This window comes from Patella vulgata, chromosome 6, assembly GCF_932274485.2.
Source record: "Patella vulgata chromosome 6, xgPatVulg1.2, whole genome shotgun sequence".
Lineage (NCBI taxonomy): Eukaryota > Metazoa > Mollusca > Gastropoda > Patellidae > Patella > Patella vulgata.
Genome location: NC_065884.2, coordinates 41,791,586 through 41,935,764, shown reverse-complemented (window position 1 = coordinate 41,935,764; position 144,179 = coordinate 41,791,586). Strand labels below are relative to the sequence as shown.

General features: G+C 36.6%; 1 long non-coding RNA gene across 1 annotated transcript; it reads left to right on the top strand.

Annotated features, from left to right (window-relative positions):
- Positions 1–43,170: 43,170 nt before the first annotated feature.
- Positions 43,171–97,530, top strand: LOC126823314 (uncharacterized). The gene is made up of 3 exons (XR_007681120.1): positions 43,171–43,304; positions 87,459–87,632; positions 97,405–97,530. It is a non-coding gene; the product is annotated as an uncharacterized LOC126823314 (long non-coding RNA).
- Positions 97,531–144,179: the final 46,649 nt, after the last annotated feature.

Below are 144,179 nucleotides of genomic sequence, written 5' to 3'. Positions count from 1 at the left end.
GAATGGTCTCCGACTGTATAGACAGTTCACTAGTGGTATGGTGAGACGTTAAAATAATGTCACCATTAATCCCTCACTAGTGGATTTGTTAAAACTTAAAGATACATTATAGGAGATTAGATAACGAGTTGGCAGTTCTCACTATAGTTGTTAAAAACTAGATAATGTAAAGGCAATTTGCTGAAAATTTCATTCAAATTGATCCACTATGAACCGAGAATTAAGCTACTGAAATTTCTGCCTAGCTTCGATCATCATTACTAAAGTTAGTACGATAAACAGCATAGTCTCGATTATCCATTTAATCATTAAATCGTGATGGGAAGTTATGCAGTAAATCGGCTGATAGGTCGCTAATAGCGCGGTGTTGTAATTTCCAAATTTCTACTTTTCGAGTTGCATTTTGGCTTGGTATGCGTGTTGGCGCCTTCTTACTGACATCAAAAATTACAAAAATATGACTACGTCGACAAGCCAAAATGCAAGTCGAAAATAAGAAATTAGGAAAAAACGAGGGACGCTATTATCGCTGTGTGTTATTTCTTAATTTCCTATTTTCGAGTTGATTTTGGCTTGTATAGCGTGTTGTCGCCTCACTTTTCGACTTTTCGACTTTCGTGTTTTGAAGAGGCGAAAAGTAGAAATTATGAATGGTAGTTATAGGCTTCGATAGGAAATTGAGGTCATTTGGTGGTCGCTCTTTCCGAGTCGCTGCATATTATAACTTCACAGAAGTCCCACACTTACGTATTGTTTTCTTAAACATACATTATGCAAGAGCTAAATCTGTCTATTGCAGATCTTTCTTTAGGCCCGAGATTACCCTATCCAGACCATAATCAACTCTAGATGGCATCGCTAGCCTGTGATCTTTAGTGGATTATGATCCGAATTACTACATAACTTTCCTTCACGATTAACGATTAAATCGATAACCGAGACTATGCTGTTTATCGTACTGACTTTAGTAATGATGATCGAGGCTAGGCGGAAATTTCAACCGCTTAGTTATTGGTTCATAATGGATCAATTGAAAGAAATTTTCAGCAAATTGCCTTTACCTTATCTAGTTTTAACTACCTTATCTTGTTTTTAACTCGTTATCGAATCTCCCATAATGTATCTTTAAGTGTTTGTATTAGTATTATTATTATTATTTTTTTTTTTTTACGTGTTTCGACCCGTCTTCATTAGCCCAGTTCGGAGCAGAACAGTAGGCCGTTAAACCCCATTTCATTTCATTTCACGTGTTGTTTTCCGTAAGTGTTTTATTACGTGTGTCAGACTTTCGGTTTTCGTAAGTGTTTTTATTACGTGTTTCAGACCTTCGGTGGAAACGCGTACTGTTTCTGTAGGTGTTTTTAGTTTTTATTATTTTTTTTTTTTTGGGTGGGCGGCGGGAGGGGGGATTTATTCAGTTTGTACAGCCAAAACAAAACATGGTGCAAACTGTCTGCCAACGTAGATGTGGTTGGCCTACGTGCGTCTATTTATTAGATATAAATTGGATCATTTTTGACGAACAGGAACAGGAAGTGTGTTACGGATGGGACAGAAAATAATCTCAGATTGCCCATATCTCGGTTATTTCTAAACGCATCTTCTTCGGGTTTTCACTTTTGGATTCTTTGGACGAATCCCATATGGGCACTGCCTGGCGGTTTTTAGAAATTCGGAAGTTATAGCTCGATTAATATTAGCATCAAAGATATGCGACAGTTTTCTTCATCATTTTTTCGACATTCAAGATGGCATATTTGAGGTATCAAGTTGAAACTTGTTGGAACACGCCGACATAAATGACATGAACATACCCTGTTGTGGGAGAAAATAACAACTACATAGGTCGGGCCTACCCTCCAAAACACCCCTGGTTCTAAATCTAAACTACGGCGATGTAATTTTTCAACAAATTTTCTGCCCCTAAAACGAATCGCTTCCGTTGGCCCGTCCCTTAATCCACACTGCCCGTCTGTCAAATATTGGCAGTTCACGAGTCCATGATAATCAATTATAAAAGAGTTGAACCTCTTTAATTGGATTGATCGTGTGTTTTAGTTAATTTATTGTATTGATCGAGACAAGAGAGAGAGAGGAGACAAGAGAGAGAGAGGGTTTAACGTCCACTCGACACAAACTAGATCATTTTGGGACTAACACATGGTTCAATTTTATTTCAATAATTCACTTGCCGGAAGGGGTCTTTAGCAGTGGGAGGAAACCGGAGGACCCGGAGAAAACCCACGAGGTTGGACAGGCGACCCTACTCCTTGTCACGTACAACCGGGGAATCGAAACCCCGCCAGTTGACCCAATGACAGACCGTATGATACAGCGCGCACGTGCTAACCATTCGGCCATCCAACCCGCGTATTCAGGAGACAAACTCGACTGCAAATATTTGCAAAAGACTGTGTTATACTTTGCTTGTTTACTGTCTCCGTTTTGTTTTACTGTCTGATTATAATCAACATTGGCTTTATCTGTTCCCCTATGTATTAAAATTTTGAACGAAGACAAAACAAATCAACTCATAAAATAAGATGAAATCGACAATTATATTTTTGACCCACATCAAAGCGGTTTTGCCATTGTGAATATACCCTGATTAATAATTTAGATAACATTTGAGGCCTAAAGAAAGACCTGCAATAGACAGATTTAGCTCCAATCTGATTAAAACAAAGACCCAATTTCGTTTCGTTTTTTATAGTTCAAAATTTCGTTTTACTTGTCTTTACTACACTAGGATCTGAAAGAGTTGTTATATAACCCGCGTTCTGGATGATGTGAGGGATTAGCCAATGAAACGGTCTGTTACGGCGAGTTTTTGGCGTGAGGTGCACGGAAATGTGGGTAATGCACTAGAAACATCAACGCTGATTGGTTAATCAAATGTCTGACGTCATAGGATCAAAAGCCGCTCGAATGACCTCTGACGCGACCTTCCACTACACCGGTCAGATCTTGATGTACTGTAGGCCATCGAAAGTATAAAAAAAAGGAAACAAAATATAGATCTGTATTCTGATCAGATTGGAATAAACCGCGAACTGACATGTTATGAAAAATGGCACTGGACAGTATTGCATATTTAAATGTCAAACAAGATACAAAACTCAAAATCCATACACTTTATTGATTCATGTTTAGATAGAGCTAAACGAATCGCTATGATATCAGGTATGTTACACCTCTGCTGTACTTTCAGACACTGATTAGGTGATATTCATAGTTCCAAGGTCTTGAACAATAATGTCTGAGAAACAGGAATGTCAAATGTGGGGTTTCTTTCTATATGGTTTCTATGTGTTTTAAATCCATTGTATTTGGAAATGTCTGATATATAAGAAAATATGGCTAGCTATATCATTGGGATTATAAAATAATGCCCCGGTTGTACGTGACAAGGAGTAGGGTCGCCTGTCCAACCTCGTGGGTTTTCTCCGGGTCCTCCGGTTTCCTCCCACTGCTAAAGACCCCTACGCGCAAGCGAATTATTGAAATAGAATTAAACCATATGTTAGTCCTGAAATGACCTAGTTTGTGTCGAGTGGACGTTAAACCCCATTTATCTCTCTCTCTCTTTATAAAATAATGCAATAAACCAAATGAGCCAAGACAAGTAGGTTATTGTTAAATAAGCCTTAGGAGAAGACATTATTGTAAACCCTTTCCCACCCCTGGTGCTGTATGTAAAATCTGTATTATCTTTCTGACAAATTATACACACTTGTCTATATCTATATCGTATGTCTAGGAACGCCGCCTTTTGGGTGATTTTCCACTCGTCATTGAATATCGGAATTCAATTAAATGCAATACCTAATAACTATAGTAATGTTCATAAGTGAATATAACCATTGTGGGGAGCCAGGGTAGCCCAGTAAGACGTTGGCTCGCTAACCTGGAGGTTTTCCCGTGTTCATTCCCTGCGTTGGCCGAAAAAGCTCATCGGGATTTTCTGGCGTGGTTCCCCCTTGTCAGTGGTGCAGGACCGAGTGCCTGGCAAGGGACAATGTACATGTATAGTCGTTCGGGTGGGACGAAAAACCGAGGTCCCTTGTACACATTGGCGTGTGCGTAAAATATCCCTTGGCAGTTAGAATTATATATAAGAGTATGCCGTAGCGCCGATGTCCGGGCAAAATTTCACCCATAGCACACTGTATGGCGTAAGTCCGTCTTCATAAGCCCAGTCGGAACAAAACAGTAGGACGTTAAACCCCATTTCATTTTATAACCATTGTCATGAGCGCACGTGTTACCTACAGTAGTCACTTTCTAAAAATCTTCCTAGACTGCCAAGCGGATGCAATCTTTGACTAAAGTAGAGGCAAAATCTATTTGTTATGGCCAACTCAATTTTTGTCAAGGTCGCTGAGATGTAAATAAGGTTAGGGCACGTGATTGTTGGCGAGAGTGTAGGTTAGGGTAAGCATTGGGGTTAGGTCCAGGGTTAGGGTTGGGATTAGCGCTAGCCCTGTTTACATCTAATGACCTATGACGGAAAATTGAGCTAGCCTTATCATTTAGCATTAACCCTAAAGTAGAACACTATGTAAAGCGGGTGCAATCTCTTCCTGGAATAGTTCTATGGGATGTCGAACGGACACAATCTTTATCTGGAGTAGCTTATGCGGTGTCAAGCAGGTAAAATCTTTAACTGGAGATATTCATGGGATATCAAACGGACACAACCTTTATCTGGAGTAGTTTATGTGATTCAAGCAGGTATAATCTTTAACTGGGAGTAGTTCATGTGGTGTTAAGCGGGTAGAATCTTTAACGGGTGTTATTCATGCGGTGTCAAACGGTTAAAATCTTTCACTGGAGTACTTCATGGGGTGTCAAGCGAGTAAAATCTTCCACTGGAGTAGTTTATGGGGTGTCAAGCAGATGAAATCTTTATCTGGGGTAATTCAAACGTGTGAAAACTTATCTACCGCCGATAACGTTACCTACACTGAGTGAGTGGTGACAAGAGAGCGTGTCCGACGTGTAGTTCAATGGGTGTTAAACGTGCACAATCTTTAATTAACTAGGGTAGTTCAAGGGGTTGGCAATCTACAGCTTAGTCGTTAACATCAGTAGTCTACGAGGAGTTAACCCGTTTTCCGTGTGGTTGTTTTCGCGGCGTTTCCACACGCGTTTTCGCTGGTTGCATGGAAACGGTCCCATTACATTTGCATTAGACCAATTTATTCGCCTGCGAAAACGCGTACATTAAAAAACGGGGAGAATCTACTCCAAGCGTCGAAGCGTAGCTGTCAAAATATCTTAATTGGAATTGTGCCAAAGGCGCAAACTACGAGTTGCCAATGGGATGTAGAATTTAAGCAATTTTTAGAGCAAAATGCACTGAAAACTGCAATTTTGTTTTTAGGTTGCCGCGATGGTTCAATAAGGCAGTGGCTCGCTAATCAGGTGGTCCGGGTGTTCCTTGGGTTTCCCTGTGTCGGTGGTGTAGGAAATGAAATGAAATGAAATGGGGTTTAACGTCCTACTGTTCTGCTCCTATGCTGAGCTAATGAAGACGGGCATACGCTATACAGTGTGCTATGAGGGAAATTTTGCCCGGGCAGCGGCACTATCGCCTACTCTTATATCGAATTCCAACTGCCAAGGGATCTTTAACGTACATTCCAATGTATACACGGGACCTCGGTTTTTCGTATCATCCGAAGGACTAGACAGCTGTCCTTGTCAGGCCCTCCGCCCTGCATCACTGACAAGGGGGAACCACGCCGGAAAATCATGATGTACTTTCTCGGCCAATGCAGGGATCGAACACCGACCTCGAGGTTAGCGAGCCAGCGTCTTACCCACGTGATCCCCCGGTGGTGTAGGACGAATGGGCTTGGTAAATAATGGGACGTAAAACCAAGGCCCCGTGTATACCTTGACGTACACATACAATAACCCTTGACGTTTGGAATTCTATGAAGAGGAATTTCAATTTGTAAAATCTGTACTGTTTATAACGACATATTAAAGAGAATTTTTGATTTGAAGAGCCCCGGGGAAGAACGGTCTACGTCATTTTTCCAACGAACCCCAAATAATGGCACCATCTAGTAGCAAATTGCATAAGCTTTCTGTGCAACAATCAATTTCAGGTAAAACGATCGGAGTCACATCGAACCAAGCCCTTTCTGAAATGACCCCCCCCCCCCCCGAGAAATACGTCCATCGTCGTACCCTTTATTTGACCTTAATTTGGCTGAAGAGTGGAAGTCAGTTGTTGTACTGGTAATTATGATTCATATTAAACATCATTTAAAGTTGAAATTAAACCCACTCGTTCTTCTGTTCGCGTCAAGCATTCTCGTCCAAAAGTCTGTTTTGCCTTTTATGCGAAAAGACAAAAATGTGACTTAGATCGTTCTTCCCCTGGACTCTTCATTTGGTTAACTGGACACGCAATAACACTCAAACTAGCGTTGGTGGCTTGAAGGTGATTATACCATCCCATCGGTCGAAGCATGACCGCCGTTTTAGCCTCACTCCTCTCCAATTCTGAATGCATTTAAATGAACAGAAATCTAATTTTTATTTATAAAATTCTCGGATACTGCCACAAACTTGACATTGTCACCGCCTTTGACACCCGGCTGCTCAAGTTCCTGAACACGCCCCTGTATAAAATCCATCAACGGTCTATGTTGCATTTCCGGTTATATCACCACAAAGTTCTCAGAAGAATAAGAAAAGGCATGATGACTCTGCATCTAATATCACCAACACAAGCTTTGGATGAATAAAGTAGACTGTAAAATTAAAATATGCTCACTGCGCACACAATAACAACCAAAATTCATTAATTATATTGCATTTCCGAGGTCTATTATCGCACCTGGATTCGACATGAATGTTCGACATGAATTTTGTGAGTGGAATAAACAAAGGTTTCGTCCTTTGTTAACCCGTAACACTGCCCAATTACAGAAACATCCCAAGTTGGATGTTTTATAAACCAAAACTTTTTTCTTGATTCTCTCTATGCAAGAAAATTGTTGACAAGAATTTCCCTTTGAGAAAAATCATCATTTTTTTGATTTTCAATATTGATATTTTCTTTGAAAGACAGTTTGAAATCAATAATATTCGAGAATTGTGCGGCATAATATTTTAATTTAGTGAAAAACAATTTCATAAAGAGATGATGTTTCAAAGTTTAATATTTAAAAGTTCATGGGAAAATCTCAACTTAAGTAGACAAATAATATTATTAACTGTATTTCCATTGTTAGACAATATGTCACTGCTGGATATATTCACAGTTTTATAGATTAGAAAATTTCAAAACAATAAAAAGATATCGAATACAGATATCAAATGAACACGGGGCAGTCTGGCGAAATATTATCGGGTGATTAGCACCATATAGTTTCTTTACAAGCGCGATCATTATTGTATTGCCCTATGTATATTGTAACCAAAGAAAGCATTACATGTTAATAGCCCTTATTAACATCCCATAATAATCAATATTAACCTATAATGTGTAAATAGACACGAATAATCATTTAGTAAACACCAAAATATTCGAGACATATTGTGAGGACGACCATTGAAAATCAGTTCATAATAGATGAAAGTATTGAAGAGAGACTAGATTAGAGTTACGAGCCTTTTGTTAAACCGTTCGTATGCCGTGGTGCTCAAATCAGCTGTCTTGGCTATAATAATATACCCAATCTGGTGTTCGTCGTCCCGCTTCATGGACATTTACGTAGCTAATCTCAACATAATGGTTCAATTACGACTATTTATGGAATAGTTGTATTCATGCTACAAAAATCAAAAAAATAGATTATTGTGAAAGTTATTTAACACCAAATATGGAGTAAATTAAGCGATGGATATTATATTGTTTAAAAAGGGACAAAGGTATTAGATAGCAGAAGACAAGGTCGCCATGTATAGTGAGTACTATTTTATTAAACAGTCATTATTTATTCTGGAGTAAAATGTAAAGAAATGGTGATTGTCGTTTAAAACAAAGTAAACATCACCATGTTTATAATTAGTAAAAGATAAAATGTAAGCAACAAAAGTTAAAGACCCAACATGCCAGAATCAAGGGTTAAACTTAGAGTACTTTTATTTAAAAAAAACCCATATATTTAAAAAACAATAAATATATAAAAAAAAATTAAAAAAAAATGAAATAAAATAAACAAAAAACAGATTAAAATCAATCAATTCTAAACATTTAAAGTTTTCATTGTTATCTATTGATTTCACACCGCTATCTTTATAATATGATTCTGCTACCCTTTTCATACAAGACAGCACATATTTAAAGTTTATTTTAACTTGTTACGTATGAACGCTACTTTTTGCATTAAAATAGAGGTTAAACCGGAGGTGTGGGTGGGTGGGGGGGGGGGGGGTATGGGTTCTCTCCGTCCATTCTTTCTGTCATTTTTGATTTCAAGAAGTTTCTTAAAACATAAAGTTGAGATATTTTTGTGAATCTGTTAATTTTTGACTGAATTTTTTAAGTATTTGATTGAAATTTAGTAATTCAGTGATTTTACAGAATTTATTCCATCTGTAGTATTTTGATTATATATTCACATATTATATATTCTCATAGATGTATGCATTGCAAAATATGCATGGGACATGTATTGTATTACCTCAGCAATACTCTTAGAATGTTAGTTTGTTTTGACATATGTCGACGATCTGGGCTGTATAGGCGAATCCAGATACATTTACTCATATGTTACACCTTTTTACGACCGAAAAAAACCCGAGAGGTTCCAATTGTAGTAGGCTACAATATTAAGAATGCCATAATCCCCACTTGTGCTATATATAGAGGTTTACAAAATGTTTCTATACCACTAGTACATGTACTTATTACAGTAGATAATGCTAACTTATTTCAGTTTCATGTATATTTGAAAAAAAAAACCCAAAAAACATACAATAGATAAAAAGTAGAAACCATTTAAGCAGATAAACCAATAACAACAATTAATTAACCAGATCAAAGATGTAATATATAGATAACAAGTAGAAACCATTTTAGCAGAGAAACCAATAACAACAATTAATTAACCAGATCAAAGATGTAATATATAGATAACAAGTAGAAACCATTTTAGCAGAGAAACCAATAACAACAATTAATTAACCAGATCAAAGATGTATTATATAGATAACGAGTAGAAACCATTTAAGCAAATAAAAGAAAAAGAAATGGGGTGGGGGGAGAAAACATTCACGTCATCCGCTGTAAACAATACTAGCCGTGTCTAGCAGCAGTTTCACACTGAGACGGATAAGCCTATTGATTTTCAGCGATTTCCGATAATTACTACCAGAGTTATGGCCCTTGATCACTTCAAAATATCTTGTGGACGCTCTAAAGGCCAAAGTTAATATCCTAATGACTTTAAATTTATAAACAGTGTCTAAGGTCACGAAACGAAGAAGCATACTGATTTTCAGCGATTTCCGATAATTACTGCCAGAGTTATGGGACCTTGATCACTTCAAAATATCTTGTGGACGCTCTTAGAGGCCAAAATTAATCTCCGAATGACTTTAAATTTATGCACAGTGTTTAAGGTCACGAGACGAAGAAGCCTATTGATTTTCAGCGATTTCGGATAATTACTGTCAAAGTTATGGCCCTTGATCATTTTGAAAAATCTTGTGACGCTCTAGAAGTTAAAGTTATCATACGATTGAATTCAGATTGATACACAGAGTTTAAGGTCTTGAGACGAACAAGTACACGTATATTCATTTTCATTGAATTTTGGTAACTGAAGAGCTAAATCCATGATATTAAATGTTTCGTATACTAAACGTTAGCATGGAGCAGAATTTTATAAAAACCAAACAAATTATAATGAATTTCTCATAATTACTTAACGAGTTATTACTCTTAATCAGATTTTAGTGTATTATAAAGGTTTCATTACCGAAAAAAGTAAAAATATGCGACCACTCTTGTTGACTGCCGGACGATTTAGCTGCTGTGGGCGTATGTTTCGTGGCCTGGTAATCTATCTTTGATAACTTGAAGAGCTAAATCCATGATATTAAATGTTTTGTATACTAAACATTAGCATGGGCCAAACAAATTCTAATGATTTTCTGATAATTACTTAATGAGTTGTGACTCTTAATCAGATTTTAGTGTATTATAAATGTTTCATTACCGACAAAAGTAAAAATATGCTGTGGGCGTATGTTTCGTTGCCTGGCAACCTATCTTTTAATATTGCCCGCCATTTTAGCTTTTTCCGCCATTTTCATTTCATTTTCTGATCCTCCCCGTTTTAAACGACTTGCTCGATTTGTCAATCGGATTACAGCAATACAAGTCTCAGTTAGTTACTTTTATTTTTCAGATTATTTTTTTCGCCCGGGTGAAATGTTACTTGCTATGTTTAAGCTGATAAATTTTCGAGTTTTTGAGCGATTTTAATAATTATTTTTTCTTGTTGCATGTAAGATTCTTTATATAGCCCATGACATTTGACAGGAAGTGACCGTGAATATGAAAGATCTAGTTATTTTTATTATTATTATTATCCCATAAATCTTATATCCCAGAATCTAACCATGGGATCATTTCTGAAACTTTGACCTACCCCGCCATCCACCCAAGAATGGGCGGTGACTATAGTTTAAATATATTTTCAAAATGTTTTACGAACGAAAAAAACTGACCACGCATAGACGTAACTTTATGGGTTTTTTTGACCGATTTTAATAACTATTTCTTCTTCAAGTGCCCTGAAAAAAATCATTTTCACCTGCAATTTCGAAAATTCGTCGCTGTGATTTCGATCCGGAAGTTGAGACCAACTTGAGATTTTTTTTAATAGTTGCACGATTTTCATGAAATTTGGAATGTAAGCAGATCTTATTGATGCGACTTGAAAGATGCCACTAACTTATCTCCCCTTGGAGGAATTAAGGATCAAAGTTTTAAAAAAAAAATCTACAAAATATAGGTCAGATTGCCTTGAATTTGTTTCTGTACTGGCGAAGAAATTACTGATGCGTACACAAATATGGAGTTTGTCGATCGAACCGGAAGTGCCACCATCTTGAAACGTGAAAAATTCATAAGGCTTTTTTACTTACAGACATGAGAGTTACATTGAATACTTGAAGGAATGCCTAAAAGTCTATCGGAGCAGCATTTTGATTTCCGTCAACTGATGGTCACCATTTTGAAATGAATATGAAAAATAGTGAAAAATCTGTAACCAAACGTTCTCTGTTAAACGGAAAATATTGCCCGATTGAAATGTTTCTCGTTATAACTCGGCACCTTTTTGATCGATTTTAATAATTCTTTTTTGTTTTAAACATTCTTGACAACATCACTAACATTCGGCATGAAGTGATGCCTTGTTGACATATTTCTTGTTATAACTCAGTCAGGTGTGGGTCTGTGGTTTACAGTGGCGAAGTAGGTAAGACGCTGGCTCGCTAGCCTGGAGGTCGGGTGTTCGATCCCTTCATTGGCCGAGAAAGTTCATCCAGATTTTCTGACGTGGTTCCCCCCTTGTCTAGTCGTTCGGATGGAACGAAAAACCGAGGTCCCGTGTACACATTGGCATACATGTAAAAGATCCCATGACAATTGAAATTCGATATAAAAGTAGGCCATATTGCCGCTGTCTGGGCAAAATTTCGCTCATAGCACGCTGTATGGCGTATGCCCATCTTCATTAGCCCAGTTCGGAGCAGAACAGTTGGACGTTAAACCCCATTTCATTTCATTTCGTTCAGTTGTGGGTCAAATTGTTTATTAAAGTGACACCATTCAACTATTTTTTTTTTAAAAAGTGCAGAACTTTCAATTCAGGTCAAATGTTTCAAGTTTTGTAATAATCGGTTTGTAATTAAAGGTACTGTGCAACTTAAACTGTTAAAACAGAAAATATTGCCTGGTTGAAATGTTTACCCTGATAACCTAATTAATAATTCTGTTCTCTTAAGATTGATGACAAAATCAATAACATCTGATATGAAGTGATGCCTGGTTGTTATTACTTAGACAGTTTTTGCCCGGTTGAAATGTTTCTCGTTATATGTTGGCGAGTTTTTTTGCCGATTTTAATAATTCTTTGTCCTTTTAAAGATTCTTTATATAACCAATGAAATGTGGCAGGAAGTGAATATGAAAGAACAAATATGAATATGAAATAAACCAAAACACATACTTATGGGGAAACAGCTACTTATTTATTTGGGAGACGTTTCGAAGAGTATTCTCTCAACGTTATCAAGCTAATGCAGTAATACAAATGTTGTTGTTGTTGTTTATTACAAATTTAACGCCCAGTACATAATGCATGATATTATGGATAGGTTGATTTAATTAAATTATTTACATCTGAATGAGTAAAATATAGAAGTTAGGTAAAAACACTTAGTAATAAAAAGTTCTTGTATATCTAAAAGTCACTTTAAAACAGATTTAAAATAATAAAAAGTTCTTGTATATCTGAAAATCACTTTAAAACACGGTTTTAAAAATGGTTTTAAAATCGTTGTCGTGGGAAGAGAGGGCGGGTTATCTTCTCCCTCTGTCATAATGAAGACAAGTTAAAATAGGAGATCCAGCTGTTCGATGTCATCGCAGCGGATCGAAAAAACCCTGTGGGAAAAAGAATCCACTGTTTAATGTGGAAAAGCGAAGTTCTCGCAGTAAAAACCACATAGCTGGATCCGTTTAGTATTTACAAATAAAAATGTCCGTGTGGTTCTTTCCATATAATAAAAGTTAGTTAAAACAAATCCTTTAGCACAGATCTCATATAATAAAAGTTAGTTAAAAAGTCCTTTGATACACATCACAACTTCGGTTTTTAAAATCATTTATTTTCTGCAGACCATTAAAATATTTCTTTGTGTCTGACTCTTCCTAGACAAAAGTTACCTGAAAAGGGAAAGAAGAGCCAACAGCAACACAGAACAGAACAATTTAAACATTTTATAAGAATAGTACATTACACTAAATGCAAATTATATAGATTTATATGCACTGCCATTGTTAATAAGGGGTTGTGTAGATCCTTATTCCTTTTGTCATTATTATTATTAGATTATATTATTATATTAAATCATGCAGTAGACTGAACCGCCATACTGTCCTACAATAACAGTTCCTACCTTTGTAACTATATATATCTTAATGTCAACCTATTCTGATATTATTATTGCCGCCAAACTGTTCTACACAACCAGTTATCTTTCCATGACTAGTGGTCTTTTCCGCAACTTACTTAACAGTTGATTCCCGATTCTTCTATGAATTTTGAGATCGCTTCATAAATTTTATATGACATATTCCGAGTGGGGAAGAGGACATTTTGGAGGGTATATTGAAGTTTGGCATCTTCAATTAAACTTATTACAGGTAGTCTTTTATCTTCCAATTTATTGCATGTAATGAAGACATGATTAACGGTCAAAATTTGACCCCATCGCACTTCACTGGCTTATATTTATGGTCGGTAATTACATCTTTAGTTCTAAGTCTTGTGATTAACCCACAAATATTGCGCGATGGGTGATTGATCTCCGTTTTTACAAGGTCTTTATTTAATTTGAATCTAAAAGTATTTGCTTTGGCCAACCCAGTTTTCAATTCTGATTTAATTTTACTTTTAACAATGCTAGTAAATTCCTGAACGCTGTATTTTAAGTCTTCGGTTTCGCAGAGGCTGATCCCTTTGCGAGCCAGAGTGTCTGCAGTCTCGTTTCCTACTATGCCGACATGAGATCGTATCCATGCAAATTCCACAGTTCTATTTTTGTTTTGGAGGGAGTAAACATTTGCACGAATATTATGAGGCTAATTTATACAGAAAACTATAACAACAATTCCTGAAACCACTCAACAACAGGATCAAAGGAGGTGATATTAGCGAAAGTTTTCTTCATCCATTTTTTCGACATTCAATAGTAATTGCAGGGGGACTGCACCACACATAATGTACACAAAAACAAATATATGGACAAGATACATCGCGCAGAAATCACAAACAAACGAATAATTCAAAATAAATGAATGGATCCGACGGCTAGCCGTAAGCGTCCACTGCGCTGTATAATCCCGGACCTGTAGTGATACAGAATTCACTTAAATTTGAAAACAATCAGGGATGTAACCCAGAGAAATCATTGCGTAATGCCAGCATGAGTCATGATCTGCTATATGTTACAAGCAATATGAATGTAAACATATTGAAGTAGAAATTAACTATACAAGTAATCACATCGGTGAAATGTATAAAAAAAAACAGGTATTTTAAAACGAAATGCTCTACGTATTCCAATAGAAACGAGGCATATTGGCACATGTTCCACCCATCACAAAAACAGAGCAAGTGAGGCTGATGTCCCCCGCCGAAACCCAAAAAAATAAATAGATGACACATATTAATTAATAGCACATTTATTTTTTTCAAAAGTATCAAACAATCAAACTGATTATCAACTATACACTAAATTTCATCACTCTCTATCAGATAGAATCAAAGTTATCTTGTCCCAAAGCATCGACCGATGAAATCTATACCTCAATTAGAAGGAGAGTTATTGTGTTCCAAAGTCTTGACCAAACAAATTGCTTACCGCTGTGCTTACCTTGAGCAGAAAATGCTCATTATCGAACTTAGTCAAGGTATTGATGTAATGAAACTATACACCAAGTTTCATCACTCTCACTTAATTAAAACTAAAGTTATCGTGTCCCAAAGCATCAACCAATCAAATTGCTTATCTCTGCTTACCCTAAGCAGAAAATGCTCATCTTTGAACTCCATCGAGGCATTGACCTAATAAACACATTCACCAGGATTGAACATTCTAGCTCAATTAGAAGGAGATTTATTGTGTCCCAAAAAGTGTGACGGACAAACAGACAGACTGGCAGACAGACGAATCCATTTTAATAGTCCCCCGCCTTTCGAAGAAACAACACTGAACACAAAGAAGCAAATGAGAAAATATAGACCGTCTCGAAAGACAACCGTCTGCTGACTGAATGACGTGACGTAAAAGGCGTATCGCCGTCAGTATTTGAGGTATCAAGTTGAAACTTGATAGGAATAAGGAACACATCGATGCTTTCAAAATGGCATATTAAAAAATTTTGTGACGGCTCCCGGAAACTTCCGGAAATTACCGAGACCTTCCTATTTTTTCCGAACGTGAATAATTCTCTCCATTTTAAAAATAGACTAAAAATGACACATGGTGGTGTTAGTCCCAGATATTATCTTTTATTTTCAAAGACCTTGTTCCATAACATTTTCAACCCTTTGGCAGCCATGTTGGATTTTACAAAAAAACCTTCAAATCGATATTCAGCCGTCATTTTGATTCCCATTTTCGACCCCCCCCCTTTTTTTTTGAACCTACTCTAAATGGCAATAATTCTTAGTGAGCCGAATTTTGAATTTCGATTTTGTTTACTTCCGATTTCACTCCTTCTGGCTGGAGACCTAGCTGTTTAATGACCATTGACCTTTGCATATAGGATGACCCTGACGTCTACTGACAAACAATTTAAAAAAGTTCTATATTCATAAGTAAAATGAATCAAGTGTCGACGCAAATATGGTGCTCTCTGTGACGTCCGTGCTTAGCATGCCGGAGGCGATGACATCTTCGTTTATTAAACACGTTAACTTAGTTATTATATCCGTTATCACCCGTGTGGCCGTATTCACGGTATATTATTCATACCCGATGTTTTTCTCTTATGATTACTTTACTCATATTTTAATTATCTAAATACTTATTCACAAATGTAGCAGGTATAGCCAATGTTTTTTTCTGAGATGACCTTATTATCAACTTTCTCTCTCTGCTCATTTGTAAATTATGCATGCTTGATAACGGTTATTGGAATCTTCTTAATCCCGTATTATCCATTTTGTAAGGTAGGTAAAAAGTAAATAGAATATAGGGCAATTAAAAAAACAGCATATTATATCATTCTTTATACAGGTCTTACTTTTAAACATACATTATGCAAGAGCTAAATCTGATTATTGCAAGTTTTTATTTAGGCTTCAGATGTCATATAAATTATAAATTAGATCTTTATTTACACAACAAGCACAAAATCAACTCTGTAGACCCACGGATGGCTTGGATTCGGCTTGGATTTAAACAGGGTTTCATTGATTGATTAAATTTTTAAATGGCGTCGTAAGCGGAGATTAACCGTTACGCTAACGTCATAGGCCTACTCCCGGAAATTTTAAATCGAGGCTAAATGATAGAGTGTACGAAGCGAGGCCGCTTGATATTATGTTTAGTTGTTGTTAAAATGAGAGTTTGGATGTCGGTATTATACGTTCTTTTGTCACTTGCGTTTACAGAAAAATTATGGAAATTGATAAACATCGCAGCTAACATCACCCCAGTTGAATTGCAGCCCAATTGGATCACTGTTTCCTATTTCATTTGTCTGCTTCGGGAGTTACGTAGGCCGACCAGTTACAGTACAAGAGTACACGCAGGCTAACAAGAAGTCGGCTATTATTATGCCTCACTGATTTGGTCCTTTCAAACTTTCGCTTCTTATCTATATATTAAAAGTCTTATTTTTAATTTGTAGTAAAAATAAATGTGATACGAATTGAATTGCAATCTCGTCTCAAACCGAATAGGCTAACGGTACCACAGCCATTGAAAACGTTACTTGATAATCGAGATTATGTAGGTGGAGTTAACGCTAGTCAATCAAACGATCGGACATTCTCGGAGACGGTGAAGAGAGAGTTGACTACTATTTCTGGTCAAAAATTACAATGGTGATAACTTTGTTCAGATTAAAGTAATTTTACTGAAGTTTTCAATATATTCTTCTTTCATCATCTATTTTTGAACTGTTATAGCAAGAATGGTCAACTCTCTATTAAAATCTCCCATAACGTATCTTTAAAGCAATGATTTGAATGTTTCTGTGCGTATTTTTTGCTGTTCTGAGATGGAATAGGTGTGTGTGTGGGGGGGGGGGGGTGGATATGGCAAGCAATATCCGATAGCGGCTACGAGCGTTGAACCTCTAAGTTTTTAATCCAAGAACGCCGAGTCTTAACTTGTCTTTGACCTTAGTCGACATTAAGATAAAATAAAACACGGTTTAACGCCCTGCTTTTCTGTACGGTATCTTTGGCTAATTAGGACGGGCATGCGCCATGCAGTTGGCTGAGGGAAATTTGCCCGGGAACCGGGCAACAGCGCTACACCATACTTTTTTTTTTTCGTGCTGTCAATGGTACACATGTGCCTCAGTTTTCTATTCCAACCGAAGGACTGGGCGTTTTTCATCGACAAGCCATCCGTCCTGTATCACCAACGAGGGGAAACTTGGCAAGAAAATCCACGAGCAACTTTCTTGCCGAACACCGGACCTTCTGTTTACTGAGTAAACACCATACCAAATGAGCCACCGCGGCACACCTTGTTTGAAGACATGATATCCCAATCCCTATTTTGCGTATTGTGAAATAATCCAACATGAACAGGTGAATGTTTTACTCCATTCAATTTGGGCCCGGGCGAATCACGCTTCGTCGCCGCTCTGCACTAACATGCATGTGGTATCAAAGTAACCAACATGACCCCGCGAATGCTTTAGGCCATCGAATTTGAGCCCCGGGAAAATAGGGCCTGGGTCCCGGGCAAATAACGATTCGTCGCGCTCATATTACGTTATTATCAACACTGCGCATTTTAAATTGTGTATGCTTGATTACGTCCTGTGTGTATAATGTTAGTAAATATTGTATTACTACCTTTAAAATCCATTATTATCCATGGTATAAGGTGGGTAGAAAAATATAAATACAATTGATTTAGAATACTATACTCACGTATGCATGGTGTAACTTGATTGTTGACGTGACAAGACGTGACGTGCCGAAACATGTCATTACTCTTTGGAGTTCTAGTTATTTTATTATTTTTTTTTGTAGGGGGGGGGGGGGGATTTAGTCAGTTTGTGCAGCCAAAACTGTACATGGTGCAAACATTCTGCCAACGTAGATGTGGTTGGGCTCCGTGCGTCTATTTATTAAATATAAATTGGGTCATTTTTGACGACCAGGAAGTGTTTTGCGGATGTTATACACAGATTAAGCCCGCGTTGAATGAAAATTCTGTTTTCCGGATTTATTTTACGTTAACATTGAGATGTGAAGGATGGTGCACTGCGATAGTATATTCACAAACTAAATTTGCATCTTGAGAGACTGACCCAAACTCTTTAAAAATTCTGTTTCCGGATCTGTTTTGATTTGATATTTAACTATAATATGCTAAACAGTGTATTAAAATAGGAGTAAGGGGGCATGTATATTGCTCCAGCAATACTCTTAAAGTGCTTAAATCTTAATTAATCTTTCTTAATTCATATTAAGTGCATAAAATGAATGAAACGCTGTTAGTTTATACGTACATGTATTGCTTAGGCCTACATTATATTCACTGTATATTTAGAAAGGTGTCTAATTGCTTTACATTAATTTAATCTGAATCAAGCTGGTATGTATTTATAAGGTTAGATTTTTGTCTATATGTGATCTGCCCTTTAGCCATAGAACAACACTGATGTCATAATTAATAAAATAATCTTACTTTACAGTGTAACTATTACATAACTCCCAGTTTCACCCAGATTTATAATCTATAAACTATAACACCCGTAATATTACATAACACCCAGTTTCACCCAATTTTATAATCTATAAACTATAACACCCGTAATATTACATAACTCCCAGTTTCACCCAGATTTATAATCTATAAACTATAACACCCGTAATATTACATAACTCCCAGTTTCACCCAGATTTATAATTTATAAACTATAACACCCGTAATATTACATAACTCCTAGTTTTACCCAGATTTATGTGATCTGCCCTTTAGCCATAGAACAACACTGATGTCATAATTAAAAAAATAATCTTACTTTAAAGTGTAACTATTACATAACTCCCAGTTTCACCCAGAATTATAATCTATAAACTATAACACCCGTAATATTACATAACTCCCAGTTTCACCCAGATTTATAATCTATAAACTATAACACCCGTAATATTACAAAACTCCCAGTTTCACCCAGATTTATAATCTATAACCTATAACACCCGTAATATTACATAACTCCTAGTTTTACCCAGATTTATAATCTATAAACTATAAAATCCGTGGGTGTAAACTATTTAACCCTGCCTTTGGTTGTAATATCTTACACTAAGCGCGTGTCTATTTAAATGTTTTATCAATATTAAAGATGTGAACAAGAGCTAAATCTGCCTATTCTAGTTATTTTATTTGTAGAGGGTGGTGGGCTTCAAATGTTATGTAAATTATTAATTAGTTATTTACATGGCAAGCCCATAATCATGACTCTAGACCACCAGATTGCCGTGATATTAAATGGGTTAGAACACTCTCGCCATTTAATAAAATGGATTATCGAAACTTTTTTTTTATTGTCACAGTAATGGTACTTGGCAATCGAGACTATCTAGTCAAACCTTCAACCACCCATAACTTCGCAGAGAATAAAGTAAATTGAATAAAATTTTCAATATATTCATTTCTCTTTATCCATGTTTAAACTATTATATTAATAACGTTCAGGCCTTTATATAAACTTTGCATAATGCATCTTTAGTAATTAAATGTGGAATTTCACAGAACTGAAACGAGGTTTAATCAATGTCCTATTTTTCCACACCCAACTGGCTAATGTAGACGGCCAACATTACAAAAGAAACCCCACAGTCTTTACTTACGTCATACAAAGACATTATAATTATGGATTAGATTTAGTCATAATGAATGATGTTATCCATCGCTATCTGTCTTTCAATCTAATTCATTTATTCTGTATTCATGTCTGTAATAAACACCCGTCCTCTTCTCTGTCTATTAATTAAGAACTCATTACAAAGAAAATTTCTCTTTTAAGAAGGCAGTCTAATAAGTTTTCTAACATAATGAAGGAGAAATCTCGACTAATAAACTGGTTAAAACCTGATGTTATTTTAATCCTGTGATACTATCTGAAGCTGCGTCATACATTTCAATGAAATACTGATGTCCAGTTTTCTTGTGGATTTGGCAACTGGGTAGCAAAATGTCCATGGAAGGCTCTAAGAACTCTTTATTCTAGTCCCAGACAATACTAACGTTCGATTGGCTATAGCCATCAACGGGTGACTGTATAACTCAGACGCGTGCTAAGTCCCCTCCCCCCCCCCCCAAAAAAAAAAATAAGAGTGGGGGGGGGGGACTTAGCACGCGTCTGAGTTATACAGTCACCTGTTGATGTTACAGTAGGAAGTAGAATTTTGCGAGTTTTTGCTGTGTTTTAAGATATCCCTTGGCAAAGTTTACAAACGACATCGAATGAGGCGATTGTTGGTATACGGTATCGTATCTCATTGATGGTTTTACTCTATCCTTATTCTCCTAATATCTGGAATGTCAGAAACAGATGGTTATTATCTTTGTCCGCAAATTTGATCCACAGACACGTGTACCGCAATTTCGGTTCTTAGATCTCTATTCTCCAACTCTGGGCGATATGAAATCAACCAAATCGACTTGACACAGCTCTACGTGGCCCTAAATGGTTCTAACGAGGAGCACAATATGACTAAACTAGTAAACAAAAACTGTCGAATGGTGATACAACCGAGGTAATTCGTATTTCTGAACCCAAAGTGCCATAAATATTAACTTTGGTTCTAAGTTCTATGAAAATCATCTTCTGTGCCGAACCTTGACGTATTGTTGGACTTCTTATTGAATATGCAATATCATATTTCATGTTTCCATAGCCTATAACTTATAATATTGATAGATGCCAATGATCTGCCAACATATGAACTCTTCGTCTTCTTTCCCCAAGACAAACATTTAACCTACATGTACTGAATATCAAAAATTGTAAAATTTTTATTTGGTTAACGTACTTTCTCAATAGATTCTTTTGGAACGATTGTTCCATCAAAATTGAGTCCAAGAATAGTATTTGGAAAAAAAACTGGTTATATTTTTTTTTGTAAACAATCCTGTTTCTTTATAGAGTTTTGCATGGCTTGTACCTCTAACCGCTCCACAAATAGGCCTTAGTGCATCTAACTTTAAACTGATTATATCAGTGATTCATGTTAATATGTTTAACCGTTTAAATTTCATTTATATTTACGTTTATCATCACTGTTCAATTTACATTTTATTGATTCATTTATGTATTTATATAGCTCTGTTTTATCATGCATGTATTTATAGCTCTATTTTATTATTTATAGTTCTGTAAGTGCGCCACGGATCAACTGTTTCACTGGCCAGTTTGATTTTGGATCTATAGTTTAATAAATTATAAAGTATTAGTATTGTGAAGAGTTAAGTAATCGTTATAATTTGTTTTGCCGATCAATTTCTTTAGCTGAATCTTTCAGACGTGGTAATTAGACTACTTCTTCACATTACGGCGTTTGATCCGCATACAACGAACTATATCGGAAGGCCAATGAAAACTGGGACTTCTGCTTTAACATGGGATTAACATTATCGATTGAGGGATTCTGATCAATGACGATGGTCGGTTGAGCACCAGACAGAGCATTCTGAATCACTCCAGCACACCTACTTTGCTAATGGAACGCCGTTCCCATCGACACGTTCTAATGGCTGGAGCGGGTGTGCCCTCCCATAATCCACGATTTATCCAAGTTGAAAGGATACAAGAAAAAGACCATCATTTTGCCACTTTGAATGATTTTTTGGGGAGATTACTCAAGAGTGCAACATATTGACGCACTACCTTGCTAGAAGAGAAAATATGCCAAGAAGGTCATACCCAGGGGCGGATCCAGGGGGTGGCGGGTCCCTGCTCAGCTACATAAATTTTTTTGTAAATCAACACTTTTTATGAGAAAAGTTTCTAGGGCCGTGTGCTTTATCCTTTATCGTCAGATGTGGGACAGGAATCATAGGATGGGCACTCAAAGCACGAGATAATGATATAGACATTATGTGATATCACAATTAATGCTTTGCATCCATGAAATTGAATCACAATGTCATTGTATTAATTCATAATAAAAATTGACGTCAAACTAGGTGTTGAATTTCTCTGTTTAAAAAGCTCAATGTGTATTTATATACGCCAAAATGACGACAGAGACCATGCGGGAGGGGGGGGGGAGATACATTGTCTCGGGAACCTGGCAAACCCCCTCCTGCAAAAATTCCTGGATCCGCCCCTGATACCCCATCATTACACATTATTGGCATTAAAATATCGTTCACAGAAATATTTGTGACAGTTTGGCAGAATGTTGGACCATGTCCCCATTTATATTTAAATTCCTTGTCAGCTGATGAATTATTTTTCTGTTCGTCTCAAAGTTGAATCAGACTCAGTAAGAAATCTTCAGGTGTCTATATCTGGATAAAAAGAGACTAATGGACTGAGAAATAGTTTTGTGTTTCGTCTTGGAAACCAACAGTTCAGACTCCGTTATATATCCTTTTGATTTCACCTTGATTAAGCAATTTCCACTAGGAAAACGCAAAAGCGCTGAATAATTGTTGTAAGTATTAATGTATGGATATTTAGCACCATCGGCGGTGGGAGTGACGTGTTCTATACATACGTGGTCGTTAATATGAATGTTTCAAACTGGTTTACCAGGAAAATGTACAGATTTGAGATATTCCGCAAGGCCGGTTCCTCACGTCCGGGCCACAGGTTTCACTGATTCACTATTGAAACACCAATAGCTCGCTAGTTGGATTTACTGTGAGAGAGCGAGCGACAGGGAGAGAGAGGGGGGTCTTTATCAGTGAGAGGAAACCCACGAGGTCAAGCAGGTGACCCCAATACTTTTCACGTTCAAGCTTGGGATTGAAACCATGTCACCCAATGACAGACCTTATGATCTAAATAGTATGTGTTACACCCCGCTTTGCTGATATGAGTACATACCACTGTTGAACCGACTGCATAGAGTAATCGGGGGTTTGGTTATTATCTAAGATGTTTCCATAAGCATGGGAAAACTCAGATGTCAAGTTATGTCCCATTGAAAATACTCTTTAAACAAGAGGGACTCTCTGTAACTTCACAACAACCATTCATGTCATTATTCAGACATTGTTCATTTCACAGTGAGATTGTAGAAAGGTTATAGACCTGCAATAAAAATGGTTTAGTGTCTTATTTCTGAAATGAGGTTGTGAAGTAATTGTATTGTGCGTCTGCGGAAAATAGCTACCCCGACAAGCACTGGAATTCGCCCCTGTCTAAACATCTGACACACAAGTTCTTTAGATGAATTTACATTAAAATCAATTACAAAACATAAAAACAATTTAGTTAAACTTTTAACAAACAAATTATAGCACGACATAAAAATTACAATATTGTACCTTTCTTGTAGTGTCGGATTTAGATGAAGAGAGGCCATAGGTTATTCCACTTATTATGAGGTCCCCACGACTAGAGGAAGATGGAAGATTGTTTATTAACACAATTGACCAAGCCGATGATGATGTCAAGCCCATAGGTAAATAGGGCTCTGCTCCTTGCTTTTACTGAGTTTCGCGACCTTCTAATACAATGCCCTGAAATAAAGAAATTACACTTTTATTTTTTAAATTCCACAGGAAAGTCTAGACTACTTCCCTAGATTACGCAGGATATCGGGGTTAGATCTACTTGATAAGGCCAACTTCAAGTTTGGTCAAAGGTCACGAGATGTAAACAGGACTAACACTAACCCTGGACCTAGCTCCAAATTCTTAAACCTAACCTACAGTCTCGCCAACAATCACGTGCCCTAACCTTATTTACATTTCAGCGACCTTTACGAAAATTGAGCTGGCCTTAACAAATAGATTTAGCCAGGATTACTGCCAGTATCTGTCAGTGGCGCTCCCATAAAGTGGCGCCCATGGCGCGCGCCATACCTGCCTGCCATGCCGTAGAAAAGCCACTGCAGTCCCCGCCCTTGGTGGAAGTGGACGTAAAATTCCAGGAACGAATGAACGAATGGTCTCCATAGACACAGACAGTCTGTTGTCGACAGTTAAATTGAAGAGATCTAGAATATCTTTAGGGGCGCTTGACTTTTGAAATACCAATTTCCGTAAATTATTGTATTCTCTCTCTTCCGAAAATAAAATCTTTATTTTGACGTCAATTTCAGGTTCATTAAAATTTGTTTTTCGTTATCTTTCAATTTATATGCAGTACATACATGTATTTTACAAGTTTGGTCATTGTGTCTTATACTGTAAATTCTCTTGACCCGGTTAACATTAACTGTCATCATTATCTGTCTTTAGAATTCAAAAATTGGTGATGGGTCATTGTCATTAATATTATTTTATGAAGAGTTGACAGTTCTTGCTATAATAGTTCAAAAATAGATAACGAGTGTTAAAAGTGTTTGAAGTTATAATAAGATAGTCTCTATTTTCAAGTGCCATTGCTATCATAATAAAGAAAATCTCGCTTATCCATTTTATCGTTAAATTGTAAATGGCGAGAGTGTTCTAATCCATAAAATATCTAAGTCATCCGATGGCCTAAAGAGTTGGATAAATGTCTAAATAATAATTTATGTAACATTTGAAGTCAGAAAAAGGAACTGTAATAGGCAGATTAAGCTCTTAAATAATGCATCTATAATCCAAATAGGTTTAAATAACTTTAAATCTTCCATTAACTTCTGACACCAATAACAATAAACATCCGTACATTTTAATACTTTATAAAATCATGTTTGTGGCTTTTTATAACCTAACATATCAGTTTGGAAAGGGTATGGATTCTGAAATCCAGTAAATCGACACTTATCAAGGGCCACTATGTCAGAACCATTAAATTAAAGATGAATTATGTAAGATTTAGATAAAGAGCTGAACGTTCTTGTTATAATGATTCACACATAGCTAATGAAAAATGAATATATTGAAGATTTCAGCCAAGTTACTATAACTTTATTCTTAGCGATGTTGTGAATGTTTAGATTGTAAATAGTTTAGATTGCCAAAGTACCATTGCTACGAAAGTAACGTATTATCCATTTTAACGAAAATGTGACAGACATGTTCTAATCCACTTAAGATCTCTGCCATCCGATGTTCTAGTGAGTTGATTATGGGCTTGCCGTGTTAATTATTGTCTAAATGATAATTTATATAAGAAGGCATACATTAATAATAGCTGTCCCCAATGTTTATGAGTCTTTTTGTTGTAACGGTTACCACGACTGGGCAAGAAAGAGACACATATAAGTTTTGTTTGCATGATAATGTACACGGTTGTCCAATTTAAAGGGGTACTGGCAGTGAAAAATTGTATTGTGAACTTTGTCTTCAGAATGGAACCTGTGTCATTTTCTTAAACATTACATTTTCAGATCCCGTCCATTTGTATCACTAACTGTTTTAACATAATATAAATGTCATATTAAGTTTTCACTTGAAGAAGGGTTTTAATTGGGATGAGGCATACTGATTGCATTTATTAGCATTCAAGTCCAATCCAGCTAATTAAGTTATCAGGATAATCACGTCTTGTCATCATTGTATTAGGTTAATTCTCTTTATTGGGTGGCATGAGTTATTCGTGTTAAATAATATTTTACATATAAAGTATGTGAACGCAGTTTAAAAATCATTATTCTATACCCTGTAGTAATTCTAAGTTAAGATGGCGACTTCCTTTACAGAATCTTATATACATTTTACTCTACTCTGTAATAAGATGGAATCGCGAATGGCACAGATACAAGATACAAACGTGACCCTGATAACCAAGGATATTGAATTAAAGACTAGATTAACCAGACTAAAGACTATCTTCAACAATTAGAAAGTGACATTTACAGAAATCAAGTGATAGCAGCAAATTCGCCGTCATTGTATACACGTACCGGGTGTAGTTTTCCGTGCTTTGTACCAAGAACGGTTTTTAAAAATGGACAAAAGTGTACTGAATGTTAACCATTGTAATATGGGTATACTGATCATATAAAGTTCTTCCTGTGTTATTATATAATATATCCTACACATGCACGAACTTATTATAAGTGTTCCCATAGTCATTGGACGTTTGCTCGTGTTGTTGCACACACGTATACATATGATAAAAGATGTTACCAATGTATACTACGGTCAACTCATGTTATTCGTACGGCCTTCGAAGAACTACTTTTCAACTACAACAAACAGTTGATGACATAGACAGACATGTAGTGTTATCGTTTGTTATTGAAACTTGTACTATTTGCATATTTTATTGAAACTTGTACGTTGATTTGTATTTGTTATAGTCGTGTATTATTATTTTGTTAGATTGGAAATATTTCTTATACGAGTAAATATTATTAGTGCTAAAAATAATTATTTATCTCTATATTTATTCATAGCTTGATAACACAGAATATATACTGAGCGCCATGGAAAACGCATCACTTAGTTTTTCGTATAACAAAATGATCCTGTAAATATATCTTATTTATTTTGCTTCTTATTGTGAACAATATTCAAATGGGAACACATCAATAACAACACATTTGTACACTTATGGATGTTTAATCTGTAATCAACGGTACAAAGTCAGAGGGGTCAAAACCAAAAGTACGACACAGATGTCAGTAGCGCGTGTGTCCTCCACTGGCTCTTACGCACGCTGTGCAGCGACGTCGCATGGAATTTACCAATGTTTCAAAGAAGGCCTGGGGCAAATTGTTCCATTCTTGGACAAGAGCAGCTTCTAAAGCAGCAATGGTGTGCATCTGTGGTCTCCGATACAGACGGCGTCCAATCTCATCCCAGACATGTTCTATCGGTGCCATGTCCGGAGACATGGCTGGCCAGTCCATGATATTGATGTTGTTAGCAGCCAGGTAGTCCATACTAAAACGGGCGGTATGCGGACGTGCATTATCCTGTTGGAAGTGCTGAAGTTGTGGGTGCGCTCGAAACATCGGAACAACAACTGGTTGCAAGACATCATCACGGTAGGCTACAGCATAAACGCGACCCCTGCAAATGTGGAGGGCGGTCCGGTGATGAAATGTGAAGCTTCCCCACACCATTAAACTTCCCCCACCCCATCGATTCGTTTCGAAGACGCAGCAGTCTGCAAGACGTTCCCCAAGACGTCTCCACACACGTTGACGGCCATCAGCGTGATAAAGATGAAAGCGACTCTCATCACTTTGCCAGTCTACTCTTCTCCATGTCTGGTGTCGTTGAGCCCATATCAAACGCCGCTGACGGTGATGATCCCTGAGGACAGCTCCAACATAAGGTCGTCGTGCACGGAGTCCTACTTCTCTTAGACGACGTCTTACGGTGTTGGCACTCACTGGTCCTTGTCTTCCGACGATTGCTGCACCTGTTCGAGTCGCTGGGCGGAATCTGTCACGCAGATGAGTGACCCGGATGTAGCGGTCTTGAGTCTGGGATGTAACGCGTTTTGGACCAGGACGTTGACGGTCACGTGTTGATCCAGTAACTCGAACACGTTCCACCAACCTTACAATAGTGGACTGATGACAATTGAAGTGTCTGGCAATAGCACGTGTAGACATGCCAGCCCTGGACATTCCCATGGCTTCATTCCGTTGATTTTCAGTAAGTCTCGACATCTCTAGCTCGATTCCTTCACACGTCCAACAACAAATTACGACAGATTGACGTTTCACAGTTCATGTACTGCACATTAAGTCGAAAACATGCTTTTAAAGGGCCCACACACAATGCTGCACGTGAATATTGGGTTTTTCATGTGCATCTCGTACAATTTTTGTTTGTTTGCACACGGGCCGATATTTTTTGCGTTTGGGAGCATTGTGTGAAACAATAGTTCATAATATTGCATAATATTATACATACAAAAACCACCTAGTAATAAAATATTTGGGAAACAAAAGTGATGCGTTTTCCATGGCGCTCAGTACATAGCTACGAGAACGTAGCTAAAAACGTTGAGGTATACGATTGGGCGCCTTTAGTTTCACCTGGCAAACTTAATTTCTTTATTAATGCATGTACACAACTTAAAAATCTTATCTCGAAACACAAAGGGTTGACAGATGAGGTTTGCTATCTAAAAGATACATTATGGGAGATTAGATAAAGAGCTGGCAGTTCTCACTATAATAGTTAAAAACTAAATAATGTAAAGGTAATTTGCTGAAAATTTCAGTCAAATTGATCCACTCTGAACCGAGAATTTTGCGATTGAGAGATAGAAATGGGGGTTTAACGTCCACTCGACACAAACTAGGTCATTTCGGGACTAACATATAGTTTTTAAATTTTTATTTCAATAATTCGCTTGCGCGTAGGGCTCTTTAGCAGTGGGAGGAAACCGGAGGACCCAGAGAAAACCCACGAGGTTGGACAGGCGACCCTACTCCTTGTCACGTAATTTTGCGATTGAATTTTGGGCCTAGCCTCGATCATCATTACTAAAGTCGGTAAGATAAAACACATAGTCTCGATTATCCATTTCTTGATTTAATCATGAATGAGCATTGGGCAGCAGATCGGATCCTAATCCAGTAAATATCACAGGCTAGCAATGACATCGACAGTTGATTATGGTCTGGATAAGTTAATTAAGTTAAAGAAAGACCTGCAATAGGCAGATTTCGTTCTTGCATAATGTATGTTTAAGGAGCCACACTTATAAATATAAACACAAGAAGATGTAAATATGAATTTGTAGTTTAATAACAAGCTGTCCGAAGACAGAACGTCCAAGTAATACTGCGGAATGGCGACCTAGATTCCCAAGATGCAATTTGGGCAGAATCCAAACTTTGGACATGGACTTGACCTAGTTTGTCAATTCTGGCAATGGATTTTGTAATAAGTGCAAGCATAGAATTAAACCTAGTAGAAATTTGAATATTACATATTACAAATAAACCATATTATATGTACAAACATGAGGATGGCTACACACACCTCTCCTAGAAGAAAACAATTTAACACAATTAAAGACTAGGCCTACATTAAAGCTAACAATAAAGGAACATATAAACACTAAGAGCAAAAATAAACAAAGAGTTTTCCAAAGTATTTGATTTTGGGTCATCCAGAATTCTAGAGGGAATATTATAGGGAACACACTGGATATTCTTTATAAGCACATTTATCTACACATAATATATTTTTATACGCCCGAATGGAAGTAGTAAATTGCGATGTAATGTTCTATCCTTACCAGTGTTATTTTCATTACGTACAGTATAAACTGGAACATCTGATGACTTAGACGTCTGGTTCCCATTTATCGGCCAGTTTATGTTTTCCACGAATACTAACGTTGCGAACTTAATACTCGATCACCAATCTCCAGTTTTACTGCAAAAGCTTTCTTATATAAAGTTTTTTAATATCTCTGCCATCCGATGTTCTAGTGAGTTGATTATGGGCTTGTCGTGTTAATTATTATCTCAATGATAATTTATATAAGAAGGCATACATTAATAATAGCTGTCCCCAATGTTTATGAGTCTTTTTGTTGTAACGGTTACCACGACTGGGCAAGAAAGAGACACAAATTTAAGTTTTGTTTGCATGATAATGTACACGGTTGTCCAATTTAAAGGGGTACTGGCAGTGAAAATTGTATTGTGAACTTTGTCTTCAGAATGGAACCTGTGTCATTTTCTTAACCATTACATTTTCAGATCCCGTCCATTTGTATCACTAACTGTTTTAACATAATATAAATGTCATATTAAGTTTTCACTTGAAGAAGGGTTTTAATTGGGATGAGGCATACTGATTGCATTTATTAGCATTCAAGTCCAATCCAGCTAATTAAGTTATCAGGATAATCACGTCTTGTCATCGTTGTATTAGGTTAATTCTCTTTATTGGGTGGCATGAGTTATTCGTGTTAAATAATATTTTACATATAAAGTATGTGAACGCAGTTTAAAAATCATTATTCTATACCCTATAGTAATTCTAAGTTAAGATGGCGACTTCCTTTACAGAATCTTATATACATTTTACTCTACTCTGTAATAAGATGGAATCGCGAATGGCACAGATACAAGATACAAACGTGACCCTGATAACCAAGGATATTGAATAAAGACTAGATTAATCAGACTAAAGACTATCTTCAACAATTAGAAAGTGACATTTACAGAAATCAAGTGATAGCAGCAAATTCGCCGTCATTGTATACACGTACCGGGTGTAGTTTTCCGTGCTTTGTACCAAGAACGGTTTTTAAAAATGGACAAAAGTGTACTGAATGTTAACCATTGTAATATGGGTATACTGATCATATAAAGTTCTTCCTGTGTTATTATATAATATATCCTACACATGCACGAACTTATTATAAGTGTTCCCATAGTCATTAGACGTTTGCTCGTGTTGTTGCACACACGTATACATATGATAATCGGTGCTAAAAAAGATGTTACCAATGTATACTACGGTCAACTCATGTTATTCGTACCGCCTTCGAAGAACTACTTTTCAACTACAACAAACAGTTGATGACAGAGACAGACATGTAGTGTTATCGTTTCTTATTGAAACTTGTACTATTTGCATATTTTATTGAAACTTGTACGTTGATTTGTATTTGTTATAGTCGTGTATTATTATTTTGTTAGATTGGAAATATTCTTTACACGAGTAAATATTATTAGTGCTAAAAATAATTAATTATCTTTATATTTATTCATAGCTTGATAACACAGAATATATTTTCCGGTTTGCCCCGGTTGAAACGTTGACGTGAATTCATGCTACAAAACATTGGGGTGTCAGCTTTTTGCGGTTGTTGGTGGTTCATTTGTGAATGTATATGTTGCTTATGTAACCCGGGGCCCTCATCTCTAACACTAGGGGGATGAATGATGTGTGAGAGGCGGGTGAACTAATAACGACGGATTCGAATGGACAGGCTTAAAGATACATAGCTACGAGGACGTAGCTTAAAACGTTGAGATATACTGATGTGCTTGTTTTTAGCTACGATTGGGCGCCTTTAGTTTCACCTGGCAAACTTAATTTCTTTATTAATGCATGTACCAACTTAAAAATAAGTGAATTTTATACTATTATTACTTATTACACATACACAGCCCAATCTACTGAAGCAACAGTCATTTATCAGCAAATATTGACAATAAAGTAAATCAAGCGTTGTTTTTATCAAAATTGATACGGACATTCATAATTACACCGTAGGGCGTATTACTCCGGCGCAACTCTGATCAGGTTAGAACTTTAATTGGCTATTGCGCACGAGGCCTCGCCTTTATGTGTTAAAGACGTAAATTTAAAATGTCGGAGAAAGCAATCTATTATCGCTTCGATTTAAAAAGATTTGTACCCGTGTTAGTTAGGATTTTTAGCTTAATTGTAGTTGGATGTGACAGAAATGTTATAAATAACAATAATCAATCGTTGTTTTGATGAAAAATATTGTCAATTCTGCTTACTGATGGCCGATGGGATTTGCGGTGGGCTTTGCTACGTGGAACTATATAGGACTATATCTTATCTCGAAATATGGAGGGTTGAGAGATGAGGTTTGCTATCTAAAAGATACATTATGGGAGATTAGATAAAGAGCTGACAGTTCTCAATATAATAGTTAAAATCTAGATCAAGTAAAGGTAATTTACTGAAAATTTCAGTCAAATTGATCCACCCTGAACCGAGAATTTTGCGATTGAATTTTGGGCCTAGCCTCGATCATCAATACTAAAGTCGGTAAGATAAAATACATCATCTCGATTATCCATTTCTTGATTTAATCATGAATGAGCATTGGGCAGCAGATAGGATCCTAATCCAGCAAATATCGCAGGCTAGCGATGACATCGAGAGTTGATTATGGTCTGGATAAGTTAATTAATAAATAATTTAGATAACATTTCAGGCCTAAAGAAAGACCTGCAATAGGCAGATTTAGCTCTTGCATAATGTATGTTTAAGGAGCCACACTTATAAATATAAACACAAGAAGATGTAAATATGATGGATCTGAAGTTTAATAACAAGCTGTCCGAAGACAGAACGTCCAAGTAATACTGCGGAATGGCGACCTAGATTCCAAGGATGCAATTTGGGCACAATCCAATCTTTGGACATGGACTTGACCTAGTTTGTCTAAATTCCGGCAATGGATTTTGTAATAAGTGCAAGCATAGAATTAAACCTAGTAGACCTCTGAATTTTTGTATATAGCAGAAATATTACCACATTACAAATATGAATATAAACACTAAGAGCAAAAATAAACAAAGAGTTTTCCAAAGTATCCAATTTTGGGCTGTCCAGGATTGTTCCAATAATACAGAATTCTAGAGGGAATATTATAGGGAACACACTGGATATTCTTTATAAGCACATTTATCTAGACGTAACATATTTTTATACGCCCACATGGAAATGTGGTCGTATTTTGTCGTCGCCCCCAGCCGTCCGTCGGTCCGTTCGTCCATCGTCCACAATTTCTTGTGCATTCTACAGACTACATTTATCATCTGATTGTTTTGAAATTGATATATGTTGTTTATATTGGTGAGATGAAGAATCCTATTTAATTTCAATAATTTCCGTAAATTTATTCTTGCGTTATGGCCCTTGTTTCACTTTATTGCACCTTGTGAACGCTCTAACGACTAAAATTATCATCCGATCTGTATGAAACTGATAAGCAACCTTTAAATTAGCGAAACGAAGAAGTCTATTGCATTTCATCAATTTCCGTTAATTATGTCTAGAGTTATGGCCCTTGTTTCACTTTGGTGAACCGTGTGAATGCTGTAACAACAAAAGTTATCATTCGATCTGCATGATATTTATATGCATTATTTAAATGAGTAAAACGATTTAGCTGCTGTGGGCGTATGTTTCGTTGCCCGGCAACCTATCTTTCTTATTATGAACACTTGGAGCACATAAATATATATTTTAGATAAAGATACTGATTTCTAAACCACAACTATTTCACTTTTACGTTGTGAATTACCACTTGTAAATACTGACACATAAACATATTTGCCGTAGTACTGGATGTTGCAGTTGGCACATCATTCACTGTGCGATGATCCATTACTGGATACGAAGGTTCTCCAAGATAATGAAATGTAAGGAGAGTGGGTGCATTCCGGGTACGCGAGGATTTCTTACGTGCAAGATTTAAATCCATATCATCTGTTGAATACGTATTATTGGTGTCTGAAGAATTTGAAGTTACTTCCTGAATGGAATCGTCCACTTCTTTACCATCACCCAAAATTTCGAAATCTAAAACAACACTGTAGATTCATTTACATTATTAAACATACATTATGCAACAGCTAAATCTGTCTATTGTAGGTATTTCTTTAGGCCTGAAATGTTATCTAAATTATTAATTAGACATTAATTAAGCTATCCAGATCATCTTCAATAGAAGGCTTGATCTCGCTCCAACTACGTACATCTTAACAAGGCCTTCACGTAATACCTTGCATATTGCGGCACTAATTTCGATTGGGTACAAGCCCATCTTGTGAGCCTATCAGATTCCTCGATCGTCGCGAATACCAAGTCTCGCGCTTTCAAGCTAAAATGTCTACCTGTGATAATCGGGTTGCAAAGTTCAAGGTTTATTCAACGTCAAGGTTTCCGTGGAGGTCACGATGTTACAACCTCTGATTGGACGCTACTGCTCACGTGTCTGTAGATAACATAGCTATAAGTTCGGGAATTGTGAAGTAAACAAGCAACGGCCAGATGTTGGGAAACTCGCAGTCGTTGCTTCGGCAACGTGATCCAGACCATAATCAACTCTAGATGGCATCACTAGCCTGTGATCTTTAGTGGATTATGAGCCGATTTACTGCATAACTTTCTGTCACGATTAACGATTAAATGGATAATCGAGACTATGCTGTTTATCTTACTGACTTTAGTAATGATGATCAAGGCTCGGCGGAAATTTCAATCACTTAGTTCTTGGTTCATAGTGGATCAATTTTCAATGAAATTTTCAGCAATTTGCCTTTATATTATCTAGTTTTTAACTATTATAGCGAGAACTGCCAACTCATTATCGAATCTCCAATAATGTATCTTTAATATCGATATCATTACCCAATTCCTCATTATCTGTTCTGTTTATTTAATCATTTTGGGAAATGTTGTCATTTTGATCACTAAAAGATAGGTGTGATTTTGTCACGAATTCAGGAAACTCTGCTGAGAGGTTACTATCAATTGGCTCGGATTTATCGGGTAACTTTATCCCAATATTTGGTGCATTACCAAATTCTATGTCTAGAACCTGGTAATCAGACTCCAATTCTAACTCAGAAGTGTCACTGTCAGTTTTTACCTGAGTACTTGAGCGTGTTTTGATTTTATGAGGCTTTTGCAGTTTCACAGGTTGAACACCCAGTTAAAGCTCACCACACGGAAGTAGTAAATTGCGATGTAATATTCTATCCTTACCAGTGTTATTTTCATTATGTACAGTATAAACTGGAACATCTGATGACTTAGACTGAATAACATAGACGCCTGGTTCCCATTTATCGGCTAGTTTATGTTTTCCACGAATACTAAGGTTGCAAACGCGATCACCAATCTCCAGTTTTACTACAAAAGCTTTCTTATATAAAGTTTTTTTGATTTTCTCACACGATAAGAGTATGGTTTAGGGCAGTCTGATAAGCGGACTTTAATCTGTCGTTTAAATCTGACACATATTTACTCACAGATTTACTTGATTGACACATTCCAGTGTCGGTGCCAAATGTAATGTCAATGGGTAATTGTAGGCATGAGTAAGCGGTTTGACATATTTCCTCCACTCAAGTTTTTGACTATGATGAAGAGGGTGCCTAACATGGATAAAGGCGTTCTGTTATAATGCTATTACACGTATGATATTGATACAAGGCCTATGTTGCTTGCGTCAATATGCAGCCAAAAGGGAGAAGACAAATCTGCAAATCCTGACACAGGAGCTGTTGTGAGTTTCTTGATGAGTTCGTCGAAGGCGAATTGACAATTAAGAGTCCCATTTTGCTTCAGTAGACGAGTTCACACATAACACAGTGCGGCCTTTTAAGAGATGGCGAGCTTTTAGTGTTCGTAAAGTTTTAGGGGTTAAATATCCACTAGTCAGTTTGTTCAGCGGCTTCGCTATTCGAGATTAATTATCCATAAACTGACGAAAATAACCAGTAAAACCTAAGAAAGCTTTTAAGTCTCTTGAAGTCTTTGGATAAGGAAGGCTATGTTGTTAAAGCTGAAATCATATCGGGATCTGGGGTGATTCCTTCTCGGAGACAATATGACCTATATTTCACAGATTTTTGGAAATGAAATCAAATGGGGTTTAACGTCCTACTGTTCTGAACTGGGCTAACGAAGACGGGCATACGCCATACAGTGCGCTATTATCGAATTCCAACTCTCAAGGGATCTTATACGTGTACGCCAATTCGTACACGGGACCTCGGGTTTTTGCCCCATCCGAACTACTAGACAGCTATCCTTGTCAGGCCCTCCGTCCTGCATCACTGACACGGGTGAACCACGCCGAGAAATCTGGATGAACTTTCTCTGCCAATGCAGGGAACGAACTCCCGACCTCCAGGCTAACGAGCCAGCGTCTTACCCACTTACCCACCGATTTTTGGAAGAAAGTACATTTTGGAGGGTCTAATTTGAGTCCACATGATCGCAGTCATCAATGGTTTTGAAAAGTGTCTTCTCAACAGTTGCAATGTCTCGACCGTGTAAGATAATATCATCGAGATAAACCAAAAGTTCTCCATTAACCTCTGGTTCATTAGCCCAGTTTAGGAGCAAAACTGTAGGACGTTAAACCCCATTTCATTTCATTTTAACCTCTGGAATGTTAATGGACTATTGGTTAAACCATGACTCATTCTTTCGAAGTTGAAAAGTCCGAAAGGGCAAACGAATGCAGTTATGTCTTTTGAGTATTCAGTCATAGGGATCTGATGAAAACTCATCTTTAAGTCCATTGTCACAAAGCATGAAGAGCCGAAAAGATATCCGAAATGTTAGGAATTCGATACGCATCTTTGCGATAATCTACGCACAATCTCAGTTTTGAATTACGTTTTCGGACTAATACTATTGGACTGGTATATGGGCTATTTGAAGGTGAAATAACATTGGCATCCAATAACGATTGGATATGTTTCCGAGCATCATCCTTGATTACCGGTCCAGGTGTGAATTTTATTTCATGTTCAACAACATATGTCCTCCCAACATCATATTCATGTTTGCAAAAGACATCAGTCAAATTGTAATTCTGAAGGCTGTGGATCTTTCATACTATTTGCGTCAAAAGATTCTGTGTTTGCTGGACAAAATTAAGAACATTATCTCTAATGCTGTCTAATGATGAGACAATTTCAGATGAATATAGGACAGGTTTGACATCTGAACGAGAACTTATGATTTTTATGTTTATGATTTTTACATTCTGATTAGTCCTGTGACGAAGAATATTTAGACGGACAAGATCCTTTAAGCTAACAAAATTGTCCTTTAGGGATTCGAATATTTGATTTGTTTTTAATTATAAAATTTCTAAATTTTCCATCACTGTTAGGATTAGATTTTCCACGAAAATTAGGCAACATAGTTAAACTGTTCAAAAAACGTTGGCTCAGCCTCTCTTTATCAACATCATCAATCATCCGAAAAGTATTTGTACCAATTATTACAGGAGTATTTTTCGTGTAGGGTGTTTCAGGACACACAAGGACACGAGTTCTAACTGAATCGCATACACCAGAGATAGCATCTGGGAATCCAAATTCTATCTCAATAAAATCATCATAAGGTACCTTCCGACCTTCAGCACGCTCAACACAGAAAGTTCCATCCATAATTGAATGTATTACAAAACCAGGTAGATGCTTACGGCAATATTGTCTAGTTATTGTAGTAACTTGTGAGCCACTGTCCAATAAAGAACGAGCTTTTAATCCATATATCAAACTAAAAGATTCACAGGCAGGCCATATTAAATTTCCTGGAAGGGTTTCGCTATGGCCTTCTAGCGAGGCCGTTCATTAAGTTTCTTAAAAACAAGGTTTGGATTTTCTGTGTTGTTACAGTTATTTTTTAAGTGATCATTCTCACCACAATAATAACTGAATCTACTACCAGTTTGTGTTTTAGGTTTAAATTTACTTGTAGTGTCTCTTCTCTGTGCTCTACACTCTGTCAAGAAGTTAATTTGGGCTTGCATGCTCCGTATTCCTTCAAAAATTTGGGTGATGTCTGATCTATGACTCAGAGTTGCTATTTGTGACTGTGATTTGAGTTTTTCCCTTCTGGTTTTGTATGTAGGTGCTGCCCGGGCAAAATTTCCCTCAAAACACACTGTATGGCGTATGCCCGTCTTCATTAGCCCAGTATAGAAGCAGAACAGTAGGACGTTAAACCCCATTTCATTTCATTTCATTTGTATGTAGGTAATTTGATTAAAGAGTAAACACTGCTTGAGAATGTCACACTCACAAGATGAAATAAAGTGATTAAAGATGGTTTCACTTTGATCCTCCTGCAGACCACCACGTTTCTTAACTTGACCTATCTTAACGCAAAGTCTCTGAAGATACTGTGAAGCTGTTTCAGTCACTTCTTTTCTTACGCTGAAAAATTCTTGCAGCAACTGAACATCATTTGAGGCAGACCCATATAATCTGTACATTCGTCAAAGATTTCTTGAGACGAGATATTTCCGAGTGTCTTTATTAGGACATATGCAGGGGCAAACAAGACTTTGCAAGAGTTTCTCTGGTAATGACGTATCCTCAAGAATTAATTCAGCTTGTTGTGCCCATTCAGGGAATGCAGTTGTCTTGAGACCTGAGAACGGCTTAATTCTCACGTTAGATTCGCGGAATAAATGTTCAACCTGTACTGTTACACTGTCCGAGTTGATTGGAATTCTGACAGTAGTATTTACATTAGTGGTTGCGGTAGTAGTTGTTATAGATTATGTTGACGTTTCTACCTCGGGCGTTGTCTTCATCTTCTGATTCGCTTGTTCTTACGGGGTCTTGCTCAGTCCAGGCTGTCGCCATCGTGGATATGTTGTCAACGACCAATGATCCAGGAACAAGCCCCCATGTAACCCGGGGACCTCAGCTCTAACACTAGGGGATGATGTGTGAGGTGCGGATTAACTAATAACGACGGATTCTGGTCGGGTTGACAGGCTTAAGAAGTCACCCCTATAAATAAAAACACAAGATGTAAATATGATGAATTTGAAGTAAAAAACAAGACAACATAACTGTAAACGTTCTAAATACAATAGTAAATACACAACATAAATGATGCAACCGAGAGAGAGAGAGAGAGAGAGAGAGAGAGAAAGAGAGAGAGAGGGGGGGGGGGTAACGTCCACTCGACACAAACTAGGTCATTTCGGGACTAATATATGGGTTAATTTTATTTCAATAATTCGCTTGCGCGTAGGGGTCTTTAGCAGTGGGAGGAAACCGGAGGACCCGGGGAAAACCCACGAGGTTGGACAGGCGACCCTACTCCTTGTCAAGTACAACCGGAGATTCGAAACCACGCCAGTTGACTCAATAACAGGCCTTTTGATACAGCGCACACGTGCTAACCATTCGGTCATCCACCCCCCCCCCCCAATGCAACTTAGACAGAGCACAATGTAATATGATTAACATATTAACCCATAAAAAACAGCATCAATAGTTAAGCAGGGACTATATACGGTTACGAAGACAACTAATTTAACATTGATTTTTTGGGCCATACACAAGTCACTGGGCTGATTAATGTGGCCATTTGTTCTCAACCAAGGAAGTGAACAACATTAATACAAATGCACAGGACTGGAACACTAAGGGGTTAATGTGTAACAAGCTGAATTGTCAAAATTGCAATAGTAGGTAATAAGGGTTAAACATGGGCAAGAATAACATTTCTCTAATCCCCTGTAACAATATTGCAATACAATGCCAACAAAATATTGGAACATGTACATGTACACAAAGCAATTGTAAAATAAAACCATGGAGGAACCACAGATGATAAAACATATTCAGACGACGATTTACAATTAACTAAATGCACTGTTTTCTACCCACAAGATAGCTTTCTAAAAGATTTAATGTTAATGCAGAGCCACAAATACCGAATTTAAAATTAAGTCTACGTAAAAGAATAGAAGGGTCCACCGTGTCGAAAGCAGCAGATAAATTTAATAAAATTAAAAATTAATGCAGAGCCACAAATACCGAATTTAAAATGAAGTCTACGTAAAAGAATAGAAGGGCCCACCATGTCAAAAATGTCCATTTTCTATTATCAATTTCAATTAAAATATGTTCCTGGTTTCACTTTGTTGCACCTTGTGAAAGCTCCAAAATCAAAAGTTATCTGCCGATCTGTATGAAATTTATATGCGTCATTTAAATTAGTAAAGAGAAGAATCTTATTGAATTTCAGCAATTTCCGTATAGAGTTATAGCCCTTGTTTCACTTTGTTCAACCTTGTAAACCTTCTAACACCAAAAGTTTTTATCCGATCTTTGTAAAATTTATATGCATTAAATTAGTGAACCGAAGACGCCTATTGAATTTCAGCAATTTCCGTTTGTTACGTCTAGAATTATGGCCCTTGTGAACACTCCAACGCCAAAAGTTACATCTGATCTGTATGAAATTTATTTGTATCGTTTAGTAAAAGGACGAATCCCATTGGATTTTAGCAATTTCCGTTAATTACGTCTAGAGTTATGGCGCTTGTTTCACTTTATTCGATCTGTATGAAATTTATATGCATCATTTAGAGTAGTGAAACGAAGAAGTCTATTTAATTTCAGCAATTTCCGTCAATTACTTCTAGATTTATGGCTCTTGTTCAACAAAGTTATCCTCCAATCTGTATGAAATTTGTATGCATTATTTAAATCAGTAAAACTGCCAAATTTCAACAATTTCTGTAAATTATTTCCAGAGTTAAGGCCCTTGTTTCAGTTTGTAGAACCTTGTGAATCCCTAATTATAATCTGATCTGTATGAAATTGTCTAGTAAATGCCCCCAATTATCTACTGAAGAATAAATATGCGAAAACCCTTGTCGACCACACGGACGATTTAGCTGCTGTGGGCGTATGTTTCGTTGCCTGGCAAGCTATCTTTAATGTTAACTGTAACACAGCGTTCCATATCTGAAATCTGTTAGAGCACACATCGGTAAAGTCATAAACTAAGTGTTTATTGAATTTGAAAAAAACCCTGTTTGCATAATTGATACATGTGCGCCCATTTTCAGACTAATTCTCAACAAATTCAACTACTACTCTCGGTGCTTTATAGCACAGGAATAATCCGTGTTGGCAAATAAAATGCCCCCCCCCCCCCCGTGATAAACAAGGGTGATGCAAATAGATGCTCGCGGCGAGGAATAGTTTTTCTTCGGATTAGAATGTTTTGAAAGGGATTTGAAGCAAACGTTTTATAGATATTCAATTGTTTGAATATGTTTTTAGTCTAATTAATATATGATCAAATTACACAGTTTGTAAACGGGAAGGCATCTTTAAAAGTTATGGAATGGATATATTGCGTGTTTTATATTTATGAAAAAAAAGATTCAATGATTTTTATAAAGCAATTATACCGCACGACACAAACATACAACTAAAAGAGAACCATTTTCCGTACCAACTGGCGCCTAATTATCTTTACATGTATGTTTCAGGCAAGGTGTTAAGATAACAAAAAGGTGTTTATCACCATGTGTGTAGATGCATTCATCTGGGCCCGATTCTTAAACACGTTCTTGTGCTTAGATTTTAAGTAGACTTTGCATTTAAGTAAACTTATCTTATTTTGTGTTCCCAGAAAATTCTTAAGAACATTCTTGTGCTTAGATTTTAAGTAGGCTTCAGTGTAAGCACAAGTATTATTATGTGTTCCAAGAAAAAACTTAAGCACAACTTCGTTCTTAAACATTATCAATCTAAGCACAAGTCCCAAGCAAATGCTTACCAACCTTAATCCCGTCATTTCAATCAAGATGGCTGACCGTAGAGTTATTCGACGGCATTTCCTACATCTTTTGATACCAAAAAGACAATTAAAAGACAGCAAATCCTTTAGAAACATAATTATTCTCGAGAAGAATATAGAAAATTTCGTTTCTGCCCTGAAACCATTTTATTTATTTGTCAATTAGTAAACAACACAAACACGGGCTACTTTAAGATCAGGCACTCTCACAATTATTCAGTCTGTTTGCATGCGCTTGTGGTTGTTTTTTTTTTTAACTTGTGGCACATTTTATATATAGGGGTCATGTAAATGCATCTAAATCGACCATTTGCCGGGAAGCAGCCGACCAATTTATGACGTAATTCGCATACCAAAATTGTTTTTATGACGTTAGAGAGCATCGTATTCTCAGTTTACCAGTCACAATGTTGTGCTTAGACTCATACTTGACTTGTGCTTACGTAAGAATGGTCTTGGGAATTTTCTAGAGACGGTATTTTATAATGTTTCTTACGTAAGCAAACGTGAAACATGACTTTGTGCTTACTTTAAGAATTTTCTAGGAACCGGGCCCTGGCCTCCACGGTCGCACAGCTCCCATTACCACACAGAACAAACACAGTACATCCCATATGAAGATTATGTAATGGTATAATTTAATCTCCAACATTTCAACTTTTACAATATACAAATATCACTTACCAATCATCTGTTAGTTTATTTTTACAGAAATTGGAAGCCACGGTGGTTCATTGATTAAGGCATTCACTCACTTACCAGGAGGTTCGATCCCGATGTGGGTCGAGAAAGTTCTCCGGATTTTTCCAGCGTGTTTCCCATTGTCAGTGGGTGCAGGACGGAGGGCCTGGCAAGGTCAGCGTCTAGTCATTCGAGTGGGACGAAAAGCCGAGGCCAAGTGTACACACTGGCGTGCACGTAAAATAACCCTTGCAGTTGGAATTCTAAATAAGAGTAAGCCATAGCACAGCTATACGGGCAAAATGTCCCCCATTGCACACTGGCGTATGTCCGTCTTCGTTCGCTCAGTCAGTGCAGAAAAGTAAAAAGTTAAACCCCATTTCATTAACATAAATTATTGACCTACTCGACTGCAATATGCCATTACATATTTACACATATTACACATATTCACTGGTGTATTGTTCTACTCGTAATACGAGACACCCGTCTTCATTAAACCCATTCATTTATAGGAGACACGGGACACTAGTATCAGAAGACGATATTTTGTACTTGGGTTGTGATTTCGTAAAAGAAGGATTTATTTTATTGTAATATACACATAGAATGTTTGGTCTTGGTTCTAAAACACCTAGTTATGTTATTGTGTAAGATAACACAAAATACAAATAGATTCGTTGTATTGTGATAAGTACTGATGTATTTCATTATGTGTGTGAAGCAGTAATTCGTGTGGACTGCTTCTGTATAATATGGTAAATATGGATTCTGGATCGAAAATCTCATTAACAATACCCAGAGATATTATTACGTAATAAAAACGTACTCAACATCCTGTGACCAGGTTAATTAATAGACGACCTTCAAATGATATCTATTAATTAGGACACGACTGGTTCTCTATATAAAATAAAACATCTAATCATCACATCGATACGCTCATTGCATGCCGGTCTTTTCAATATTTCATTAAAACATATTACATACCCACACGAGGTCTCACTAATTGCATTTTAAATGAACCAGACTGTGATAAGGAAAAGGTTAGAAAAGATCGTCGAAAACAGTTTACATAAACATACATTGGTTGTTATTTTTTATACATAGTTTGACATTAATCTGACCTTTCAAGTTTGGAATATTATGATAGATTCAAATCTTCGATGGCTGTTTTAGAAAATGAAAACAGTTATAAACCTAGACAGTCCTAATAATGAAAACTATCCTTGATGATAAACTGGTAAGCATCGCTCTTGATTAGCAATTTTTCATGCAAGTCGCCGTGACAACCGACAATAGCTATTTTTATTTTTCCAATTATTTTGTGGCATTTTAGTGATAGTTTGTTAAGCGAACGACGTATTGACAATATTGTTTGGTTTACGACCAGCAGCTGTTATGATTATAGGGATATTTGGTTAATGTGGATTAATACCACAGCTCTGCGATGTATGTAGAAATCGTTCCTCTGGAAGGTAAGCCTTTAAAATATCTATTATTGAATTTTGTTCTTCGATATTTATTTCATCCTCGAATCTCTCAGGTATGTTTGAAATATAAAAAGGTTTACAATTAGAATTGTTGTGCAATAGACATTTTCAATTATTGGCAATTCTAATGGTTTTCTCTCGTCTAATGCAACATTGGGATGAAATAATAATGAGATGGCATGCCTTGCTTTGATTTCAGGTTACCTAATATGATATGGACTATGAAGCACTGTTTACTTTTTAGTTTTAGTTGCGTACTAATGGGCAATGTATCGATGTTATACCATTTTACTTAGATAAATATTTAAGAAAGAATAGTAAAGGCTAAATCAGCATTAATGAAAAAATCTTATTTACTGGAAAACAAAAAGAAATGAAAGACACCATATTTACCCAAATAGCCTTACAATCCCCATATGGCAGGGAGAAAACCCACTGGGTTAAAAGGAAGGTAACTTTTATTAGTAGGGAGTTCCGACTCCCAACTCCCGACTTCATATTAGCCAGAGTGCACCAAATTATAGGATGTACGTGTTAGCCGTGTGGAGAAAAGACATGTTAAGTTATTAAAATGGTTTCTCCCTTACATACCGCACCTTTAACATTCATTTCTAGAGACAACTTGATTTGAAGCTCAAACCAGAAAATGGATGATTCCTTAATGTTGTTTTTATACGCCCACACTTTCATATGGACGTATATTGTCGTCACCCCTGTCCGCCCGCCCACAATTGTTTGTGGGCACTCTACAGGTCACAATTTTTATCCGATTTCAACGAAACTTGAAATATAGGTTTATCTCCTTAAGATCTCGGATCCTTTCGATATTGGCATGTGTAGGACCGTAACACTTCATGGATTATGGCCCCTGATTGTACGAAAAATCGCGTTTTTAGCTAGTGCACCCTATAGAGGTCACAATTTTCATCCGATTTTGTTGAAAATTGACATGTAAGTTTATAACTCAAAGATCTGGGTTCCTTTCGATATTCGCGCATATCGACCCGTGACTTCCTGAATTATGGCCCCTGATTGTACGAAAAATCGCGTTTTTAGCTTGTGGACCCTATAGAGGTCATAATATTTGTCTGATTTAAAAAAAAAAAAAAAAAACGTTTCAATATATCACCGTTACACCCTAAGGATGGTTGAGTACGAATTTCGTGAAAATTGAAAATCGGCCCAAAACTGACAGACAAAATGGCCGCCCCTCGTACTCAAATAGCGTAAAAATATGGTATATTAAGGTTGTGGACCATCTAGAGGTAACAATTTTTATCCGATTTTGTTGAAACTTGAAATGTAAGTTTATAACCCAAAGATCTCGGTTCCTTTCGATATTCGCGCATATTGGACGCTATAGCGGTCATAATTTGTATCCGATTTTAAAACAAAACGTTTGAATATATCACCGTTACACTCTAAGGATGGTTGAGTTCGAATTTCGTAATAATCGGACCAAAACTGAAAGGCAAAATAGCGTAAAAATATGGTATATCAATTTTTCGAACAATCAAGAGCCATAATCCAGGAAGTTACGTTCGGATATACGTGATTATCAAAAGGAACCAAGATCTTAGTGTGTAATGGTGATATATTCCCAAGTTTTTTTTTTAAAATCAGATAAAAATTGTGACCTCTACATCTACCGCAAGCTAAAAATCTGATTTTTTGTACATTCAAAGGCCATAATTCAGAAAGATACAATCCGATACGCGCGAATATCGAAAGGAACCACGATCTTTGGGTTATCAATATGAATTGCAACGTTCATCAAAATCGGATAAAAATTGTGACCTCCAGAGGGTCCACAACCTTGATATACCAGATCATATACACTATTTGCGTACGAGGGGCGGCCATTTTGTCTGACAGTTTTGTCCCAATTTTCACGAAATTCGAACTCAACAAACATCACGGTCAAACGGTGATATATTCGAACGTTTTTTGAAATCGGATAATAATTGTGACCTCTAGAGGGACCACAAGCTAAAAACGCGATTTTCCTTACAACCAGGGGTCATAATTCAGGAACGTACGATCCGATATACGCCAATATCAACAACAAACAAGATCATTGGGTTATAAACAGTATTCACAAGCTTTGTAAAAACGGTTATCCGCACGTGTAATAGTAAACCTGGAAATCAACACATTACTTTAGAAATAAAAACCCAACCCCAATCAACCCAGCATTTAAATGACACGAGTCTTGTTGTTACCTTAAATTTTGTGTGTCTTGAATTAATGATAGGTAACAATACTAAACCTTTAACAATTAATCATTTCTGTTGAAAAGTTTGTTTGAATGGTGAAAATTATCCTGAATACCTTGTCTTTACCCTTACATTCTAGTACTACTTATATTAAATGCTCATTTTTTAATTGAATATATGGTTATCAGTTAGCTTAATTATACATAAACGACTTAAACTTACTACTTAACCTACATCAATTGTTCATATTATGGCAAGATTAACTTGCACATATGGTGAAAGGACAACTTGTATATAAATAAACAACTCACCTTGTATACCTATCACATTACCTATATCAATTGATCATTTTTTATATAAAACCTTTGCTGGAATATATGGTGAAATAAAAGATAAATTAACAACTTACCCTGTATACATGTACCCCCCCCCCCCCCACACACACACACACACCACTTTACCTATATCAGTTGATCATTTTTTATAAGAAAGACAGAAAGAAACTTTATTGCATAAAACAACCTTACAAGGTTATGTGCATATACAAATAAACATAATAGAAAGATACATGAAACAAAAAAAGGATACATACATTGACATAATTATACCAAGATAGAATATATGGCGAAATAAAATATGATTTAACAAATTACCCTGTATACTACATGTCCCCACCCTACTCACACCACTTTACCTATATCAGGTGATCATTTTTATAGATAACCTTTGTTGGAATATATGGTGACATATAATTTGAATTAACAACTTACCTATTATACATGTAACCCCCCCCCCCCCTAATAACACAACACACACTTTACCTATATCAGTTGACAATTTTTTTTTTTTAAATGATTTGCTGGAATATCTGGTAAAATACGATATGAACTAACAACTTAGTACCTTCCACCTCCCCCCCCCCCCCACACACACACACTTTACCTATACTATTCAAAAAAAGTAGGGGATATTTGATTTTGGGGGCATAATACTAAAATATGCAAATGACTACGAAAAAAGTCACTATAGAACCTAACAGAAGAAACATTTCCAGTTACATGTGACGCCCAAACGCACCAATAGCTACCGCATGGAATGCAGGTGATGCTTGGGATCATCATGGGGGTCCAACCCAAGATTTGCACGACTCTGACTTTGAATGTTACAGTCATTGTGGCATTGAATTCCAGGGTGGAAACATCAGTTTAATTGTTTTAGTGACCAGAAAACAAATTTTGATATGCGTCCGCTTACCCAAAATGAAAGGTTACGTGCCCTTGGCATGCTACAGATCGGCACAACACAGGCGGTTGTGGCGCGGACGATGAATGTTTCTCAGTCTGTCATAAGCAGGCTATGGTCCAGATACCGTGATACACAATCTGTACAGGACAGACCACGCTCAGGTCGACCAAGGGCGACAACTCAAGCCCAGGATCGATTTATCCGTACCTTGGCCTTGAGAAATCGTGTCATCACAGCAAATCAGATCAGCGCTCGTCTTCAAACAGACACTGGTGTGAGAGTGAGTGGCCAGACGATTCGGAATCGACTGCAAAGGGGTCACCTTCGCGCCCGACGTCCTCGCGTGATCCCTTGTTTGAGAGTTCATCACATTCAGGCAAGACGTCGTTGGTGTAGGGATCGTCAACACTGGGATAATCGACGCTGGAGCAATGTGATGTTTTCAGATGAGTCAAGGTTCACTGTTGATTTTTTGGACAGACGTAGGAGGGTGTGGCGTCGTCGAAACGAGCGCTTCCAAGACGTTAACGTCATCAGACATGATCGATTTGGGGGTGGTTCTGTTATGGTGTGGGGAGGCATCACTGTTGCTGGAAGAACGGCTTTACATGTTGTTGCAGGGCGTGTTACAGGCCAGTACTACCGGGACAACATCTTGGCAGTCCATGTTGTGCCGTTCGCACGACGTCATGGCCGCCGTTTCATCTTCCAGGATGACAACGCAAGATGTCACAGGGCCAGGATCGTTACAGTTTACCTCCAACAACAGAACATCACCACATTACCTTGGCCAGCACTGAGTCCCGACCTCTCCCCCATCGAGCATGTCTGGGACATGCTTGGACAGAGGTTACGTCAACGTCAACAACGTCCTGCCAATGTCCAAGAACTTGCTGCTGCGTTGCAACAGGAATGGGACAATCTGGACCAAAATGACCTTAGACGTCTCATTAGGAGTATGCCACGTCGGATCAATGCTTGTTTGGCAAACGGAGGAGGATTTACCCGTTACTGACTTGGTTGTGATGCTGTGGTAACTTTGCTTTTTGACCCCGGGTATCATTTTACCCTTATAATGGTCAGTCTGTGCCTTACTTAGTCTAACGATCATTTGGAATAAATCGATGAATGTGAACTTCATTTCATTTTGTCATTTGTTTCTTCGTCAGTTTCATTAGGTGACTTTAATAACACTTAAAAATCAAATATCCCCTACTTTATTTGAATAGTATATATCAGTTGATAATAATTTTTTTTTTTTAAATTTTTTTACCCCCCCCCCCCACACACACACACTTTACCTATATCTGGTAAAATACGATATGAACTAACAACTTAGTACCCCCCCCCCCCCACACACGCACACTTTACCTATATCAGTACGATATGAACTAGCAACTTAGTAGCCCCCCCCACCCCACACACACACACACTTTACCTATATCAGTTGATCATTTTTATAGAAAGTTTTCCTTAAATGTATGATAAAATATAATATTAATGAACGAGTTACCTTGTATACCAACCATATTACTTATAACAATAGATCATTCTAATAGAAAGATTAACTTAAATTTGAATTAACAACTTACTCTGTATACCTACCACGTAACCTATATCATTGATCATTTTTATAGAAAGGGTTAGTTAAATATGTTCCATAAAGTAAATTGTACAATGAAATGACTACCTTAACTGTATGTTGTCTCTTGTATGCCTGCCATATTTCCATTATCAGTTGGTCAGCTATTATAAATTTAAATTACCTTAGTAGAAAAGCCTACGTACATAATATGTACGTACATTATGATGAAATATGAAATCACTATTTACCCTGTATACCTACCATAATATTACCTATGTCAATTAGTTAGTTTTGTAAGATTATCTACTTGGCCATGTGGTGAAACTTAACGGAAAAATGTAATGATAAATTACCATCTTGCTTGTATACTTACCATATTATCTATTCAAATTCAATACTTATGCGAGAAAAAATTTTTTCTTGAATGTGGAGTATCTCCTGAGGGCGCTATCATCTTTCGTGTTATTTCGACCATCAACTAATTGATTTGAAAACACAAATCTTCCATCCCAAACATATTCGAGGCATACTTCTAAAATCTATGTGCATTGGATTGTGGCCTGATGATGATCTTCGATAGCCCCTGTGACAGGAGATTCCCTCCCTCTTCCGCCACTTTCACCTAAGTCAAGTCGAAAACCTATTCACCAAACGCTATTTACTCTGTAGACCTACAGTATTACCTGTATAAATTCATCAGTTTTACAGTAATGGTTACTTGAATACGTGATGAAAGTTAACTTGATAGGAAATGACTACTTTGTCATGTTGATTATATACCTATATTTACCATATTACCTGTGCAAATACAAACCGTGAAAAATTTCACTATTTCCTGGAGTTATTTGAAATAGTACGAAATTTAACCTTCAGTTACACCTGAATAATTTTGTGAAATTAAAGCACGCAAATCCAAATCGAGCATATATAACAGCTACAAACAAACACCGCCTATTTAATGTTGCTAATCCGTCATCCATATGGCAGGTTAATATGATCTTAATTATCCTGTTCGAGCATTATTAGTCTACATTGACTATCATGATGGTCCTGACCCATGTGGTGACACCGTTGTATCTTCATGCGAGGATAATATTGTCCTTAGTTATGTAAATTTCTTATGTATATTCTTACTTACTTATATATATGTATTTTCTGTCTGTATATATGTTTTATTTGTTTACTATTTATTTACATGATGTTCTCATGTCTCTATATCCACCAAAACTAACCACTAAATATTTAAGATCTAACTGTTTGATGATTTCTCAGTCCCCCCGTGTAATACTGGCGCAAGTGCAACACTCATTATATTTTCATCGCCATTGTAATAATTGACATTTACTACACAGTAAAGCACGAGGCATCTGAGAAATCGCAATGTCGAATAATATCTCTAATAGTTTTATGTGAACTTGATAATTTATGTCTGTTAAGTACTGTTTTAGCCTTATTAGTTCTAAGATCAGGAGACGTTCATTCATAAAAATCCTGGACCTTCAAATCACGATTCAAATGAAAACCTATCGGTCTATCACTTAAATGCACGTAGTATAAGACACAAACATGAAACAATGAGACGATGTCAATGATTACCATATTTGTAGTTTCACTGAGACTCATATGGATAACTATGTGTTAGATTCATCTCTACAATGGGACGGTTACCATTCTCCATACCGGAAGGATCAGACGTCGCATGGTGGCGGATTATTATTATATGTTAATAAAACCATTTACTGCAAACGGTATAGAGAGTATTTGGGTAGAATGCAAATTTCCAAACACCGTATTACTTGTTGCTCTATTTTACCGCCCGCCAAACAGCACAATTGAATTCTGGTCATTGTTCGAAAGATCCATTGAACTAGCCTATCAAACCACGCTTAAGGTTGTAATTTTAGGTGATCTAAATGATGACTTGCTAGCACCACGCTGCAAGCTACGGGATGTTTTATCTTTAAATAATCTCAGAAATGTTATTGATGAACCTACACGCGTTACTCTGACGTCATCAACCTTATTAGATGTAATTTTAGTAAATGATGAAATTCAGATTAGTTCCAGTTTAACGATTAATGTCACTGCTGACATATCCGATCATATGGGTGTTTATGCATTATTAGATTTTCCAGTGTCAACTCCCAGGAATTTTAAACGGGAGATATTAGTATATAAGGATGGTAATTATAATAGGTTAAATACTCTTATCAAAGAACACGATTGGGAGAGTACCTTTGCGAATTCTGATATTAACCTTATATGTTCAAAATTTTATGAAATTCTAAATAGCTATATTACATTGTACATACCAAAGAAATCAATAATTATAAGACTAACTGACAAACCATGGTTCGATACAGAAATACGTAGAGCGATAAGAATCAGAAACAGGTTACACAAAAAAGCTTTGAAAACACACCATGAGTGCGATTTAAGAAAATACAAAGTTCAAAGAAATAAAGTAAATAATTATAAAAAAGCGTTAAAAACAAAATACAAAGAAGAAATCACAAATTCTTTGAATTCTAACGATACAAATAGCCAGAATTACTGGAATAATCTAAGGAAAGTATTAGGCCAAAATGTATCAAATGATATTCCTCCACTTTTAGACCCCAATGTAAGAATTGCTTATTCAAATTTTGATAAAGCTGAATTACTAAACAACTATTTCGGATCAATTTCAGATAACACTCAGCAAGGTGAATTACCAAAATTCAATAAGCGAACAAATTGTCTACTTGATATTCCTTTAGTCGAAGAAAAGGAAATCGCAGATCTTATAAGTACACTGGAATTGAAAAAAGACAATGGATTTGATAATATTAGTAACAAGTTACTAAAATATACCAAAACCTCAATATGTGTACCATTAAAATATATCTTTAATAAATCACTAGAATCAGACGTTTTTCCAACAATTTGGAAAAAAGCAAATGTCCTACCTTTCTATAAAAAAGGAGACAGCTCTCTAGTCTCAAACTACCGACCTATAAGCCTATTAAGTACTTTGAGTAAATTATTAGAAAAGGTAGTTTTCAAACACCTGTTTAACTACTTTCATGAAAACAATCTCTTGTACAAATACCAATCAGGATTTCGACCGAACTACTCTACTTTTCATCAACTTTTAGAAGTGTATCATGATATCTCATCTGCAATAGATAAGCAACTATATTCCTGCTATGTTTTTTGCGATATATCTAAAGCGTTTGACCGCGTATTTTTACCTGGTTTGATACACAAATTAAGTCAGTATGGGGTTTTAGGCATGCTAATTACGTGGTTGTCTAGTTATGTCCAAGACAGAACTCAACGGGTATTCGTAAATGGCTCTGTGTCATCAGAAATTACTCTTCAATCAGGAGTTCCCCAGGGATCAGTTTTGGGCCCTTTTTGTTTTTGACTTACATCAATGATGTACAAGATGTACTTCATAATGTGGCTAGATTATTTGCAGACGATACGGCACTTGGGTGTAACAAACAGTTGCAGAGATAGAACAGTCCGTTAACTACGATCTGACAAATCTCAACATTTGGGCGAAAAATAAATTGGCTTATAAACTTTAATCCAAACGAAACAAAAACTTGAAAAGGTACAGCTAGAAGCTGCCAGGATTGTCACTGGACTAACTAAAACTTGTTCTCGTGAAGCACTTTATTTTGAAACCGGATGGAATAAATTGTCAGACAGACGTACAGAAAAGCGAATAACTACATTTTTTCAAATTAAAAATCAGAGAAACCAAGCATATTTATATGACATTCTAGAATATTATCAACAAACACCACAACAATACAATTTAAGAAACATTAGCGAATATAGAAATCCTTATTGTAGAACAACATTACACCAAACTTCGTACTTCCCCACAACAATTCGAGATTGGGAATTATTAGAGGACCCCATAAAGCAATCAGCCAACTTTAAATCATTCAAATATCTATACAAACAAAAATTAAGATCCTTAATACATAAAGCGCCAATCTACTACAGTAAAGGTAATAGACATGAAAATATTATTCACACTAGAATACGGCATGGGTGTAGTTCGTTGCAAAATGATTTGTATGAAATAAACGTTGTGAATGATCCCACATGTTCTTGTGGCAAATTATAGAAAATGCTGAACACTATTTTCAGCAATGTCACTTATATGATGTAATTCGTGCCGAGCTATTAAATACATTGTCAAATTATTCTGTGATAAATATAGATATCCTATTGTGCGGCAATTCAGAATTGTCAACTGAGATAAATACAAACCTTTTCCTTGAAGTTCACAAATATATCAAACTTTCAAAACGATTTAAATAAAAGTTAATGATATTAGTTACATCTTAGTATATAATTTTAGCAATCGCTTTTTGGGTGGATAACATCTTGTTTGTATTAAATTGTGTCTATTATTTGTATGTATGGAAATGGCTTTTCTAAGTTTTTGAAACTTGTGCTCAATCCTTTTGATATTTGTCAATAAAATATGTTTAAACTATAAACATGTATTTCAAGTTTCATCAAAATCGGACCAAAATTATAACCACTACAGGGTCCTCAAACTTGATATACCAGATGTTGTACACTATTTGCGTACGAGCGGCCGCCATTTTGTCCAGCAGTTTTGGTCGGATTTGCGCATTTCAAACCATAACTTTCTGGATTATTGACCCTGATTGTACAAAACATCCCGTTTGTTTTTAGCTTGTTCTCTATCCATCTCTTGCAAAATGTGGGCGTCCTGCCTGGCAGTCGCTGTTTTTTTGTTCGTTATTGATGTTGAAAGCAATCATAATCACATATTAAATACTATAGTTAATACACACCGCAATATTGTTTTAAATCATTCGACCCAAAGGAGCACAATTCGTCTTAAATTTCTAGTTGTGACAGTGAAGCTTTCATCCACCGGCGAAATAATAACTTTTTTTTTTATAAAACCACTGATACACATCAATATTTCGATTTTCGTTCATGTCATCCAGCACATACAAAAAGGAATATCCCTTATAATCTTGCATGGCGGATATGTACAAAAGTTTCCTCGGAAGAAGACAAATTAAAACGCCTGGAAGAATTACGGGGATTCCTTCGAAAACAACATTATCCTTTACACTTGATAAATAACGGGATAGAAAACGCCTCTAAACTAAATATTGGTGATCCCAGAACACCGAAAATCAACGACGATGATCCCAATAATATAATCCATCTCAAGAAAGGGAGCTGTCCATTGTAAGGGGGCGTTTGGATGATTTGAAGAACGACAGTTATACAATGAAATACATTCTAAATAATACTAAATTTGTAAATAGCTAGAAAGAAACAACCTCCAAATCTCAGAAGAATATTAACATTTTCAAAATTTGATTCTGACATTTCGGTACCGCGTCTATCCAAGTGCGGGGACCTACGTTGTATGACCTGTTCCGAAATTTTAGAAGGAACATTCGTTCAAATTACTAAAGATGTAAAATTCTATGTGAAACAAAATATTGATTGTAAATCCAAATACATGTATGTGATTTACCTGTTAATTTGTAAAGGTTGTAGTGGCAAGTACATAGGTAAAACCATTGACCAATTGAATTTACGCATTAACCAACACTGCTCAAATATAAAACTCGCAAGAAATAGAGCTTAACCGGTTAGCGAACATTTAGATATTTGCGGTAAAGGTAAATTCCTTTTATATAAGCTCAAATTTATCGATAATGATCTCTTGGAAACAGAAGAGAGCAATTTTATAATCCAGTATAATCCAAGCTTGAATGCCAAGGGGTGATTATTATAACATTAATTAATGATTAATTTTCATGTTTAAATGTTATTTCGTTTTAGATTTTATAATTTATATTTAAATTTGCCATTTTCCTCTGTTATGACGTAACGCTATTGTGGTAGCCTAGTAACACAATAAAATGGCCTGACGATTCGTTTTAACACGATGAAAGTACTTGCCAGAAATTGATGATGAATTGCTCGTTTGCCCAAAATTTGTGGTATCCTACCAACTATTAATCTAAAGAAATGATAACAAATTGGGAGCAATGGGGGCATTTTGGGGCAAGGATTGCGACTGGGGTTGGAACTTTTAACTTGTATATTGTTGCTCAGTGGAAGCCAAACAGCAGGCCCCAGGGTTGGGCTATATGTGTTTGAGGTTATTCCATCCTCTGAGGTTTAATAAGGCACTGGCTAGCAAACCAGGAACTCTCGGGTTTGTTCCTGGTGTTGCCAGGGAATGATCCCCTGGATTTTCCGGCGTGGTTTTCTTTTGTTAGTGGTGGAGGACGGAGGGTCTGGCAAGGAACAAAGTCTAGTCGTTCGCGTGGTTCGGAAATCTGTGGTCCCGTGTACGCGTAAAAGAACCTTTGACAGTTGGAATTCGAAATAAGTGTAGGCTGTAGTGCCGCTGTCAGTCTATCTGTTGAAGATAAACGGGTTTCTGATCATCACTTGATTGTAGGTTGTAACTTCCTTAAGCCTGAAAACGAATAACGAAATATTCTGCGTAGAAACTTAAAAGGAATTAATGATAATCATTTCAGGAAGGGGTTGTTTAACTCCAATCTGGTTTATGACCCACCTCAATCAGTAAACGATCTTACTGCTCTCTACAATACAATTCTACCTTGCTGGACAAATAATATGCATTTATCTCTAACAAAACAGTGACAGTGAGGCCAGATACACATTGTTACGATGCCAGTATGCGTGATGCAAAACAAACGCGACGTCAGGCAGAAAGACCCTGGTCAAAGTCACACCTTGAAATTAACAGGCAGATGTACCGTGCTAAGAGAGATCATTTAAACAAAGTTCTACGTAAGGCAAAGAGGTAATACTGTCTTTTAAAACTGGACCAGAGCAACCGAAATCCACGTAAGATCCATACATTTAACCACCATTTAACAACCCTAAGGAACTTGCTGATTCCTTCAATTATTTTTTTGTTTATAAGGCTTGAGGGAGGGGGGGGGATCACGGTGGTTAAGTGGGTAAGACACTGGCTCGCTAGCCCGGAGGTCGGGTGTTCGATCCTTGCATTAGCCGAGAAGGTTCATCCAGATTTTCCGGCGTGGTTCTCCCTCGTCAGTGATGCAGGACGTAGGGCCTGACAAGGACAGCTGTTTAGTCGTTCGGATGGGACGAAAAACCGAAGCCTCGTGTACACATTGGCGTGCACGTTAAAGATCCCTTGACATTGGAATTCGACATAAGAGTAGGCCGTAGTGCCTGATATAATATTGAAAAAAATGTATCTTGAAAACCTTCCAAAGCTTAAGAACATAATTATATTCACGCCTCGATTTAAAGTGCGTGTGTGGGTGTGTGGGTGTGTGTGTGTGGGGGGGGGGGTAAATAAGATAAACCTAAATAATCAATGTTCATTGGGTGTATAGATCTCCAGAATATGTATTTGAAATTTGTCAATAGAACAGTTATTCCGCTAAGGTCCCGGTAGTGACATTCTTTTCCTATTTGTAACTAAAAAATTCACCCTTAATTATTTCGGCTAATTAGAAAAATGTTTCTCAATTTATGAATCTCGAATAAAGTTCCAAAGTTGTATTTGATAATTTCACGTGGACGTACATTGTCGTCGCCCCTGTCGGTCCGGACGTCTATCTGTCAGTCCACAATTTGTGTGTGGACACTCTACGGGTCACAATTCTTATCCGATTTTGATGAAACTTGAAATATAGTGTTATCTCCAAAAGATATCGGTTCCTTTCGATATTGGCATGACGTATCGGATCGAAACTTCATGGATTATGGCCCCTGATTGTACGAAAAATCACGTTTGAGCTTGTAGAGACTCTAGGGGTCACAATTTTCATCTGATTTTGATGCATGTTTATAACCCAAAGATCTTGGTTTCTTTCGATATTTGCGCATATCAGATCTTCCTGATTTATGGCCCCTGATTGTACGAAAAATCGCGAGAATAAACATGCCACATAAGAATCCTAAATTGGATTTTACCATATTTAAATGTATTTAAAGAAGGTGAGTTTTAAATATATTCACGGGTATTGATGTTTAAAGACAGGGTTATGGAACGTAACGGATAGTATCTTATAAGCGGTTCTTGCCCTGCTGACGGTTCTGATATCCAAAGAGGCAGCTGTGCTCGTAAATCCGGAATACACACCTTCCCACCACTTTTGTCCTTATTAAAATCTGTTAATAAGGCCACCGCTTTATGTAATGTAAGAGCTGTTCATGTTGACGAAGTATGTTATCTCCAAAGAATAAGGATGGATCGATTCAACTTTTGGAAGCACATTTAAATAATGTGTTTCTAATAGAACTTTTTGCTATTTTGTTATTCTCGTCAATAACGTTCTGATTATCACCAGCTTATAACACCATAGGCGAATGTCTGATAACTTATGAAACAAGAGCATCGCTACCGCTGAAATATACGTCCACATGGTACTTTTTAAAAAGAAGAACATGAAATATGAATTGGCTTCAATGACTATAATATGACATGACGCAAAGAAGACTAGGCGTTGGGTTTGTTTTTCCAAATTTACAGATCAAATACTAACAAAAAAGTGGATGTGACTACCGCCCCAGGGGGTCGGGGCATGCACCAAAATAAATAGTTGCTGTCTGTACGGTATAAGGAATAAATATGTCAAGTTTCAAGATGATCCATTCAGAATAGCAGCCCGTAGACGATAAACACACAAATTTGGCGTGGCTCTGCCCCTGGGGGTTGGATATGGAACAATATAAATAGGTACAACCCTGTTATTGAAATGATTGATATGCTGAATTTGAACAAAATCTCTTAATAATTGCAACATGTAGAGTATTTACAGACAAAAATAAACAAAAGGTTACCACACCCCTTGGGATCAGGACATGCACCAAAATAAATAGTTGCTATCCTTACGGTATAAGGAATAAATATACCAAGTTCCAAGATGATCCCTTCAGAATTCCATCCATTAGACAGACAAAAACACAAAAAATTGGGCGTGGCCCTACCCCTGGGGGCTGGGCACGGACCAATATAAATAGGTACAACCCTATGATAGATCAAGCTGAATTGGATCCAATTATGTTAATAATTGCAACCAGTAGACAAAATATTAACAAAATGTGGGTGTGGCACTTCCGAAGGGGGGGGGGGTGGATCATGCACCAAAATAAGGTATTTTTATAAGCAAACTAAATTCCAAGAGAATCCATTCAGAATTGTGGCCTTCAGACACTAAACACAAAAATTGGGCGCGGCTCTGTCCCTGGGGTCGGAACATGCACTTAATCAATGGCTGCCGCCCTAAGGCTATAAGAAATGCATATGCCAAATTTAATAATAATAATAATAAACACTGAATTTATATAGCGCAAACACACTCTGTTAAAGATCTTTATTGCGCTTTCACAAAAGGTTTCAGTTCTGGTAAGGGAAAGTTTCATTGAATAATGTTTTTAATTATTTTTTGAAAATCATTATTAAACTTGATCGTCTAATGCTTTGGGGTAGCGAATTCCAAAAGAACGGCGCCGAATACCAACATGATTTTTTTTTGCCATTGCAAGATTGGTTGCAGGCTGATGGAGCCTTGACTTCTCTGATGCGTTACGGGTTCTGGTTGGTTTATGTGGAGTTATTAAGTCACAAAGGTATTGAGGTGCAGTTCCGTTTAGGGTTTTATAGGTTGTCAGTAGGATTTTGAATTTTGATTCTCTGGATTACTGGAAGCTAATGTAATTCAAATAATTTCGGGGTGATGTGTTCTGATTTTTTCGTTCCTGTAAGAAGGCGCGCTGCAGAATTTTGAACTCTTTGTAATTTCTCGATCTGATATTTAGGAAGGTTATAAATAAGTCCGTTTTGATAATCTAATTTATTTGTAATGAAAGTGTGGACGAGTGGTTCTGCTGTATCTGGAGTGAGGTATTTCTTGATTCTGCTTATTTTGGTGAGATGATAGAAAGATGATTGAAGATGATCCATTCAGAATTCCGATCAGTATACCATAAACATAAAAATTGGGTGGGGCTCTGCCCCTAGTAATGGAGACATGCACCTAAATCATTAGTTGCCGTACATATATCAAATTCCAAGACGATCCATTAAAAAGTGTGGCCTGTAGACAACACACAAAGAAAAATGGGCGTGGCTGAGTGCCTTGGGGTCGGGCATTAACCAAGAACAATAGGAGTCATCTTTAGTCTATAAGAAATAGGCATGCGCAGTTTCAAAAGGATCTGTTAAGCATTGCAGCCTGTAGGCACAAATATTGGACGTGGAACTGTCCCAGGGGGTCGGGTATGCACCAAAAATAATAGAGGTCATCTTTAGGATATAAGAAATAAGTATGAAATGTTTTCAAGACGATACATTTAGAATTGCATCCTGTAGGCAACACACAGACACACAAAGAGAAAATGGGCGTGACTCTGCCCCTGGGGTTTGGCATGCACCAAAACAATAGGGGTGATCCTAAGGTATAAGGAATAAGTATGCAAAGTTTTAAGATGACCCGTTAAGAAATGCGTCCTGACGGCATTCACCAAAAACAATAGGGATCATCCTTAGGGTATAAGGAGTAAGTATACAAAGTTTCAAGACAATTCATTAAGAATTGTGCCCTGTAGGCGACACACAAACATGCACACACAGGGGCGACGGCATAATACATCCACATTATGCACATTATGAATGTGGACGTATAAAAATGGTAATATATTTGTAAACAAAGGGAAGGCTTTAGTAAGTGTGCTGTCCTAGATCAAACCAATGTACTTTTTGCTAGTATTTGTTTTTTTACTTGTATCTGATCCATAAGATTATAATGATATCATCTTTTCATGACATACACTAATTTTGGAATTATGATAGGTTGTTTCAATTTATTCAAAACAAAACGCCTATTGAAGAGGCAAACCACCAATTTTCCATGTCCTGATGCACACGGATGTAATTCATGCTATTTACAGTTTTTCTTTACACAATCTTTGGCGCAGGACGTGGCCAACGAAACTTTAGGGAGAAGCTGGAGTCTAGCAACTAGACAAGAATTAGCTTGAAAGTCAATGGGGAAATCAATGGTGGTCTGCTGGTAATTACTTCCTTCGTTTACACTCCATTAATCCCCAATATCACTAGACCTTTGTGAATCTTTGATGATTTGACCATGGCTTTAGAGTCTGTCCACTATCCAGATTAACCTATCGTATGTCGACAATGATGACATCTAGTTATATTACTTTTGTTTAACGATTTCTAATTATATTGTTTACACTGTTGATCATTTTAGGACAGTCTTTAGTTTGTTACAGATTTTGTGGCGTGTTTTATTGCTAGCCGACAATCGTAGCTGCCGGTCAGCGCCGTTTCAATGCTTTCCAAGAGATGATTTAGAAAATACCAATAAATTTTAGCTCCGATACAGATATGTGTCAAATGGCATCATTACGACAGTGTTGCATCTCCTGCAAGACTGCCAATTGAATAATTTTGTTCAAAGCCAACATGGGTGTCAGTAAAACCAGTACGCCTGACATATTATTGCATAATAAAAAGCAGTTGAAGTGTTTTTATTTATGTATTAAAATGCACGACTGATTTCATTTGGGTTTTTGATGTAAGGAATTGGTCCGATTCATTATGTATTTTTAAAGCATGTCTTAGGAAACAGAGCTGTGTGTGAAGAGATAATTAGATCTCTGAAATGAATAGGATTGTGTCGTTCCTTTATTGGGTTATTATATTATTTCAATTTATAGACTGATTTTGTCTGGCCTGCTCCTGAGATTTTATTATTGTAGGAGTTGTGTTGATTAATTTGGGTGTGGGAAAAATTATCTGAATCTATAATCTCGGTATATTTTGTTGACCTAGAACTTACTTCATAGCACTTACGTGAGAATATAGCATCCCTGATTATAAAGCATCCAATTCAACAAATATATTTGGAAGCATTGTGCCTCTTTCTTTTCAGATGACTTTTGGGCAAGCCCTTTATCTAGACATTAAAAATAATTTCAATAATTTAAGATAAAATGGATGTGCTGTAATAAATGGGCCCAGCCACAGTAAAACATTTTTAAATCAAATCTATTAATAGAATTCTAGATTATATACTCTTCAAAAAAAAAAAAAAAAAATGAAAAGCACAGCCCATTTTTCATAATTTTTATACGCCCACATTTTCACGTAGACGTATTATGCCGTCGCCCCTGTTCGTCCGTTCGAATCCCCGGTTGTACGAGACAAGGAATAGGGTCGCCTGTCCAACCTCATGGGTTTTCTCCGGGTCCTCCGGTTTCCCCCCACTGCTAAATACCCCTACGCGCAAGCGAATTATGTAAATAAAATTAAAACCATATGTTAGTCCCGAAATGACCTAGTTTGTGTCGAGTGGACGTTAAACCCCATCTCTCTCTCTCTCTCTCTCTCTCTCTCTCTCTCCGCCCGTCCGTCACAATTTTTATCCGATTACGTTGAAACTTGAAATGTACGTTTATAACCCAAGGATCTCAGTTCCTTTCGATATTCGCGCATATCGGATTGTAAATTCCTGAATTATGACCCCTGATTGTACGAACAATCGCGTTTTTAGCTTGAGGTCCCTCTAGATGTCACAATTATTATCCCATTTAAAAAAAAACGTTCGAATATACCACCGTTTCATCGTGAAACTTGTGCCAAAACTGCCGGACAAAATGGCTGCCCCTCGTACGCAAATAGTGTATAGGATCTGGTATATCAAGGTTGTGGACCCTCTAGAGGTCACAATTTTGATCCGATTTTGATGAAAGTTGAAATACTACATGTTTATAACCCAACGATCGTGGTTCCTTTCGATATTCGCGGGTATCGGAGTGTATCTTCCTGAATTATGGCCCTTGAATGCAAAAAAAAATCACGTTTTTAGCTTGCGGTCCATGTAGAGGTCACAATTTTTAAAAAAATATATATCACCATTACAGACTAAGATCTTGGTTCCTTTTGATAATCGCGTATATCCGAACGTAACTTCCTAGATTATGGCTCCTGATTGTTCGAAAAATCGCATTTTTAGCTTGCGGATTCTCTAAGAGGTCACAATTTTTTTTCCGATTTTAAAAACCGTTTAAATATATCACCATTCCACCCTAATGACGTTTAAATTCCAATTTCGGGAAAATCGAAATGAAACTGCAAGACAAAATGGCCGCTCTTGTGTAAAAGTATGCTACGAAGGTTGTGGACCCTCTAGAGGTCACAATTTTTATCCGATTTTGATGAAACTTAAAACATATCTTTATATCCCTTTTGATATTTACGTATTTCAGACAATAACTGTCTGGATTATTGCCCCTGATTGTACAAAAAATCTTGTTTGTTTTTAGCTTGTTCTCTATCTATCTCTTGCAAAATGTGGGCGTATCCTGCCTGGCAGCCGCTGGTTTTATGTGGGCGGGGTTATCGTTTCCATACATCTTACTTGTTTTTAATGTCATTATATAAGGATAAAAGATCTTCATTATTGAATTTAAATGTAGGGTCACTAATTGTGACTGGTCATACTTTTTGCCGAAATTTGTTTTCGCTTGATTGTACCAAGACACACGAGTTTAACAACTTTGCAAGCTTTTCGCATGAAACCCAAATTTAAGGCCTTAAAAATCCCGGGGTTCTCGGTTTCAAAATCAGTTACACATGTAAACACTCAAGGAGCCTAGTGATGCCACATCTGAATGAAGACCAACGCTATCGATCGGTTACAAGCAGGTGAATACCAGTCAGATGTAGCCAGACTGCTGAATGTTTCCCAGTGTACCATTTCTCGCCTTTGGGATAGGTACCGACAGCAAAGTTCAACATGTGACCGCCCAAGCCCAGGCCATCTGGTTACGTTATTTGTGGAAACGGTTCGCAACAGTGTCCTCTTCTGCAGCAGCAATTCCTGTCTCAGACCAGACAGTCCATAGAGCGCCTAAGTGAAACCGTATTACGAGCCAGACGTCCCGTTAGAGCTGTTGTTTTGAAATAAGCCGACATCGTAAATCTGACTTCAGTGGGTTCAGATACATGGGGTATGGCCACAGCAACGCTGAAGAACAGTTTGGTTCAGCGAAAAGTCGCGGTTCCAGTTGCAATGAGGCGATGGTAGAGCGAGGGTATACCGACGACGAAATGTCACTATGCGTTTCTTTTTTTGAAGAGTATATTATATTAGCAGTTAGTTGTGCTCTGTTGAGTTCTCGTTCAGATAGGTTAATGAATCATCATCCGTTTAGTTGCAAGCAAATTCAAATAATATATCTTAAATCTGAACACTTTATTATCAGAGAATACAGCCTGGGAATCTTAAACCCACTAATCCCAACTATCGGAGCGAAGGCAAGTCAACGCATTGCATTTTAGAGAGAAGAAGAGAAGCGTTATAAATTTAAATTGAAAGGCAACATGTGGATTTATTGTCGTCGCCCCTGTCCGTCTACAATTTGTTTGTGGACACTCTACAGGTCACAATTTTTACCCGATTTTGACGAAGCTTGAAATATAGGTTTATCTTCAAATGATCTCGGTTCCTGTCGATATTGGCATGTATCGAATTATGGCCCCTGATTGTATGAAAACTCATCTTTTTGGCATGTGGACACTCTAGACGTGAAATTTTTTATCCGATTTAGATTAAACTGGAAATGTATGTTTATAACCGGATGATTTCGGTTCCTTTCGATATTCCCGCATATCGGACCCTGATTGTACGAAAAAACGCTGTTTTAGCTTGTGGTCCCTCTAGAGCTCAAAATTTTTATCCGATTTAATTAACAGTTCAAAAAATATCACCGTTACACCCTAATGATGATTGAGTTCGAATTTCGTGAAAATCAGACCGAAACTGACTGACAGAATGGCCGCTCCTTGTACGCAAATAAGGTGCATGGTAATATCAAGGTTGTGGATCCTCTAGAGATCACAATTTTGATGAAACTTAAAATGTGTGTTTATATCCCAAAGATCTTGGTTACCTTAGATATTCGCGCACATCGGACCTTAATTTTCTGTATTATGGCCCCTGATTGTACGAAAACAATTTTTATCCGATTTTAAAAAATGTTTAAATATGTCACCATTACACCCTAATGACAACTGGGTTTGAATTTCTTGAAAATCAGACCGAAACTGACTGATAAAATGGCCGCTCCTTGTACGCAAATAATATGTAATACCAAGGTTGTGAACACTCTAGAGGTCACAATTTTTAGCCGGTTTTGATGAAACTTTCATAACCCAAAGATCTTAGTACGAAAAAATCACGTTTTTAGCTTGTTGATCCTCTAGAGGTCACAATTGTTATCCGATTTTAAAAGAACGTTTAAATATATTATCGTTACACCCTAATGACAGTGAGTTCGAATTTCGTGAAAATCGGACCGAAATTGCCTGACAAAATGGCCGCTCTTTGTACGCAAATATTGTAAAGGTATGTAATACCAAGGTTGTGGACCCTACTCCTTGTCATGTACAACCGGGGAATCGAAACCACGCCAGTTGACTCAATGGCAGACCTTACGATACAGCGCGCACGTGCTAATCATTATTCAAAGTTCGTTCCCTAAGAGCGATTTCCCGATAAGTCTCAGACCCACTGCAACCTCCTCTAACTCAAATTTATAACCTTTGAAGGAGGTGATATTCTAAAACCAAATGCCTAGGTCGTGGACATATACTGTAGCCTGATATCAATTGTAAAACTTATGTCAAGATCACCAAATTCTACGATGACACTTTGACCAGATCTATAGCAATACACTTCCATTACATCAATGTGATTTACATGTACTCTTAAAAAAAAGTAGGGGATATTGAAATGCAAATACCTATGCAGGTTGTGATATGATAAATAGTCATGGACACTTGACATGCTTTGAGAGTATGTTCACAGACGAAGAACTTATCGCCCCAACAGAACCACTGAGCTGCATGTGCGACACGCAATAGCACCATACACGTGGGAGAGGTTCATTGTCAAATTTGACACATCAATGAAGGGTTGATGAAAACTGCTGGTTTATCCTATGCATGTTTGCTTTCCTATCGGTTCTGGCATAAGATTTACTGTTTAGCTTTAGTGTGTTACGTTTAATTTGATCGGGAGACGTGTTCGTCGACGTCAACCGACAACACTGCAAGAATTGGCCGTGACACTGCAAGAAGAGTGGGTCCGATTGCCCCAAATCGTAAATTGGACGGTTGATTAGAAGCATGCCACGACGAAATGCTGAATGTCTGAGGATTGGTGGAGCAATTACTCATTATTAAAACAAAAATCAAAAACGTCCATTTTCACATTTGACGGTGTATCTCTTTGCGAGTGAAATAGGGCCGACAGATAAGCCGCCCATATGAACTGTTTATGTTTATGTTCATGTGTAGACAATTGGCCTGTTATTAACATGCACTGGTTACCTCTAATAAAAACAGCAGTGCATTTCCGCAGTTTTGTATTGTTTCTGAATATTCCCTACTTTTTTTTGAAGAGTATATGAAAAGGTATTAACCGAGGTAATTCTGGATACATATGTCATATCTACGTAATTAGCTGGGATCTAATAAACATTGGTTCTAGTGAAGATACAATAAATGGTTTACATATATTATTGGTTAAATGGCACAGTAAAGAGTTTACCATTTAGTCTAGAGGGAAACTAAAATGGGTTTTAAAGGAGCTAAATCGCTAACATTTGGGACCTAGAAATTGACACAAGTGGGTCGCAACTCATATAATACTGTAATATGAATGTATATAAACTGATATACATTCAATGGTTTCCGTTTTTACTCTAATTTCAAATCAGTTATGTTCCGCGAAATAAGCCCGCAGTCTCAATCGAATGCAAATTTCTAGCGCCTGGTTATTCCAGTCTACATACGCCGTTTGGTTTGGTGCAATATGTCTAGCCTCGTTCCTCGAGTCTCTTGCTAGAACTGGGGCTGAAACGCATTATGGTACACGATTCGTGTACCAATGGCAAAATGTTTATTTTGTCTTAAATATTGGATATCTGAAGCCCATCTTTTTCCGGTAAGATCACAGCATCAATGTTGATTTAAATTGACAAATAATTTGTGTTTTCAATGTTGAAGATTTTGGATGATATTGAGTTAGAGACTTAGCTACTTTAAACTCATTGTGTAAACGGGATGATAACGAGTGTTTAAGACTACAGTGCCAGTAAGAAAGACTTGGTCAAAAATATTATACACCTTGGCCGAGATCTAATCAGTGGCGGCGCCAGCCGTCGGTGATTGGAGGGGCAAAGCCGGGGCAAAGTCCAAGGTTAAGGGGGCAAAGGCACGAGCTTCAACTAGGGGTAGGGGCCTCCCCCAGAAAATTTTGAAAAACAGGTTGCCGGAAATGCAGCCTGGCAGTATTTCAGGCGCTGATCCATGAGGTAAAGTGTCAAACGAACGGACTTGCGAATCACGACGAAGCCCACTCAAGAGCGTCAAAGTAGGGAGTCCTCCCCCAGAAAATTTTGAAAAATAGACTGCCGGAAATGCTGTCTTACAGTATTCTGTCAGTCACCGATCGTCGAGATAAATAGGTCTGACCAGATACCGTCCGTCGCCTGATCACTAGTTTATCCGACTAGAGAACAAAATGTCAAACAAACGGACTTGCGAACCTCAACGAATTCCCCTTGCGAGCACCAAAGTAGCGAGTCCATTGGGGACCTCGCCAAGAAAATTTTGAAAAATAGACTGTCGGAAATGCTCTACAACATGAAAGTTTATGACTGAGTGGGGATGTGGGATCTATTCACCGTAGAAGGTATTGATTACCGAAACGTATCACAAATACTTTTTTTTATTTCCTAAAATTATTGGAGGGGGGGGCAAACAGATCGCAGACCAGATATTTGCCCCCCCCCCCTAGCGCCGCCACTGGATCTAATGTTTCAGCCTTTCAAGCATATAGGTAAATCCGACACTGTACGTAAGTCATTTAAGGAAGATTATTGTTTAATTATACTGAGTAACGTGATTATCGCGGCGATTGCAGTGGCGGGACCGTTATTACACAGAACAGGGAAGTTTAGTGGTGTTGTACTGTAAATTTATATAACATTTAGCTGATTTTCATCCCCTATAACTAAGGCATAGACATTTTTATAAATTTAAACCAGTGACTTTGAAATGTGAGACAATTGAATACTGAAATTTTAATCAAAATCTGATGGTTAATTAATTTGAAAAAAAGAAACTATTGAAGAATACAAGAGTGGTTATGAAGGACCCCCATAATACTCCAAGCACCCAAAATGCAGGCAGATTCCTTTAAAACATATTTTATTGTGCTCACATTTAAATATATATTGTCTTCAGCAATGCCATTAAGTCCATCCACTATCTGCAATTCCCTGCGAACTCTCGAGAAACTCATGTTAACCCCGATTGATTGGAAATTTAAAAGATGAAGAAGCTTAATCTTATATCAACGATTTCCGTTATTGACCTTGACCACTTTTGGACCCAAATTGCTACACTGTTCCTAAAATAACACACTGTGGTGGGGTTTTGTCCCTTAACCAAATTCATGCTGATGATTTTTTTTGCCGGACAACACCAGTTTATATATGTTAGTCTATATTCTATAAATTTACAATGTCATGGTGAAGCTGTTAGAAATACAATTTATTTTACCAGTGACCTTATAACGTTGGCATTAAAATTATATCTAAAAAACAGAAGCTTTCTACAGTGTTCGTGTGACATTTCGCGCTAGGTATAACATCCGACTGAAGCATTGCAATACTTCCGTAGCTAGTCAATAACAGCTTTTATCACATTATCAGGACAGATGGTTACAGGAGATTACCATATAAGGAGACATTTAGCTGACAGGGGTCTAATGCTGGGCATTTTTTTTCGGCAATAGCATAGTCGGTTATATAAATCTTCAGGAAATAATTTTCTTCAGTGGAAGTATTTTTCGTTTGTTCAAAGAAGTGTGTTTATTTCAACAGATCAATTTCAGTAAAAAGAATGCACACTCTATTCACTATGGTTTTCCAGGAGACCATGACACATTTGAATTGGTGTTTCTTTTGTCTTCTGGTAATGATTGTTTGGGTTTTTCTTTTATTAAAAAAGTAAGGATTATTTGGGTGTCTCTTGTCTTAAATAGGTAAGGGTTGCTTGAGTTGCTTATTTTTAAAAAAGGCAAGCATTACTTGGGGATTCTCTTCTATTAAAAAGATAAAGATTGCTTGGGTATCCCTTGTGTTAAAAAGGTAAGGATTGTTTGGGTTTCTTTTTTATTTTAAAAAGGTAAGGATTGTTTGGTTTTTCTTATTTTAAAAAAGATTGCTTCGGTTTTTCTTGAATTAAAACGGTGAGGATTGTTTAGAGATCTCGTAAAAAGTTAAGGTTTGATTTTCTGTGGTATCATAAAAGGTAAGGTGTGTTAAGGTTTCTCTTGTATTAAAAAGGTAAATATTTTCTGGATTTCTCTAGTATTAAAATGATAAGGATTGGTTGGGTTTCTGTGATATTATAAAAAGGTATGTATGGATTGTTTCGGGTGGGGAGGGGTATTTATTTTTTTAAAGGTAAGGATTGCATGGTTTCTCTTGCATTAACAAATTAAGGATTGTTTGGGTTTCTCTTGCATTAACAAATTAAGGACTGTTTGGGTTTCTCTTTTAATCTAAAAACTTATGGATTGTGTAGGGTTTTAAGTTATGGATTATGTGGAATGTATTGCGTATTCCGGTAGTTAATTCCATCTCACTTTTGATTCAATTGAAGAGAATAATATAAGTAGAATGTCTCTTAAAGCAACCTTACAGACTATATATTAAAACAAATCAATTATAGCAACTGATTAGATATTTGACGGTCAAATGTCACTTGTTTCCGTATTATCCGGATAAACACTTACGATAATGATAATGACAATAATCTACTAAATGGTGCAGTGAAGTCAAATGAAATATGGCTGTCAGGCAAGGGTCTTAGATAAATAGTTAGTTGCTTCAATTATATATCGGATACGAGAAGAGGACAATGTAAGGACGTTTTACACGGATGGTTATTACTGTAACTGTCACACACCAGCTATTGCATATTGGTAACGATATTCAGTGAAAACAATTTACCTAGATCATTCGTAGATGAAAAATATCGTTCTGGCGTATATGATTATGAACATACCTTATTGTCTCCCGCTATAACTCCTCTTCTAATTGAACTAGAATGTTGAAACATGGTGTAGTAGGTGTTTATTAGGTGGAGTTCCAAGATGAGCATTTTCTGCTTAGGGTAAGCAGAGATAAGCAATTTGATTGGTTGATGCTTTGGGGCACGATCAATTTTGTTCTAATTAAGTGAGAGTGATGAAACTTGGTGTATAGTTTTATTACATCAATACCTTGACTAGGTTCGATAACTTTGGGACATGATAACTTTAGTTCTATTTAAGTGAGAGTGATGATACTTGGTGTATGGTTTCATTACACCAATACCTTGACTAAGTTCGATAATGAGCATTTTCTGCTCAGCGATAAGCAATTTGATTGGCAGAGACTTTGGAACACAATAACTCTCATTCTAATTCAATTGACCTAGAATGTTCACACTTGGCGTAGGTGTTTATTACGTGAATGGCTTGATGGAGTTCGAAGATGATAATTTTTTGCTTAGGGTAAGCAAAGATAAGCAATTTGATTGGTTGATGCTTTGGGACACGATAACTTTAGTTTGTTGAATAGTTTTATCGCATATAATACCTTGACTAAGTTCGATAATGAGCATTTTCTGCTCAGGGTAAGCAGAAATTTAATTGGTCGAAATTTTGGAACACAATAAGTTCGATAATGAGCATAAGCAGAGCGATAAGCAATTTGATTGGTCGAGACTTATTATTTTTTTACAGAAAATTGTAAATTTACTGTCAAATAGTGGTCACATCGGTTATTCCCCCCTTTGACCACATACCGAATTTTGTGCAAAATATTGACTGTTCTGTCAGTCACTTTAGTCCGTTTTAGAGAAATAGGTTATTCAAAATCTGAATGCACCGAACTGGCTAATAAAGACATGCATATGCCATACATTGAGTTGTTTGGGGCATTTTGCTAGGACGGTGTCATGCCACCTACTCTTCCATTGTAAGGAGCAGAACAGTAGCACATTAAACCCCATTTTATTTAATTTCTTTATATTGTCTGCGATATCACCTCGGTGGAAGCGGACGTAAAATACAACCAACCAACAACAATTTCTTTATTGTCTGCGATATCACCTCGGTGGAAGCGGACGTAAAATACAACTAACTCATACAATTTCTTCACATTATGGAATGTTGTGTTACGTGCTCGGCTGAAAGTTCCGCAAAACTTTCTGTGTTCGCCAGGATAGGGGACAAACACATTCCTTTTAGTAATGTTACCTTGGCAAATTACATAATATATAATTATACAATAGTTATGAGGTATTAATACATAAACTCTGTCAAAATACACAATATTCTTTTGTACTAAATGTTTTTGTACAAATTTATGTAAATTAACATCATGATAATTTTACATGTACTCCATTTATAGATATGTAATTTTACCATGGATATATAATAGCTAGAGGTAAAGATACATTACAAACTGTGAAATAACATGCAATGTTAAAATACAGTTATAACGATGGCAATATTTCTGCCAGTTAAAAAAGGGTAAAAATACCTACAATGTATAGTAATTTTAACAGTGTATATCATTGACAAATAAGGGATCATCTTCAGCCCATATTAGATAATGGGGATGTATTGTAAATTAACTTGTATGGGGTTTAACGTCCTCTTGACACAAAGTATGTCATTTCGGGACAAACATGGTTCAATTTTATTCCAATAATTCGATTGCGCGTAGAGCACAGTGTAGAATCCAGGGAAAACCCACGTGGTTGGATAGCCGACCCTACTCCTTGTCACGTACAAGCAGGAATTCGAAATCACGTCACTTGACTCAATAACAGATATTATGAGTTAAAGCGCACGCGTAAATCATTCGACCACTCAACGAAATAAGGGAACAGCACAACACCAAAGACTGCCCGGATCCACTCTTCATCTGGAACGGTGCAGTAATATCAGTGGGCTGAATGATTCTAGTTATATATATATCAGATTTATGCGGCCTATTAAACACCACAGAAGAATACTTGAGTTAGAAAGTCTATTTTTGGGCTTTTACATAATCCGAATTCGTTTTTAATAAAGCTTTGACATGTCGCGTATGTCATACTTGCATTCGATTGGGTTTTTTTTAATCAGTGATGTAAAGTAATACGATACAAGTATGTGTGGATTCAGTTAGAAGCTAGCAATTGGAAATCAATACAATGTACCATAACTTAATTGTATCGCCATAAAATTCATGCCGTTGGTTAAAAATTAGATTACACAATGAATTTGATTAAAGGGTATTTTAGAAACTACACTGTAAAATTGATCCATTTTTATTTCTGTTATTTTTTTTTAAGAAAATGTGTTAAAAGTGTGAATTATTTCTTCAAATTACTTGTTTTATGCATGCATTTGGAATATTTAGTATTAAACAGGAAATTTCTGTGAAATTTCGGTATAAAATGTTTTATTCCATTCTATACTGGACTTAATGCTGTTATTATACGGAATAAACGGTGGAATGATCAGAAATTTACGAATTATTTCTGTTTGCAAATACATCGATAAGTAATCGTATACATTTATAATCATTCCTAATAATTAGCATGTTACAGTATTCATTTCAATTTATTAACCATAATATGAAGAATCATATTTGTAAAGTTTGGTATATTACCTGTCATGTATGTCTTTAATTTCCATTATTTATAAGATCTATAAAGTGTATTGTTATTCATCATATAATAAGTAAGTATTTTCATAAATGTATAAAATTATGTTTTAACGGTCCATATTTTTATACGCCCACATTTTCATGTGAACGTATATTGTCTTCACCCCTGTCCGTCCGTCCACTATTGTTTGTGAACACTGTACAGGTCACAATTTTTATCCCATTTCAATGAAACTTGAAATATAGGTTTATCACCCTAAGATCTCAATTCCTTTCGATATTGACATGTATCGGACTGTAACTTCATTGATTATGACCCTTGATTGTTCGAAAAATCACGTTTTTAGCTTGTGAACACTGTAGAGGTCACATTTTTATCCGATTTGGTTTAAACTTGAAATGTTTGTTTATAACCCACAGGTCTCGGTACCTGTCGATATTTGCGCATATCAGACCATAACTTCCTGAATTATGGCCCCTAATTGTACGAAATATCGCGTTTTTTAGCTTGTGGACCCCATAGAGGTCACAATTTTTTTTTATCAGATTTAAAAAAACGCTACAATATATCACCGGAACACCCTGAGGATGGTTGAGTTCGTATTTCGTAAAAATCGGACTGAAACTGACGGACAAAATGGCCATCCCTCGTTCGCAAATAGTGTCAAAATATTGTATATCAGGATTATGGACCCTCTGGAGGTCACAATTTTCATCTGATTTTGATGAAACTTGAAATGCATGTTTATAACCCAAAAATCTCGGTTCCTTTCGATATTCCTGAATTATGGCCCTTGATTGTACGAAAAATCGCGTTTTTAGCTTGTGGACCCCATAGAGGTTATAATTTTTATCCAATTAAAAAACCGCTTGAATATATAACCGTTACACCTTAAGGATGGTTGTGTTCGAATTTCGTAAAAATTGGACCGAAACTGACGGACAAAATGGCCGCCCCTCGTTTGCAAATAGCGTTACAGAGTTGTGGACCCTCTGAGGGTCACAATTTTCATATGATTTTGATGAAACTTGAAATGCATGTTTATAACCCAAATATCTTGGTTCCTTTCTATTTTCGTACATATCGAATCATAATTTCCCGAATTATGGCCCCTGATTGTACGAAAAATTGCGTTTTAGTTTGTGGTCCCTCTAGAGGTCATAATTATTATTCGATTTAAAAAAATCGTTCGAATATATCACCGTTAAACCGTAATGTTCGTTGAATTTGAATTTCGTGAAAATCGGGCCATAACTCCTGGACAAAATGGCCGCCCCTAGTGCTCAAATAGTGTAAACATCTGGCATGGTAAATCAAGGTGGACCCTCTAGAGGTCACAATTTTTATCCGATTTTGATGAAACTGAAAACACATCTTTATATCCCAAAGATCTCTGTCCCTTTTGATATTTGCACATTTCAGGCCATAACCTTCTGGGTTATTGCCCCTGATTGTACAAAAAAATCACGTTTGTTTTTAGCTTGTTCTCTATCCATCTCTTGCAAAATGTGGGCGTATCCTGCCTGGCAGCCGCTGGTTCTTATCTAAGATCGTAGTATTTATGGCAAAGCGGGCCAGACTGCGCACGCTCGCCATTCTTTTATTTCTAACACCCGGGGCTTCTCCCTTGAATAAATTTCACCTTGGGCGCTTCCCTACAAAGACATTGTGTTTTACCAAAAAAGCTGGATCAAGCTTATATTTGTGAATTCTTCACCCTTGGTGGAAGTGGACTTAAAACTCCAGGAAGAACGGGGAGCCACGGTGGCTAGTTGGCTAAGACGCTGGCTCGCTAGCCTGGACGTCGGGTGTTCGATCCCTGCATTGGCCAAGAAAGTTCATCGAGATTTTCCGACGTGGTTTCCCCTTGTCAGTGGTGCAGAACGGAGGGCCTGACATGGAAAGCTGTCTAGTCCTTCGGATGAGACAAAAAACCGAGGTCCCGTGCATATATTGGAATGCACGTAAAAGATACCCTGGCAGTTGGAATTCGATATAAGAGTAGGCGATAGTGCCGCTGTCCGGGCAAAATTTCCCTCATTGCACACTGTATGGCGTATGCCCGTCTTCATTAGCCCAGTATAGGAACAGAACAGTAGGCTAGGACGTTAAACCCCATTTCATTTCATTTCCAGGAAGAACGAACCTGTAGGTTGTATTATCTCGTAATCAAGGACGCTTAAATCCTGATAGTATAACCGATTGGCTGGTTTTCCCCCTATAACAGAGTTCACGTGCCTGCAAATTGATAGCACCGCAAGCTTACATCTATAGGCTTCTAACCGGTCCAATCATTGACGAGTAGCGGTTTGTGTTACCTTGCTCTCGTCTACCGATTAGGATATTCCATATTCTTATGTTAGCGGAAAGAGGTTGCGTATTAAGTCAATGGTAGGCCCTCGGTCACGCTACGGCACTGAAAAGAGTTAATTACCTCCAATTTTTATGAAATTTTTTATCTCTTTTATACTTTGGAAATGGAATTTCCTGTAATTTACATAAATTCCGTCAAAAAGCATTAATTCAATTTTCAAATAGAGAAAAAAAATCCTGGTGTTTCCAGAATATTTTCCCCATTTTTAAAACATAATCCATAAATCATGTAGCGTGCCAAAAGGGGGCTACCATTGATTTAATGCGCAACCCCTTTCCTCTTTAACATAAGAATACTATGGGATATCCAATCTGATTAAAACACAGATCCTATTTGGTTTCGTTTTTTATACTTTTGATGGCCTACACTACATGAAGATCTGAAAAGTTGTACTCAAAGGTCGGGTCAGGGGTCGCAGCAGCGGCTTTTGACCCTATGACGCCAGGCATTGAGTAATCAATCCGCGTTGACATTTCTAGTGGTTTACCCACAGTTCCGTGCATCGCACGCCAAGAACTCGCCGTAACAGGCCGTTTCATTGGTTAATCCCTCACTTCAGCCAGAACGCGTGTTATATAACAATTCTCTCAGGTCCTAGTGTTGTGAAGACAAGTAAAATGAAATTTTGAACTATAAAAAAACAAAACGAATCAGATGAATAACAATACACTTTATAGATCTTAAAATAATGAAAATGAGATACACGTGACATGTGATATACCATAATTTACAAAATGTGATCCTTCATATTATAGTTAATAAATTGAAACAAATCCTATAACATGATAATTATTCGGAAATAATTATATATGTATACGATTACTTTATCGTTTCTATGGAATAAAGAGTTCAAATCGGGTTCACCACAGCTATCTCCACTACTTATCAGTGGGGCCTATTTCGTCGATGGGGACAGATCATGAGATTGTCAAAAACACAAAATCAAACCTTACATTGTAACATCTTGTAATCAATTCAAAATGTAAGATTCTTTGAGTGAACTGTGCATGTGCAAGCAGAAATAATCGGTAAATTCCTGGTCATTCTACCTTTTATCCCGTAAAATGGCATCTCTAAGTCCATTATAATATGGAATATAACATTTTATCGCTAAATTTCTCGGAAATTTCCTATTTAATACTGAATATTCCATAGAAATAGATAAACACGTAATTTGAACCTTTTAACACACTTTCTCCAACAAAAACATCGATTAACAGAAAAAAGACATACATATAAACTATACGAAATTCGGCGACATAAAAACTGGATAATTTTTACAATGTATTAGGCGAATCTATCAAAAGAATCGAACTAAGATTTAACATTATTTCCAATTAGTGTAGTGGAAGTTTCCCGAACAATATTTACATTCGGTTTGTTTGCCGATTAGGTTTCGTTTTTATTTTGTTATAGTTTAACCTCTTTCACAAATAGGTTTAGCCAGAAAAAAAGTTTAACCAGTCATATTCTAATGTCCACCCATCGACCATTGCTCGCCTCAGACAACGCTTCCACACCACTGGAAGAGTTGCCGATCGACCCCAACCTGGAGAGCCACCTGTAACAACGGCTTCTCAAGATCGCCGCATCCGACTACAGCATCTGCGCAACGGATTCCAGTCAGCTACTGCTACTGCCAGGGGAACTGTTGGAATACGACAACGTCAGATCAGCCCTCAAACAGTCCGAAGGCGCCTGGCTGCTCTTGGGTTACGCTGCCGTCGACCTTACCAAGGTCAAATCCTTTTGCATCGTCATCGACTTGCCAGACAGCAATGGGCCGCAAATCAGGGGTATCGGCACAACACATCATGGCGAAATGTCATCTTCTCGGATGAATCCCGATTCAACCTCAGTTTTCCTGATAGACGTCACCATATCTACCGACGTCGACATGAACGCTTTGCTCCATAAGCTAGGAATAGGTCATGTTTTTAATGTTTAGACATGCTAAGAAGGCTTGGCCACTAGTTGTTGCTGTCCATTTTTATACGCCCACATTGAATTTGCCGTCACACCCGTCCGTCCGCCCACAGGTCTTTCGTCGAAAAGCAATTGTTGGCGCTCTAGAGGCTAAAGTTGGGGATCACGGTGGCTAAGTGGGTAAGGCACTGGCTCGCTAGCCTGAAGGTCGGGTGTTCGATCCCTGCATTGGCCGAGAAAGTTCATCCAGATTTTCCGGCGTGGTTCTCCCTTGTCAGTGATGCAGGACGGAGGGGCTGACAAGGACAGCTGTCTAGTCGTTCGGATGGGACGAAAAACCGAGGTCCCGTGTACACATTGGCGTGCACGTAAAAGATCCCCTGACAGTTGGAATTCGATATAAGAGTAGGCCGTAGTGCCGCTGTCCGGGCAAAATTTCCCTCATAGCACACTGTATGGCGTATGCCCGTCTTCATTAGCCCAGTTCGGAGCAAAACAGTAGGACGTTAAACCCCATTTCATTTCATTTCATTTCATTTCAGAGGCTAAAGTTAATATCCGAATGACTTTAACTGTGTACAGTGTTTAAGGTCATGAGACGAAGAAATCTATTGATTTTCAACAATTTCCGATAGTTACTGCCAGAGTTATGGCCCATGATCACTTTGAAAAGTCTTGTGGACGCTGGAGAGGCTAAATTTCATATCTGATTGACTTTAAATTTATACACAATGTTAAAGGCCGAGAGACGAAGAAACCTATCAATTTCGATAATGATTGCCAGAGTTATGGCCCTTGGTTACTTTGAAAAACAATGTGGCCACTCTAGAGGCTAAAGTTAATATCCTATTGACTATAAACAGTATTTAAGGTTATGAGACGATGGATCCTATTGATTTTCAACCATCTCCCTATACTTGCAGCCAGAGTTATGACCCTTGATTACTTGAGAAATCTTGTGGGTGAAATCTAGAGGCTAAAGTTTATATGAATTTATACATTCTGATAATTACTTAATGAGCTGTTACTTTTAATCAGATTTAGTGTGTTGTAAATATTTTCATTACTGACAACAGAAAAGATATGCGACAACCCTTGTTGACAGCCCGAATGACTTAGCTGCGGTATGTTTCATTACCTGGCAACCCATCTTTTGATAACTTGTTACATATAATAATTTACAATCGCAGTGGTTGTTTCTAAGTGCTCATATTATTACAATAATTTTTATACGCCCACATTGAAATGTGGCCGTATATTGTCGTGAACATCCGATTGACTTTAGATTTATACACAGTATTTAAGGGTATGATAATTATTGCCAGAGATATGGCCCTTGATCACTTTTAAAATTTTTGTGGGCGCTCTAGAGGCAAAAGTTAATATCTGATTGGTTTTAAATTTATACAGTGCATACGGTCATGAGACGTAGAAGCATATTGCTTTTCAGCGATTCCCGATAATTACTGCCAAAGTTATGGCTCTTGATCACTTTGAAAAATCTTGTGGACGATCTAGAGGCTAAAGTTAATATCCGATTGACTTGAAATTTATACACAGCGTTTAAGGTCATGAGACGAAGAAGCCTATTGACTTTAAATTAAATAAACAGTGTTTAAGGTCTTGAGATGAACAAGTATATTGATTTTCAATGAATTTTGATAACTTGAACAGCTAAATCCATGATATTAAATGTTTCGTATACTAAATGTTAGCATGAGGCAGAACTAAAAACCAAACAATTTCTAATGATTTTCGGATAATTAGTTATAGTTGTTACTCTTCATCAGATTTTAGTTGATTATAAATGTTTCATTACCGACAATAGAAAAAATATATGCGACAACTCTTGTTGACTGCTTGGACGACTTAGCTGCTGTGGAAGTATGTTTCGTTGCCTGGCAGCCTATCTTTCCATTTTGTTTTTGAGATTTTGAAAGTCTGTTAAAGGACAATATTGGTGCCAGTCATCATCACATATGTGATAGAGCTGGTTAAACACATTCCAAATATACTTTTAACACAGAGATCATTGCTACAATAGCTGAGTAATACAGGTTTCCCGAATCGGAAGTGACGAACGCCAAAGGAAAACATGAGTCACCGTCTATATAACTGACTGAAGCGACGACTGATAACATACACGGCCGAATTTCGGCTCACTAATAATTCCTTCGAAGACCAAAAGTTGTTATATGGGACTGTAAGAGGATATCTGACAATTTAATCTGACAATTGAATGTCATTAGATAAGAGAACACGAGAAAAATAGAAATAGTCCATACATTCCCTTGTTTATATTCATTCTATACCTTATAAAAACATGGTAATGCACGGCCTTTTTCTGTTTTTCTTTCGTGTTCTCTGTGGCAGTCAATTCTTTTTATGAATTGTCAGATATCCTCTCACAATCTCACACAACAACTTTTGGTCTTCGAAGGAATTATTAGTGAGCAGAAATTCGGCCGTGTATCTGTTATCACTCGTCGCTTCAGTCAGTTATATAGAGCGGCGACTCGTGTTTTCCTTTGGCGTTCGTCACTTCCGATTCGGGAAACATGTATTACTCAGCTATCGTAGCAATGATCTCTGTGTTAAAAGTATATTTGGAATGTGTTTGACCAGCTCTAACACATATGTGATAATGACTGGCACCAATATTGTCCTTTAAGATTGGCGGTACTTAATGACAGACAATCGAATAATCAGTAATTTATGTGTTTCTTATGTGGTTTATCTATCGTTAAGCAGTTTCCAGACAAATCACTCAAACAAAAATGGCGATATTTCTGTCTTTGGAAATTTGATTAAGACAATACTGTCACTAAGCCTTGAGTTACTTCATATTTCACCCTCGAGCAACCGACAATCTGGATTTATTGTTTCCATAAAGCTTATTATTGAAAGAGGGAATTCTGAGGATCAACTGGTATGATATGATAGCCAACTTAAACAGATTACTAAAGCCTGTTTTATGGCGGAGTAATTATGGTTATAGCCGTGTGGGAATATCGTCTAATTATATCTGAATAAAAGGATATAGAATGGTCATCAAAAGAGATAGTTTATATCATAATTTCACTAATCACGGTTTAGCAATGAGCCTAGATACGATTTATCTGTGATCCACGCAACGCCTCTGGATTATTCTAGTTAAAATTAATTGAGCGGTTTACATAAAAACAAAATAATTGAATGATTAGGTAAGAGAACTTAAAGTAGCTAAGTCTCTAACTCATTATCATTCAAAGTCTTACACGTTGAAAATACGAATTATTTGCCAATTCAAATCAACATTGATGTTGTGATCTTACCAGGAAAAGGTAGGCTTCTGATGTCCAATATTTAAGACAAAATAAACATTTTGCTATTCGGTTGAGACTAATGCCGTATTTCGCTGGACATAACTGATTTGAAATTAGAGTCAAAACGGAAACAATTGAATGTAAATCAGTTTATATACAATCGGATTACATTATTATATGCGTTGCGACCCATTTGGGTCAATTTCTAGGTCCAAAATATTAGCGACTTAGCTCCTTTAAAAGGAAATTCCTTCTGTTGACGAAAACAATATTTATCTTTAATCCATGACTCCCAGCAATCGCATGAAATTTATTTGCTCGCAAAGTAACTCGTCTTAAATTACCCTAGTCAGCTCAATTATTAACATTTAAATGTATATTGCGTTTCGTTTACGAACTTGAAGCCAAGCTTTAAAGTCGATCTGTAGATAGTCTGAGAATGGGCGTGAATGGCGATGTGAAAATTCGTTTACTGGATATATATGAATGTGAAATCGGTGGAAACTGTGATCACCCTTGTATTAGTTTCAGATAGAGCGAGCACGTGCTGCTATTTGGCAATTAAAACGACAATACTGCATTGTCCATGGTGATTGTAGCGCATATCTGGACCCGAATATAACCTTCATTTTCATCAGCTACATCACCCTCCAAATAAAAGTATCCAATTTACACATTTCGTGGAAACAGAATAATAAGTGAATATTTATAGTGTTATATAGAGATATAAACGTGTATAGCATCGTAAGTCAACTCCGCTCGATGTGACACCAGTATAGTCTCAATCAAAATGTTATTCTAAAGAGATAGATTTACGTATTCTACTCCACACATAATTATAGATTCAGATTTGCTGTAACAAGGGTCGTCAGAAAGTGTCATATTTCCCGGATCCCAAAAATTAACCAGATACTTAGAAAGTACATTAGATACCAACTTTGGCGTCAATGAGATCATAGATATAACCAAATCTTGCACCGCATGGAGAGATGAACAGTCTCATTATTTACCAATGGGAAGCCCACTTTTCCCCGTACTTTAAAGAGATGGCCCTGTCAACATCAACAGTCCAGTGGTTTCGTCATACTTGATTCAAGTGAGGATCCATACTCGACTATTATATTACCCCAATCAGAGTATCAACTGAGGGATTATAACTGTCATCAAATTTTATCGTTTGATCTGTAGCTGTTACCGGGATTGGACAAGGAAGTGGTGTAATTATAAGTTTTCGTTTACGACTTAAAGGGGCACTTGCAGTGACAAATTGTATTGTTAGTTATATATCTTATTTTGAACTTTTGTATCCAGGGGCCAATATTCTGTGTTGGAATAAAATATGTCTACCCTTATGGGTGTTGGTACAAGTTTGTAACAAGGAGGTGTCACTTTAAGAAGGTATAAGCATTTCAAAATAGCAAACGGGGCCACTTCAGTACAGGGTTGTTGTGTATATAATGTTTTGCAAAGAAATGCCGAAAAGTTATTGAGGTCTAGCATGTACTACATCTAATTTTATGCAGAAAACTCAAAACATAAAAATATCAAAAAGCTTAAACGGCAAACGGCAGCAAGTTTGTGAATAGTTGTGGGGTTCTTCACCGGAAACAAAAGGGGACAGACGAGCGGTGTTCCAGGTACGAGGGTTGACTGAAAAGTTCTAAGCCTGAAAAGGTTAGACTAGATCAGTTGGGCTGAAACAAATTTTTGCTACCAACAAGTACAATCATTGAATGAATCATAGACATAAGAACTGGAACTGTGGTGTTATTATAGTCTTCGTACCAGACCATCTTGCGAACCCTACCCATTGAAATCACCAGAAATGGACAAAACCGCCGGCTATAGGGCAGTCACCAAGAACCTGCAACTGAAAGGACTAACCCCAACACAGATACTTGCCGACATGGTCTCCACTTTGACTTTAGGGGATGTTTCACAATCCTTTTGCACAGTAAAGAAGTGGGCTGTGGAATTTAAGCGTGCCATCTACAGCAACCATTGAAGAAAACATTACCCGGGTGTATGACATGGTGATGGCTGATCGACGATTGACTGATTAATCGACATACTGCCAATGTTGTAGGTATCTCTCATGACAGGGTTCAGAACATAATCGCCAACGGGTTAGGAATGACAAAATTTTCTGCAAGATGGGTACCAGAGCAGATTAGAAACGTGTCAGATTCTTGACACCCCATGACAATCTGCGCCGTTTTGAAGCAGATCCTGATCATTTTTTGGCTAGATTTGTAACCATGGATGAGGCATGTTTTAAAAAAGGAAAATGAACTAGTCGGTCGTCATTTTCGTTGTAACGATGACGTCATGGCAGCTGTGAATGACATTTTTAGGGTGGGTGAAGAAAATTTCTTCCTGGTCGGCATCCAGGCCTTAGAACGTTCTTGGCAAAAAGTGTGTACACCTCGAAGTGGACTGAGTAGAAAAATAAATGGAAACCATCGACTTTGTATAGGTCTTTCACAGATAGGCTTAGAACTTTTCAGCCAGCCCTAGTATTACAAGGGCGATGATATCGTAATTTCACATGTTTCCCCCATCCTTGGTCACTGACATTTAATCGGATGATTAGCTCTAGCTGTAGATTGCACTTTAGACAGAATCAAAGCAATGTACAAAGTATAAAACTTTAAAGAGGACAGTTAGCTCTCCATTGTGAAAATATGTGTTGGGCGTTGGCCACATGAAACAAATGAATTATCCCCGGCATTTCTCTTTTTATAATACGTTCGAAGAATATAACGCTTGGGCAAACTATATAGCAATATTGAATATTTTAATTAATTAACTAGATGTGAAATGTAACCATGTGATGAGTTTAAATGTTGTATGGCGGAAATTCATTAATCTATTATTTTTGAACAAGACATTCAGATATTAATCCATAGCCCGCCATTGCAAAGTATAGTAGTGTTATCAGATCGATAATGTCCTTTTAAAACTCCAATATGTTAGAACGTTCTTGAACTTTGAAATTAATTTCAGAACCATGTGCCCCTTGGGTTGGAACCTAGACACTTAAATCTTATTAGGAAGCTTTCATCAAATGTACTCTACGGTGTATAATTCTGTGGTGGTTTTAAAGTAGCGTGTATTCTCGAATACAGAGCCATAATCCGAAACATTATTATAACACGCCTTCGATCAAGATTGGATGTTGGGTGACCGCGCTGTATAACGCGTGCGCTTTAGATTTTAATGCTGGATATTTAGCCAGATATTGTGGCTTTGATCCCAAGCTGGTACATAACATGGGTCACCTGCCTAACCTTGTGGGCTTTCTCCGGGTCCTTCGACTGCTAAACACCCCAACTCGCTAGCAAATTATCTAAATGAAGATACCACATTTTCATGTGGACGTATATTTTCGTCGCCCCCGTCCGTCCGTCCGTCCACAATTGTTTGTGAACACTCTACAGGTCACAATTTTTATCCGATTTCAATGAAACTTGAAATATAGGTTAATAACCCTAAGAGTAAGATCTCGGATCCTTTTGATATTGGCATGTATCGGACTGTTACTTCATGGATTATGGCCCCTGATTGTACGAAAAATCATGTTTTTAGCTTGTGAACACTGTAGAGGTCACAATTTTTATCCGATTTGCTCGTTCGCAAATAATGTCAAAATATTGTGTATTAGGGTTGTGGACCCTCTGAAGGTCACAATTTTCATCTGATTTTGATGAAACTTGAAATGCAAGTTTATAACCCAAATATCTTGGTTCTTTTCTATTTTCGTACATATCGAATTGTAACTTCCTGAATTAGGCCCCTGGTTGTACGAAAAATCGCGTTTTTAGCTTGTGGCCCCTTTAGAGGTCATAATTATTATCCGATTTAAAAAAAAACCGTTCAAATATATCACCGTTACACCGTAATTTTGTCTGAGTTTGAATTTCATGAAAATTGGACAAAAACTGCCGGACAAAATGGCCGCCCCTCGTACGCAAATATTGTAAACATCTGGTATATCAAAGTTGTGGAACCTCTATTGGCCACAATTTTGATCCGATTTCAATGAAACTCGAAATACATGTTTATATCCCAAAATATTGGTTCCTTTCGATATTCGCTCATATCGGATGTAACTTCCTGAATTATGGCCCTTGATTGAACAAAAAAATCACTTTTTTTAGCTTATGCTCCCTGTAGAGGTCAGAATATTTTCCGATTTTAAAAACCTTTTAAATACATCACTATTCCACAATAATGAAGGTTAAATTCGTATTTCGGGAAAATCGAAATGAAACTGCCCGACAAAATGGCCGCCCTTTGTACATAAATTGTGTAGAAGTGTGTAGAGGTCAAAATTTATATCCGATTTTGATGAAACTTAAAACATATCTTTATATCACAAAGATCTCAATCCCTTTTGATATTTGCACATTTCAGGCCATAACTTTCTGGATTATTGCCCCAGATTGTACAAAAAAATCGCGTTTGTTTTTAGTTTGTTCTCAGTCCATCTCTTGCAAAATGTGGGCGTATCCTGCTGGGCATATATATTATGACTTACATCTTCAAGAAAGATAGGTTGCCAGGCAGCGAAACATACGCCCACAGCAGCTAAATCGTCCGAGCGATCGACAAGGGTTGTCGCATATTTATTCCTTTGAAGGTAATTGGGGACCTTTACAAGACAGTTTCATACAGATCAGATTATAACTTTTGTCGTTTGAGGGTTTACAAGGTTCTATAAATTGATACAAGGGTCTCAACTCTGGAAGTAATCTACAGAAATTGTTGAAATTTGACAGGCTTTTTCGTTTTACTAATTTAAAGAATGCATAGAAATTTCATACAGATCACATGATCACTTTTGTCATTCAAACGTTCACAAGGTTTACAATCGCCATAACTCTAGAAATTATTGACGGAAATTGCTGAAATTCAATAGACCACTGTTTCACAAATTTAAATGATGCATATACATATCAGATGATAACTTTCACCAATCGAGCATTAACAAGGTTTAACAAAGTGAAACAAGGGCCATAACTCTAGAAGTAATCACTAATCTAAATAATGCATAAAAATTTCAGAAAGATCGGATAATACCTTTTGAAGTTAGAGCGTTCACAAGGTTCAATAAAGTGAAACAAGGGCCATAACTCTAGGCGTAATAGACGGAAATTGCTGAAATTCCATAGGCTTCTTCGTTTCACTAATTTAAATCATGCATATAAATTTCACAAAGATTGGGTGATAACCTTTGGCATTAACAGCGTTCACAAGGTTCAATAAAGTGAAACAAGGGCCATAACTCTAGATGTAGTAAACATAAATTGCTGAAATTCAATAGGATTTTTTTGGTTTCACTAATTTAAATAATGCAAATAAATTTCAGAAAGATCGGATGATAAGTTTTTGAGTTAGAGCTTTCACAAGGTTCAATATAGTGAATCAAGAGCCATAACTCTAGACGTAATAAACGGAAATTCAATAGGCTTCTTCGTTTCAATGTGGGCGTATAAAAATTAATCGACTTTTTGCAACAGTGTCATCCGATCTTATTAAATCACTTTCTTTGATATAATAATTTCACTTTCGGACAAAATTAACTCACACCAAGCTCAGTTATTTGGGAAATTAAGATTTTGAAAATACGAGTGCGTCATCAATTATCTGCCTCGGCGAAGTCGTTTGCCGCTGAGTTGCCGTAAGATATCTTATTTGGTGACGTTTGTTTGGAAGCAGTGAATGTTTTATGGTTACGGATTTGTAAAACTATATGAAATATGGACATGTAATATCGCATCGTTGATTGACAAGAATCTTAATAACTGTTATCAGTGATACGAAAACGATGAATTTGACCTGTTCGTGTTTTATTTCATATTGTCGTTTATCACCATGACAAACGTTACGCCATCCGTCGATCGTTACAATATAATTTGATTTAAAAAAAAAGAAAGTTTTAATAGATTCAAACCAAATGACAATGGTGATTTTGTGAGGGAATTACTGGAATATTACAATGTAGAGTAAATATTGGTTGCCAGACAATGAAACATACGTCCTTATGAAAAATTCGTCCCTATATAACATACATGTACGTCCCTAGTCTCTCAACCACCTGAGGGTCCACGAAAGTTATCGCATATGCATTCTTTTGTAAGCAATCATGGGGACATTTACAAGACCATAAATACTGACCAAGAGTGACAATCCATGGTGTTATTATCAGAAATAATTAAAATTGGATTGGCTTTCACTTCTGCCTTGTACTAACATTTATTATATAAAACATGTACCGGTAATTGCATGATAATTTTATCTGTTCAAGTTATCGGAAATCTTGAAAATCAATATTCTTCGTCTCATGAACAAACATTGTGTATAGATTTCAAGTGGATTGAATAATCACTTTAATCTTTAGAACACACACACACACACACACCCACACACACAACGTTTCAAAACTGATAAAGGGCAATAGTGTCGACAGTAATTATTGTAAATCTTTATCTCATGAACCTAAACACAATATATAAATTACAAGTCATTCGGATGATACTTTTATCCCTTCGTCCAGTTGTGGACGACCGACCGAGACGGGGTTACACAAATATACAACCATGTTTCAGAGTGGGCGTATATAAACGAAACGGAAAAGTAATTGTAAAAAAGTGAATTTATTTCTAGTCGAAACTATGCTATACGCATAAAAATATATTTAAGAATGACTAGGTGTAAACAGTATACATTATGAATAATATTTACTTTTGTAAAAAATTTAAAAAATGTATCCTTAATACTTCAAAGGTCAGAAACCCTGCCATTTGTTTTGAGATCAAAGGAGACTAATTGATCGAGAAAGAGTTTTACGTTTCATCTTTAAAACCAGCCGTCTACTGTTTTATCGGTATGTTCAACGTGTTCAATCGCTACTACTCTATTTCTTTGGAGTACAAATTTCAGCTCTACAAATCTATCCATTTATTTGTGATTTAGTTAGATTTAAGACATTGTCTTAACTCATCTTTAGAATTGACGATTGTACGGTAGTGCATCTATTGTCCATTTATACACAGGTTGCCAGTTAAACATCTTGAAATGCTAATGAACGATGACCTAGTCACTTAAGTACAAGAAGGAATTTCTTTCTGGGATCCTCGAACAATGATTGAATTTTGAAATGGAGTGGACCCTTTATAGTTTGGTTGACTCCATTTAACAACGGGTGTCTTTGATCGAATTAAATTCCCAGATTTGTCTTTAATTTAGCTAATTTTATTTTATACCAATTATATGAAACGAATATTTTAGATGTAAATAAAGAAATCTAGATTAGTATACTGATCAATCAAATACGCCCCAAGTTGTCAACAAAGTAGACAATTTGTCCACTGATCAGTCCCGGTTCCCCTTTAAGATTTTTCATTCCCTTTCGAACAGTCATGATAATACCATCCATCTTAATTTGAAGCTTTTACTTTCCATGAGGTGTCGTGTTCATAGAAATATTCAATCTATGATCATTATTTCGGTGTGTCGTGTGTAATTTCCGGAATTTCAGACTAACATGTGACCTGTTGGCAGTCTCGTCACGAACTATATTCATCAAAGTCAGTTGTCGTTATCTTTTAAAATGACTCCCATGCTGACTTTGAATAAATTTTCTATTCATGGAGATTGATATGATCAGAGTCGTAACGATTTTCACCATTTCTTATGACATTTTCTGAATGACATAATTTTACGGGGTTGATAAGGTCTCGTACTAGAGATTGTATATTGCAATATTTAGGTTGAGTACACTTTCTTCAGTAGTCATTGTTTACATAATATGTAAATCAATACATGTGTAGAATTAGCATTTAAATATGCATAACTCCAAGTTTCTTCAATTCAACCACTAGATGGCGATTAAGTGATTTGCCCTTTTAAAAAAGTAAACCATATGTCCCTACGCGAACCCGACATAGGTCAACATCCTAGCTTACTCGTCATAAATGAAACAAGAGGTAATCAGAACCAGGTATCTCCAATAGTAAAGAGCCAAAAACACACCATTTTGCAAAAAAAATTAATGATCCATTAGTTTTTGGTTTGCTGTTCCAGATAGTCCCCGATAACTAAAGCTTCTGAGAATTTTTTTCCTAAATTCCAGAGTTTATCACTGTAATGAGGTAGTATGTGATGGTGTGTGAAAGCATTGATTCAGTATTGGGTGGTATATAGTACTTCGAAAATCGTTCTTGAGTTTGAAATGAATAATGTCAATACGATATTTGAAGGAATATAAGTTCGATGTACACCTTATACGTGTCCCCTCTGTTTTAAACTACTATGATACTACATAAATTATGTATGTATAAATCGAGATTATGCTGTTGAATAAGGGATGGTACCCGTGAGAGCATCTCTGTGCTGGATTGGTCAAGAGATTATCTTATTCAGCCTCTAAAATACACCAGGACTGGTTAAGATGTGCTTACTCTTTCTAGAACACAATCATGATACCACTTTTTGTTTGAGGAATTCACATAGCTAACAAGGGAAAATGGCTCAAATGAAAAACAAATGATGGTGTTTTATTGTTAGTGGTGCTATGGATGTACTTGTCTGAATTCAATGTCTCTTATATGTTCATGCGCCTGTGTCAGTATAATTAATAATTTCTTTCTTTCCAGGAGGTGGATGCCAGGAACTCCCATATGACCTTCCCAAGGCCCGTATGGCGTATGCCACCAATACTTCAGTTGTATATCGTTGTTCAGGTGATTATGAACTAAATGCGGGTGATTTGGTGCGGACCTGTGTTAATGGAACATGGACGGGTTTTCCGCCTTCATGTACTGCAGAAGGTAAGTGCGGACCTCAGTCTAAAAAGTTATTATAAATTTATAAAGACAGATCTGCACTTCTTGACACATTGTGTTTTTAAGAATATGTATATCCCACGTTTAAATGACTCTTCAAAAATCAATCAATTTGAGTTCATTCCGCAAAAATGCGACATATGCAAAGTTCAGCCATTAAAGGCCTCTTGAATTTCACGTTTTTATATAGCCTTCAGTCACCGATTGCCTAGAAATGTTTTTAAATAATGTAATGTCAGCCCTCCAGACTTCAAAGTTATTTTCTAGAAGTCATGACATTAATGACTTACTTAACAGTTTCTTCCTGTTCTCTTCCCGCGGCTGTGCAATAAACCAAATTATAAAATTACAGGCCATTTTTTGGCAGTTTATTGAAATAGTTAAAAAGAGAAAAGAAGCTAAGTTGCTCAATCGATAACATTTGTTAAAAATATTGAGCCCTATTTTTCAATCCCCGATTATTATTTTTTAGGCATAACTCACTTATAAAGCAATTCAAAATCAAACCGATAAAGGTAATATTATATTGTTTCGGATATGTGACATAACTATGTTTTAAATTTTGCAGGCCTCCTACCGAAGGGTTACATGGTACTTCTGATTGTTGGTGGCATTATTCTCCTATTTCTGATCTGTATTCCCGTAGATTTTTATCGTTATCGGAAACGCAAGAAAGTGTGTCGTGAACGCAGAGAGCGGATGGAGATGATGACCCGGATAGAACCATTACATGCAAATTTAGATAGGGGCTACCCATTAACCGGGAATGAACAAGCCTCGAATGAACCAGCCAAATTTAGCTTCCGTTCAATATTGTCTTTCTTTAGATTGGTTCGTAATACTCGAAAACGAAACGAGGAAAAGCGGAACGCGAGTCGTACAGTCACGGTTGATGCTGGCGGCCAAAATTCGGATTCACCCACAGAATCAATAGACATGCACATAACTAATGCCAATGGCATTCATAAGCTTCCAGACATTAAAGAAACCAATGAAAACCCTGGATTTGATTCAGCGGAAACAGAATTACACGCAGTCTCGTCAGTAGTTCAAGTGACCAATGAGAACGAAGAAAACCCAACTTTTAATCCTATGGGACTCACATACGATTCGCCCACGAAATCACTACCTAGTGTGAATTTACTTAGTGACGAAGTTACTGAAAAGATACCTAAACACAAAACCTTTCGAATATCAGAAGTCGGGCCTCCACGGAGTCGATCTGATGAAACAGTTACTGACAAAGATTCGAACAGATACGAAAGGGTTCAGTTAGTGTCGGAGTGTCAACGTGCAGCCATGTTTAAAGGCAAAAAGATTAGACGTACATCATTACCTCCCCTTGTTGATCCTACCAGTCCCACAGAACAACCAATCAACATTGATTAGATAATACTCATTTGACCATGTCACACTGTTCTGAAATAATGGACGATACTGATATTTCATAGTAATTTAAGGTAGTGTTAATATTTTGTTATCTGTTTAGTAATATGTGTTTGGTTTCATTGACAAGAAATGTATTGTTAACTGTAGTGTTCAGAATACTGGCTTGTCATAGTGATTGTTCATAGGAAACTAATTGCATTTTTGTATATATTGGCCGTTTGGCAGTGAATGTGCCCAAAAAGTTTGACAGAACTTAAACCCGACGTTGGTCTATTTTGATTTGCTGTCAACAGTTAACCTTGGATATGACTACATGGTTAAGTAACTCGGGGGGGGGGGGGGGGGGGGTGGCAGTGCTGGTTTGGCTGGTAGGTGCAGAGCAGTGGGACACTGAACCCGATTTCATTTAATTTCATTCACTTATACAAAGTACGTATTATGTAGTTGAAAACAAAACTATTTGTATTTCGGTTGCGGATGATTGAATCTATTTTGATACTGTTAGTAAGATATAAAAATTCTTATAATCACGTAGGTAATCTTGGGTGATCGTACGGCAATTTCGAAAGGGGTACTATCAGTGCGATACACGTCACAGACCATCCGTGACTGCTGGACTCAGGGGCGTACATAACGATTTTGTTTGGGGGGGTGTTTAGCGAAAATGCGACCGACTGATGCCCATACCCCTAGTACGAGTGACGCAATCAGGAACCGAGCACCACAGGTGCGAGTTTTGTAGATCTAGATAGGGGTGGGTGGTGGGGTCCAAATCTAGGGCGCCACCTCAGCCACAATCCCACCCCACAATGAATGTCAGCAAAATACTGGCTGTAACATTAAGCGTCCCGGTAGAACATAGATGGTATTGTATAATTATATAGTTGTTTGCCGATCGTTGTCTCGCTGGAAAGCAGTTTTATTTAAGTTGACATAAAGTTTATGTCATATATGATTGTGCCTATAACACTGAGCAACCTGAGAAAATTTTGAAAAATTGAGCCAATATCTTGGCATTTGAGGTCATTGCTGGGAGAAATTCTTGTGGACGAGGGGGCCAGAAATGTGAGTCAATTAGACAAATTCTCGAGATTGCCCCTGTCAATTCCGCCTGTTTTGCAAGAGTTGACAGAACTTTTGTATAGTCTGACGCCCCACGACCCACACACCAGTGCCAGTGGTCTTACTAACATAACTAGGCAGTTCAGTATCACCGTGAATATGATAGTGCCGAGACAGTATAAGACAACAGAGGAGTGGAAGAATGATGTTATAATGGAATCGAACGCCGCAGGCGCGAAAAAATTTGAGATGTTTAACCGAGCTTTTGATTTTTGGGACTGGGCCTGACAATTTTAGTCAATGTCATGGCAAATGGATCCAAATTCTCGTTAACGAGAGGATAAGAAATGGGACAGAATCTTGAGGCCTATCTGTCAATGTCGCCTGTTTTGTGAGAGTAGAACTAACAATTCTACAGTCTTTTGACCCACGACTCACTCACTAGTGGTACTACTAACTGGGCGATTCACTAGGCGTTTTTGTGAACCGATTAGATTAGACCGATTAGCTATTATACGCATTTGTGAACCAAGTTGATTATGCTAATCGTTACATTTGTGAGACGATTTAACTCAACTGATTAGGCAAATCGACCTAATCGTCCCAGGAGGTGTTTAGGCGATTAGATTTGACGTTTTCAAAATGGCGGAATGTTCGACATCATAAGTAATTTTTAATGCTTATTGTTGTTTTTCTCCATAAAAAATGTTTTTTTAAAACGCATTTGATGTGTTTAAAGTAGCTAAGTCTCTAACTCAATATCATCCCAAATCTTCAACATTGAAAACACGATTTATTTGTCAAATTATATCAACATTCATGTTGTGATCTTAACGGGAAAAGATGGGCTTTTGATATCCAATATTTAAGACAAAATAAACATTTTACCATTGGTACACGAATCGTGTACCATAATGCGCTTCAGCCCTAGTTGTATCAAGAGACTCGAGGGACGAGGCTAGACACATTGCACCAAATCAAACGGCGTATGTAAACTGGAATAACCAGACGCTAGAAATTTGCACTCGCTTGAGACTGCTGGCTTATTTCGCCGAACATAACGGATTTGAAATTGGAGTAAAAACGGAAACCATTGAATGTAAATCAGTTTATATACATTCGTATTACAGTATTATATGCATTGCGACCCACTTTTGTCAATTTCTAGGTCCCAAATGTTAGCGATTTAGCTCCTTTAATGTTAACTTTATAGTCCACAAGAATGTTAGATCACCTCTGGCTCTAAGCAATTTTAGGCCCTCTGGGTGCCAGCAGTGTCACTGTAATCTGTAGGTAACTTGGACTACACGTGAAACACACGCCCCCCTCGTCATGTTAGCAGAGACAATTTTTTTTCTGATCGGTGTCCGTGGTGGCAGCCATCTTACCAAATCGTAATTATCAAATTTCACATTTGTGGACCATAGCTAATCAAATCGAAATCATACCAAATCGTACTAGCAAATCAAAACCTAATCTAATCGACTCACAAAAACGCCTACTGTAACTGTGAATATGATAGTGATGAGATAGTAAAGGTCAGAGAAGGAGTTGAAGAATGATGGCATAATGGAATTGAGCGCCGATATGCAACTGGGCTTTTAATTTTTGGGGACTGGGCCTGAGGGCACTTTACCTCAATGGGGCGCTTACTTGGTCTCTGAAATGCCCTGGACTTTGTGGAGAGATTTTGCAGAATTCTGATGGTCAGAAAACACCCCATTAATTCATTTAGTCTGAGACCGACTGCAGTGAGCACTTTTTTTTTGAGACCGACTATTTTTTTGCCATGGGTTGAAAAACATTTTTTTCAAACATGATGAGTCGACAAGGTTATTTTATACTAAAGTCTTGCGTGAGTAGAGTGACGTGTGCAGTGAGCATTTATTTTGATACCGACTGCTCATATCTTACGACCGACTGCACTGATTTTGCGACCGACTTTGAGATCTATTCTGGCATTATTTGTTTACCTCATTAATTCATTAAGACGGCGATGCATAATTTTGAGACCGACTGCAGTGACTGCACTTATTTTGAAACCGACTAATTTTTCTCCCTGGGGGAAATTTTGTTCTTAGACCTACATGCTCACAACAGAATAAGAGTGAAACACATTAAGTTGACAAGGTTATTTTATACTAAAGTTTTGCGTGAGTAGCGTGACGTGTGCAGTCAGCACTTATTTTGACACCGACTGTTTTATTTTGCGACCGACTGCACTGATTTTGCGACTGCTCTTATTTTGCGACCGACTGCACTGATTTTGCGACCGACTATTTTTTTTCCTGGGGGGTACGGTACCCCCCCCCCCCCCCCCACATTTACGCCCCTGGCTGGACTAACATCGCAGAAAACCCCCACAACTGGGCCAGGATTGCCCTAGGTCGCCTGAAGAACACGATCGATGGCAATCGCAGTTCGAATATAACTTTAGGATACAGGATTCGTTATATACAGTGCATATAGACGCAAAAAAAAAATAATCAAATATAGCATGATAAATAATTTGATATGTATAATGATAAAAACATATATAATATGAAATGGCAAGAATTAATGACTTTTTTACTACCGGTATTGACATTTTAACACGAGCTAGTTTTAGTACTATAATAATATTTTATTGTATGTTATTATATTTTTATGCGTTATGACAAATGTTAGAATGTCCAATAATGAGAATTTTATCGTTGATGATTTAGTATTAGGTTTGGGGTTATTGAATTTGATGTATGTCATTGTTTTCAGGCGAATTGTTACGTTTTCATGTTTATAAAAAGCTCATGTCATAGTCGTAGTCAAAATGATATCTAACCTATTTTTACTGTATATTATTTCGTCACCACCCTGCCGTCAGTAATTGACTTGTGAATGCGATAGAGACTATAGTTTTTAAAGATTCGGTATGAAGTGGGATCATGAGATGGCGAATCCTATCGATATTCAGCATTCCGCGACGCTTAGTTTCAAAGTCAATGCCCTCTTTTCAAAAATCCTTGTGAACACGATCGGGGCTGTATGTTTTAACTTATTATTTTTCAAATTTGGTATTGAAGCATTGGGATAATTAGCAGACGAACCCTATCAATGTTCATCTTCCGGAGTTATCCCCCCTTTACAGAAACCCTTGTGTGTAAGGGATTGGGAGGGAACGAACCCTGTTGAAATACATGTTCTGAAAAACCTGGGGGCAATATCCAAGCAATCTGATTAAAACACAAATCCTATTTCGTTTCGTTTTTTATAGTTCAGAATTTCGTTTTACTTGTCTTCACTACACTGGGATCTGGAAGAGTTGTTATATTACCGGCGTTTTGGTTAAGTGAAGGATAAACCAATAAAACGGTCTGTTACGGTGACTTCTTGGCATGCCATGCATAGAACTGTGGGTAAACTACTAGAAACGTCAACGTTGATTGATTAATCAATGTTTGACGTCATAGGATCAAATGCCGCTCGTACGACCCCTGACACGACCTTAAAGTACAACTTCTAAGATCTTCGTGTAGTGTAGGCCATCGAAAGTATAAAAAAACGAAACAAAATATAGATCTGTATTTTAATCAGACTGATATCCAAGTTTTTCTTTCGCATAAACTGCTGCTGAGACATGGCTGCTGTGTGGATGTATGTTATAAGACTTCCAATCATTGACGGACTAGGAACAATGAAAGCAAATAATTTCTAGACCTGGTTTCAAAACATATTAATGTAAAAAATATTTAAATTTATCAATGTTAACTAAAATTGTGTCAATTTGAAGGTCTTATCCACCCTATGCATTCGATTGAGTTCAGAAAAATAATAATCTAAGCCAGACTAATCTTTTCGTTTTGCTGGGATTATGCAACGTGTCTTTTTACTCACAATTCCACCGCGTGTCACTCAAAGAAAATTATGCAATTCTAAGCATTATGTCCTGGCGATATAGGTATCCATTCTTAAAGGACAATATTGGTGTCAGTCATTATCACATATGTGATAGAACTGGTTCTTCAGTCAGTCATATAGAAGGATAACTCGTGTTTTCCTTTTGCATTCGTCACTTCCGAATGTTGAAACCTTTTACGCATCTATCGTAGCAATGATCTCTGTGTTAAAATTATATTTGGGACGTGTTTAACCAGTTCTATCACATATGTGGTAATGACTGACACCAACATTGTCCTTTAATATATCAAAGACAATATCGCAAATATACCATGCGCTTTTGTGATAGATAAAGTAAATTTGTGTAGTATTGGGGGGGGGGGGGGTAAATTCACCAGATAATGCTTTAGAGTTCTCTGTATGGAATTATTATCAGATTAAGAGAATGTATGTCCAGTTGTTACATACAAATATTTCATTAATATTTTAAAACTACTATTTGGGATGTATTTAGTATGTATAAATATATATTTTACATTATTAATGTAGCCATATATGCCAAGTTTATATTGCATTTCCCTGATTCCCACCTAAGGCCATTCCCACCAGGAACTGTGAAGATGATCTTACTGTTTACAGTCTGGATAACTTCACTAACTCTTTTGTATTTTATTTGTGCTTTTTAACTGGAATAATATAGCCAATATTGCACAGACGTAAAATATTCGCATATGCGAAATATAATTCTTTTACTGATAACTTAAAATTTAAAACCAGATTTACAGAGAAATTAAATACACATGATGTATTTTCCTAAAATTGGCAATGTCCCCTTAGCGTTTCCTGTAAGATTGCTTCCAACCATAAAGAAAAGTAATCGAATTGTAAAGTTTAACGCATTATTTTAGCCGTGTATGTTCGTGTTATTGTGTGATAAATGTGTATTAACTATCTGTGATAATTTATTTTGTATAATATATTTTAAATCATTATATAGACCTAGACATGTACATTACACTACATACGTTTGTATCATTATTTGTCCATTGGCGACATCAGCATTATAGTAAATATTTTATTTTAAACATAATATATAAAATCAGATAATATAACCCAATGAACTAACTACATAAATAACATAATATATTGTTGAATGTTTCAAAATAGTCTTTCCATTATCTTTGTAAAATCCCCAGTAACTGGTCCCCTGCACTTGCGTCACATTCGGAACTTGGGCGTAGCCGTTTCGAACCAACCATAACACAGATATTTGATTATATTTGGAATGTGTAGAACCTCTTCTATCATAAAAGTGAAATTAGTTGAAGCCAAAACCGTCCTTTAAACCTACTTATCGATTGTGAATTCACTATTTAAACAAACAAAATTACGGTATGTTGCTGTTTAGAACATGTTTCGTAGGTGTATATTAATACAACTATAGAAAACTTACATTCGCCATCCACTTGTACCTGCGGTGCCCTCTTTATCTATCGACGCCTCAAAGGCGTCATGTTGGGTATTTTTGCATGAGTAAGAACAACGGGAAGATTCACAATAAAAAAAAACTATAGTATAGAATCAATTGGAAATACAAATACACTCTATGTGTAAATGAACATTCTATATAGCTGGTTGGAGTACAACCTAATCGATGATATGGCATAACAGAAAAGCATTATGAAGTTATTAAATCATGCTGGATTTATTTAGGTTTTTGGTCCCTTGGGGTTTGAAACCTATATTTATTAAGTGCCAATTTGTCAGACGATAAATGATTTTACCAGATCGATAAGATAGTTATAGGCAAGCACGGTGATAATCTTCCGATCTGGTTGGGTCTGAAAGACGTGCTATAAATAGTCTAATTTTTCACCTAAGGCGAAATTCTTTGAAATATGGATAATGATTAGCAATTGTACATGGTGGACCTTAGGCGTTCAATCTTTCATCTACAATATAATATGACTATCATGCAATGGAGTTATAGGCTGGGCGCATATCCAGAAAATATTGCAACCACGTAGTACACGCCTAATTTACATAAATTGTAGTGTTGATGCTATTCCCAAACTACAGAGAAAACTGTTCATTCTCGGTATCCCCAGTGGCTTCATTCTATTGTACTCCACTATACCCTGGGTTCATCCCTGGGATATTAGCGTATTCGAATTATCTGCCCTTCATCGTAGCTTGATTCTACGAACCAATCAAAAACAGTTTACAAACTATTCTTAGCCTCATTGTTTACGTCCACGTGGCGGCTTGTTCGCTCGATCATGAGAAAGTTTGCAAGAAATTTAATATAAAAGAAGTGACATGCACACAAAAGGAAAAAATGTTTTTCTTTCAGTTTCTATGTAATTAACGCTATTTTTTTTAAATGGTCGATGAAAATAGCACAATCATTAAGGGCAGATAATTTGAATACGTGTCTCCCCCATAGATAAATCAAGGGTTTAGTGGAGTGAAACGGAATCAGACCCTGGGGATACCGAGGATGTACTGTTTGGAAATACTATAATACATTGCTATTGCGTTTAACGTGCCACATTCTGATAGGTGAAGAGTTTTGTAACTTATACCTTTACCAGGGTCTTTATTCCTAAACATGTAAATCTCTTAAAATGTGCTGCTTAGCAGAGTTATCCCACTCCACCCCTTTTGCTACAGGTTATAGCTTTTTAATAGCTAATTTTCAAATATGATGTGAGGCATTTGGGCCATAGGAGGGCGCTATTGATAATCCCCATTCGTTCCATAGTTACGTCGTCTTAAACGAAACCTTATAAATGAGCACGATAGAGGTTACAGGTTTTAACAGATCTTTTTCAGATTTGCTGTGAAGCATTGGGTTCATGAGATGACGAACCCTATTCATTGTTTCACATCGACCCGTAATGAATTTACTCCGCCCCTCACCCCACCCCTTGCCGAAAACCTTTTGTACACGTATGTGAAGCATTGTAGCCACGAGAAGACGAATAATGTCGAAATTCAGCGTTCCGTTAAGGCGATAGCGGCTACAGATTTTAACGAATTTCTTGCGAGCTTTTGAGACAATGAGAGCACGATCCCTATCGATGTACCCTGTTCTCCACCTCTTGCATGAAAGCTTTGGGTGTAAAACAAAGGTTTTGTTTTGTATTTTAGTTATTTAAAACAATGCTATTTATCTTAAAGTTTTCCAATGGTAAGTATCGCCCTATCACACAATAATAAACCATGCTTGACACTTTCTTTGAAGCTCACTTTCTTTGATAAGGTGAAGTCGTGACAGGAGATTTATTTTGAGAGATATTTTCGTAATCCAAGATCGTTACACGATTCCACTTAGGAATTCAAACATTTGCCCTCGAAAGACAAGATGAAAAGAAAATTAATTGGAATTTATTTAATAAGGTTTACATCCACGTATCTTTTATTTAAATAGAATTTTTGAACATGAAAGAGAAGAGGAGAGTCTTAGTGTGTATTATTGGTTGGTTATCTCGTCTTATAAGGATTGTTATTTCTCTTACTTAACTGTCAAACCTGATTAAAACATTGGTTAAGGTAAGTAATGTTAAAAGTGGAGTTTACACCCATTATTTTATAATAGTACTAGCAGGATACCCGGCTTCGCTCGGGGGTCATAACTCCGAAACCGGAAGTGGTAGACTAACGCCACCTGGCCTATGTTACTCCCCGGTCCGAGCTACCCCTATACCCCAAATTTCAGACTCGGGGCAGACCTAGTGTAGCCGCCAACCCCGAACAGACCGGCTTCGCTCGGGGGTCATAACTCCGAAACCGGAAGTGGTAGACTAACGCCACCTGGTCTATATTACTCCCCGGTCCGAGCTACCCCTATACCCCAAATTTCAGACTCGGGGCAGACCTAGTGTAGCCGCCAACGCCGAACAGACAGACTTCGCTCAGGGGTCATAACTCCGATACCGGAAGTGGCAGACTAACGCCACCTGGCCTATGTTACTCCCAGGTCCGAGCTACCACTATACCCCAAAATTCAGAGTCGGGGCAGACCTTTTGTAGCCGCCAACCCCGAACAGACCGGCTTCGCTCGGGGGTCATAACTCCGAAACCGGAAGTGGTAGACTAACACCACCTGGCCTATGTTACTCCCCGGTCCGAGCTTCCCCTATACCCCAAATTTTAGACTCGGGGCAGATGTAGCCGCAAATCCCGAACAGACAGACTTCGCTCGGGGGTCATAACTCCGAAACCGGAAGTGGTAGACTAACGCCACCTGGCCTATGCTACTCCCCGGTCCGGGCTACCCCTATACCCCAAATTTCAGACTCGGGGCAGACCTAGTGTAGCCGCCAACCCCGAACAGACCGGCTTCGCTCGGGGGTCATAACTCCGAAACCGGAAGTGGTAGACTAACGTCACCTGGCCTATGTTACTTCCCGGTCCGAGCTACCCCTATACCCCAAATTTCAGACTCGGGGCAGACCTAGTGTAGCCGCCAACCCCGAACAGACAGACAGACAGACAAACGACAGTCACAAATATATATATAATAATAGATAGATATGCAGGACAAGACAAAACCACGAACATTGTAAGCTGCAAAAAACACGGAAACAAAGGCACTGTAAAATCAAGTGAATATAGAAATGAAGCGAATGAAATGGGGTTTAACGTCCTACTGTTCTACTCCGACTGGACGGACATCCGCCATACAATGTGCTATGGGGGACATTTGCTCAGACAGCGACGCTACGGCCTATACTAAGACTTATTGCATCTGCCAAGGGTTCTTTTACGTGCACGCTAATATGTACACGGGACCTCGAATTTTCGTCCCATTCGAATAACTGGGATAAAGTTTTCTGGTACAACTGATATGAAAATATTGAAGTGTCTCTTTAATTATAATAAAAATAATTTTTCCTTCGAGGTAATTCAATATATTCTGTAGTTAAAGAATCAATCATTTATTTCTTCATTTGAACACAATTAGATTCAGAGACATCAAGGCGGAAATAGTTTATGTTATTAATGAATTCCATTTCTCTCAGAAGAACTGCTGAAGATTCTGTTTCTGGCAGATAATTAAAGACAAGCCATCGATATTCCAAATAATTTTTTTTTATTTGGTTGATCAGAATCATGGCATTCCTAGAATACGTTATCCAAGTACGTGTACAATAATTAAGTGTGGTTTAATGGCCGAGAGCGAGACAGAGAGAGAGAGAGAAATAGGGTTTAACGTCCACTCGACACAATCTTTCGGGACTAACATATGGTTCAGTTTTATTTCAATAATTCGCTTGCGCGTAGCGGTCTTTAGCAGTAGGAGGAAACCAGAGGACCCGGAGAAAACCCACGAGGTGACCGTACTCCTTGTCACGTACAGCCGGGAAATCGAATCCACGCCAGCTGACTTAATGACAGACCTTATGATACCGCGCGTACACGCTAACCATTCGGTCACCCAACCCCGCCCGAGAGCGAAACATTAAGTAATATATTGAAACAGCTTTTGCTTATCAATGAAGTAACTAGTAATGTACGCTTGGCACATTGCCCGTGTCATTATTTGAAATAATGGTACGCCAACATCAAAGCCCTGTATACGGTTTTGGCCAACATCAAAGAATGACGTCACATCCGTATTTTAACACTTCTTTAAACATACATTATGCAAGAGCTAAATCTGCCTATTGCCGGTCTTTCTTTAGACCTGTTATATCCAGACCATAATCAACCCTTGATGTCATCGCTAGCCTACTATATGTACTGGATTACAATCCGATCTGCTGCCCAACGCTCATTGATGATTAAATAAAAAAAAAATGATAAACGAGACTACGTTTTTTTATCGCACCGACTTTAATAATGTTGGTCGAGGCTAGGCCTAAAATTCAATCTCTAAATTCTCGGTTCAGAAATGATCAATTTGACTGAAATTTTCAGCAAATTCCCATTATATTATGTAGTTTTTAACTATTATAATTAGAACTGCCAGCTCTTTATATAATCTCCCATAATGTATCTTTAATTGATGCCTTTTGCTCAAGGGAGATAATTACCCCTCTATTATTCACTATTGCGCGCATGTAAATCATTAAAATTGCACTTAAATGATGATTTATATAAAGTCAACTCAAAGTCAATAATATCACCCATTTCACAATAATTAGCATTGACTAAAAGGGTAAGAATGTTAATAGGTATTGTTGTGATTTTGGTACTACATTATTAATTAGACATTAATTAATTATCTTATCCAGACCATAATTAACTCTCGGTGCCATCGTTAACCTGCAATGGAATACGTTTTTGAAAAATAATTAAACGTAAATGATCAAGGCTAGCATAAATTCAAAAGCTAATATCTCGGTTCAGAGTGGAGCAATTAGACTGAAATTGTCAGCATATTCTATTTACGTTATCTATTTTTTAACTATTAACTGTCAACTCTGTATCTAATCACCCATAATGCCCCTTAAATGGTGAATCAATCAAAATTTTCGCTACGTTAGAGAATGTAAATGCTGACGTGAAATAGCCAGGAAACGCCATTTAACCTCCCAAAAAAAGAGAACGTCCACGGTACTACAGTCGCACTTGAACTCAGTCTCCCCCCCCCCCCCTTTGCTCATGGCGGTTTTTGTTACAGTTTTAGTCTATAATCGAAGAAGAAAGTATAAGTATGAACTGACACTTTTTGTCAGGTTTTGGTGAATAGTCATGATTGGGAACGGAAGGATAATGGAATTAAGAGCATGGATATGATGAAAAGTACTGCGGAGTTCAAATGTTTACTAGTATATTACTTCTAATTTGTGTATCTTATAATTTCCATGGTCAGTCCCATACAAGCTCTTAAGCAAGAGAATGTAATATATTGTCCGGTCGGTGGAAGAGAAAGTTCGGCAAACGAAACTTTTGGGGAGAATCTAAAGCCAGGCAAAGAGACAGGAGTTAACATTAACGTCAATCAGAAAGTCATTGGTTGTCTTCCTCCGTGTCATGTTTTCGCGGTCTGAGGTTACTACCCCCGGGATGAAAAACCGAGGCCCAACCGTTCACCTAAAATAACCCTTGACAGTTTGAATTCGACTAGCTGGAAGCATAGAACACTGTATGACGTATACCCATCTTCATTTGCCCGGTTGGTAAGCCACATGTCCATGGTCATCTCCCTACAAGATTTTGAGCGAGCGAGAATCGGGTTTTGTTGCGTCTGTAGCAGAGAGAGCATTCCGGCTGACGAAATTGTTTGGAAACACGAACCGAACAATAGGGAACTCTTTAGTGTTCGGCCTCTGTGCACAGGAATCTGACCTTCTAATCGTATATATGCATACACCATACCGAACTAGACAATACTACAATAAAAAAAAAGAACAGCGATGCAATGCCCGTTGAAGCCTCGATTTTACCTGCTCTCGCTTAGGCTCGGTTTTTTTTTCAACAATTAGTAATTTGCATAAATACTCCCCACAAAACGAATCATACCACTTGTTTCCAATATTTACATTATTTTCATTCGATAACGTCTGTATTCGAAGAAAGCAGAAGACTATTATAATGGGTTCGTCCGTCTGTCCGTCCGTCTGTCTGTCTGTCTGTCACACTTTTTGGGACACAATAACTCTCTTTCTAATTGAGCTAGAATGTTCAAACTTGGTGTAGGTGTTTATAAGCTCAATACCTTGATGTAATGTGTAATGTCTCTTTAATAATTCACCATCGAATCGAAACGAAGTTTTCTATCATTTTGGGATGCATTTGATCATGGGCAAACAAAAAGGCGTTGAAAAGAAATCACACTTATTTATAGTTCAAAGCAATATATATATTTTAATCAATGTGACAAGTATATCTATATCACACAACCAATAATAAACCATATTTAATCTTCAAAGATTACTCATATTAATAGATCAAAGACGTGACGCTAAATTTATTTATATCCTAGATATATTCGCATTGGAATATCGTTGTAGGATTTCAGTTTGAACCCTGCCCTCACAAGACGTTTTGAACAGAAAATTAAACGGCATATCTTTAATAACATTAAAATTTATATCTATTTGTTTTAAATTAAAATAAAAGACTAGGCTGAATATATGTAACATTTATTTTGAGTTTGTGTTATCTGCTAACAAGGATCGGGAAAACGTTAAAGGGCAAGCAACTGGTAAGCTAATGAAATCGACTGTGTAATGCATAATAATTGATTTGAAACGACGCTTTCTAATGGAGGTTGGGGACCTATCCTTTAAGCGTCTGGAGTAAACATACATTATGCAAGAGCTAAATCTGCCTATTGCAGATCTTTTTTAGGCCTGAAATGTCAATGCTAGCCTGCGATGTTTACTGGATTAGGATACCATTTGCTGCTCCACTTTCATTCTTGATTTAATCATGAAATGGATAATCGAGACTATGTTTTTTATCGTACCGACCAAAGAGTATTAATATTTATACTCCTAGGTACCGACTTTAGAAATGATGATCGAGGCCAGGCCGAAAATTCAATCGCTAAAATCTCGGTTCAGAGTGGATCAATTTGACTGAAATTTTCAGCAAATTCACTTTACATTATCTAGTTTTTAATCGTACCGACCAAAGAGTATTAATATTTATACCCCTAGGTACCGACTTTAGAAATGATGATCGAGGCTAGGCCGAAAATTCAATCGCTAAAATCTCGGTTCAGAGTGGATCAATTTGACTGAAATTTTCAGCAAATTCACTTTACATTATCTAGTTTTTAACTATTATAGTGAGAACTGACAGCTCTTTATCTAATCTCCCATAATGTATCTTTAAAGGATTAGTAAGCTACACACAATCTGAAGCGTATTGTTTATGTGACACTACTAGACCCCAGACCTATACTTAAAGAAAGACACTTCCCCACTACACGTGCAAACTGTGGACTATATATGGACTAAAAATCTATTTTAAGTATCCTCGGTATTTATAGAAGCGCATGTCTCTCAGAAGTATCGCTGACGATTCTGCTTCTGGCAGATAACTAAAAAGAAGTAATCGAGATTCCAAATTGAATTCATCAATTGGTTTTCTAAATCATGGCATATTTAGAAATATAATATTCAGCCGTTGATAATAATTCTTGCCTGAAGTCTGTTTTCTCAGGAGAGATAAATGTATCCTTATTATTCAAGTCATAGTCCATTCATTGCGTGCATGTAAATCATTAAATGTGTACTTAAATAATAATTTATATAAAAGACAACACAAATTCAATAATATCTTCCATTTAACAAAAATTATCATTGATTATAAGTGAAAGGACGTTAATAGGTACATGTATTGTGGTGCTATTTGTGTATTATCGAGTTAATGATCAATCGGTCAGATGTATTTTCAATCACTGCCAGTTGTGATGCAGTACTACAAAACACCGAACCGATTAAATTATACTGGTTATTAGGTGTTCGTTTATTAAATGGGTCTTGTCTATCATCAAGCCAAAATAAGAAGATAGACTGAGGATCTATACAAAGAACGTTCAACTCAGCTCAAACCCCAAAAGCAACGCAAAAGTACACACTGCAAGTATATAAAATTAGATTAAAACGCTAGTTTCTAATAAATGAAATGAAATGGGTTTTAATTTCTTACTTCTCTGCATGGGCTGGGCCATACAGTGTGCTATAGGGGAAATTTTGCTCGGACACGCTTTGGTCGTGCACAATAATGTGTACACAGGAATTCTGATTTTTGTCCCATCCGAAGAACTAGAAACTGTTCCCTGTCAGGCTCTCCGTCCTGCACCACTGACAAAGGCAAGCCACGCTGGAAATTCCATGGGACTCTCTGGGCCAACACCGGGATCGAACCCTGTACCTCCTGGTTAGTAAGCCAGCGCCTTATTTACTGGGCCAAGAGCGTGTATTTAACATTTCCAGTGGCTACTAAACTTGTTGAAAACATAAATATACGTGTAGGTAATTACAAGAGTAATTTCAATTATTTAAGTTCCATCCTTACTTACAAATGATATTAACTTTTTTGGCCAAACAACCGAAACGCGGATATTATTTTTGAGGTCTTAACCAATTAAAATAGAAACAGGAACTCCAATAATAGAATACCGGGTATTTAAGTTCTACTTCACTTGATGCCCAAAGGAAATCACAATCTTAGTTGACATTTAGTGATAAATTATTAACAGACTATAGAATGAAGCCAAGTCTGAGCTATAAACTATAATAACATTAAACAGAAACCCCCCAAAAAACCCCAATAAATACTCAAATCTAGAATTGGATGCGTCAGATGAGACAACAGCGACGCTGCTCGAGATAATGATGTCAATTTGAATGTAATCAGGAATAATAAGGTCTAATGGTGACACGATATTTTAACGTTTTAGTCCAATTCAATACCACCGACAAACCCAATCTATTACAAATTCAACAGATTCAGTTGGTTCTCTGCCATCATGAGGTAGACTACTACTGTACATTCAACATTCTCGTAAAATCATGTAATATTCATATTATTTTGATCTTGTGGTAGGATGCATCTCGTCAGATTTCTGAAAAAATTTAAGTAACTATTTCAAGGTTGAACAGACCAGGTTTGAGACTCTGAATCATATTTTACAGAAGACAAATCCTTGAATGGAGCATTAAATTGGACAAACGCGGGTTTTCTAGATCCCGATTATGAAGTATCATCAGACTCCGCAGCTGAACCGAAGAATTTTGTCGTAGAAGGTGAAGCTCGTCAACCACTAAGAGAAATTCAAGTACAAGACATAGGTAATACAAATAAAAAAAATTAAGCAACTGAAGTCAAGACAGCAAGACTTCGCGGAGAGAGTTTTGTATCTCAGAATGCAGGAAGACATGTGGTTGCACGAAACATGTTTAAGCCCAGATGTATCTCACAGCTATGTGGATCCAGTGGCTTTGCATGCGAGTTCATTTCGGATGAAAGGTGTGTAGAAATAAATAAAACATACTACTCCCTTGGCCATCTGAAAGATCAACGACATTGGATATCCCGACAGGTTAGCTCTAAAGAGATAACAATAAAGTTAGAATCAGGACGAAAATCTAAAAAATTGATTGCTATCTGCCATTTGATGATAATAATGATCGGGTACGTGTATGTCGCATTATGTTCCTCAACACTGTTAATGTAGCAGGACGTCAAGTACGTACAGCGACTCAAATGGTGTTATGGAACCAGAAAGAAGAGGGGGAAGGCCAGCGAAAACAAAATATCTGGATACGCAAAAACACAATCTTGTTATCAACCATATTAACAGATTTCCTAAAATGGAATCGCACTACTGCAGAAGTAATACCGATTTTCAGTATTTATCAAGCGAACTGGGTGCATCAAAAATGTATCAGATGTATTCAAAAGAACATCCAAATATTCCTTATGTATCGTTTCGATATTATTGGGCTTGTCTTCAGAAACTGGAATTAAAGTTTTCCTCGCCAAAGAAAGATTTATGTGGTATCTGTGAAGGCTACAGACAAGGAACAGATCAATATAAAGAGAATTTATTATCAGATTACGAAAATCACATTAAAGAAAAGACGACCATAAGAATGATTTATAACCATCTGAAGAAAGAAGACAATAATAGAAGACATGTAGCGTCGTTTGACTTACAACAGGTAACATATTTACCAAGATCAAACAGGTGTGAAATCTTTTATAAACGGCGACTGTCCTGTTACAATTTCTCAATATGCGACATCAAGTCCATGGATGCAAATTGTTATGTATGGAACGAAACGATAGCAGGTAGAGGCTCTAACGAAATATCTTCCTTCTTGGCTGCTTACCTCAACTCAGCTGATAAGATGGGATACGAACAAGCTTCTTTGTTCTGTGATGGATGCGGTGGTCAGAACAAAAACTCCATAGTTGGTAGAATGCTGCTTAATTGAATCCAATCCCCAAAATGTCTACAAGAGGTTACAATACATTATTTTGAAACCAACCATGGACAGTCAGAGGGTGGAGCCGTGCATAGTGTCATCGAGAGAGCCATGAGAAATGTTAATGAATTTTTTTTTCCCACTGAGCTTTCACTACTAATTAAGATGTGTAGCACCGTGGGCCTTCTGTCTGACGTGGAGAGTGGGGTAGTGGCAGACCGGTCGCCACATCTTACATACGACCCATGCATCTTTTCTTACTACATATTTCTGTAGCCTTGTGATCGTCTAAAATTTGTCTTTCGCTGTCTTTACTTCTGCTTCACGTTGTGTATTTACTTCTACAGTTTTCTTAAGACGTTTGTCTTGCCAGGAATAACAATGCAACAGTTCGCTTCTACATTTTATATAGCATAGCCGAATACATGTATACAAGCACAGATTACAATACAAGCTAAACCCGTTTCTCAACCCTAGCCAGCCTCGTGGCTGTCTAGGAACTCAGATGGAACCTCTCTGGAATCTAATGGAAGTCTATCTTAAAAGTTTACTATGATTTCTTTTATAAGACTCATGCCTATCACGCACAGAAAGCCTGTTCATGGCCCTGAACCTGTGCAATTTCTGATATGATTGGTTAAATTAAGCCAAATGTTGCAATTAGAATAATTCTACTCACGTGTAAGTAATCTCGTGGTATTTTATTGACACATGTTTTGGCTAAATAACTCTTTTTATGTAACGATATGTCATTTATATCCTAAGTTGATTTAAGTGCACACTATATATAATATATATGTGAATATGTGTGAAACTATTAATTTGCCAAATATATTAATTAATGAAATATAAAGTCATCTTATTTCTCTATTCATTGTCTATAAATTTAAAAAGAATGTCGACACGACTATATTGCTACAGATGGCATCATCTAAACCCTACACAGTAATTGATGCATTATCATCTAAAGATATTTTTGATTATCAGAAATATTCACAAGATATTGGTATGTTACACCCACGTATTTCATTGGAGGGTAATGCCATATTATGTTGGCCCAACTTTAGACAGATTAAGGTTGTTAAATCTTGTCCGAAACAACTGTTTAATAAAACTTCACACCTATCTACCTGTTTTTATACGATTAAACTTCCTTCTCGTCGTCAAAGTGACACCGATAATACTGTCCATCCACGTGTTGCAAAAAGAGTCATGCCACAAGGAAAGTATAATGATCTTTGTAGTTTATGTTCTGGTGATAACCCTGTAATCCATAAGCCTGAACACCTACTCTTTTATAGATCTATCGAGAGGATTTTAGCGTCTGTGTTTAGAACTCTCACAATATTCTATATATATTTAAAGATTCTTTATTATAACTGAATCAGTGTTATATATCAAAGATTGTTACCAGTTATGTTTCTTGTTTTGAGAGAGAGAGAGAGAGAGAGAGAGAGGGGGGGGGGAGAGAGATTAACGTCAACTCCACGCAAACTAAGTCACATGGGGACTAACATATGGTACAATTTCTGTTCAGTAATTTGCTTGCGAGTAATCTTTTTAGCTGGGCGAGGAAACTGGAGGACCCAGTGAAATCCCCACGAGGTTGGGCAGATGATCCTACCCCTTGTCTCATAAAAGCTAGAGATGGAAATCATGTCACGTCTCAATGCCAGGCCGCATGATCTAAAGCGCACGCCTTAAACCAATGGATCAGCACCCCCCCACCCATTGACCAGGCAGCTAGCTTACTTGGGAGAGAGGTTATTTCTGTTTGCCCCGTTATGAGAAACTCCCTTTTCGCAACCTATTGTCTTAGGACAACTTGAATATGTAATATCCCCTATAGTTTCAAGTGAACTATATAAGCCCATTATAACCCCTTTACATCGAAGATTTAGTGGTTTAAAGGTTCTGGTATATATCCAACAAAGAGGCGAACGAATGGCAAATATTAAAAACATTTTATCACCAAGTGGCGAATAAGTGGCGAATAAACCCCAACTGACAAAATTGTGGAAATTAATACACCCTTATTGTGCTTTCCACGTTAGGTTAGCGTTTAGCGTCCACTCGACACAAACTAGGTCATTTCGAGACTAACATATGGTTCAATTTTATTTCAATAATTCGCTTTCGCGTAGGAGGAAACCGGAAGACCGTGAGAAAACCCTTTGTCACGTACAACCTGGAAATTGAAACCACGTCAGTTGATTCAATGATTGACTTTATGATACAATGCGCACTCGCTAACCATTCGGCCAACAAAATCATCTAATTTGTACTTGTGTTCAGTTTAAAGCTGACTGATTAATTCTGATAACGAGAGTCCAATTTACAAGTGTTTAATTTACTGACTACTTAATCAATCAATATACGTGTACATCAATAAATTATGTTGTTTATTTTTTTAACAGTGACCGAGAAATTAAATGCTTGTAAATTGGGCACTCATTATTAAAACTGAATAGATCAGCTTTAAACTGGACACAAGTACCAATTAGATGATTTTTGGTGATTTTAAACAATTTTTTTACGAATTTTTAAACAAAGGTTTGATATTAATTGAATGTGAAAGAAAATTAGTGCTAAATACTCAAGATTAAATGATACCCGGGTTATAGCCGCAAGAACTAATACCAGATAATCCCCTATTCTAGCTTCTATATCCTAGATTTTCTCTGGCCTTTTCATTATCAAAGTTTATCCATGGACTTTATAATACATATTATGCATTATAAGGTTCATAGTTTATGTCAGTCGCAAACCCGTCTCGATATACATGTATTACATTCAAAGTTTCAATATTTACGCCAGATACAATAATATTGTTCAATTTCTTCGGGGTAAACCATTTCCTCTAAACGCCTTCAGAAATTTATTTGCAAAGGGTTTACTTTCCCGTTCCACGTTGTTTGCGAGATTTTAACAGATCGTGCACTTGACTTGACGACTCAAGTGTTTCAGGGCTAAATCTATTTGTTAAGCCCAGCTCAATTTTTGTCAAGGCCGTTGAGATGTAAATAAGGTTAGGGCACGTGATTGTTGGCAAGATTGTAGGTTAGGGTCAGGGTAAGCATTGAGACTAGGTCCGGCGTTAGGGTTGGGCAGGTAATTCAGTGAATAGGTAAACTCATCCCAAACTGAGCTATTCCCACAAAAACATGCATTTTAAAAATCAACCGCTTGAAAGATAACATTCGAGTCAGTTGTGTCACCAGCGTACTGTTTTAAAGATAGGTTCCCAGAAAAGTATTTATCGGGTGGTTATTTCCAATAAAAGTATGGAAATTTTGGTATATATGGAAAGTAGAGATATCCTATCTTACTAGAAAAATACTGGATTCCCTGAAAAACACTCATGGGGCGTATACAGGACAAAAATGTCAGGGTTCCCCTAATCGACAGCCCGACGATTAGGAATATCTGCACGCGTGACGTCAAAGGTCGCACGCGGAGATTGAGCGTTTGATGTACATGTTGATAAACTTTATGAAGAGTTAGACGTACAACACTTTCTGAAATAAAAATCACGGAAAAAGACGCGGGCAGTAGATAATCCGAGATTTTAATTAAGATTCGATATTTGCAATAAATAGTCAGCGATAAAAGACAACATCGTCTTGTGTATGCAATGAATTCTCCTCCGAGTTCGCATCCGTAAGTCGCGTGACACAAACATGACCTCTTTTGGTCGATTTTTTATAGCAAGGGTATTCCTTGACAATTACAATGTTTTGAGAAGGAATTTAAGTAAATTTATGATAAATTAATTAGTTTGAAAATGTTTTTAGGCCAAATATATCATCAAATCACCCAGTTTGTACGCGGGAATGTATCTTTAATTACAGAAGTTTAAAACAAATGTGTTAAATACGTAAAATAAGACGTAGTATCAGATGTTTTGATTTATTATGGTTTGCATTGTGGATGTATATTGCGGTTACCACTTCTACGCTTCTTGTCAGTGAAATATACAGTGCCCGATTTCGATTAAGAGAGGCCCTAGGCTACTCCATTTATGAGACCCCTTTTCACCAATCCCGACTTTTACGAATTGAGGGTAATGAAATGAAACACAATCAAGGATGATGACCGATGTTTAAGATGACAGTGTCATATTATGCACCTTGGCTGGAGGCCCCCTAGATATTGAGGTTCTATAGGATTTAGCCTGGACATCCTGTAGATAAATCCGGCACTGACAATTGAGGCTATACAGTTCTTTCATTAGCAGCATGTCGGGTATTCCTTATCGAAATTTAAAGTAAAAGAAAACCAACCAACCAGATTTTAAGCAAAAGTGCAATTTATTACTTTTTTAATAATGGATTTTTACTTAATTAATTTTCCAAGAAAGAATTCAAGACATTCACCTTCGGATGCGTCGCTAGACTTTTCGATCCATGTGTTGACCAAGAAAGTTCATCCAGTCCGGTCGCGTAACCCAATATTTCGAGTGAACCTTGAAATTGTATACAAAGTTGTTTTTTCATGATTGATTTGTGTCCTCTTTCAGAATATTCCGGGTGAACCTCGGTCACCCTTGAGCCTTTTGAGAAATTCAAGATGGCGTCCAAGACGGTCGCCATTTCAAATAATCATCTATACCTCCCATATAACTCTATAACTCCCGGGCTACATGGGCCGGCCCTGAAAAGGGCAGGGGTGGGGTGGTGGGGGAGGGACTCACAGGCAATATTCAGTTTAATCCTTTAGTCGTGTTTCTGGCTGCAACCTGTGACAGCACAAGCGCAAAATACTATACATTCTAAGCCATCCCTAGTGCAGCTACAAGCAATGTACTACATGGGGTGTCACTCTTGCATCTGCACCTGATGACCCACATGCCAGACTCCGGAGCAGAACAGTAGGGCATTAAACCCCATTTCATTTCTTAAATTCATTAGACTATATATATATATGGTTAATATTAATCTGCATAACCTACTACTTCAGTACAAGAAGAGAAACTTGTTCTGAATTTGGAGTTGTTTCCCTTTATACGTTTTACTTTCTATGACAACACCATGTTGATCGTCCATTATAAACAAGGAACCGTAGCGGTCCCGGTTTCTCCCTTGGCTATGGGCAAGAAAAAGGCTTCCTCATTTCCACTGTCAGTAGGGCCTGACAAGCAACAGTGTCTAGTCGCTTCGATGTGACGAAAAACCGAGGCTCCGTGCATATATTGGCGTGCACGTAAAAGAGAGAGAGAGAAATGGGGTTTAACGTCCACTCGACACACACTATGTCATTTCGGGACTATCACATGGTTCAATTTTATTTCAATAATTCGCTTGCGTGTAGGGGTCTTTAGCAGTGGGAGGAAACCGGAGGACCCGGAGAAAACCCCATTTCATTTCTTAAATTCATTAGACTATATATATATATGGTTAATATTAATCTGCATAACCTACTACTTCAGTACAAGAAGAGAAACTTGTTCTGAATTTGGAGTTGTTTCCCTTTATACGTTTTACTTTCTATGACAACACCATGTTGATCGTCCATTATAAACAAGGAACCGTAGCGGTCCCGGTTTCTCCCTTGGCTATGGGCAAGAAAAAGGCTTCCTCATTTCCACTGTCAGTAGGGCCTGACAAGCAACAGTGTCTAGTCGCTTCGATGTGACGAAAAACCGAGGCTCCGTGCATATATTGGCGTGCACGTAAAAGAGAGAGAGAGAAATGGGGTTTAACGTCCACTCGACACACACTATGTCATTTCGGGACTATCACATGGTTCAATTTTATTTCAATAATTCGCTTGCGTGTAGGGGTCTTTAGCAGTGGGAGGAAACCGGAGGACCCGGAGAAAACCCACGAGGTTGGACAGGCACACGTAAAAGAACCCTTGACAGTTCGGAATAAGGGTAAATAGTAGCAGCGCTGTCCCGTCCGTTCGAAATTTCCCACATATTTCTAGCCCACAGCGTATGCCTGTCTTCATTAGCCCGGACAAACCTTTTTCTTAAAAAATAAATAAATAAAAGTCAAGAGAACGAATTTCTACAAATAAATCAAGTATCTCTAAACGAAACAAAATTATCTCGGTGTATTTTGAAAATAATACCTGTGTTTAAGATTACTTGGTTTCCTTGAGTGGTAAGAAGGGTTAGAATTAAATGATTTAATACAATAAAATAAGTTTTGAATAATCTACACGTATCCATGTTTTTAACAAGCTTTGTCAACCATGTCGCTTCAGTATTAACTAATATGGTTGTAAACTGGGAAACGTTCTGTGGGTATTTCTAAACGAACCACAATATTTACCACGCTACGATGAGTAGGGTCTTATGTCACGGCCATGGATACTTTCTTGCCCTTCACTTAGTCGTGCCATTTTAAATAGTGTTTATTAGCTTTAATTCATAATTTCTAGCTTAATTTTTATTAAAATTTCCAGAAACTAATGGTATTTATGACGGATGGAATTTGCCTGCATAAATCCACGCCAATGGGGGAGTGAACGTTTATGGTCGGCGAATTTGGTGCCATAAAATAGGGTCTAAAACCTTTTTATAAGGTTAAAGATACATTAGTTAAGAGTTCTATAAAGAGTTGGCCATTCTTGCTACAATAATTCAAAAATAGATGATAGAAAAAAAAATGTTGAAAATTTCAGTCACATTACTTTGTTCTGAACGGAATTGTCACTGTTGGAAGTTTGGACTAGAAATAGGCATCAATTGTGTCTGCACCGTCTATGAGAATTGGCGATCGTTTGATTGACAGACGATAACTCCACCCACATATTCTCGATTATGAAGTAACATGCTCAATGACTATAAATAAAGGTCTAATTAATAATTTCTATAACATCTGAAGCCTAAATAAAGACTTGCAATAGGCAGATTTAGCTCTTGCATAATGTATGTTTAAAAAGGAACCATGAATTAAAAAATAAATATCCTAGAGCCGATAATTTTACACCAATCATACGGCAAAGTTAATCCGGCCTTCGATGACGGGTAGCAAAATTTAGGCCATACCTTAAACTCTTTGAAAGTTCGGAATTGTCAAAGTATACTTTGTTTGTTTTAGGATTTACATGGTTTCATTCTTTGCTTGTGCGGCTTTCATTCGAAAGCTAAATCATTTACTGTCCCAAATATACTCTACCATCTACTGACGACTTATTTTTCCAGAGTTTATGCAAAGGAACAGACCTACCACGTATGAATTTTTTTAAAGATTTCGCCGGCGATATCGATAAGCAGATTTTGTTTAAGTATTGTCTTGGAAATATTCTCAAGGTTTGATCGACCTGTTTCATCTTTGCTCTGATCACACTTATTCATTTGTTTACTAATTAATTACAGACATTGCTTTGAATTTGTTCTTAAGCAGAATAAACAGGTTATATTTCTACCTTATTAATTTAACAGATATCATGCGGAACTTTGATTGTTTGCTTATCTGCTGTATACTGTACACACCGGAAAGTAAGAATTAGTGTATAATTATGCACAAATGTAATACATTGTACATGTACTTTTGTATTTTCTTGAATCTTTGTCGTTGAATAAATGAAGACAGGACTTTAGTTGGTCGTTAATATTTCTACATTCTTTGGTCATCAAATAATCAACATGATTTTCAGCACACAATTAATGTAACAAATATAACCGCTTTATGGTAAATAAGCTCCAATATGGGTATGGGAATTGACATAAACTACGTCTCCAAATATCCAAATACAGGTAAATCAAGTCTGTACTAAGGGATGTGATCTGGAGTTGTTTCCTTATGGCAGGTTTGTAAAAAGGGCCTCCGCTTAACTGACTCATTTGGAACTATATATCCCCATGCATTACCTAGGGCCCATAATCCTATAAATCTACCGTCTATACAAACAATATACCATGGTATAGCCTGTAGACTTTACTTACAAATTATAAGCTCAATTTAAAGTGTAAAACAAAGAATACTGGAGACAGGTGATTAAAGAAATATATAAGACAATATGAAGTAGATATAAATGGTGATATTAAGGTGGATTAAGATCCGTTAAAATATAATTTACTGAATTAAGTAATACTGTGCGGATTATCACGACGTATTAAACATTTACTGTTGGATCGAAATTCACTCTACTACACATATCTCAAAACTTCGACATCTCGTAATCATATTGTTACTTTAGCAAAGGTAATGAAAGGTCTAGTACCGATACATTTCTTAGGCTATTAAGTACAGTGATAGAGAAGCATATGGTATTTGTTAACAGTCTATAAAATATAAACTACAACAGCTACAGGTTGTCTACGTTTTTATTAATTATAAATAAACTATAACCAAGTCCACTAACTCCTACTTTCATTTATCAACGATCTAATTATGTAAATAATAAATGCCAAGGATGTCAAAACATTTTTCTCAATCTCACAATTTTTCCACGTTTTTTAAAATAAAAATTATGCACTGCCTATTCATGTGCTATCTCAAATGTGACGATTATAAAATTACCGACACGAAGAGAATGATAACCAGAAGCCACTACAGTGCCCTCTGGTTGGTTAAATGCAAAGTGAGAACGTGACCTCGGAAACATGACACATATATATAAATATAAATCGGATTATGAAAAAACCCATGATATTAAAAAATGAAATTGTTACAAACGCGATAATTGCAAGAACGACACAACAATTAATCGAAAATATCTTGTGGCGAACAATGTTATTTAAAAAATATCCTACGGCTATTTTATTAATGTTGTATACACCCCCCCCCCACACACACACACACGATCACCTAGCTTTGGGTGACTAGTAGTGCACACACATACCAAAATCTTGGATTTTTTTCCACGTAGGTATCATTCAAGTTCTCACAGTAATCTTTGTCCTGAAGCAAGCTGTGTGAATCTCTATATCAATTTCCTGAAAATGCAGTTGTAGACTGTTAAATTTCTATAGGTATTATGTTAAACAAAAACCACAAATTCGAGATATCTATAATGAAATGTGAAACATTAAAGATAGGACTACATTATGGGAGATAAGATAAAGAGATGGCAGTTCTCGCTAAAAAAGTTAAAAACTAGATAGTGTAAAGGTTAATTGCTGAAATTTTAAGTCAAATTGATCCACTATGAGCCGAGAACGAAGCGGGTGAAATTTTCGTATACTCTCGGTCATCATTACTAAAATAATTAATATAAACAGCATTGTCTCGATTATCCACTGTTTTGATTTAATTATCAATGGCCGTTAAGCGGCATATAGGAATCTAATCCAGCCAACATCGAAGGCTAGCCTTGGCATCGAGAGTTTATTATGGTCTGAATAAGTTAATTAATGTCTAATTGATAATTTAGATAACATTTCAGGCCTAAAGAAATACTTGTAATAAGCAGATTTAGCTCTTGCATAATGCATGTTTAAGCGGACAATTACACGTCTCCGACTACAACATTTGTATATTACAGTATAGCCTTATTGGCCAGAAATACAACAGATTTCTAAGTTTGATTATGAATGAAAAGTGTTAGAAATCCATTAAAAAATGCAACATGACTATTTATTGGTACCCCCCCCCCCCCCCGCCACAAAAAAAACAACATTCTTAGCTATAATGCGACAACAAATGCCAACTACTGTTATTCAAATATCAACATAGGTGCAAGTGAATCTCTCAAACACATTTATTTACAATCACTCTTAATGGGGTGAATGAGGTGGTGTGCATTCTAGAAACACATTTCATGTTTTAAACCCCTGTCCTAAATATTTTTACATATCCCTGTGTTGTACATTATTAGCACACTGTTCCTAATTTTCAATTTTATGTAGCAAACTAGAGCATTTTCAAATTCTTTAAAACTCAAAGATCCAAAATAAGTTTTTTAGTTTAAAATAAAGACGCTTTGACTCATTTTACTAGTCATGACACTGTTTATTTTATATATCCTTTCCGACACAGAATAATCAAAAATTGGCGATTGGAATATTTTTCTAAATATTGGAAATAAAATAAAAAGTGAACATATTGAATTTTGTAGTAACATAACATGTGTTCCTGTCAACGTAAAGTTTTTTTTTTTAACCTTTGCATTTTCATTTTGTTGAAGTGAAAATATCTTTTATCACACTTTCTGACAATTGAGATTTCATATTTTCAAAACTGGGGCATACCGGGGTCCCAGTCTGGTCATCGATGTACAGGTCCCGGGTCACTATTAATTTCCCCATTGACTTTAATGTTAATTCTTATCTCTTTGACTAGTTACTTTAGTAACGGATTCTTGTCGGTTTTGGCCTCTATCCGTTACTGCCTGATTCTACACATAAAGAAGAATCACGGTGAAAAATAGACGGTAAGGATTCCAAGATAGTCTTAGAACCGAGGTAGGAGAAATTCATTAGTTGTGTATAGGATCAGGCAGTAATGGACAGAGTCCGATAAGAATCCCTTACTAAAGTAACAACTACTCTTTAACACACGCTAACATTGCCCAAATGTTCGTTGGGTTGACGTCTTTCTACCACAGATAGCAACATGTGATAACGTCTTGTTCAAAAACACATATGAGGTTCACCATAGAAATTTCGCCATATCCAAGCTGGAAGTAGCACAACAGTATACATCTAAGCAACCTTTTCACATCCTATGGCTTCAAAATCATGAAAATTCACGTGTGTTACTAAAACGCGAAACGGAACGGAAATATTAACAAAGAATGTACAAATCTAACTGTTTTCTTCGAATTTACACCAAACTGTCAGCAAAAATCGACATGCACAGAGAGGGAAAGGAGAAAGGGGTGGGGGCACTATAAAAAGAAGACAAGGGTTAACGGGGGTTCTGTAAACACTTTCTTAGATGCTGACTGTTGCATACAGTTTAACTTGGAAATGGATAATTATGTGCCTGTTAGCGTAAGCTCTCCATGTTATGCAGTAATATTCTATCAATAAATACTGATATAATATAATGTTTGAAATGTTCAAGATATAACATGGCTATTACGTAAGTATATTGTAAAATATATTTATGGAACTTTTCTAATTGACGCATTGACATCTGCTATGCATTCCGTCACCCATTCCGTTCCGCATTTTAGCAGCACCATAAGAAAAGAAAATGTAAGAAATTGTAAATACAATCTTGTAGACGTATATTGAGTCGTTGATTCTTGTATTTTTTGTTAAAATAGATAATCTCTCGACAATCTAGATACGATTAAAGATCACACAATTAATAGACCCCACACGATGTTGTTGCTTATATATAATCTAGTCATTATAGGCCAACGTAAGTTCCGTGTGTTTATTTTGATACAAAGGAACATAATATAACATATTTTGTATTCGCTAATTATGACGCCTCTAAGATTGATCAATGCCATATAAAAAGAACATTCCGAGTTTTAGTTTTCAACCTATGCATGCAAAACATGAAAACTGGGATTTCTCTTAATGTTATCTTGAAGTTTTCCTTGCTGGAAGAAAAGATGATGTATAATGGTTTTATTCACACCATATTCATATCTTAAAATTGTTTTATTACCAAGGGGATATTTAAGCTAAAAATAATGCAACATCTTCTTACTAAAATCGGTTTCAGAATGGTCTCAAATTATAACCCAAAATACTGAAATATATACACGTGAATAAGGTCTCAAATACCCCCCCCCCCCCCCCTAATAACAAACCCAAAACAAAACTAGACAACAACAACAATTCAAGCTATTCACTTTTTGGATGCCATTTTTTAGTGATTCGTTCTCCGCTAAATCGCGCCATCCTTCATGTTGTTCTCTGAAATGATAATTTAGATTGTGGCGTCGGGCATCTTTTCGATTGCTTAGTTTCAAGTAATAGTTTACTGCACAATATTGTGGTCTTAAAGGAAACAACGGACATTAACACCATACACATTAAAAAGATAGTCTTACTAAAGGCGTTACTGGTTCAAATAATTATCGATTCGTAATTTACTTTCTACTGTTTTCACGACCATCTTTATTTCTTTTAGACCCGAAAGTGAAAGTCTGAAGATTAACACATATCTATGTATCCATAAACTTGGACCCCAAGAGCCAGCCCTTATTTGGGGTGAATCGTTCGATCCCTCACCCCTGCATTGGCCGAGAAAGTTCATCCAGATTTTCCGGCGTGGTTCCCCCTTGTCAGTGATGCAGGACAGCTGTCTAGTCGTTCGGATGGGACTAAAAACCAAAGTCCCGTGTAAACATTGGTGCACGTATAAAATCACTTGACAGTTGGAATTCGATATAAAAGTAGGCCGTAATACCGCTGTCAGGGCAAAATTCCCCTCATAGCACACTGTATGGCGTATGCCCGTCTTCATTAGCCCAGTTAAACCCCATTTCATTTCATTTTATTTAATTACCACCCTGTACATGAACATTTAACAGTCTAGGTTTTAAGTCCGAAAATTATATCATTTGAAAATTTAGAAATTGTGCGTGTTAATCTCTTTATATAGTTGATCCTATATGTCTGTCAGTAAGTTCTGACAAGTATAAATATATTGTCGTCCTGATGTTCACTTGTAATATTTTAAACATCTGTTAAACTCGTTTATCCCCACATTCTAACAACCATCAAACTATAAAGAAAACATTCCGCCATGTTGTGAGGTTTTCAAATCTCGCGAGAGCTTGTATTTCACTTGTTTCGGTGCATTCTTCTCGGAGCATGTCTCGTGCTGCTAACACGTTCTGGGTGACTAAAACCTAATTTTCCAGCGTCATAGTTTTGATTTTAACAGCAACGGTTCACGGTGGAAGTGATCCACCTTGAAGTTTAATTGGTTTTAAATCGTCGTTATATATATCGTACAGCAAGTGTTTGGCAACAAGATACAGCTTGATTTCGCGCAAGATGTTCATATACAGTTTGTTTTGATTTGTCAATAGATCATTTTATGCTACACGTACATTGATTTAAAAACAAGAGTTACATTACATAAAACATTGCAAATAAAGCGTACAAAATAAATATGAGATAAATTAAACAATGGCGATCGGGCTATTCAGTGCCAAAAACGAAACGGCATCCTTTGTTTTGCATGTTTAATTCATAGTTTGACATTGTTTAACAAAATCTAAGTTGATGTATCTTGTAAATAAGACTATACGAACTGTTAAAAATAAATGAGATGCTACAGAAAGTTGTAGAAACAGCAAACTCTTAAGAGTGAATCGAAGTGGGGCCACCAGTGCTTAGTTGTTTAAATACCAGGATACTGATTCCTTTGATATTGTCAAAGATAACCAGGTACAAGGCGAGGGGGCAAAATTTGTCTTGCTCCGACAAAAAACAAATTCTCTCGGCTGCCCTGAAGATAAAGGGACTGTCCACAACAGAGCATTTTTAGTATAGTAAGTACTGGGGCAAATGTCAAAATCTCCGACGGCTTTGTAAAAAAAATAATACAGAAGCAGTGGGATAATACGATGATGTCATGGCAGAAAACAAAATATATTACTACTAGTTAATATTTACCAATCTGATAGAGACCCTGGTCACTCATCGCCCTTTCGCCAACTATAGAATTCTTATTTAACAAGCGATTGTCCATGCAAGATATGACGAAATTTTCCAAGAGATGGGCGAGGAACAGGAAAAATCATTAAGACTCATCCTCTCGTCGTACTCATATATCACGTTTTGCGCAAAAGTCAGGGGGAAGGTCTGATGGACACCAACATGGAACTCATCCAATATCTTTTGATCTAAATTGGACAAAAATTACGGTCCGGGTTGGGATAAACAATTGTGACCTGAATGTCCACAAATAAATGTGAACGGACGTACGGGCGGACAGGGGCGGCGACATAATACTTCCACAAGAAAATGTGGGCGAATAAAAATAAACCAGTAGAAATTCCTGTGCACGAGAGGACCAGAAATGTGAGGCAATGGGACATAATCTCGAGATCTGCCCTTATCAATTCCGCCTGATTTGCAAGAATTGAATAACATTTGTACAGTCTGACGCCCCATGACCCACACACATGTAGTACTACTAACATAACTGGGCAGTTCACTATAATCGTGAATATGATAGTGCTGAGACATTATAAGACAATAGAGGAGTAACCGATCTATTAATTTTTTGGGACTTGGCCTGAAAATTTTAGTCAATGTCATGGCAAATGGAACCAAATTCTCGTTAACGAGAGGATAAGAAATGGGACAGAATGTTGAGGCATATCTGTGAGAGTAGAAATAACAATTCTACAGTCTGTCGACCCACAACCCACTCACTAGTGGTACTACTAACAACACGTTATCTCAATGGGGCGCTTACTTGGTCTCTGAAATGCCCTAGACTTTGGGGATAGATTTTGAAGAATTCTGATGGTCAGAAAACACTTAAAATATGAATAAAATACGTTTCAATTTCTACTGGGATTGAATATGCAACAAGCAAAAATTCTTAAGTGCAATAGATGGCCTTAAAACTTCATAATTTAAACATTTTTTACGTATTTCTGAAACAAGCTATACTTCCGATAACTTCTTACCAACTGTTCGACTAATACTCTTCGTATAACAATCAAGAATATATTTTAAAATATCAAAATCTTCGTAACAAGCTCTCTCAATTTCTTAGGCCAACATACCCATAACAGGTTTTTTTTTTGAAACATGACATCTTCTTCTTCTTAGTGTTTAACGTCCACTTCCACCAAAGTTGATATTGCAGAGAAGTCTTTTTTTATTATTATTATCTTAGCGCACGCGCAGGGGTCTTTCCTGTGGGAGGAAACCGGATTACCCGGAGTAAACCCACGAGGTTGAGAAGGCGCCCCTATCTCCAAGCCACATACGCTCACACCAGGGATCGAAACCACAACCGTAAGCCAGAGGTGTCCAACCCCCAAACATGACAAGCTGACTAGGTTATCTTATACTATACCGTTGCAATTTAAGTGCACGGATTCACACAAAATTATTCCCTTCTATTTTGGCATTGTTTGTTTACCTCATTAATTCATTTAGTCTGAGACCGACTGCGGTGAGCACCTTTTCTGAGACTGACTAATTTTTTTACCATGGGGAAAACATTTCTTAGAACAACATACTCACAACAGAATAAGAGTGCAAAACTTTTTTTGAAACATGCAGACATGGTTATTTTATACTATAGTTTTGTGTGACGTATGCATAATTTTGAGACCGACTGCAGTGACTGCGCTTATTTTGAGACCGAGTATTTTTCTCCCTGGGTGAAATTTTGTTCTTAGACCAACATACTCACAACAGAATAAGAGTGAAACACAACATTTTTTTGCGACCGACTATTTTTTTTTCCTGGGGGAGGCCCGACCCCCCGACACACACACACATTTACGCCCCTGAATACACATATCCTCACATCTTAGCTGAATAATGTGGTTTATTCAATTATACACCCCACCTTAATTAAGAATTACTAATTAAGATATTGTACTTTACTCGTTATGAGTGAACACTCTAAAATGAGTTATAGTTGTGTTACTAGTCCAATTAACGCCCTATTTTACAACAACAACAAAAAAAACCCCAAACAAAACAAACAAACAAAAACTCAAATTGGAGTACACAAATACTTTTGTAACGCAAGATACGGTGTAAATTGACACTTTATTCGGAGGAATGTTTCCTTAAAATAATTACACCTGTTGGTGTAAATGCAATAAAACGCTTGTAAAGGGGTAGCAGATACAGTTACACCTATCCCGGTGTTCAGTACTCATGAATATCGATTACACTTTTGCAAGCCAATAAACGCTGTAAAATTAAGGCTTTTCTAGGATTTACTCCCCAGTAATAGTTACACCCTTTGGTATAAATGCAGTATAACACTGATAGTGGTGTAGCTTATTCAAAACACCCCACAATTATCCCTATTAGACGTTCTGTAGTCATGACTATCAGTTACACTTGTTAGGTGTAGTTCTTTTAGTTGGTTACCCTTGGAAAGGTATTACATTTAAAAAAACGCTAGCTGTGGTGTAAAGTTTACACTTAATTAACACTGCTTATAGTATTTAATTACACTCATTTTTAATAGTGTACATGCACAAATAAATAAATATAATTCTTTGCTATAGATTTCACTATTACTGAACCTGATTACATTACGGCGTAGTGATACATTAGTTTTTGTCAGCAATTCAACCATTGCAAAGTCATTTATATTGATCCGGTCTTTCAATCAAAGTCAATTAAATGAAAATAGTTCCTTTTTAATAAAAAAGAAATTACTTTTATTAAAAATGAATTGTTGTTTGAAAATTTAAAAAAAAGTAGTTCCTTTTTAATTGACCATTCAAATTCGTGTATAGCGAAGAAGATATCACATTAGATTATAAAATTTATCCTTTAAGATTATACAATGGTGAATTTTTTGACCATGATAATCTTGACAGCTTACTAGAAAGGGTATCCAAAAATAATATCACAGCAGTTCCGTATCAACCCATGACAGTGCCCATTGACTTCGAGCTTCTTTGGGCCTTTTGACTCATCCGGGGGCTATTTACGTGTTCATACCGCGACCGCCTGAGACTACGGGAGACTGGCAACACTTTCACGCGAGCAATTGTCGTTGGGGCTCCGTACATTCCATTGTTTACATGGTTACATCATTTTTGACCAACTGAAAAATTAAGATGTCACAGAATGGGCGTGGTGGGGGGCGGGGCTGAACCATATTTTGAACCATAATTCCCTTTTTTCTTTTTGTTGATATAGATTAACACACCCTTGGCGTCTTGCGTATCAACAAGAATTCCTAAAAATTATTTAGGTGACGCGCAGGATGCGTTTGCTGTATCCACATAGTGTTAAAAGAGAAAAAGGTGGGACCCTGCCTTGGTGGGCAACTTGAGCATACGACACTGTATTACAGTACATAATACTTATGGACAAAATGACACAGGGAAGTAATGCCACAGAAAAACATGCCCATATATATTATTATAATGTCACAATGATTTTTATTACTATATATTTTACAATTATTCCAACTGTTTTCACTTAACCTTACCCAATCATAAATTCTAATCATTAAATTCTCTGATCGTCTGATCGGGAATTTTAAAAACTATAGCCCCGTTTACATTTCACATGTTAAGCGTGCCAGGCTCGGCACGGTTAATTTATTTGTAGTGTAAACGGTCAAACATAAGCGTGCCGTACTGTGTACCGAGTCGATTTGGTCCACTGAAGTGAGGTGGTATCAGCACAGTGCCACACACAGCACGGTTACATTTTCGTAGTATAAACGCTATCCGGTCTGAAAACGGTACTTTTTTCCCACGTACTTTGACAGTTCTGTCGTCAGTTCTATCAAAATGGCTTCCCAAACTAAATCAACCGCAATTTGCATAGCGACTGAAATTAACTTTTCTATGAAGAGTTCCAGATTTGGCATGCCTGGCACAGTTCCGAGACCGGTAATTGTAGGGTAATGTAAAGGGCTCAAGTGTAAATCAAGTGTAAACAGCGCTTTTAACATTGTGAACATTGGATCTCTAAAAGTAAATAGGCTATTAGTCTAAAATAATTCAATACCGTTAGGTGTTTACAAAGATATGATGAATTCGTTATTCTCTTCAGGCTATAAAACAAGCCAGCACCACCTATAATCTTAGCTGAACTCTTTTGAGGGGCCCTTCTTATTCCAATTAAATCTAAGCGAGGTGATTATTCACAATATTATGAAATTTGTATTTTATTGTCTAAGTTAAATTTTAAATAATCAATCTGGATACATATTAACATGAATTAAGCCATGTTAAATTAGGTAGTCAAATTGTCTTAAAAAATTGACGATCAGCTTTAAAATGAAAATAAAGTAATATATAACCTAGATTGGCCACGTCAGTTACCCATTTGTTGGTATAGGGGGCATTTAAAAAAATACTGGTCAAAAGTAACAACCAATTAAGTAATTATCAAAAAATCAGAGCTTGAAGCTTAGTGGTTGGAGAACTACCAAAAGTATCCACCATCAGGATAATTATTTCACAACAACTGACTAGAAACATCTAAAAATTGGAAAGAATTTGACATCAAAACATATTTCACTATCTGGTAAGTTAGAATATGTGGCTTATCTATCGAGAGATGGTTTGATTTCGGAGGTTAAAACTGAAAGAATCGAGATTGGTGGAATATGTTGAAGAGGTGGGGGTAGATTCAGAATGTTGTTTAACGTTGGTGGCAAACTTAAGTAAGATTTTGTAAACAAATGACTTGACGATAGCTCGACACTTTACAAATAACATTTGCTGCTGCAGGATGTTTCATCACCTTTGCCACGTGATAATTTGGCACACGATTTCTCAAGAAAAACAGTGCGGCATCTTGATTTGCCTTCGTGGAAAGCCATTTCTCACCTAAATTGTCATGTGGGTATGTCTTAAGCAGATGACCGAGTACTTGATAAGTCTGTTCTAATGTTAGGCGATGACGTACAACTGAACTAAACCAATGTTCAACTTGATAGAATTCACACCTGGGTTACTCGGGTAGACGTTTCGACCGGATGCAACATGGCGTAGCCTACACATAAAGCGTCTGGAAATTTTCCCATTTTCTCTTATATTCAACTTAAAGAGGCATTAGTCTGAAAATAAATTTAATAAAATTTACAGAATATCGACTTCGAAAATCCATCATGTTATTTTTTTCAAGAACGTTCGTTAAACTTGAAAACCACTAAAACATTAAATTTGTAGGATGTCTACATCCCAGCGATAGATAGCTCGCTAGGTTTCTCTCAAATTTCACATACAATACTATCTAATCTAAACATGTCCTGTACAACTATATAGTCAAATAGAAAACTATTTTATTTAGCAGTCAACGAAAACACCCATGGCATCATATTAAATACATGCTCTGAATGTCGGTATTAAATAATTTTCGCAGTTTCTTCCTGATGTCTATTTTTTTAGGGAAGGGATGGAGGTGTTTGTTTGTTTTGGTTTTTTTTTAAAAGGAAAGACATCTTTAATATAAAGAAGTGATTTTTGAAAACTAAAGGAAGTCGACTTTAATAACAATAATTATAAAACGACCTGGGTGTGTCGGATATTAAGAACGTCGGATTTTATTTATTTGAAAGAAATAGGTAGATATCTCACAAATACCAGGTACTACTCTATTTAATCAAATTAAAGAATAATAAGAAGATTTAAATTTAATTTTCTGTTTCGCACTTAATTAATAAAATGCATAATTGGATCAAATATGTCTTAATTTCACCATGAGATGTAGGTTTATCTTGATATTTGTATTATATGGTAATATTGTTAATTTCATGCTGTTAGTTATGTTAGATTACACAAACATGCTGATTATACATGATCTACAGGGTGTAATTAACACAAGATGGCCACCGATAAATATCTTGAGACAGATCATCTAACTTTATTTTCTTTATATTATCTTGTTGTTAATTAAAACGCCATGACAGTCATAATATTATATTATACGGGACTACATATATAATTTGAAACCCACCATCCACATCACATTTATATGCTATCAAATGATTATTCAACTTTATCAATAAAACTGAAAGGGTGTTGTCTTTTATTTTGTTTCAGTAAGTTTGGTTTCTAATGGGTAATTTTAGATGAAATTATCAATTCGGTATATAGCAGTGTACGACGCAGTAATTTGATTATAGTGGAAATACATTTGGTTTCTTTAAAAATAGCCTATTAATTATTTATTTTGCATAAACATCCTTTAATTCCATAAAAATCGTGATGTATCAAGTGAAAACATTTGAACCAATATATACCATTTATATAAGACATTTATTTCTTTTTTTTCCAAAAGAAAATATAAATATCTACTTAAATTTAAATATCTCTAGCTGTACTACGGAACCCATAAATATTAATATTGCAGAATGTGATATTTCTAAATTATTATCAAAAGATAAATTGTTAATATGGTATTAATTTATTCAAACTCAAATCATTAGCATGTAAATATTAGCAACTCGGTATCAGATTTGTTCTGGGAAATCCGAACCTTTAAATTTATTTTTGTTTTTGGTGCCAAAATATTGTTGGATTCGATTGAATTGAAATGTGGACGAGAAATTGACATGCTCTGAGTGGCATGTAATGATTAGTGTGTAATGCACACCATATGGTGGAGTCATGTGGAACTATCTCTCGTCTCCAGGGATTGTCCTGCAGCGATTCCTGATATTGGTACAAATCACCTTCTAAACCTTGAGATATGGGTATAGTTATTCACTGTGCACAATTACTGGGCGAGGTTGCAAATGATACAATAATTATGCAAAAATGACGATGGGGCATTATATGCATGTAAATTACATACCGTGTATGTCTTAAGTTCAGTATTAGTAAATATCACTGAAACAATTTGGTCAATTCCTATTTAATCAATACCGTAGTTAAATGAGTTCGCAATCGTTTGTTTTTCGAGTGAAAGCAAAAAATCAAAAAAATTGTGAATCTACCCTTTCCCATAGTATTTAGTCAATAGAATACTTTTTAGTCTATTTAAATGTAGATTTTAATAAATTAATATTACAAATAGTTTAAACTTATGGAAATACAAGATGAATTTACTTTAAACAGAAGATTATACGTGTAAATTTATCTCTTTCCATTCCCATTTAAAATATTAAAGCGGCTATTTTTACTGATGCTCTCTTTCTCATCAATGTAAATAGGGCTTACTCTATTCTTCGGAGATTGTTAGAACCAAGAAAGTGAAAATTATGAGCAACCATGGTTATTGGAAAAAATTGTAATTTACATAACACACACAGCAGTATATCTAAAACAAACAAACTAGAAGGTTAATATTTACAATAAACATAGTTTGGTTAATGTTTATAAATATAACCTGCCATATAATTTGCTGAAATTAATAATTTTTGTGATGACATGAACGATACAACAAAAGAGATGAAAATGTTGAGGATAAAGTAAACCAACTTATTTTCGTTGTTCTAGCAACCATTACTTTGTCTGAACCAATCAGAGAAGCCGTTACAATTGATACCGCGTAGTAGGCGGTGTTAATTCTCCAACTTGACATCGACAAAATGGCGAAATAATATTAATACAAGTATATAGCACGAACTAGTTTCTGATCCAAATTACTTACGTGTCTTTGGTTTCAAAATTAGAAACCATACAAATTGTCCGAGGTTTTGGGCTGTTCTTTTTCTGATATTCTTATTTTATGGTTAATATAATATCGTTTAAAAGAATCCTAAATATTCCTGTAGATTTTGTAAAATTTAGAGAATAGGTGTCCGTGTTTGTTGTTTTATGTGTTCAATGTTTAAATGCCACCACTACGCAAAAAGCCTTTAAATTAGTTTAAAGGAACCTTATTATGCACCATATGATATTGAATACGTTATTAAAATATTTAGTTTGAGCTTAGAAGACATTGGGGCATATATTAATTATGTTTGAACAGAAAGTGTTTTCTTAATATTTTTTACAAGGGATCAGATAATACTACACGTCCTAGTAGGTTCTTTTCCAAAACTTTTAAGCTGATTTGGCAATTTGGTTAAAATTTAAACCGAGTGTCTTTTGTTGTATTCATCATAATATTTAATACGTCTAACATAATTATGTCAAAAATATAATTTATAGTTTAATGAATCGAATTTATTTTTACAATTAATATAATCAAAAATAATATGCATTGCAATTAAAGAAACGGCGTTATTGTTTTTTTATTTAATATGAACTTTCTGGATTAATTATATATTAAGTGTTCTTGTTTGAACATGTAATTCTCCGGATTATTTCATTGCCATGGGATATTATTGACTGTTTTTTCCCCAGTTTTAGCTACATGTTAAGAGAGATTTTACATTATGAATAGATATCTTTAAGAATATAATTGTCTTACCAAGTAAAGTGCAGATCATATATATATTTCTCTAGATATCGTTATTTATCTCTATCAGTCTCTCTAAGGTCATTTCGAATTGTATTTATTCAATTGCATACTCAGAGCAGAAAATTTTAAAAAAATCAGAAACCGCACTTTAAATAATATGTATTTAAATATACAGATTCCTTATTTAAACTTATAGAACTTACTTTTATACTACAGTATTTTTCCAATGAAATATAAAACTAAAACCATGTCCTAATTAAAAGGCCTTTATTAAGTTTGTAATATTTAATCGTCAGGCTCTAGTTTGAAGCCTTTGAGAATCAAAGATAGGTTGCCGAGCAACGAAACTTAAGCGCACGGTCGCTAAGTCGTCCGTAAAGTCCACAATATAGGACTAGGACCCTGTCTGTTCCGCAGTCCTTCTCTTTTAATAAAATTATGTTTATATTCTTTTGTAGGTAATGGGATCATTTACAAGACACTGAAAACTGATTAAGAGTAACAACCTATGAAGTAATTATCAGGGTCATTAAATTTTGAATTGCTTCTAGTCCTTTTCTTGTGCTAACATTTATTACACAAAACAGAGAGAGAGAGATGGAAATGGGGTTTAACGTCCACTCGACACAAACTAGGTCATTTCGGGACTAACATATGGTTTAATTTTATTTACATAATTCGCTTGCGCGTAGGGGTATTTAGCAGTGGGAGGAAACCGGAGGACCCGGAGAAAACCCACGAGGTTGGACAGGCGACCCTACTCCTTGCCACGTACAACCGGGGATTCGAAACCACGCCAGTCGACTCAATGACAGACTTTATGATACAGCGCGCGCGCACGCTAACCATTCAGCCATCCAGCCCCCCTACACAAAACATGTACAGATAATCATATGATAACATTAATAGTTTGAACTACAGAAATCGTAGAAAATAAACAGGGATTTTCGTCTCATGAAGACAAAAATTGTCAATCGGATTTAACTTTAGCCTCTAGAGCATCCACGTAATATTATTGTGAACGACGGACGGACAGATGGCAATGACGACAATATATTACAACCATATTTCTATGTAGGCATATAAAACAGCACACGACCAATATCAAACATAACTCATTTTGGCGAGAAAAAAAAACAATCCCCGTAATGACAAAAAAAGAAAATAGTGTTTCTAATTAATTTAGACAATATTCTTACAGAAAGTGTAATATATGTACGATTTAATGTCACTTTTTAAAACATCTTTCTCTCAGTTAGGGCGGTGGCTGATAAGGATAGTGTCTAGTCGTTTCGATGGGACGAAAATCCGTCTTCATTAGCCCACTCATTTAAACATCTTTCTATAACAAGTCATCCCCAGTAATGTACATCCAAATCACACGATTACAATCACGTGTCAAGTGGATGATTACAACCAAATAACCTCCCTTTGGGACCATCGACGCACCATTAGCTTACATAGAAACGGCGAGTTTAATACACCATTCTACAACATTTACAGTTTATGGCACGCTAGAATGGTAATTATCACTTCGAATGCTTGCAGAGCAATGATAATATGTGGGGCCGCTCACTGGATACCCACCAATGAAATGAAATGTGGGTTAACTTCCCATACACCATGCAGTGTGTTTTGAAAGAAACTTTGTCCGGGCAGTGGCGTTTCCGCTTATACCCATCATCGAATTTTAACCGCCAAGGAATTTATTATGGGTATGCCAACGAGTTCACAGGTAGACCTCGGCCATTCGTCCCATCGGAGCCACTTCGATACCAGGTTGGAAAATCCCAACGAACTTTGTCGGCCAACATCGTTATCATTGGTTAGTGAGCCACTACGTGTGGAAACATTAAAACTTTATGTAGAGTTTTCATAAGCCCAGACCACGTATCACTGGCACACCTGTCAGTCCGTGGTTCACAATCCACTAACACGTATTACCCGATCTTTCTTTTTTATACGCCCACATAGAAATGTGGACGTATATTGCCGTCGCCCCCGTCCGTCCGTCGTCCACAATTTCTTGTGAACGCTCTAACGCCAAATGTTATTATCCAATTGTTTTAAAATTGATATATGTTGTTTACATTAGTGAAATGAAGAACCCTATTTAATTTCAATAATTTCCGTTTATAACGTCTAGAGTTATGGCCCTTGTTTCACTTCGTTGAACCTTGTGAACGCTCTTATGCCAAAAGTTAACATCCGATCTTTATGAAATATATATGCAATATTTGAATTAGGGAAACGAAGAAGCCTATTGAATTTCAGCAATTTCCGTTTATTACTTCTAGAGTTATGGCCCTTTGTTTAACCTTGTGACGCATTAACCCCAAAAGTTATTATCATATCTTTCTGAAATTTATATGCATTATTCAAATTAGTGAAACGAAGAAGCCTATTTAATTTCAATAATTACCGTTTATAACGTCTAGAGTTATGGCCCTTGTTTCACTTTGTTGAACCTTGTGAACGCTCTAATGCCAAAAGTTAACATCCGATCTTTGTGAAATTTATATGCAATATTTAAATTAGGGAAACGAAGAAGCCTATTGAATTTCAGCAATTTCCGTTTATTACTTTTAGAGTTATGGCCCTTGTTTCACTTTGTTTAACATTGTGAACGCTCTAACCCCAAAAATTACCATCCTATCTTTCTGAAATTTATATGCATTATTTAAATTAGTGAAACGAAGAAGCCTATTGAATTCCAGCAATGTATGTGTATTACGTCTAGAGTTATGGCCCTTGTTTCACTTTATTGAACGTTGTGAATGCTCCAACACCAAAAGTTATCATCCGATCTTTCTGAAATTTATATGCATTATTTAAATAAGTGAAACGAAGAAGCTTATTGAATTTCAGCAATTTTCGTTTATTACGTCTAGAGTTATGGCTCTTGTTTCACTTTATTGAACTTTGTGAATGCTCTAACATCAAAAGTTATCTGCCGATCTGTATGAAATTTACATGCGTCATTTAAATTGGTAAAGAGAAGAATCCTATTGAATATCAGAAATTTCCGTTTATTACTTCAAGAGTTATTGCCCTTGTTTAACTTTGTTCAACCTCGTTAATGCTCGATTAATGAAAGTTATCATCCGATATGTATGAAATTTATATGCATCATTTAAATTTGTGAAACGAAAAAGCCTGTCAAAGTTCAACAATTTATGTAGACTACTTCCAGAGATGAGACCCCTGTTTCAATTTGTAGAACCTTGTGAACCCTCAAACGGCAAAAATTATAATCTGATCTGTATGGAACTGTCTTGTAAAGGCCCCCAATTACCTACAAAGGAATAAATATGCGACAACCCTTGTCGACCGTCCGGACGATTTAGCCGCTGTGGGCGTATGTTTCGTTGCCTGGCAACCTATCTTTAAATTATGAGTGGTTTACATTAGTGATATAATGGTCACAGATCACTAATGATTTCCCCATTGAACGCTTTCTACCACAGATGGAGCAACATGTGGCAACCTCTTGCCCAAAAGCACGTATGAGGTTCCCCATGGAAAACTTGAGATACACAATCTGGAAGTAAAGACAAATAAACATACAATTTTTTACCCCAAATTTCAATCTAACCAACCTCTCAACTCTTGTATCCGTCCGCCTCAAAATCATGAATATTCACCAAAACCTGGCAGAAAATATATTTTCAAACCCTTTTCTTCGTTCTACACCAAAAAGTCAACAAAAATCGCCATGCAAAAGGGGGAAAAGGGAAAAGGGAGAGAAAGACTAAAAATTCGTTGGGTGACGGCGTAGAAATATTTGGTGAGCTGTGTCCATATTGATTTTGATGATACTTGGAGAGTTTTTCCCCTTGCTAACTTCATATAATATGCTGATCGGTTATCATCATCGAGAAAGCTTCCGGAAATGAAATTAAATGAAATGGGGTTTGACGTCCTACTATTCTGCTCCTAAACTGGGCTAATGAAGACGGGGAAAGCTTCCGGTTAAATGCAAAAGAAGTCAATCAATTTTCAGCACCCGATATGTTGTAAATTTATAGGCACCGTTCCGATAAATTTATGTTAATTACTTCTAGCGTTATTGCCCTTGCTAACTTTGTAAACTTCTGTAATCTCTCTTCAAAAGTCATCATCGGATCTACATTTATACCCTTTGTTTCCGTTTTTGTGTCGTGTCCTTTGTCTGATCGGTTATCCTTGCATGATGTGTTATTCCAAGTGTTCAAAATCCATACTCTGTAAGCAAAATTATTGTAGCGGGATCATTAAATGACGGTCTATTCAAAGTTTAATCAAAATTCACTCATTGCGTTTCAAGGCATCGACCAATTAGATTGCAAATTACTAAAATTGATTTTATTTTTAAAATAAAACCAATGTGAGCCTATTCCTAGTTTTAGCAAAATGCATTCACCATAAGTATAATTATTGCGTTTCAAGGGATCAAAATTGAAATTTTAGTAGATATAGGCTGATTAAATATGCGCGAATGACAAAATTTGCAACGTATATATATTAAGACATTTATTTTAGCATAGCTGTTTAGTCATAGTTTCGCATTGCAGTTTACCCTTCGTCGACGCTCTACTAGGGTAAAAAAATATTTCTCGGGTAAAAGAATATTTCTCTGACTGCGTTTTCAATGAAAATTTGCTCGGAAAGTAGAAATTCCGCAAACACATTGAATTTCCTGGCAGTGTCAACCCACAATGTTTCCTGTACGTTAATTTGGGTTTTGTCCCACATCATCAACGATCTCCGTTTATCTAATAGACGAAAGCAGCTGTTTACATCCCCAGTTGATTTAATATTCCATTATTAATCTAGACTTCGTTATGTAATTGTTGAATTATATATAAACTAAGCTGTAATTTCTGACCTGTGGATTTAATTTGTTATACAAGTTACTATCTGAACTATTTATAGTTTAATATTTCAGATAACTTAAATGATTCTCTTTCTTGTGAAATGAATTTCATCAATGGCCACGTGCTGATGTGTAGCATACCCCTGCCAAAAAGATATCTATGATTCATTTTTTAAGCTTAATTGGCCATTTTGGTTTCACCTTTATAAACAAACGTCGTCTGCAAGGTAATAAGTTCCCGCCAAAACGAGCGATATTTCAACAGGAGTTTGTATTCAGTGCAAGAAGCCAGGAAACATTTTATAAACAATGATAATACAAGTGATTTTCGATAAGATTTTCTCAATAAAACCAAAAATACTTATTATTCTGAGTGTAGCCTATGTTTATAAGCACAACAGAGATTAGTATAAACATTGATATCGCTATAAACCTTAAAACACTTACTGTTTCACTTTTCTATTTAGACAAAAATAAATTATCTCTTAAGAGAATTCAAAAAGGCAAAAAGACACATTTACCTTTGTTTATGCTTTAAACACATCTTTTCGCTGAATGAATACTTCGTTGAAAGCAATTAATCAACACCAAGCCGGAGAAGGATTATCTACAGTTGATGAATGGATATAGTGTTCAGTAACCTCCATTGTTTTTATTATTTGCACATTATTATGGAACTGGGTGAAAAAATCTTAGTTTAATGCAGTATTTTGTGAATGCCTGAAAATAACTTCGTAACTCAAGCAAAATAGTGGCTTTGTCAGATTTCACAATGTGACCGTTCACACAAATGAGTTTAAGTCAAATTATATTATAAATATTGAGTCTACCGGAAATTGTTGAAAGGACTTACGTATATAAGATATTTCATCTGTTTACAAGTAATGGACTACCGATAAATGAGACAGTCGAATATGCATGGTTATCCAGATATTGTACAATTGAAAACATGCGCGCTTGTATTTCTTAGAAAAAGTATCACAGCCATTGCTACAAATTTCAGCATCGTACTTGGGTTGGGATTAAAGTTTCTGGAAATATTTCAGGCAGAATTAGCAAGTTTACCCACTTAACTATACCTTAGATACGCTTCAAATACGTAACAATATTTATAAAACTTGTTTGTTGGAGAGTCTAACTGTGACCTCTTATTTACATTATACTATATAGATTCTATATTCCTTCTAAAGGAGAGAATAATAAGTTGAACTTATATTTTCTCTCAAATTTTAGGTATACATTTTTGTATACAGACTTTCATAATATAGTTTACCTATTTTAATATTAAATGATTGTTGGTCAAACGACGCTGTGGAGGGTTTTGTTCTGAGGGTTCCTCTGTGTGTTTGTTTCTTTACTCTGCGAACATCACCAACACTGATTAATCGATCTTGATCAAACTTGAGTGGTATGTCAGACCTATGATCTGGTTGTGCACCTATCAGTGTGGTTAATGGCACCAACTGTTGTCAAATTGCATCCCATTAATGGATTATTTTAGTTTTCTGTCTGGTATCAGACCTATTCGAAGAAAACTTGTACTGGTGTATAGATCTCACACCGTACTCTAACTTTCCGGAGGGGGGGGGGGCTTTAGAACATAAGGTCTGCCATTGAGTCAAGTGGCGAGGGGCTAATTTCCAGCTAGTACGTGAGAAAGAGAAGGGTTGCCTTTCCAACCTAGTGGTGTTTTTCAGATGGGATTCTATAATTTCCTTCCAATGCTAAAGTTCCCTTCGTACAAGCTAATCATGGAAATAAAATTGAAATATCTTTCATTCAACTAAAGACTCAGTCTGTGTCGAGTCGAGTGGACATTTAACTCCATTTCTTTCTATCTCGAACAGGTCTGGGGTCAAAGGTTAAATACTGCCTATTTTGTGCAATGTTTCTCCTTCTATAGTTTTGATCCAATAGTCCACAAACATTGCAATGATTTTCTACTGGAGTCGCCTAACAATCGGCAAGAAAACAATTTATTTTTAAAATTTCGCCTTTTATTCCAATTGACACCCATCCAAACTTGAGTATATTTCCGAAGTTTCAGCGGCCGCATCTCCTAAGTTATTCAATGGATTCGACCCAAACTTCTCCGGAATATAGCAGACGATAAATGCTACAAGTTTTGTCTAATGAACTTTGTGTTAATAGTTTTGTACTATAACTAAAGTTATCATTATCATATATTATCAATAAATCATTTTGTTTATCATTTTAATAATCTGATTTTTAAACCCTACTTGTGAACAACATTCAGTATGTTTTGTGTCTGTTAACAACAGAATCAATGTCTAAATATAATTTCGATTGAATTCTATTAATAATAATTATCTTTCGCAATACTTTTTTTTTGCATTACATAATTGCTTAACCCCCCCAAAAAAACCAAAACATATGGGATACTTTTATCTTGATGTGCGATTTCCATTTTAAGATAATGACAATGAAGATGATCGATAGCAACCAAATGAAAACATATTCTAAAAACTTTCTAAATAGGTGCACTCATGTGACCCGTATCATCTTTAGACAAGAGCCTGTAAACTGTGATAAAGTAAACATATATATTTCTAAGGAATCCGTCTGCATTTCATTTGAAATACATTCCATTAGTAAGTAAATGATAGGTAGCATTATTTAAACAGCGTATGACAGGTGGATAGCCCTATGTTTTGGATGGTGATAAAATTTACGACATACTGTCAACCAGTGATTATGGGGAATTTCTTCTCGAGTAGTCCTATCATGATAATAGCTCCAGAAACTGTTAGATTTCGCGTTGAATTATTCTTATTCTGACAGTCCGAATCTGTAATCTGAACACGTAGAGTCTATTAACGGTGTCGGTTTACTTCGTACTGTACCGACTGACTTGCGGTAATCTCGGACCCCCAATACCCAACCATGTTCAGGTGATAAAATAATCTTGTGTATACTGAAGATTTAAAGATATGTAAAATAGATTATTGTTATATATATATTGAGCCAATATCATTATTGATAACTGGAAATAGACCATAACGTCACTGCTGCATATCGAAAATAAACAATGTGTTATCAAATATCGGCAATACACAATGTGTCATGCCAAAATATTGTAACTAAAACAATACTGTAGCTAAAAAATACATATCATTGCACATTGTAACTAAACAATACCTACCATTAGATACTGTAACTAAACAATACTACATGTCATTAAATATTGTCAACTACAAACATTACATGCCATAGAGAGAGAGAGAGAGAGAGAGAGAGAAGAGAGAGAGAGAGAGAGAGATGGGGTTTAACGTCCACTCGAGACAAACTAGGTCATTTCGGGACTAACACATGGTTTAATTTTTTTTCAATAATTCGCTTGCGCGTAGGGGTCTTTAGCAGTGGGAGGAAACCGGAGGACCCGGAGAAAACCCACGAGGTTGGACAGGCGACCCTACTCCTGGCCACGTACAACCGGGGATTCGAAACCACGCCAGTTGAGTCAATGACAGACTTTATGGTACAGCGCGCACGTGCTAACCATTCAGCCACCCAACCCCCCTTACATGTCATAGATTTCTTGAAATAAACATTATGTATGTTATTAAATACTGGAAGTAAATAATACAAATATGTCATAATATTGTAACTGAACAATACATGTCATAATATTGTAACTGAACAATGTTTTTTAAATATTATAAATAAACAATGTATGTCATTAAATATTGGTCTGTCCAACCTCGTGGGTTTTCTCCGGGTCCTCCGGTTTCCTCCCACTGCTAAAGACCCCTACGCGCAAGCGAATTATTGAAATAAAATTGAACCGTGTGTGAGTCCCGAAATGACCTAGTTTGTGTAGAGTGGACGTTAAACCCCATCTCTCTCTCTCTCTCTCTCTCTCTCTCTCTCTCTTCTCTCTCTCTCTCATTAAATATTGTAAATAGACAATATGTCAGTAGGAAACAAACAATACATATATATTATTAAATATTGTAAATAATTATTGTATTTATATAGCGCAACATTTCAAATTGAAAGCTGTTTTGTGCGCGTAATGATATGTCATTACATTCTGGAAATAAACATTACAGGTCATTAAAACTGTAATTCCCTGAGTCGTAATATAGTGCGAAATCACCCTTGCCTCTGTGTTAATTATTTATCATCTTTATTATTCTTAGAAACAAGTAGGGTCGCCTGTCCAACCTCGTGGGTTTTCTCCGGGTCCCCCAGTTTCCTCCCACTGCTAAAGACCCCTACGCGCAAGCGAATTATTTAAGTAAAATTGAATATGTTAGTCCCGAAATGACCTAGTTTGTGTCGAGTGGACGATAAACACCATTTCTTTCTTTCTTAGAAACAAAAACAAGCCGAGCTGCGTGGCTTTCTAAAATAAATTCCTCCCGTTGATCAATGCCCAAAGATTCCGCAAAAGTTACCTTTACTGACTTTTTAAAACGAAATTTAAAAAGAAATCTGTAAATCACATTAAATTTATTTTTGGTAGTAATTTTATTTGATATCACGTTGTTTGCCTTACCTTCGTGACCCCTACTGTCAACATATTCACAGATTGTGGGGCAACTACACCGATCCACAGCAAAAAAGGGCGGTCTAAGATAAACGAGAACCATTTTAGATGATCGATTAGAATCTATATTCTTCAAAGAGTATATATCTCTTGTCAGTCTTGACAGTGTTTATAAACAATTTGTCAATGTGATACAACGCGTTTCCTACCATGATGACATTCCTGCTTTAAACATCTCGACATTGTCGTTGTAAATTGTGTCTCTATTATATAAGACATATAATTAATAACTTTAACAAACATCCCAATCTTATAGTCTCGATCTAGCAGATTATCTAAAATGGATAAGCTTTTCTTTGATTGTCTTATTTATTAATTATTTATTCTCTATTTCCTTTCTCTCGGCCAGAAAACCTGTACTTATTGATTCTCTAGTTTCACTCCGCTGTGTGTAGTATGGGTTATCAGTTACATAAGAACATATTATTACACTACACAAAAATTATATTACCATCATAAGAATCCTCCGTGAAGAACAAACGCCCATCTTTATTGTTGATTTCATCACAGCATTAAGTACGTAATATTGGTTTGTACCCACTGGAAGCACGACCTAAGACAAAATAATACAATAAAATCTTATCTCGACACTTAACTATACAGTACATACATGTAAATATATGTGTGTGTGTGTGTATATATATATATATATATATATATATATATATATATATCTTTCTATTCCTTGGTTACCAACATGATACAGACTCAACTTATATCTTCGCTGTTTGCCCTAATTAAAGCAAGTGTCCATTGACAGGTTTAATAACTACAATGAAAGCAGAACACTTGAATAACTCAGCAACAAATCGGCGGCCATGTTTTTATTTTCGAGAACAATAGCTTCTTTCGACGATGTAACATTTAAACATGTTATAGCCAGCCATCGGCAGTATTAATGTCTGCTCTTAAAGTACGTAAGTCATTCGAACGGATTCGTTTCTTATCTCCACTGGCAGAAGAGCTGATCTCCCATAACGTCAATTCTACGGGGTCAAGGGTCTCCGTTTTTCAACTAATCTCGCTGCCAAAACGCTACTATAGCCAGAAGTCGATTGTTTACGTAAGCTAGCTCTGTTTATCCTTTAACGTAATTTTGGAGTAGAAATCTTTGCTTGGTTACATCAAGTACAAATGTTTCGTTTAATCAAGACAATTTAGTAATCTGGGCAAGTTCAACTGTCACCGAGAATTTCACTTCTGGTTAATTTGTCATAGAAAGATCTGACAAGTTTAACGTATCATCATTTATTATCTTAGTCAGGTGTGAGAACCAAACAATATTTACTTAATATCAAAACAAGTAGCCTGAGAAAAAAAAACTGATCATGTCTGGGAAAATGAACTGAAAATGAACTAAAAGTCTTGATGTTAACATAATTATTCATTGTTGTCATAAAGGCATTATGTAAATCAGTATTTTTACCATTGTTATCGATATCGACCCCATTCCCTTCTCCAAATGGACTATGGGGAGGGGGGAGGGGGATGAACAAAAGCCCGATAGGGACGATCAAGGAAGAAAAAGGGAAGAGTGAGGTCATCATACTTAAACTAGACCAGTACGATTAAAATAATTCTTTTTAATGTGAAACAATATGACTCAATGACAAAAGGACCCCCTCCCTCGCCAATGATATGACATGAGTAAAGTTGTTAGTCAAGACATTCACCTAATGAACATCAACATCAAGTTTAAACATTCTACCTCAATTAAAAGCAGAGATGTTATGTTCCAAAGTCTTGGCCAATCAAATTGCTTATCGCTCCTTAGCCTAAGCAGAAAATTCTCACCATCGAACCTAGTCCAGGTAATGATATAATGAATCTATATTCGGAGTTTCATCACTCTCGCTTCATTATAACCAAAGTTATCGTGCCCCATCAAACAATCCGATTGCTTAACTCTGCTTACCGTAAGCCGACAATGTTCATTATCGAACTCCATCAAGGCATTCACCTAATGAACGCCTACATCAAGTTTGAACATTCTACCTCAATTAGAAGGAGAGTTATTGTGTTCCAAAGTCTCGACTAATCAAATTGCTTATCGCTCTGCCCACCCTGAGCAATATTTATTATCGACCTTGGTCAAGGTATTGATGTAATGAACTATACACCAAGTTTCATCACTCTCACTTTATTATAACTAAAGTTATCGTGTCCCAAAGCATCAACCAATCAAATTGCTTATCTCTGCTTACCCTATGTAGAAAATGCTCATCTTCAAATTCCACCAAGGCATTGCCCTAATAAACACCTATACCAAGTTTCAACATTCTAGCTCAATTAGAAAGAGAGTTATTGTGTCCCAAAATGTGTGACGTACAGACAGACGAACCCATTTTAATAGCCACCTGCTTTCTTCAAAAGTCGGGGGACAATTATCTAATGGGAGAATTGTTAGAGCATTTTGTTTTGTAACAGAATGTTGATAAAATGTAATCCTGTGGATCTTACACATAAAATAAGTTATCGATCTCAATTTCTTAAGGTGGTCTGTCTTTGCTAACAATAATGAATGAATGGAATAGAGTGTTATTGCATGTCAGCTTCAACCGGCGTATATTGCGCCAAGTACTGATGAAATCAACGTTTTGATTTTCGTTAAGGGTACTGTATACCTATATGACTGAACTTCAACAAGAACATGACTGAGTAACAGATTAGTTACTGAAGAGACAAGTATGAAACTAATTAACTTTTTTTTTAAAGATATATTTTATTTACTATAAATGAATAGGAGATTGGGGAACAGGCAAAACACTTTTCCGAATCTTTGATAATGCATAACATAATGGATTGCAGAAAATGTTAGTGACAGTTGAATTATTGAATGTATGAAAACTATTCATTTACATAGTTTTACATTATGCTAAATGTTTGCCCACAAAACCCCCCAAATTATTCGAACTTGAGATTGTACTGCTTGTCAAAATTAATCAATTATTCTTTTGCCTTTTACTGTAAGTCAAACTATGCTTGGTTGTTCATACGTTTTCATGGCAACTTATTGATATTGAAGGGTATTTGGCACTGAAGAGAACTGAGAAGCCTTTTTCAAGAATGGATGTAGATTTGACTTTCGAACAAACTGTTAACGCAGATGTGCTTCTAGCCAAAGAATAGGGATCAGCGCAGTGTATTCGATTGGTAGCCTAAATGGTCATTCATGCGTGTCTTTACAACTTGCCTAACAAACTTGGTTTAGAGGAAAACGACGATATTTCCTATGATTTAGAGCTGTTTGGCTGTTTATAGCAACATACATTTCGAGTGTAAACAAGTTACACAAGAATCTTGGAGCTGCGTTATTAGAGTCTTTAGGAGCAAACCATTCACTCACTGGCTGTAATTATACTGCATCTTTTAGTTTTAGTTGGAAAGGGAAGTCTGACATTTAAAATTATTAGAAAAAGCTATCGATGTCCATAGGAATTGTTTTATTCGTCATTGGAGTCCTCGCTTTCTTGGTTATTCTGTTCTACGCAAATACTGTCAACTGATCCAGGAGTTACATCACTATCAAACCACTTTATTTCACCTCATCATCAATTAAAACGCATCCGCTATTGTTCTGAATGGCAATTTGAGGGATTATTCGTTGATGCATTATCCTTACAGTACAAGTGTAATTCGCTCTATCTGTTTTCAAAATAAATATGCATGAACACGACAGCAAGGAGCTCGATTCTATGCCATTTGTTTGGTTAGTATTTCTTTAAAAATATGTCTAGAGGAATATCTTCAACTGAAGACATTTTAGATATTATACCATAGATAATACAAACAAATCCTTTATTAACAGTATTTACACCAGAAGAATCGTATTTACTTTTATAAAAGAGCAGACAAGGCTTTCAGGACATCAACAGCTTTTTCTATTAATTTTAAAGTACAAACTTCCCCTTTCCACCTAAATGATGCAGTATGGTCAAAGCCAGTGTGGTATGCTGGTAAAGACTCTGATAACGTTGCTCCAAGATTCTTGTGCAACTCATTCACATTTATACAATGAAATGTTGGTTGCTATAAACATCTACTTCCAAGAATAAATCCATCGAACAATAACATCCATATTACCTGTAGAATTATCAGTATCATCTGTGCAGATGACAATATTACTAGGAGCTATAGGAGGGAGTTGGGTCTCTTTTTAATATTTGTTCATTTAATAGAAATTCCTTTTTTTACCATATTGGCTGTCTTGGCTGCAGATCCAATGTTGAAAATAAATTAATGGTTTATCGAGCCAAAATCGAATTATTGAATGGGCTGATTCCTGTTCTTTGGCTAGCAGCACCTGCGTTAATAGATTGTTCCAAAGTCAAATATACATGCATTCTTGAGAAAGGCTTCCTAGGTCTCTTCAGGCGAAAATGCCCTTTAAGCAATTCGTCGGTGAGGAGTCAAAAGATCGTATCTGGATTTTGCGAAATTATCCAGGAGAGCCAAAAAACACACAGAGTTTAAGATTCAAAATGTCTTATAAAACCGCCACGTCAAACTGTCGTATGTAAAATGTCGTATTTCTGAAGCTTTACTTAACTATCCGCACATATCAAGCTCAACATCAAGTGCAGAAATAAAGAGTGAAAGCTAGTTATTTGCAATTTTATACAGCAAAGACGTATCGCAGGAAAAATTCACCTTTACCTGCTTCAATTTCATAGATTTCACACAGTAAACGTTTAACAATAATTTCAATAATACGTATTAAAGCATAAAACAATACTAGCTATATTTCATTTGATTGTAATACTTTGGTTAGACACACAGATGATTTTTTCAAGAAAATACATTTTCACTCTTAATATATTTTTTTTTTTTTGGAACACCCCATATACGCCATTTTGAAACAATATCTATAAAACCTCTTTTTATTGGCTTAGAAATACTACAACCAGATGAAAAGATGCACAAGAAAATTCTCATCCTCAAGAAACAAAAAAGTGAATTTCGCAAAATATTCTAGATAGCCTACGACCTTTTGACTCCCAACCGACGAATTGTATAGTGTATTAAAACTATGTAAATGGATAGTTTTCATAAAGTCAATAGTTCATCTGTCACTAACATTTTTCAGAATCCATTAGGTGATTATTCATTATAAAAGATTCAGAAAAGCAAAAGCTATAGAAAGCAAAGCCCTTTAAGAAATTGTATAGTGTATTAAAACTATGTAAATGGATAGTTTTCATAAATTCAATAATTCATCTGTTAGAATCCATTAGGTGATTATTCATTATGAAAGATTCAGAAAAGCAAAAACTATAGAAGCAAAGCTCCTTATTACCCCCATTCCAATAAAAATGTTTAAAATATTTTTCTTTTTTTTTTACAATGTTAAAGATATTGAATAACATTCTGAATGATTGTTGAATATGGGTTGTGATGTGCCACAAAGGGAAAACAGAACGTTTGAAGACATAAATTTAATACTAACCCTAACTATGTATAATTAATGCAGTGTGCCCTGAATTGGGTATGGTATGCTTACTCGTTTTACAACACCTGATACCATTTCTCATTTAAGGGTTTCACACAGCTAACAAACATATAATACATTATTTTAAGCTTCATATTTTCCAAGTATAGATCTTTGTTTCTGTTAACTTACAGTCATGTAACTGATGACCATATTATTAGTCCCATTTTTAGGATGTGGTTTGGTAGACTTTAGAGCGATCTGACTTGGGGAAGGCCCTCAAACTTTTGGTTAGATTTTTTAAAATTATATTTTCCAAGTACGGATCTTTGTTTCTGTTAGGTTTCAGCCATGTAACTGATGACCATATTATTAGCCCTGTGGGGAGATATTGGGCGTGGTCTGACTTGGGGAAAGCCCCTGAAATTTTGGTTAGATTTGTGAAATATTTACTCCAGCTATGGATACCTCATATTCCTGAAGCAATGACCAGAGAAATCCCTCTCTGGCCATTGCTGGATTAGCTTCTGATACTTGCGTTTTTGAGGGAGTGTGTCTATTCTTCCCGTTCAATCACATCTATCCAAAAACACAGCAATATGACAGCCCTTCGTTTAATCAGGGGTCTTCCCTAAAACTTTGGACAGTGATTTAAGGTATTAAAAACGGTGAAAGTGTTGTTCGTCGGACTATTGACCAGTCATAATTTAGAACAAGAAGTTGCTTTGTTTACAGCAGTGAGTAGTGGGATTAGCTCTAATCAAACGAAACACTGCAAAGGAGTATGTGGATACCTTTGCTTCTAGAAAGTTTCAGCCATGTAACTTATGACCTAATTTTTTGGCCCCTAGAGGGATACTTTAAGGGGCTGCTGATGTAAATGAGGAAAAGCAAAGGACTGAGAACGGGGCCCTGGGGGACACCAGCAGGGATTACTTTGGCTTCAGAGGCAACTCCATTCGGTACTACTTTCTGTTGTCTATTTGAAAGATAATTGCCAAACCAATCTAGCAAGTCTCTCCTGATTCCAGCGCCACCTAGCTTCCAACATAGTCAAGCGTGCCAGTTATTTATTCAACCGACTTATTACTTCATGAAAACATACAGATATTTGCAGATTATTAAAAGATTATTAAATGCAGTTAATTATATCGCATATTCCTCATGTTCCCAGAAAAAAAACACATCCGACAAAACACGGGCATCTTCTTTTCTTGACCCAAGGACATTACTATCCCTGATCGGTACTTATTAACTAAATCTACTGGTCAAATCAAAAGCGCGATAATATAACAATTTGACATTACTATTAATTTCATCATATCAGCTTCAGTTTTACAAGATGAGTGACGATTTCTAATTAGATGACTTATTTCTAATAACAGAAAGAACTGATGCCAACGGTTCCTGTTAATTACCTTATTAGCAAATAGTTCTTTGAAGCTATTCGGAGTCTGTAATTAGGTTGTATGGTATTCTACAGAGGTTCTTGGTGCTTCCAAACAATGTTAGATCGCTGTCAGATGGAATATGTGAGCTGTCAATCTAGCACGGTTGATT